The following is a 142,091-nucleotide window of genomic DNA, read 5'->3' as shown; positions in this document are numbered from 1 at the left end:
GACGCAGCGCATGATCGTTCTCACTCTAAAAAATGTCTTTCCTACGTAAAGGTAAATCCTCTCCCGGTTGCTCTTTGTTCTCTCCACACGGTTCTTTGTGAAGAACTTCTGTCCTCTTTGTAGTGGCTTTTCAGTCCTGGAAAACTGTGATGAGGGCAGGGGAAGAGCATCACAGGACAGCACGAGAGCTGTATGAAGTTTAACAAAGACATAACCAAAGGGCCTGGCACAGGCTAGGTTGTATGTGGCTGAGGAGCTGCCTTGCTGAAAGGTAACTGGGGGTCCTGGTGGACAACAGCCTGAACGTACATCAGCATTGCACCGCTGCAGGAGCAAAGGCAAATCAGATCCTGGTCTGCATCTGAAGGTCCATTACTACCAGAGGTAGAGAAATGATCACCCCATTCCACTCAGCGCTTGTCAGGCCACATGTGGAGAACTGTGTCCGGTTCTGGCCCCCACAATTTGAGAAAGACGCAGGCAGACTGGAGGAGGTCCAAAAGAGGGCCACAGAGATGATCAAAGGGCTGGAGAACCTGCCCTGTAAGGAAAGGCGGAGGGACTTCAGTGTTTTTGTTGTGAAGAGAAAGCTTGGGCAGGGAGGGCTCGTCACAGTTTTCCAGTGCAGCCTTTGGCGCTGTTTCCCACAGCATTCTCCTGGAGAAACTGGCTGCTCATGGCTTGGACGGGTCTACTCTTCACTGGGTAAAAGACCTGGCCGGACGGCTGGGCTCAAAGGGTTGTGGTGAATGGACTTACATCCAGTTGGTGGCCGGTCCACCACCACCACCACCACCACCAGAACACCAGCTGTGTTCCCCACGGCCCAGTATTGGGGCCTGTTTTGTATAATACCTTCATGGCTGATCTGGTAAACTGCTGTGATGAGTGCAGGGGAAGAGCATCACGGGACAGCACGAGACTCAGCATGGGATGTTTTGGGGGAGGAACTAGAGGTGGGGGAAGGCAAGGCTCGGGGTGGTACTGGCAGGAAAAAACATGAGAAAACTAGAGGGAGATGTCATAACGTGTTTGTCCCTCAAGAACTGGTTGCTGTTCAGGATGCTTGCCTGGCCATGGCCTGCTTCTGATCAGTGCATCCTGTCTGGTCTTTGTCTTAAGTTCTGTTCTGAACTATTTGCCCTGGGGAGGGGCTCCCTATTCTGGGTGCACGTGTGTGTATGGAAGTCTATGGGACAGCAACTGGAGTCACACCACAGGTCGACGTGGTTCCTGTCTCCTTGGTGACAGTCACTGGAGTGGGACCAGAGGTCATAGGGACTGTTTGTCTGGGGTGCCGGCACCTGGACAGACCAGGGCGAGTGGAAACAATGTGCCAGCTTGTGGAGTGTGAGAAAGCGAGTGTGTATAATTGCTGTCGAGTATCAAGCCAGATGATGCAGCGAGTGGAGCACGCCCAGGGGAGAGCAAGGTAGGGAGAGCATATCCCAAGGAAGAGATGTCCCAAGGAACTGTCCAGGGACTGGTAGAGGGAGGCGGGTGGCCAGAGAAGTAGAAGTGCAATTGTGTGTAAGAGCAGGGAGATCGTGTGGGCACGAAGAGGCTCCAGCCACCCCGCCGGATCGTCCCTGTCCCTCTGACCCCTGCCAAGTCGCTCCTGACCACCCGGGACAGCACATCCCTTTGTGGCATGGCTGGCTGCTGGCTACTCCTGCCTCCACACAGGTCTTCCCTGCAGATCCCCGCTTTGTCACAAAACTAGTTAAGGGCTTGGTGTGTCTGAAATATGAGGGGAGGCTGTGATAGCTGGGATTTTTCCCATACCTGGTGGAAGGGAATGAAGAGGGAGCACGACTCTTCTCTCTTGTACCAACTGGCAGCACAAGAAGCAATGGGCACAAATTCCATTTCACGAAATGGAAACACGAAATTCCATTTCAAGGCCAGAAACCCCTTGTTGAGCCTGCTGGAGCCGTTGGCTTGGACTACAGGATCTCAAGAGGTCCCTTCCAACTCCAACGATTCTGAGACTCTATGAACTGAGAAGGGCGATGTCTCCCATAAGAAAAGACGTTACTTGAAATGTTCTGTGGCAGAAAGTGGTTTACACGTATTTTGCTTTTTGTTCCTGTGGCTGCTTGAGCCTTACTGAAGTCAAGGTAGACAACATCCGCTGCTCTTCCCTTCTTCACCAAGCTAGTCACCTCACTGTAGGAGGCTACCAGCTTGGTGAAGCATGACTTCTCCTCTGTCAATCCATGCTTACTACTCCCAAGCCAGCCCAGCCCACCTTCCTCGCTACCCGTGTTGGGAAACTGCTTCCAGGAGGTTTTGCTCCATCATCTTCCCAGGGACTGAGGAGAGGCTGATTGGCCTGATCCCTCCCTTCTGGTTCCTCTTGCCTGTGTGGAGACAGAAGCAGTCAAGGTGCGTCCTGAGCCACTTCAAACACTTGCAAGTTCCATCCCAAAATAAAGGCTACTTTGAGGGTACACATCGAGATGCTGGCAACTGAGAGCAACATTGTTGGAGCTGGCCGACAAGGATGGGATTCGAACCCATGCGTGCAGAGCACAATGGATTAGCAGTCCATCGCCTTCACCACTCGGCCACCTCGTCAGCATGCTACTGTGGCTCCTGCCACTGCTCCCACTGCTCCTGAGTGATGCTGCTTCTCCACCTCCTGATGCTGCTTCTCCTGTTCCGGCTCCAGCTCCAGCTCCTGCTTCTGCTCCTGACGCCTACACCTTTGTGTACTGCTTGGCATCGGAGAGAAGGAGCCAGCCTCCAGCTTTTGCCTTTTGGGACTGGTCCACTCTCTCAACAGCTGGGCTGAGCTCCGGATACCTTTCGTAGAATCATAGAATGGTTTGGCTTGGAAGGGACCTTAAAGATCATCTCGTTACAACCCCTCTGCCATGGACAGGGACATGTCCCACAAGACCAGGTTGCTCAAAGCCCCGTCCAACCTGGCCTTGAACATCTCCCGGGATGGGCCATCCACAACTTCTTTGGGCAACCTGTCCTAGAGTCACACCACCCTCACAGTAAAGAGTTTCTTCCTAAAGTCTAATCTGAATCTACCCTCTGAAAAGAGGGTAGATTTAAACTGAAAAGTTTAAAACCATTACCCCTCGTCCTATCGCTACACTCCCTGATAAAACATCCCTCCCCATCTTGTGGGGCATGCTGCCTCATGTTGAGCTTCTCAACAACAACCAACACCCCCAAGTGCTCCTCAGGGCTGCTCTCAATCCATTCTCCGCCCAGCCTGTATTTGTGCTTAGGATTGCCGTGTGCAGGACCTTGTATGTGGCCTTGATGACTTCCACGAGGTTCAGGCGGGCCCAACTCTCAAGCCTGTCAAGGCCCCTCTGGTTGGCATCCCTTCACTGCACCACACAGCTTGGTGTCATCAGCAGCATTACTGAGGGTGCACTCAAACCCACTGTCCATGTTGCCAACAAAGACGTTAAACAGCACCAGTCTTCTACCGTTGTAGAAGGCCACCACATTTGTCAGGCACGATTTGCCCTTAGTGAAGCCACGTTGCCTGTCACCGATCACCTCCTCAATTCCATTTGCCTTAGCACGGTTTCCAGGGGGATCTGCCCCATGATCTTGCCGGCCACAGAGGTGAGACTGACGGGCCTGTAGTTCCCCGCGTCTTCCTTTTTTCCCCTTTTTAAAAATGGGGGTTATGTTTCCCCTTTTCCAGTCAGCAGGAACTTCACTGGACTGCCACGACTGCTCAAACATGATGGACAGTGGCTTGGCAACTTCGTCCACTAGTTGCCTCAGGACCCGCGGATGTATCTCATGAGGTCCCATGGACTTGTGCACCTTCAGGTTCTCACGTGGACTCAAACCCAGTCTTCTCCTTACAGCGGGTGGTTCCTCACTCTCCCAGCGCCTGCCCTTGCCTTCTGCGACTTGGGCAGTTTGGCTAGGGCACTGGCAAGTGAAGGCAAGAAAGTCGCTGATTACCTCAGCCTTGCCCATATCCTGGGTGACCAGGTCTCCTGTTTCCTTCCGGAGAGGGCCCACATTTTCCCTAGTCTTCCTTTTGTCACCGACATTCCTATAGAAGCCTTTCTTGTTGCCCTGGATGTCCCTGGCTGGCCAGGTTGAACTCTGTCTGGCCTTTAGCTTTCCTAACCTGATCCCTGGCTGCTCGGATGATTTCTCTGTTTTCCTCCCAGGCTACCTGTCCTTGCTGCCACCCTCTGTAGGCTTCCTTTTTCTGTTTGAGATTGTCCAGGAGCTCCTTGTTCATCCATGTAGGCCTCCCGATGTTTTTGCTCAACTTCCTCTTTGTTGGGATGCATCGCTGCTGAGCTTGGAGGAGGTGATCCTTGAATATTACCCAGCTTTCTGGGGCCCTTCTTCCCTCCGGGGCTTTATCCCACGGTACTCTACCAGGCAGATCCCTGAACAGGCCAAAGTCTGCTCTCACAAAGCCCGGGTTAGCGAGCTTACTGTGCACCCTCCTCGCTGCCCTAAGGATCTCCACCACCACCACCTCACGGCCACTGCAGCCAAGGCTGCCCTTGAGCTTCACATTCCCTCCCCACCAGCCCCTCCTTGTTGGTGAGAACAAGGTCCAGCATGGCACCTCTCCTTGTTGGCTCCTCCATCACTTGGAGAAGGAAAATATCATCAAGGCATTCCAGGAATCTCCTGGATTGCTTATGCCCTGCTGTGTTGTCCCCCCAACAGATATCGGGCTGGGTGAAGTTCCCCATGAGGACCAGGGCTAGTGAACGTGTCTACAGAGGGCCTTGGTCTGCCCGAATGGATGGCCTGGAGCAGACCCCCACTATAACATCACCCATAAGCTCTTGGTCGGCTCCTCATCCCTCCCCAGGTGGAGCTCCATGCAATCCAGCTGGTCATTGGCATAGCGGGGAACAACCCCTTCTCGTCTCCCCTCCCTGTCCTTCCTGAAGAGCCTGTATCCTTCCATTCCAACACACCACTCACAGAAGCCATCCCACCACGTCTCTGTGATGCCAATAAATTATAGCCCTGCAGGCGTGCTCGCGTCTCTAGCTCCTCTTGTTTGTTCCCCAGGCTGATATTTTGTGTATCAGCATGTTCCCCGTGCTGATGCTTTTGGATACTCAGGTGGTTGGTATTGGAGAAGAGGGGAGAATGAAAGACGACTCTCTGGCAAAGCTGGTGCCCAATGCCTTTAATGAGACAATCAAAGGAAAATGGAAAAGACGAGAGCTTAAGCAATGCAGTTTGGAGGCTGAGCAAAGCTCAGAGAAGTGCTGCCATCTGAAGGAAAGTCCCCACGCCAGGGATGCTTCCTTTCCGATTCCTCTTCAAGGCTCTGGCAACCACGTATCACCTAGGCCTATCGCTGCAGAAGGAAAGAGGACGTATTTCATGGGGAGCGCAAGGTAAAGCAGAGCAAGAGGGGGAAAGAGAGAGGCTCCCTTGGGAAGAGACGGAAGGCCAGCGCCGGGCCCTTCCTCCAGGCAGAGGCGTGGGCGCTTGGCTCCTCGGCAGAGCATGGCCGCGCTCTCAGGGCTGGCTCCAGGGCTTTCCTCGAGGCTCCTGGTGCTTGACCATGGGCAGGCAGTCCACGGGCTTCAGCATAAGAGATTGCCCCGTGCCAGGGGCCCGCAGAGCCCACGGCCCAGACCGGACCACCCAAAGCCCCCCAGAGCCAGGGAGCCCCCAGAAGCAATGGGCACACTGCCAGCGCTGAGAGAGCTCCCCACGGCAGCCGACGCGGTGGATCCCACGGCTGTGCTCTGAGGGAAGGAGCTGAGGATTGGGCCCGGCAGCGTCACCACGACTGGCGAGGGCTGGATCGCAACGCTGGAGTCAGCGCACCGGGTGACGCAGGGCTCGTTGCAGCTGTTGGCAAGTGGGGTGGGGCCGCAGGCAGCTGGCAGGCACGGGCCGTAGCACGACATGTCTCACGGAGGGAGGCGACCCTGCAAGAGCAAGAGCGGGCAGAGGGCATTAGCTGTCGGGCCCCTTCAGAGCCCGGCTCAGCTTCTCCTACAACGGGCAGCGCCTGGTTAGGGCCAGATCTCCCTGCAAATTTTCTTTATGTGCCAGGAGTGAGCAAGGCAGGGCGTTGCACCATGGAAGTCAGACGAAGCACCTGTTGAACCAGTTAGTTGGTACGGGTGGTCCAGCCTCAGACTTCAGCAGAGCCACTGCTATAGAAGAGCCCAACTGAGTCCCTCTCGGAAAGGAAAAAAGCCTTCCCTCTTCTCTCACCAACTCACCTCCCAGAAGAGGGGAGCCCAGTGTATTTTCAAGCCTGAACCACGTATCAGAAGGCAAGCGGTCCCCCTGACAGCAATCCTACCGGCAGGAAGAGGAGTGGAGTTCAGACTTACCAAGTTCACTGTGCAGAGCAAGGGAAGAGCTGTGGATGGAAGGGCCTGGAGTGGCACGGGCTTTTTATATGCTGATCCAGCGCCTCAGGAGGCCTGGAACACGCCTTCTTTGTGAAGCGCGTTAACAAACAGCAATTTGAGGCTTGCAAAGCACAGCCAACAGACGAAGAACTTGTCTCTCTCATCCGAGAGGTCTGGCTTGCATTTCCCTACTGGGTTGAGAGCACAGTGATGCCTCACGTGCTGGCTCCTCAAAGCAACGGTCATCTGCGGTGCCATGCCAGTTCCCAGGAAAAGGTTTCAGTAGCTTCGGGCTTCAGGCCCTGTGTGTGGGTTGTGCCCATCCTTGGTGCGGAACGTGACTACCACTCTCAGTCAGGCCTGCATCTGCGGAGCACTCCTGATGAAGGCCACTCAAGCAGGTCTCCTGCTGAATGGCTGAGGCTGACCCTGAGAAACACAAGGCCCCGCAGGGCCGTGGAAGGGCTCAGTAATCAGCCCAGCCCCGGCTGGATGCCTGTCCGGCCAAGGGACACCAAAAAGGAAGGGACTCGGATCCCCGGAGCTGGTTGGAAGGCAAAGGCCAAAGAAGGACTCTCTGTGAGATGGAGAGAAGCGCCTCGGTGTCAAGGGATGGGGGCACCGGGACCGTTCCTAGAGGTGCCAGGTAGCTCCGAGGTGGCCCCAAAACAAAGGTAAAAAGGGGAAGGGGGAAAAAAAAAGGGTCTTGTTCTATGGAAATCTTTCAATTCTCATTCTTAAAGCGGGTAGTCAGCCCCAAGGGTGCAAGGTCAAAGTGGCGGAGGAGTAAACTCGTAGGCATTTGGCTGAGGGAGCTTTTCCCTTTTGGTTGCCTTGCCAGCCCTGGGAAAGACATGTCCTCTTGTGGCTACAGTTCAAAGCAGAAGGCATCCTGCAGAGCCTTCCTGCCCTCTGGTGTTACCACACGCCTGCTGAGGCAGGCGGATGCATGTGGCCTGCCTCAGCTTTGCTCAGGCACAGCAAATGCCTGGCTCCTCGTGCACCAGAGGAATGCCTCCACAGCCTTCCCACATCCATCAGCGGGGCAGGATGGCAGGCCAAGGAGGAGAGCAACCCAGCCACGCTACTCACTGCCTGCTGTAGCAGAGCTGTGAGGGGCTGTGTCTTGCTCCTGTCTGGTGGCAAAGGAGGCTACGTGAGGAGCAGGGTGTCTGTCCTGGCGTCTGCTCCTCTTTGCACCACCCCTCAGTTGCCAGAAGGGAGAGCAGAGAGGGAGGAGCAGCAAGGCTGTACTCAACCTCTCTCCTTACCCACGGCGGCCTTTGGCATTTGCTGGTGCACATGAGTAGTTAGAGCGCTCATCCCTCATAGAGCACAGGCTGGGAACAGGGCAGCCATAGGGCAGGTCGTCCCATTTGGGGAGTTTCCCTTTGAGGCTGGTTCCTGCTGGCAGCTTCCCGCGCAGACATTGCTGTGGGCAACCCGTGCCTCTTCTGCGGAGCTGGGCCACGTCTCAAAGGGCCACATCTCGGGGCTTTGGGGGTTGGAAGACAGAGGCAGCCACTTCCCTGCCCTTCAGTTGAGGACACGCTGAGGGTCGAGGGCCTTGCAGGTTCCTCACAGAGCCTCAGAGCCTTTCAGGAGGGAGCATCACTGGCTGCTTTGTCGGTGAGTGCACTTCCAGTTCCACCTGGAAAAGAGGCATGGGTGGCTGCCTCCCACCCTGGCACCATACTGACGCCTGGGACCTGTTTCTGCCTATACGGAGCGAGCACGTTTCTGCTGTGAGCCGTGGCACTGGGTCGACCGTCCCGGCAGGATGGCACAACAGCCCCAGAGCATGGCCCTGCTGGAAACGATGGCAGAAGTAGAGGCAGAGCCATCGATCCCTTGCAGGAGAAGACAACATCCCCCTTCCAAGACCCTTCCCCGCAAACAGCACGGCCACCCGGGTGAAAGTGGGGCCCATCTTCCCAAGCAGCCTGGGCAGTCAGTGGCGGTTCTCAGTGCTGGTCACAGGCGGCTGGCCTTTGAGCTGCCCCCAAACCTTTCCAGACCGGCAGTCTCCTCTGTGTCTCATAGGGCAGCACCAGTTGCTGCCGCCTATGTCCGGTGGTCTGTCACACCAGTCCATCAAAAAAGCAGGCTCCCCAGGACCTGCGCACATAGAGGTGGCAACCTTCCTCAATTTGGTCTGTGCTCCAGAAACGTCTGGGAGTGGGAACGTCAGGGCACGTCCCTGCTGTCCTCCTTTGGCTGCTGTTTCACCAAGGAGCATGACAGGATTTCAAGGAGTCACTAAGTGGTTGGGCAAGATGCTAACAGCCATGACAACGCTGTACAAAAAGCTGCATTTCTGCAGGAATGCGGACATGAAGTTGTGCCTAGGGTCCTCTGCACGTCTGAAGCCATTTCCCCCAGAGCCCCTGATGCCAGTGCATGGATGATTCGCACCGCGGTGTCGATGAGGTCTCTCATAGTGCCTCAGCACTTTCTGGTGACTCACAGGTGACTCCAAGGTGGTCTGCTGGTGACACCTTGTAATTAAAGGGCCCTGAATGTGCCAATTCGTCCCTGAGCCAGGGAAAAGAAGCCAGACCCTCTGGGTCAGTGACCTGAACGAGCCCCCGGCAATGATGCAAAGACGAGTGTTGTTTGGGAAGACTGCGCCAAAGCAAACTGGTCCACTTGGTCATGGCTCTCTTTCAGGCATGAGTCAGCAGGCTCCTTCATCGCTCTGCAGGGCCACGCTGAGCCATTGATTCTCCTTGGCAGAGTAACGAGCAAAGTCCTGGCAGGCAAGGCAAGGGCTGCGCAGTTCCCAAAGAAAACGCTCTGGCCTTCCCCGACTGAAGACAACAGCTGAACTGCTGGGCTCGTTTTGCATGCCTGGAAAGCGTGTGCATCACTGAGGCGCAAGGGGAGCAGAGATCGGCCACCGAGCAGCCTGATCCACTCCAGCAATGGCCTCCGTGTCCCCATCCCTGAACACAACAGGGTTTCTCTCCAGACAGCAGGAGGACCTTGTTTGACCATCACCTTCCAATCACCCCGGGGATCTGAGTCTCCTCCATTCTCTGTCCCTCAGTGGAACAGCCATTCTGCAGAGGCTTGGCTGGGCTGGTCTCTGCGCAGCTCCATAGCCTGCAGGCACTGCTGTTGCTCAGGGTCGGCCTCAGCCCGTCAAAGAGAGACCCTTCTGAGTGGCCTTCACGCGTGCCCCACAGGCAAAGTCCTAGGTAAGCGGCGGCCACCTTCCCCAGGAGTGGCAGAATGCGCACAACACCTACTCGTGGCCTGAATCTGCTGGGAGGCTTCACCAGCAACTGGAATGAGACCTCAAACGAGCATTGGTCTGGGGAAGAAACGTAATTGCTATCAATAAAATCCCTTCAGTGCTACCCAGGATGAAAAGGGAGCCAAGCATTTCAGGCAAAGGAGGCATCATCAAAGAAGGTCTTTCATCTACCGTCAGGGCTTTGAGGAGCCAAGATTGCTGTTTCTCAACACGCTTCATGTTTGTGTCATTTTTCAGCTCCCCTGGGGCTCTGGGCCGCCGTTTAAAAGTGTGCCCAACTCCCAGCTCTTCTATCCTCTCCTTGTGCCTTCCTCTGCTCTGCGGAGTTGGTAAGTCTCAGTTCATTTTGCCTCTTGTCTCCTTGGTTGGCAGGACAGTTTTTGTGGAGAGGGCTGCATATATTGTGCCTCCCTTGTCCTCATGGAACGGTCTAGGGTGTGAAACAGGGCATTGGTAATGCAGCAACCGGAGGCAGCAGAGCGCCTCCATGGGGCCTCCATGCCTGGGAGTGGCAAGGCCAGCTGAGGTATAGGCTGCAAAAGATGTTGACTTGGACAGGGGCAGCTTCCCTGCGTTTGGACGCACCCTCTTGGGTCACCCTGCAATTACAAACCAATACAGCACCGCAGGCCCACCAAAATGCCCAGAAACCCCCTCTCTGCAGACACTGCAGGTCCATCAACTCTTGGGCCGTGCCATTGCTTCTGCCTTTGACAACGTTTACCGAGTGGGACCCTTGCATTTTGTGGGGCTATTGCAAGTAGCTCTGGCCAGGTTAGCCCAGGTCCCTGTGCCTGTCACATCCCAGGTGGGTGAGAGAAGATGTCTTCAGATACAGCAGGGTGTGACCAGGCAGCAGGGAGGCTCAGGTGGTGGAGAGGAGGGTGTGCATTGTGGAGTTTGGCCAAAATCAGAGGAGGGCACCATTGCGGGCCCTCCAGCTGGACACAGCTTTCTTGACTCGTGCCCCAACTCCAGTCTTTCTCCACTGAACTCCCAGCCGCTGCCCGTCGTAGGAGAAGCCGAGCCGGGCTCTGAAGGGGCCCGACAGCTAATGCCCTCTGCCCGCTCTTGCTCTTGCAGGGTCGCCTCCCTCCGTGAGACATGTCGTGCTACGGCCCGTGCCTGCCAGCTGCCTGCGGCCCCACCCCGCTTGCCAACAGCTGCAACGAGCCCTGCGTCACCCGGTGCGCTGACTCCAGCGTTGCGATCCAGCCCTCGCCAGTCGTGGTGACGCTGCCGGGCCCAATCCTCAGCTCCTTCCCTCAGAGCACAGCCGTGGGATCCACCGCGTCGGCTGCCGTGGGGAGCTCTCTCAGCGCTGGCAGTGTGCCCATTGCTTCTGGGGGCTCCCTGGCTCTGGGGGGCTTTGGGTGGTCCGGTCTGGGCCGTGGGCTCTGCGGGCCCCTGGCACGGGGCAATCTCTTATGCTGAAGCCCGTGGACTGCCTGCCCATGGTCAAGCACCAGGAGCCTCGAGGAAAGCCCTGGAGCCAGCCCTGAGAGCGCGGCCATGCTCTGCCGAGGAGCCGAGCGCCCACGCCTCTGCCTGGAGGAAGGGCCCGGCGCTGGCCTTCCATCTCTTCCCAAGGGAGCCTCTCTCTTTCCCCCTCTTGCTCTGCTTTACCTTGCGCTCCCCATGAAATACGTCCTCTTTCCTTCTGCAGCGACAGGTCTAGGTGATACGTGGTTGCCAGAGCCTTGAAGAGGAATCGGAAAGGAAGCATCCCTGGCGTGGGGACTTTCCTTCAGATGGCAGCACTTCTCTGAGCTTTGCTCGGCCTCCAAACTGCATTGCTTAAGCTCTCGTCTTTTCCATTTTCCTTTCATTGTCTCATTAAAGGCATTGGGCACCAGCTTTGCCAGAGAGTCGTCTTTCATTCTCCCCTCTTCTCCAATACCAACCACCTGAGTATCCAAAAGAGTTCCTCCCTCGGTAGAACTACAGGTTCCTCCTGAATATTCATAGAATCATAGAATCACCCCTATTGGAAGGGACCGCAAAAGAGCATTTGGTCCAGTGTTCCGTGGGCAAGGGAGCCTAGACGAGATTACCTAGCACCGTGCCCAATTGCATCTTGGGCACCTCTAGCCATAGGGACTCTACCATATCCCTGGGGAGACTGACGCAGCGCATGATCGTTCTCACTCTAAAAAATGTCTTTCCTACGTAAAGGTAAATCCTCTCCCGGTTGCTCTTTGTTCTCTCCACACGGTTCTTTGTGAAGAACTTCTGTCCTCTTTGTAGTGGCTTTTCAGTCCTGGAAAACTGTGATGAGGGCAGGGGAAGAGCATCACAGGACAGCACGAGAGCTGTATGAAGTTTAACAAAGACATAACCAAAGGGCGTGGCACAGGCTAGGTTGTATGTGGCTGAGGAGCTGCCTTGCTGAAAGGTAACTGGGGGTCCTGGTGGACAACAGCCTGAACGTACGTCAGCATTGCACCGCTGCAGGAGCAAAGGCAAATCAGATCCTGGTCTGCATCTGAAGGTCCATTACTACCAGAGGTAGAGAAATGATCACCCCATTCCACTCAGCGCTTGTCAGGCCACATGTGGAGAACTGTGTCCGGTTCTGGCCCCCACAATTTGAGAAAGACGCAGGCAGACTGGAGGAGGTCCAAAAGAGGGCCACAGAGATGATCAAAGGGCTGGAGAACCTGCCCTGTAAGGAAAGGCGGAGGGACTTCGGTGTTTTTGTTGTGAAGAGAAAGCTTGGGCAGGGAGGGCTCGTCACAGTTTTCCAGTGCAGCCTTTGGCGCTGTTTCCCACAGCATTCTCCTGGAGAAACTGGCTGCTCATGGCTTGGACGGGTCTACTCTTCACTGGGTGAAAGACCTGGCCGGACGGCTGGGCTCAAAGGGTTGTGGTGAATGGACTTACATCCAGTTGGTGGCCGGTCCACCACCACCACCACCACCACCAGAACACCAGCTGTGTTCCCCACGGCCCAGTATTGGGGCCTGTTTTGTATAATACCTTCATGGCTGATCTGGTAAACTGCTGTGATGAGTGCAGGGGAAGAGCATCACGGGACAGCACGAGACTCAGCATGGGATGTTTTGGGGGAGGAACTAGAGGTGGGGGAAGGCAAGGCTCGGGGTGGTACTGGCAGGAAAAAACATGAGAAAACTAGAGGGAGATGTCATAACGTGTTTGTCCCTCAAGAACTGGTTGCTGTTCAGGATGCTTGCCTGGCCATGGCCTGCTTCTGATCAGTGCATCCTGTCTGGTCTTTGTCTTAAGTTCTGTTCTGAACTATTTGCCCTGGGGAGGTGCTCTCTATTCGGTGCGCATTTGTGTCCAGAGGCTATAACCAGCCCAACTTATGCTCTTTTTGCTGTGATACACACTGGCAAGTTCACGCTCGGATGGAGTCCAGAATTTTTAACCTAAATTTGTTACCTAATTTACCCTGTTGCCTTGGCTCTGTGTGGAAGAGGATGCAGAAGCAGCAGCCCTTTGAGCACCATGGACTCACAACTTCATAGGTATTGTCACTGACATCTCTGCATTGGTCACAGCAGGGGCCTGAGGTGTATTTTCAGCAATAACTGAAAAATTAAATGCATGAAACCCCTCTTTTATTGCTCAGAGTTTAGCCCCCTCCATAGATGTGATGAGTGTTGTCCTTCCCCATACCCACAGAGCACATCCTCTTTGCCTGCTCTAGATTTGATAAGTTTTAAACAGATGAGGTTTAACTGCTCCCCTTAGACATTGACTTCATTCTGTGCCTGTCTGCTGGAATACTAGTGCATGCAAGGAAGGGTACATATTCAACACACACACACGTGCGTATGCGTGCACACACATGTGCATGCACACTTGCAGCAGGAAAATTTTTGCATGTGAGGAGAGCAGGTCTGCATGACAGAACTTTTTTTCACAGCAAAAGTAGACTGAATAGAAGTTAACAGGTTGACAATACCTGTGAAGAAGGCACAGAAACATCTGGCAGAGCACTGTGCTGCTGGTTACACCAAGTCGCCTTAAGCAGCTGAATTAGGAAACCAGAGAATAAATCCAAAGTGCTGGGGAATGCAGTCTTCCTGATTTGGGCTTTTTTGTTCTTTTTTCAAAGGTATGAAATTGCCCCAATTGATTTGACGAGGAGGTGGCTAAGGAGAAGCATGCATAGACTTGTGATCCACTTTTGTTCTTCAGACCTGCCCCTTTCTCAGCCTCCTCCTGCCAAATCTCAATGCCAAGGGGAAGGTGTTTGGGAACTCAGTCAGGCCCTTGTTGGCTGCCCTCAAGGATTTCCTGACATGTGCCCACAGCTGGTACGCCAAGCCTGCTGAGTCATGTAGAGAGGCATGCTCGCTCCTTTCCCCTCAGATTTGCTCAGTCTCAGCATAAAACCCAAGCTTCTCGGAGGCACCACTTGGGCAGTTTGACCTTGGACAGCCAATCTAAGCTTGGGTCAGCATGGACAGAGTGCTACCTGCCTGCCCGCCTTGAGGTAGAAAGAATTATGTTATGCTCTCATTTAGTGGGATAGGATGGAGAGGCGAGAAAAGGTATCTCTGTCCTGGATTTTACCTCTTTGCAAGGCTCCTGAATTGCACTTTGCAGGGAGGGCAGAGGGAGAGGGGAGCAGAAGGGCTGTACTCAACTTCCACCCTTACCCACAGCTTTTTTGGCACTGGTTGCTCAGTGAATATCACTGGTTAGAGCATGTAATAGGATGCAGGCTTTAATGGGACTCTGTCCTGGTTCCAGTGGGGATAGGGTTAATTCTCCCCAGGCTCTGGCAGGGACACAGGTATTCCATCCCATGGGAGCCGTGCCCAGTCGGAGCTGCCAGGGGAGGCAGCAGGAGGTTGTGGCTTGGCAGCAGGCTGGGGTGTCCCGGGTCCAGTCAGTGAGTGGTGAGTGGTGGTACCGTAATCATCTTTGTACATTCCCCTATCTGTGTTATTGTTGCTGTTTTCTTGTTCCCTTTGCTGTTCTGTTAAACTGCCTTTGTCTCAACCCAAGAGTCTTGCCTTTTTCTTCCAATTCTTCCCATGGCAGGGGAGGCTTTGAGAGAGTGGCCACATGGTTCTTTGTTGCCACCTGAGGACAAAACACTACAGTCCTTTTTGGCACCCAGCATGGGGCTTGAAGGGTTGAGATAACGACAAAATCCAACTAGAGCTTGGAAAAACGAATTTGTTGTGTGCATTTATTATATTAGGCAATTAGTCACTGGTCACCATGTTGCTTGATTTGTTCTCGTGGCTGTGTTATGTAAATTTCTATATGGCTTCCTGTGTATACTTCCCGTATACTTCCCGTGATGCTGTTTATCACCTCTGGGAGAGGGATCAGGATTATAATTTTGCTGTCCTGTGTGATATCAGCTTATGATATGATAACGTCATTGTTCAGACGTATTTTGGGGTGTTTCTGTGGTTTTGCTGTCCTGCCTGTACCTTGGGCACCGTCTCTCAGAATTTATTAATAATTACACCCAGTCTATGGGGAAACAGGGGGGGACACTTTCCCCAGCTCTTTTGCCTCCCTTTTCTCCTTCGGGTCAGGTATGACAACTTTTAAGAATTTTTAATATCCTTGGGATGCTCAAACCAGCGTGTTCCTAGTGTTATGTCTCCTGAATACGTTCCAGGTCTTGTTTAGGGTTACGCAACTATTTAAGACTACCACCCGGAGATCTGCTCCAAGGCTGGATAGTCAGGGGTGGCACGGCATGTGGGAGAGCATGGGCAGGTACCTAGAGAACTACTCACCTCCTGAGTGAGACTTCATCCCTGAACAATTACAGAACGCTGATAAGGTGGTAGAATATTTGAAGGGAAAATGCTGTGGTTATTCTGGAGAGGCACAACTCACCGTGCTGTGCTGGGCCCTGGCCAGTATCTACCAGGCACTGCTCAGTGTTACGCAGCACCCTCAGGGGGAAGAGATGGAGACCAGACCGACAGACACTGCGGCTACTGCAACCCCTGCGACGGACACTGCGACTACTGCAACCCCTGTGACAGACACTGCGGCTTCTGCAGCCCCTGTGACAGACTCTACAGCTACTCCAACCCTGGTGGCTGCCACTGCAGCTGAACCAGAAAACCAACCCGTGCCAGTATCAGTTGCCCCTCTACAGAAGAAGAAGTACACGGAGAAATCAGTTGGCTTAGTAAGGGATGATGATGAAGCAGGGCCATCACGAGAACAGGAGGAAGAGGCAGAACCAGAAATAATCATCCCATCCCTATCCTTGAGTGAGCTGCGGGATATGCGAAAAGATTTCAGCCAACTTTCAGGCGAGCACATTGTCACCTGGCTGCTATGGTGCTGGGTTAACGGGGCCAGTGGCCTGGAATTAGAAGGTAGGGAAGGCAGGCAGCTGGGATCCCTGTCTAGGGAAGGCGGCATTGACAAGGCAATTGGGAAGAAGACCTGAGCCCTCAGCCTCTAGAAATGACTCCTGTCAGGTGTGAGGGAGAGGTACCCCTTCAGTGAAGATGTTGTATGTCAACCAAGCAAGTGGACCACCATGGAAAGAGGTATCCACTACCTGGCACATCAGACCCACAGGAGTATAAGGCTCTAGTGGTCACGGGTGCACAGTGCACCCTAATACCATCAAGCTAGAGAAGGTCAGAACCCATTTGTATTTCTGGGGTCACAGGGGGATCCCAAGAGCTGACTGTACTGGAGGCGGAAGTGAGCCTAACTGGGAATGAGTGGCAAAAGCATCCCATTGTGCCTGGCCCAGAGGCTCCATGCATCCTTGGTATAGATTACCTCAGGAGAGGGTATTTTAAGGACCCAAAAAGGGTACAGTTGGGCCTTTGGCATAGCTGCCTTGGAGACAGAGGAAGTTAAACAGTTGTCTACCTTGCCTGGTCTCTCGGAGGACCCTTCTATTGTGGGGTTGTTGAGGGTTGAAGAACAGCAGGTGCCAATCGCTACCACAACGGTGCATCGGCAGCAATATCGCCCTAACCGAGACTCTCTGATTCCCATCCATAAGCTGATTCATCAACTAGAGGCTCAAGGAGTGATCAGCAAGACTCGCTCACCCTTTAACAGTCCCATATGGCCAGTGCGAAAATCTAATGGAGAGTGGAGGCTAACTGTAGACTATCGTGGTCTGAATGAAGTCATGCCACCGTTGAGCACTGCCGTGCCGGACACGCTAGAACTCCAGTACGAACTGGAGTCCAAGGCAACCAAGTGGTATGCCACGATTGATATAGCGAATGCATTCTTCTCAATCCCTTTGGTAGCAGAGTGCAGGCCACAGTTCGCTTTCACTTGGAGGGGCGTCCAGTACACCTGGAATCGACTGCCCCAGGGGTGGAAACACAGCCCCACCATTTGCCATGGACTGGTCCAGACTGCACTGGAACAGGGTGAAGCTCCAGAACATCTGCAGTACATTGATGACATCATTGTATGGGGAAACACAGCAGAAGAAGTTTTTGAGAAAGGGAATAAAATAGTCCGAATCCTTCTGAAAGCTGGTTTTGCCATAAAACGAAGTAAGGTCAATGGACCTGCACAGGAAATCCAGCTGTTAGGAATAAAAATGGCAAGATGGACGCCGTCAGATTCCAATGGATGTGATCAACAAAATAGCAGCTATGTCTCCACCAACTAGTAAAAAGCAAACACAAGCTTTCTTACGTGTTGTGGGTTTTTGGAGGATGCATATCCCAGATTACAGTCTAATTGTAAGCCCTCTGTATCAAGTAACCCGGAAGAAGAATGATTTTAAATGGGGTCCTGAGAAACGACAAGCTTTTGAACAAATCAAACAGGAAGTAGCCCATGCAGTGGCCCTTGGGCCAGTCCGGGCAGGACAAGATGTTAAAAATGTGCTCTACACCGCAGCCGGGGAGAACGGCCCTACCTGGAGCCTCTGGCAGAAAGCACCAGGGGAGACTCGTGGTCGACCCCTGGGGTCTTGGAGTCGGGGATCCAGAGGATCCGAAGCCCGCTACACTCCAACAGAAAAAGAGATATTGGCAGCATATGAAGGGGTTCGAGCTGCTTTAGAAGTGGTTGGTACAGAAGCACAGCTCCTCTTAGCACCTTGACTGCTGGTGTTGGGCTGGATGTTCAAAGAAAGGGTCCCCACCACACATTGTGCAACTGATGCTACATGGAGTAAGTGGATTGCACTGATCACACAGCGAACTCGAATGGGAAACCCCAGTCGCCCAGGAATTCTGGAAGTGATCATGGACTGGCCAGAAGGCAAGGATTTCAGAATGTCACCAGAGGAGGAGGTGACGCGCATGGAAGAGGCCCCACCATATAATAAACTGCCAGAAAATGAGAAGAAATATGCCTTGTTCACTGATGGGTCCTGACGGATTGTGGGAAAGCATCCAAAGTGGAAGGCTGCTGTGTAGGGTGCTATGCGACAAGTTGCAAAAGCCCATGAAGGACAAGGTCCATCGAGCCAGTTTGTAGAGGTGAAAGCCATTCATCTGGCTTTGGACATTGCTGAGTGAGAAAAATGGCCAGTACTTTCACAGAATCATAGGGTTGGAAGGGACCTCTGGAGATCATCTAGTCCAGCCCCCTGCCAGAGCAGGGTCACCTAGAGCAGGTGGCACAGGAACGCCTCCAGGCGGGTTTGGAATGTCTCCAGAGACAGAAACTCCACCACCTCTCGGGGCAGCATGTGCCAGGGCTCTGCCACCCTCACAGCAAAGAAGTTCCTCCTCATGTTTAGGTAGAACTTCCTATGCTCAAGTTTGTGCCCATTATCTCTTGTCCTGTTGCCGGGCACCACTGAAAAAAGACTGGCCCCATCCTCCTGACACCCACCCTTTAAGTATTTATAAGCGTTGATAAGATCCCCCCTCAGTCTTCTTTTTTACAGACTAAAAAGACCCAAGTCACTCAGGCTTTCCTAACAAGAGAGGTGTTCCAGTCCCCTAATCATCTTGGTAGCTCTCTGCTGCACCCTCTCCAGCAGTTCCCTGTCCTCCTTGAACCGGGGAGCCCAGAACTGGACACAGTACTCCAGGTGCGGCCTCCCCAGGGCAGAGCAGAGGGGGAGGATGACCTCCCTCCACCTGCTGGCCACACTCTTCTTGATGCACCCCAGGATGCCATTGGTCTTCTTGGCCACAAGGGCACATTGCTGGCTCATGGGCATCCTGTTGTCCACCAGGACTCCCAGGTCTCTTTCAACTGAGCCACTCTCCAGCGGGTCATCCCCAACCTGTCCCGGTGCAGGGGTTATTCCTCCCCAGGTGCAGCACCCTACACTTGCCCTTGTTGAATTTCATAAGGTTCCTCTTTGCCTAGATCTCCAGCCTGTCCAGGTCTCTCTGTATGGCAGCACAGCCTTCCGGTGTGTCAGCCACCCCCCCAGGTTTGTGTCATCAGCAAACTTGCGGAGGGTGCACTTCATCCCTTCATCCACGTCATTGATGAATATATTGAAGAGGACTGGACCCAGTACTGACCCCTGGGGAACACCACTCGTCACTGACCTCCAACTAGACTCTGTGCCCCTAATCACTACCCTCTGAGCTCTGTCTTTCAACCAGTTATCTATCCACCTTACTGTCCATTCATGAAGCCCACTCTTCCTAAGCTTTCTCTCTACAGTGATTCATGGACAGTGGCAAATGCTCTGTGGGGGTGGTTACAGCAGTGGGAGCAGGGCAACTGGCAGCGCAGAGGCAAATCCATCTGGGCTGCTGAACTATGGCAAGATGTTGCTGGCCGGATAGAGAATCTGCTTGTGAAAGCATGTCGTGTAGCTGCCCATGTACCCAAGAGTCAGGCCACTGAGGAACATCAGAACAACCAGCAGGTGGATTGGGCTGCTAGGATTGAATCAGGTGGATCTGGACTGGCAACATAAGGGTGAACTATTCACAGCTCAATGGGCCCATGACACCTCAGGCCATCAAGGAAGAGATGCGACATATAGACGGGCTCGTGACCGAGGGGTGGACTTGGCCATGGACACTATTGCACAGGTCATCCATGAATGTGAGACATGCGCTGCGATCAAGCAAGCCTCTTTGGTGTGGAGGACGATGGCTGAAATACAAATATGGGGAGGCCTGGCAGATTGATTATATCACACTGCCACAAACCCGCCAAGGCAAGCGCCATGTGCTCACAATGGTGGAAGCAACCACTGGATGGCTGGAAACATACCCTGTGCCCCATGCCACTGCCCGGAACACTATCCTGGGCCTTGAAAAACAAGTCCTGTGGCAACATGGCACGCCAGAGAGAACTGTGTCGGACAATGGGACTCATTTCCGAAACAGCCTCATAGACACTTGGGACAAAGGGCATGGCATTGAGTGGGTGTTTCACATCCCCTGTCACGCACCAGCCTCTGGGAAGATAGAACAATACAATGGACTGTTCAAACTACACTGAGAGCAATGGGTGGTGGGACTTTAAAACATTGGGACGCACATTTAGCAAAGGCTGCCTGGCTAGTTAACCCCAGGGGATCTAACAATCGGGCTGGCCCTGCCCAATCAAAACTTCCACGTGCTGTAGAAGGGGATAAAGTCCCTGTAGTGCACGTGAAGAATATGCTAGGGAAGACAGTCTGGGTTAGTCCTGCTTCAGGCAAAGGCAAACCCATCCATGGGATTGCTTTTGCCCACAGACCTGGGTGCGCTTGGTGGGTGATGCGGAAGGATGGGGAAGTTTGCTGCGGACCTCATGGGGATCTGATTTTGGGTGAGAATAGCCAATTAATCAAATTGCATGATATTAATTGCTAAATAACCCTGCCACTGTATGTTCTTGTTACTTACTATAATTGCTATCAATTGTACTACAGTAAGAATCACCCAAATCAATGACAGATGGACTTTGATGAAAAACTGAGTAAAGCACAGCGGTGATGGGATCAGAACTGACCTCAGCAGCTGGTGCCCAGCAACTTCCTCGAGATCTGCATCTTCAGCCCATGGACCGTGGGCACCAGCTGCACTGGGTACACCAGCCGCAAGCTCCAAAAATACAACATGCAACAGTCCAGCACCACACACCTGTCCTGGTTCCGGCGGGGATAGGGTTAATTTTTCCTGGTATTCCATGCCATGTGAGCCACGCCCACCCTGAGCTGCCGGGGGAGGGGGCAGGAAGTTGCCGTTTAAAAGCGGGCTGGGGCGTCCCGGGTCCGGCCGGCGAGCGGCGGTTCCGTAATCGTGTTTGTATATTCCCCTATCCATGTTGTTGTTGTTGTTGTTGTTTGCCTGTTCCCTTTGCTGTTCTGTTAAACTGCCTTTGTCTCAACCCAAGAGTCTTGCCTTTTCTTACGATTCTTCCTGTATTAGGAAGGCGCGAGCGAGCGGCACGTGGTTCTTTGTTGCCGTCTGAGGCTAAACCACGACAATATTACACTTTATAATTTGTATGTCTTCCTTGCCAGAATACTCTTTCTCATTAACTGTTTTCAATTCTTTTTAATTTGAGATTTGCACATTAATAAATTATGTGTAAGTAGTAGGCTATGGTATATGGTTCTGCTAACCATATGTTACCTTAACATCATACTGGCTTGGAGGAGAATAGTCCCTTTTAACTGTGCCTTCACATCTTCTTTCTCCTCCACTGTTTTCTTAGAGTGATGAAATGGTGGTAGGTAGAAATTCCTTCTCTTACATGATAGGAATTTAGGGTGAGCACATTGAGAGACTGATGAAACATACTTCAAAATGTAGCTTTTTAATGTGGCTATATTTTGCCTCTTCCACTCTAAATGCTGCCATTAATTTCATAATAACAATGACAATGAGATACCCTGATATGAGTTAGGCTTTCATGAATCATAGTGTTCTCCTTTGAAGAAAATATACTACAACTAGTACTACTACTGCTGTAACTATTACTACCACCACTGTTCTTTTTTTTACAAACGCAAAATGTAATTGATTGACTAACTATTGCTTTCCACTCAGGCTCCCCATTCAAAATTACCCTTGTGGCATTTCCAACCACTCTCAGTGGAGAAATCCTGGCCAAGACAGAGAGATGAGCCAGAATTCTCCTGCCTGCTGTCTCAAACTGTCACTCCATGGGACCATCGCAGCTGGTGCAAATATGTGGGCTGCTCTTAATTTCTCCTGAGGACCAACCCTGCTCACAGAATAATCAGGGAGCTATTAAGTTCCTTTTAAGTTGAAAAGGATACCAACTCGTTTGTATTAAGAATGTGACTTTAATGGGATACATATGGAAATGCCGTCAATGTGATGATATAAAGTGCGTCTATATTTTCAAGACAAAGATTCAAGTTTTCAAAACCAATAGTGAGCAGTGTAGGGCAAATAGTAAAGCAGACATGGAAAATGTAGGCTATCTATTAGCATCTGATGTTGACTCAGCAGGGGAATCCTTCCTCTGAGTTGTTCTGTAATCAGTGCTCCTGTATTTATGCATCTCATTTTTCCAAGAGCAAATGGAGCAGAGCTGGTGACTCTTACCAGTCCTTTGCACAGTAGCAGTCCTGAGGTTTTAGCCAAACATGAAGCAAATCCCAACAAGAAATTATTTCAGCACAGATGTATATCACAAGGGTTGTGGTAGAAATAGCAATTTATTTCCAAGGACCCTTTATGTGAAAGGGGTATTCATCAGTCAGGGATAGTGGGGAAATCCATGTCCACCAGCTCTACTGATTATGGTTTTATTTTTCTGAAAACAAAACCAATCCATCTAATAGGGAGAGAAATCTTTCTTCTACTTCTATCTCAAATGTTATAATGCATTTCAGAAATTAGGGTATAGTTGTGTTTATAGCTGCAGAATTTCCAATAGTCACATTGGTTGTTTTTGATTTATGGCATAGAGTTAAGGACTTTATAACTAAATTTACCACAAGGAGATGAATACTCAGGTATCTCTAACCTTGCATCCAAGAGAAGAGTCCTGAATATTGCTATTATTAAGCCCAATTAGATTGAGAACACTTTCTGGGAATGAAAAAAAAGAAGTTCTGAAACTAAGTTGAAAACATACAGCTAATGAACAAAGTAAAGAGGAACGTAGCAGAACTGATATGAAGCATTGTTTTTCTAACTGGAAAAACTTTAAAAAAGGAATGGAAAATGATACCTGGTATCATTTATTTTAGGATTATCCTATTGCATTAACAAAAGATTAAAAAAAAATCTCTACTATAAAATTCAATAAGATCATTCAGCAGATCTAGGAAAACAATACAGCTTATTAAAAGTCTATAATTTTTACAGTAATTTACAAAGAAATACTAAATTTTATCAAACTTTATATTTCATCCCTATCAGAACTTCATTGTGAGAGGACATGCTTTGGTTAACCACAGAGGAACTATATTTTGGGGTACAAGTGCCTATAAAATAAATAGGGATCTAAGACAATAACAGGGTAGAAGTCATATTGTGCACAGGTGATTTGGTTAGCAAGAATATGTTTTTAAGAGGAAAAAACTTACAAGATACTTTAGGAAGACAGAAATGATCAATGTAACTTACAAGAAAATAATTTCAATGCTTGAAATAAGCACCAAAATACATACTGAATATTCATTTTAAAAGATATGCCCGTTTACAGGATGACTTGAATGAAATTGATTTCAGGACATAATCTGCCAAAGTGAGAAAGAAGTGAGAATATGAAAATAGAATTGGTCCGTGGTTGTGTGGCTTTCCTCTTTTTTTTTTTTTTGGTATGAGATCTCTTATTTTTTAAAAAACCACAAAGTTAAATGAGAAGTGAGCGTAATTAACTTTCATATTGTTACAGGAACTTCAAAGATAACATTTCTGTAAGACTCTTTTTTTTAATTATCATTATAATAAAGCATCCCCACTTCCTTTATTTATAGTAGTATCAATGTTTCAAGGCCTTAGTTCGGAAATATCAATTTGGCACAACTTTCAAGTCAGGTGTTGCAGACTAAACTCTGTGCCGCAGGTAAGGCAGCTGAACTGCAGAGTCAGTGGGTGATTCCTGCTTAGGAAACACAGGAAACAAATAACACAGGTAGGTACATCAAATGTATAATCAGATTTTCTTGTTCTGTTCCCATCCATGAGCTGATTCGTCAACTAGAGGTTCAAGGAGTGATCAGCAAGACTCGCTCACCCTTTAACAGTCCCATATGGCCAGTGTGAAAATCTAATGGAGAGTGGAGGCTAACTGTAGACTATCGTGGTCTGAATGAAGTCATGCCACCGCTGAGCGCTGCCGTGCCGGACATGCTAGAACTCCAGTACGAACTGGAGTCCAAGGCAGCCAAGTGGTATGCCATGATTGATATAGCGAATGCATTCTTCTCAATCCCTTTGGCAGCAGAGTGCAGGCCACAGTTCGCTTTCACTTGGAGGGGCGTCCAATACACCCGGAATCGACTGCCCCAGGGGTGGAAACACAGCCCCACCATTTGCCATGGACTGGTCCAGACTGCACTGGAACAGGGTGAAGCTCCAGAACATCTGCAGTACATTGATGACATCATTGTATGGGGAAACACAGCAGAAGAAGTTTTTGAGAAAGGGAATAAAATAGTCCGAATCCTTCTGAACGCTGGTTTTGCTATAAAGCGAAGTAAGGTCAAGGCACCTGCGCAGGAGATCCAGTTTTTAGGAATAAAATGGCAAGATGGACGCCGTCAGATTCCAATGGATGTGATCAACAAAATAGCAGCTATGTCTCCACCAACTAGTAAAAAGGAAACACAAGCTTTCTTAGGTATTGTGGGTTTTTGGAGAATGCATATCCCAGATTACAGTCAAATTGTGAGCCCTCTGTATCAAGTAACCCGGAAGAAGAATGATTTTAAATGGGGTCCTGAGCAACGACAAGCTTTTGAACAAATCAAACAGGAAACAGTCCATGCAGTGGCCCTGGGGCCAGTCCGGGCAGGACAAGATGTTAAAAATGTGCTCTACACCGCAGCCGGGGAGAACGGCCCTACCCGGAGCCTCTGGCAGAAAGCACCAGGGGAGACTCGAGGTCGACCCCTAGGGTTTTGGAGTCGTGGATACAGAGGATCCGAAGCCCACTACACTCCAACAGAAAAAGAGATATTGGCAGCATATGAAGGGGTTCGAGCTGCTTCGGAAATAGTTGGTACAGAAGCACAGCTCCTCTTAGCACCTCGACTGCCGGTGCTGGGCTGGATGTTCAAAGAAAGGGTCCCCACCACACATCATGCAACCGATGCTACATGGAGTAAGTGGATTGCACTGATCACGCAGCGAACTCGAATGGGAAACCCCAGTCGCCCAGGAATTCTGGAAGTGATCATGGACTGGCCAGAAGGCAAGGATTTCGGAATATCACCAGAGGAGGAGGTGACGCGTGCAGAAGAGGCCCCACCATATAATAAACTGCCAGAAAATGAGAAGAAATATGCCCTGTTCACTGATGGGTCCTGCCGTATTGTGGGAAAGCATCGAAAGTGGAAGGCTGCTGTGTGGAGTCCTACATGACGGGTTGCAGAAGCCAGTGAGGGACAGGGTGAATCGAGCCAGTTTGCAGAGGTGAAGGCTATTCAGCTGGCTTTGGACATTGCTGAGCAAGAAAAATGGCCAGTACTTTATCTCTACACTGACTCATGGATGGTGGCAAATGCTCTGTGGGGGTGGTTACAGCAGCGGAAGCAGGGCAACTGGCAGTGCAGAGGCAAACCCATCTGGGCTGCTGACCTATGGCAAGATATTGCTGCCCGGATAGAGGATCTGGTTGTGAAAGTACGCCATGTAGATGCCCACGTACCGAAGAATCGGGCCACGGAGGAACATCAGAACAACCAGCAGGTGGATCGGGCCGCTAGGATTGAAGTGGCTCAGGTGGATCTGGACTGGCAACATAAGGGTGAACTATTCATAGCTCGGTGGGCCCATGACTCCTCAGGCCATCAAGGGAGAGATGCGACATATAGATGGGCTCGTGACCGAGGGGTGGACTTGACCATGGACACTATTGCACAGGTCATCCATGAATGTGAGACATGCGCTGCGATCAAACAAGCCAAGCGTTTGAAGCCTCTTTGGTATGGAGGGCGATGGCTGAAATACAAATATGGGGAGGCCTGGCAGATTGATTATATCACACTGCCACAAACCCGCCAAGGCAAGCGCTATGTGCTCACAATGGTGGAAGCAACCACCGGATGGCTGGAAACATACCCTGTGCCCCATGCCACTGCCCGGAACACTATCCTGGGCCTTGAAAAACAAGTCCTGTGGCGACATGGTAACCCAGAGAGAATTGAGTCGGACAACGGGACTCATTTCCGAAACAGCCTCATAGACACCTGGGCCAAAGAGCATGGTATCGAGTGGGTGTATCACATCCCCTATCACGCACCAGCCTCTGGGAAGATAGAACGATACAATGGACTGTTAAAAACTACACTGAGAGCAATGGGTGGTGGGACTTTACAACACTGGGATACACATTTAGCAAAAGCTACCTGGCTAGTTAACAACAGGGGATCTAACAATCGGGCTGGCCCTGCCCAATCAAAACTTCCACGTACTGTAGAAGGGGATAAAGTCCCCGTAGTGCACATGAAGAATATGCTAGGGAAGACAGTCTGGGTTAGTCCTGCTTCAGGCAAAGGCAAACCCATCCGTGGGATTGCTTTTGCCCAAGGACCTGGGTGCACTTGGTGGGTGATGCGGGAGGATGGGGAAGTCCGATGTGTACCTCATGGAGATCTGATTTTGGGCGAGAATAGCCAATGAATCAGATTGTGTGCTGTTAATTGCTAAGTAACACTGTCACTGTATGTCCTCATTGCTATAATTGCTATCAGTTGTACTACAAGTAAGGCACAGGGATGATGGGATAAGAACTGACCTCAGCAGCTGGCGCCCAGCAACTTCCTCAAGATCTACATCTTCAGCCCACGGACTGTGGGCATGAGCCACACCAGGTGCACCCGTCACAAGCTCCGAAAAAATACAGCATGCAACAGACCAGCACCACCCAGCATCTCACCTGCCCTGAGAGACTGTTCTAACAGATGGAGCCCAAAGCCGTGGATTAAAAGAACTCAATGGACACTTTGGAGGGATGGCCCATAAACTAAGGGCATTATATGTGTATATATATATATATATAACAGGGGAAAGTGGTGGCAATTCATTGGAACCTGCTGGGCATGGCATAGATGGTATGGAATAAGGGGTGGATAATGTCCTGGTTCCGGTGGGGATAGGGTTAATTTTTCCTGGTATTCCATGCCATGTGAGCCACGCCCACCCTGAGCTGCCGGGGGAGGGGGCAGGAAGTTGCTGCTTAAAAGCGGGCTGGGGCGTCCCGGGTCCAGCCGGCGAGCGGCGGGGAGCGGCGGTTCCGTAATCGTGTTTGTATATTCCCCTATCCGTGGTGTTGTTGTTGTTGTTGTTTGCCTGTTCCCTTTGCTGTTCTGTTAAACTGCCTTTGTCTCAACCCAAGAGTCTTGCCTTTTCTTACGATTCTTCCTGTATTAGGAAGGCACGAGCGAGCGGCACGTGCTTCTTTGTTGCCGTCTGAGGCTAAACCACGACAACACCATCTCACCTGCCCTGAAAGACTGTTCTAACGGACATTTTAGAGGGATGGCCCATAGGCTAAGGGCATTATATCTGTATGAATATATATGTACATATATATATATATATATAAAAAAAAAGACAGGGGAAAGCGGTGGTAATTCATTGGAACCTGTAAGATCTGGACATGACGTAGATGGTATGGAATAAGGGGTGGATAACATCCTGGTTCCAGTGGGGACAGGTTAATTCTCCCCAGGCTCCGGCAGGGATACAGGTATTCCATCCCAGGTGAGCCGTGCCCAGTTGGAGCTGCCGGGGGAGGGGGCGGGAAGTCACCGCTGGGAGCGGGCTGGGGGTCCCAGGTCTGGTCGGTGAGCGGTGGTTCCGTAACCGTGTTTGTACATTCCCCTATCCGTGTTATTGTTGCTGTTTTCTTGTTCCCTTTTGCTGTTCTGTTAAACTACCTTTGTCTCAACCCACGAGTTTTGCCTTTTTCTTCTGATTCTTCCCTGTGGAGTGGGGGGGGGGGGGAAGCTTTGAGATAGTGGCACGTGGTTCTTTGTTGCCGTCTGAGGCCAAACCACGACAGATTCCCACTGGGGGAGCTTGAATTTGGTAGCAAGAGTGAAGGGAATGGAGAGGGCAGACACTTACCCCTGAACAAACGGGTTTCTCTTGCCAGTTTGGGGTTTATGCTTGGGAACACTTCAAGGCTGGAAGCAGTGGCCACAGCCCTAAAAATGCTTCACAGCCTAAAAAGGCCTTGGGAGCGTTTTTTTTTTTGTTGCTTCCATAACCACTTGCCTTTTCTCTTCTCCCCTCCCCCTGTGATTTTATACACAGGGCCTGTTCTCTGGCCCCTGCCCGTGGACACACTCCAGTATTCCACACTAGAAAGGACACAAAGCTGGGAAAGCTGCAGGACCACCACTTCCTGTGAGTGAAGACAGCTTGTCTGGGAGGCATCTTCGCTTTAACATAGCATTGCTTCATTTCATTTGGGTTTCAGCTAAAACTTCTTCTGGACCTTCTAAGCTGTCAACACCTCAAGGCAATCATGGCCACGGTTTGCTGTCATGCTCTTCTTTCTATCCATAGAGAACATGTGGGTGTTTAGTTTAGTTTTAGGGGTTGGTGGGCACACCTGAGTGTCACAATTCTTGGTGACTCCACAACAAGCTTCTGGCCTGTGCTGAAATGTCTTCACATGTTTTAACCCCTTTGACACCCTAACCCGCACCACTGGGACGGCCAGGGTGGCTTTGCTCTTCATGTTCTCTACAGCCCCTTGTGCTGCCACACCAGCAGCCCTCCACACAGTCTTCTCCCCAGGCCTCTTGTCAGGGTTTGAGCCCTCAGCACAAATCTGAGCCATGCCACGTAGCCCAGGAATGCCATATTGCCATTGCTGGTAAAGGGCCACGGGCCTGGCATGGACTGTGCCAGGGTCAGGCTTATCAAGCTTGCTTTGCATGAAATTGTCTCAACCTGCCCAGAGCTCTGTTTTCACGTGACTTAGCTGTAACAGCAATTTTTCTAATAACTAGGTGGCTGTCTAATTTTATCTTACTTTGCTTTGTATGGTACAACCCTCTTTTTTGTTAGGGAGTTGTATTATTGCAAGAATACAACTCAGCTGTGTTATCGTATTGTTGTTGCTCCCGTAATTTTGTACGGTTATTCCAACAATAATAGAGCTATTCTGTGTGGAATGAGACACTTGCTACTCAGGTAATGACACAATGTAGAGGAATGTGAGACTGAGACAGCAAAGGTCTTGAGAAGAGGAACACGGCATGTAGTGTGGAGGAGTAACAGGCACAGGATGAGAGATGGGACGCAGCGTGGCCCTGGACACCAGTGTTGTCCCAAATCTGAGTTCCTTTAACCTGGTGTGCAAGAAGCCAATATACACCCAGAGGTGAGATACTGGTTTATCTCATTTCTACGCAGAGATACATGCTAGCTGGTTGACCCAAAAAGGTAGCACGACCTGGTAAGCTCAGAGTTAAGTATTATACATTTGAAGTAATGGTTAAACAACAGTTATCAGTACTTCCTACAGTTACACTTAGCCTTCCTCATTCCCACTGTTTCTTACTCTGCCTTGTCTCTACTTAAAGTCGCAGCATCCTCTCTTTTCACTAGTCATGCTCCCCAAGGAGGGGGCTTTTGTTAGTAGGGGGCTTTCCCTGCCTGAGGGTGGGTTTTTTTACTATGTTAATTAGGATAGTTCACTCAACTATTAGGATAGTTCAAATAACCTTGTTAGCAGTTCTGTTCCTCTTGAGCTTTTCTTGGTATTCCCTTATTTTGGCTAATTTATGGTATCCTCCTGCTCTGTTTCCAGGGTCACCTGTTGCTAACTATTTACAGTGGTTAATTGTACCCTTTACTTCTAGTATTTCTCCAACACCAAGGGCCTAAAAACATCTCACCATTGGACGGTGAAGGAAATGCAGCCCTGGGGCTGGATAAAACCATTTTCAGGGGAGTAGCAAAGAGGACAAAGAACAAGTGACCAACCTACGTAAAATGCACCACGTATAGTACCTGCAGATGTAGCGTGAACTTGCAGACAAGTGAAGAAAGACCAAGGTGTGAACGTATGGTAGGAAACATACCAAGACTTCCTAGGAGGAAGAATCAATCATCATCAAAATTACTTGGTTTGGGATGACTTTCAAGCAAGCACTCACCAGTCTCTCATCCCTCTCCAATGCTCAGTAGTTTTCTCTCTTACATACTCTCCACTTCTCCAGCAGGATGGGTGTCCCCACTTGAAAAAGTAAAGCCGAGAAAGTCAAGTCTATAGAGCAATGGCTATGCAATTTGCAGAGAAGAGTTTGACCTTTCTTCACTTGAAGAGGTCACAAAACACCTTGCATGGCAGGAAAATGTGTGAGCCACAGAGGCTGGAGGTAAGCAGAGTCCCACTGTGAAACGGACTGGGGATATGAGCCTCCTTTGTTCTCTGCTTTTCAGGCAGACAGGCATCCTGCAGCGGTTTGGCTGTGCTCCGAGCTTGTCCATGGCTCTGCAGGGACTTGTTTTTCTCAAGTCAGCCTTGAGGTCAGCCTCAGCCCCTCAAGCCGAGTTGCATCAGGAGTGCTTCACACCGGAATCCTAACTGAGCGGTGGCCAAATTCCTGTGGTGGGCTGGCCCCAGCCAACAGCCAGGCACACACAGCCACTCACTCACTCACCCCTCTCTTCTCCAGGACACAGATTAAACAGAAGGAAGGCAAGAAGACTTGTTCATGAAGATAACAGGAGTCTAATAGGTGAAGAAAAAGCTGCACATGCAAACAAAGCAAAAAAAGTAAAGTACTCACTCCTTCCCATCAGCAAGCAGGTGTTTATCCACTTCCTGGAAAGCAGAGCCTCAGCATGCAAAGTGTTCCTTGGGAAGACAAATGACATAACCACAAACATCCCCCCACTTCCTCCTTTCCTTGAGCTTTTCTTGCTAAGCATGTGTCGTGGTTTGGCCTCAGATGGCAACAAAGAACCACATGCCGCTCTCTCGAGCTTCCCTAATATGGGAAGAATCGGAAGAAAAAAAGGCAAAACTCATGGGTTGAGACAAAGGCAGTTTAACAGAACAGCAAAGGGAACAAGAAAATAATAACAATAACATGGATAAAGGAATGTACAAACACGATTACGGAAGCGCTGCTCACCAACCAGACCTGGGACGCCCCAGCCCGCTCCCAGCGGTGACTTCCTGCCCCCTCCCCCGGCAGCTCCAGCTGCAAACCGCTCACCTGGGATGGAATACCTGTATCCCTGCCAGAGCCTGCGGAAAGTTAACCCTATCCCCGCTGGAACCAGGACAGCGTGACATAACATGGTATGGAACATCCCTACCCTACACCCTTGGGCAGAGTGGGAAAAAGAGAAAGCCTTCATGCTGTGTAAGCACTGTTCAGCTGTAAGAGACAGCTCGTGAATTCCCTGACAGGAGGGAGAAGGTCCTCCAAGCCTTCAACGGAATGCCTCAAACACTCGCAAGAAGATAAATAGGTGTTCAAAGAACGGATAAGGCTAACAGGCGCCTGAAAAGCAGTGGTAGGACTGTCTTGTGAAGGCAAGATAGTTCTGCCACTGGTGTGATGAGCTTGCCAAGTTCTCTGTTCTCAAGGCCATTGTGTCCAATAAGTGACCTTTGCTTCATTATCCACAAAATGCATATGAAAGTGCACAACCCTGCATATGCTAATGAAGATTATAGAGATCATGCTAAACTTGTATGACTATGACACTTGTCTCTCCACCCACATCTTGCTACACGTCACCTGGGAGAAGGGAGAAACCTGAGACGAGGCTGTCCTCAGCAAGGGGGGTGGACCGTGCTAATTCAGCAAACATGAAATGGGAAAATAAGTGCCTCTGAGGAGGGAACAAAGAAGAGAAAGAAAGAAAACGACCGTGCCTGGGAAGATTTTTCCCAAGAAAGAAGATTACGCCTGGGAAGATTCCCTGAAAAAGACACCGGAACCAGGACCAATGATCTCTTTATCTCTGTCTTTTTCTCTGTCTTTTCCTTTCTCTATCTCTGTTTCTCTTTCCTTTTTGAGTTGTTAAGTTACGACCTTAAGTACCGCTTGCCATAAGTTGTTGTATACCTGTTGTTAAGCAACACAATGCATACCTCACCATTTGCTATAATTTGTTATGTACCTAACTGATTATTGTCAACTTGTTAAGACCTACACTAATCATTTTGGGAAACTGATAAATGTTTGTATGCAGACCCTCAGATTTATCTCACCTTAGTCCACGCTGGTGGGGATTTACGAATCTGAGTCACTTACCGCCCCTCTTTCCTGAGAGTGGGACATGACAGGCCTGGTCACAGGACAAGAGTTAACAGGCACAAACTTGAACACAGGCAATTCCATCTCAACACGAGATGGAATTACTCTAAGGGTAACAGAGCACTGAAACAGGCTGTCCAGAGAGGCTGTGGAGTCTCCTTCTCTTGAGGTATTTCAAACCCACCTGGACACATTGCTGTCCAACCTGCTCTAGGTGAACCTGCTCTGGCAGGGCGGTTTGACTAGGTGATCTCTGAAGGTCCCTTCCAACTCCTACAAGTCAGTGATTTTGTGAGAGGTGAACCATATCACTTCAAAACCTAGAGCAATGGGACTGTTAGCCCTTTTACAGTCAGGCTCCCCACATCTGTTCAAAAAACAGTATTCAGTTAATGTTCCTCTTTACATACATCACATCATACTCATACATGCCATCATTCACTTTCCTGCTTTTCTCCTTCAATCATGCACTTGTCAGGCATGTGTAATTGGCTAATTACTTTCTCCATGAGTTAAGACACATACAAACCTCACTTCACCATCGGCAGCTGACGATGGAACCCGTCACACAGCCTAAGGCCTGTACAATACAGATGTCTTGTAGTCATCCTTTATACTCGGTGAAAAGGAACAGAAATTTCCAAGGCATGGTTCCACCACGTCTAAAACAGGCTGCCCAAATAACGTTCTAGCAGTTCTTACTCCTCTTTACTAAGAAGAGTATATAAGATATAGGCAGCTGGGGAGAAGTTCAGTTGCCTGAACATAAGAGCCATTTTAGACACTTTATGGTGTGACAGTCATCTGCATGGGGCTGGGAGGCATAATACAGGGTCTATGGGAGACCTTCACTGTAATAAAACAGAGCCACAGGCCAGGTGGGATATCGCAGGGTCTCGCCAGCTTTGTTTTGTGCAATGGTGTTTCTTGTCTTGAAGCAAGTGCTGCGCAGAGGGAACTGTAAAAGCTGCATGACAGCAAATATATTTCTTTTCTAGCAAAAAAGTTTTCTCTATGATCACCAGATTTTCTATTAAAGAACACATCTATTTGTAAACTTCACCAATCCTAAAAACCGTAACTGGGTCATTCTTCGAGAACCCAATTCAGCAAAATATCAAGTACCTAGCATACCATATAAATTCACAGGAAGTTTCCAAAACCAGTGATGGCATCACTCAGCCAGAGAGCCTGGCTGCAGAGAACCCTGCTCAAGAAATGTAGCATTTATTCCATCCAGTCTTTTCTTCTCTCAGGGAGCTAGCTTCTGTTGTGTTTCTTCATTTAATTATGATCTGATCCACCTTTGGAGAGAAGTAGAAAGAACTGTTTAATGTACCCCAAGTATTGACTACTGCCTGACACCTGAGAGCACTGCACAATTAGACACACATACCATTCTTACTTCACAGCACCATGCCTGCCAGACCCCCGTTTTGCTGTCATCCGCATTCCCCAGCTGCTGCTCTCATAGCCCAGAAGTATCATGTGGAGGGCAGTGGGGATCAAAAAGCCTGGTCTGGTCTAAGCTTTTTTGCTTCCATGAAGGCCCTTGACCAAGGCGATTTCTTCTCATTCAGAGCACACAAATCTCATTCAGCACACACTTAACTACAAGTAATTCAGACCTAACTGTGTTTCAGTCAGAAGAAATAAGTGGGGTGTCCATCTTAGTTGCATCCTCATCTACAGAGCAGTGTGAGACCTGTGGTCTTCAGAAAAGCACCTCACTAGACCTAGGAATGATCCAGCTCTCTACAGTCCGTGGCCTCTGCAGGGTCTCCTTCAGCATGAGGGCCTGAAAACACTCCTTCCACTGAAAGGAGACAGAATCCACCAAAAACTGCAGCGTGAGGATCTCCACGGGTTTAAGAGATGGAGTCCTAGCTCCTTGGAGGCTGTGAAGGAATAGACATATAATTCTAACTCCTGATCTTACACCATGAGAAAGCAAAGCAAAGCAGTAATTCTAACTAGTTCAACCCCTATGACATCAACAACCTTGAGGAAGGGACTGATACGTGACTGGTAATTTTGGAAATGGGATATGATTCTCCAGAAAGAGTAGTAACAAGGCCTGAAGCAGATAGCTGGACAAAAGCAATGACAGATATCAGAAAAGTTCACTGGGAATCAAGTGAGAATTCATCTTCTTCATAACGTACTTCTGGCATTTAGACAGATTGTAGGACTTGGGTACAGGAAAGAAGACGCCTGCCGGGGCATCCTTTTCCCAGACTATTCTTGCTCTCCCTCCGAGGAGTGCAGGTAGAAACCATGGGATGACCAGGGACCCAGTGCTGCAAACAAACCTTGCTTGCAGCCTTCTCTTAAAGAAGCAACAACACACATTCTCAGTGACACACCCCATTGAGAACTGCCCACAGGGCAGCTGGAAAAATTCCCCATGGATCCCTATGTCCTTACCGCAGTGTCTGCAGCTGCCAGTCAGGATGTTTCAGCTTCTCACATAACAGCTGCACTCCAGAGTCTTCCAGGTTGTTAAAACTAAGGTCCAGGTCTCTCACGCTCAGATTGGTGCTGAGCACCATGGCCAGATAGCCACAGCAGGCACTGGTGAGCATGCAATTCCACAGCCTGCAGAAGACACATCGTAAAAAGGTATGAGGCTCACAATAGCTGTGACGACCAATGCACCCTCTCACAAGGCCCCTGACTGTAAGCCTAGCCTATTCCACACCCCACCCACACTGACTACATGCCAACCACTTTGTCAGTGAGTGACCAGCACTGGAGCCAACACCCATTCTCAGTCCAACCTGAAGCCAACCCTCAGCCAGCCCCTTCTCAGAGATGCACACAAGAGGGAATGGGTTCAAGCTGCAGCAGGGTAGGTTTAGACTGGACATTAGGAAAAAATTCTTCACAGAAAGCATGGTCAGGCACTGGAATACGCTGCCCAGGGAGGTGGTGGAGTCACCATCCCTTAATGTGTTTAAGAGTCGTTTAGATGTGGTGTTGGGGGATATGGTGTAGGGGAGAACTTTGGAGAGTGGGGTTGATGTTGGACTCGATGATCCCAAGGGTCTTTTCCAACCTGAATGATTCTACGATTCTATGATAAGAGTCAATCAGCGCAAGCTGCATAACACAGGAAACTCTAATTAGATTTTAGAAAAACTTTCTTAACCATGAGTGTGTTCACCAAGGCTCCAGAGAGGCTCCAACCTAAATCATTTTATGATTCTCGGTTACGATACCACCATGGGCAATACCCTGCTGGTTGACAGCCCTTCTTGCCTGGAATACAGATCTGTGGAGACACTGCTACAGTCCTTCGAACCCTCCCCGCATTCATGATATAAATCCAATGATGCACTCCAACAGAAAACATGGTAACAGGAATTCCGCTTTTGCCAATCTAATCCTTATTGCAGGACCTGCTCATTCCTGGCAACGTTTCAAATCTCTAGACAAAGACCTCCACTAGCTTCTGCCCTGCATCCTTCCACTGCCCAGCTACTCTCCTGGCTCAGGTGGGAGAGCTGACAAGACTGTTAATTAACCAGTTCACCCATCTGTGTGTGTTTCAGGATCCACTTCCTCCTTCATTGCCTCCACATGCCCTTACACAACTCCTTCAAACTTCCACAGCACTGCTCTATCCCACTATAAAAGCTGACTTTCCAGCTCAGCCCCATAGCACAAATCCCAGAAGAGATCCCTACATTTCAGCTGATCACACAGAGGCCCCTGCACTATTTCCAGACACAAAGACACCCCAAAGGGGTGGACATACCCCTAGGGAGCCACAAATTCACACACACTGGACCGAGGAGTCAGACCTGACAGCAGAGACCTTTCACAGGGAAGGATGCTCGGCCCTCTTCCACTGCTTCCTTACTTGGGCCTGTGCACCCCTGAGGCTACAGAGACCAGGAACACAGCAGGAGCTGGCTGGAGGGACACCTCTTTCACACACTCTGCATGTTCTCCTGTCATGGCACGCATGGAGCATGGGCTTAGCAGGGACCCAGTGCTGAAGATATCTGAATTTTAGCACCCTCACACCTTTGCAAGAAGCAGCCAGAAAGCCCAAGTCCCACTGAGTGCTGCCCATGGTGTAGCCAAGGAAAAGCCCGACAGAGCCCCATGTCCCTCACCGCAGCATCTGCAGCTGACAGGAAGGATGTTTCAGCCCCTCACACAGCAGCTGCACTCCAGGGTCTCCCAGCTCATTATCAGCAAGGTCCAGCTCCCTCAGGCTCTGGCTGGTGCTGAGCACTGCTGCCAGGTCCCCACAGATGGTGCTGGTGAGTTGACAATGGCATAACCTGCAGAGGACAAAAATGGACAAGATCCATTGAGTTGTCACAGACACCAGGACAGATGCTCTTGCTCACCAACCCATCATCAAGTCAGCGACCATATGCCAGGGCCATAGCACTGCTCACACTCACCACATGCCCGCCTCACAGCCAATGACGGGCCAGCACCGCAAGCCACCGCCTGCTGCCAGCCCAGCCCACAGCCTCCCCCATCCCCTCCCCTTCCAGGAGGCTCTGCAGCCCCTCAGCCCAACAGCTCTGCCCCCACCATGTAGGACCCACCCTGGGGAGGGCTCACCATGAACCCACCACCACCCTCTCCACCCACTGATCCCAGACAGCCTGGCCACCACATGGCCCATCCAGTCCCGCCCAACTCAGGACTGGGACAATAAAGGTAGCAGACACTGACAGTTCAGGTCTGCCACGCTTTCCTTCAGAGCACCTGGAAGCATTATTCCCTGAAGGGGATGCAGAGGGAAAGCACCCAAAAAGATCCAGAGTGTGAACATCACACCTTCCACATCAGCACTTCTGCCCTGTGCATCTAGCCCCGTGGCTCAGCACTATTTACAATGGTGAACACTGCCTTTCAGTCCCCCAACCTTCTTGATTAATTCCCACCACCTCCTGCCCCTGACCCTCTTCCCCACTGACCGGGTACCTCCAAAGGCTAGAGACAACAAGCGGGGACTTCTGTGAACTCCAGGTTCTCCGCAGACACAGTCACATCAGTGTGCACACCAGTGCTCCCACTGCCCCATGAGGGTGTGCACAGCTGGATTTCACTCTCTGCCTAGAGGGTCCCAGTGCAATGGGGCGTACCCCGTACAACTCAAACACCCACCTGGGGCTCACACTGACGAGACAGCATCTATGCAAGAACACTGACATCGGGAACGGTAGCTCGGATGGCAATGCGAGTAGAAAGGGAAAGACTGGAATGGCAGCTGAGTGACTCAGACCATGTGTCAACACATGGCCGTGGGCACAGTGTGCAAAGGCAGACACTGTGCACCCAGGAGATCAGGACGGACTCTCCAGCTCAGTCCCCCTGGAAAGGTCAAAAGGATAGCCCTGCCTTTCCACTGCTTGCCCACAAGCCTCTCTACTGCAGTACAAGAGGGAAGCATGCCCAGAGAGGCATGCACCCCCCTGTGGTACTACAGAGACCAGGGCTGGGGCAGAAGGCCCCTAGCCAAGACACCTGTCACAGCTATTAGTGCTGTCCTGGCAGGGCAGGGCAGGCGGGGAGCATGGGCCGAGCAGAGATCTCACCCTGCAGATGCACCTCACTGGTAGCCTGTCGCCACCCCTGCATGCAGGCAGCAGCTGCCCTGCCCCAGCCACAAGCTACACTGAGTGTCACCCATGGGGCAGATGGAAAAGGCCCCGAGGAGCCCCATGTCCCTCACCGCAGCATCTGCAGCTGGCAGGAAGGATGTTTCAGCCCCTCACACAGCAGCTGCACTCCAGGGTCTCCCAGCTCATTATCAGCAAGGTCCAGCTCCCTCAGGCTCTGGCTGGTGCTGAGCACTGCTGCCAGGTCCCCACAGATGGTGCTGGTGAGTTGACAATGGCATAACCTGCAGAGGACAAAAATGGACAAGATCCATTGAGTTGTCACAGACACCAGGACAGATGCTCTTGCTCACCAGCCCATCACCAAGTCAGTGACCATATGCTATGGCCATAGCACTGCTCACACTCACCATATGCTCACCCTATGCTCCACCTTGCCCATTTAGGCCCTTTGGTTTTTGCTCAAGACCTTCCAGGTACTGCTGGCAGCTTTTCAGAACAGGCCTTCTTGATTATGCTTTGAGATCTTATACATGTTTTGTTCCGCCATGAGCAAGAAAACCTTCCCTTTGTAGAGCCCTTCCCAGAGCAAGGCCTCCTTTTAACTTTGCTCTGATCTAGGAAAAGACAGCTCTTACCACCTCAATTTACAGCGAGCTGCCCCTCATGTGTTTATAGGGTGGATAGGGAAATAAACCTCCATATGGCTCAACAGTGAAGCCACCAAATGAGCTCTCCCATTTCAATATCAAAACAAAACATTATGCACATTGTCTGAAAATCAAAAGAAATACTGGTGAATGGGGCTCTGAGGTATACAATTGGAGGGAGGATAATGCAGGAGAAAGCACAGCTCCAGCTAGGAGAAAGACAGAGAACCCACTTGTGGTGCACTGTGGCATAACGACACCCACGCGTAGTCATAGATGAGCAGCAAGTACAAGAGAGTGACGAGAGAGGGCTAGAGCTTTAGAGACGTAAAAGCTAGAGAAGAAGTAAAGAAGTTCTTGCTTAACTAAGTCTGAAAAGTAGAAAGGAGAGCAAATGCCCTGAGCACCGAGGGAATGCTGACAGCAGTTGGAAGAAAGAGACCTCCTCGGTAATAATGTCCCCTGGAAAGACAATGTGACTATGAAATATGGCATAATTCCACTCAACAGGACGGGCATGACCATAAGTAGTTAGAAAGCAGATTAGCTTGGCAAAAGAAGACCTAGGGTCTGGTTAACCACCCTTCTGCAAATGTGAAGAGCAACAGGTATTCTGGAAAACAGGTCTGTGAAGACCTTCAGACAATTCTTCAGACCCTCCTTGCATTAACAATTTAAACCCAAGGATGCAAGATTTTGACAGAAAAAACAGCATCAGTGACTACTACTCGGTCAATCTAATCTTTGCTGCTCATTCCTGGCAGCATTTCAAAGTCTTCAAGCAAAGACTGATGTAAAGATCTCTGTTCATCTCTGCCTTGCATTGCTCTGCTGCCCAGCTGCTCTCCACATGCACAGGTGGGAGAGCAGGCAAGACCATTTTAATAGCCCAGTCCAACTGCACACTTTTCTCAATCCATTTCCTCCTGCATGGCTCCACAGATTCTTGAACAACCCTCCCAGCTCCCACAGTATTCCTCCTATGCTCTGGTATAACGGGTGGGACCACAAGCTTAGTACCACTTCCACCTGCACAACGACCTTGGAAAAGCAGATACCACTCCCTCCCCTTCACAAATCTGCCCAACTTCTCCATCTGATGAGTGCCATTTCCAATATCAAAATTCCTCGGTTAGCCACCCCGGCTTACAAGATGAAAAAGGCTGAACGGAGCTGGATGCCAGGAGGACTCTGAGGGTAAAGGGACAGACTGTATTACATAAGAAAAAGTTATAATGTAAAGATGGCTTCAAAAACATGCACAACAGAACGTGACTGACAGTGACCTCGCCTATACAAGGGGTTTGCTCCCCTCTTTCAGTTTAAAACCGTTACCCCTCGTCCTATCGCTACATTCCCTGATAAAGAGTCCCTCCCCACCTTTCCTGTAAGCCCCCTTTAGGGACTGGAAGGCTGCTATAAGGTCTCCACAGAGCCTTCTCTTCTCCAGGCTGAACAACCCCAACTCTCTCAGCCTGTCCTCACAGCAGAGGGGCTCCAGCCCTCGGATCATCTTCATGGCCCTACGCTGGACCCGCTCCAACCAGCCCATGTCCATCTTATACTGAGGACTCCAGAGCTGCACGCAGTACTGCATCTGGGGTCTCACCAGAGCAGAGTAAAGGGGCAGAATCACCTCCCTTGACCTGCTGGCCACGCTTCTTTTGATGCGGCCCAGGATGTGGTTGGCTTTCTGGGCTGCAAGCGCACATTGCCGGCTCATGTTGAGCTTCTCGTCCAGCAGCACCCCCAAGTCCTCCTCAGGGCTGCTCTCATGCCATTCTCCGCCCAACCTGTATTTGTGCCTGGGATTGCCACGACCCAGGTGCAGGCCCTTGCACTTGGCCTGGCTGAACTTCTTGAGGTTCTTATGGGCCCACCTCTCAAGCCTGTCCAGGTCCCTCTGGATGGCATCCCTTCCCTCCAGCGTGTTGAGCGTGCCACACAGTGGTGTCGAAGGCAAAGTTGCTGAGGGTGCACTCAATCCCACTGTCCATGTCTCCGATAAAGATGTTAAACAGCACTGGTCCCAGTACCAATCCTTGAGGGACGCCACTCGTCACTGGTTTCCACTTGGACATTGAGCAGTTGACCGAAACCTTTTGCGTGCGGCCATCTAGCCAGTTCCTTATCCACCATCCATCCATCCATCAAATCCATGCCTTTCCAATTTAGAGACCAGGATGTCATGCGGGACAGCGTCAAATGCTTTGCATAAGTCCAGGTAGATGACGTCGGTTGCTCTCCCCTTATCTACCAATGCTGTGGCAACAACATAGAAGGCCACCAAATTTGCCAGGCATGACCTGCCTTTGGTGAAGCCATGTTGGCTGTTACCAATCACCTCCTTATTTTCCATGTGCCTTAGCAGGGATTCCAGGAGGATCTGCTCCATGATCTTGCCAAGCACAGAGGTGAGACTGACCGGTCTGTAGTCCCCTGGGTCTTCCTTTTTTTCCTTTCTGAAAATGGGGGTTATGTTTCCCCTTTTCCAGTCAGTGGGAACTTTACCAGACTGCCACAACTTTTCAAATATAATGGAAAGTGGTGTAGCAACTTCATCCACCAGCTCCCTCAGGACCCATGGATGGATTTCATGAAGTCCCATGGACTAATGTACCTTCAGGTTCCTCAGAGGGTCTCGAACCTGATCTTCTCCTGCAGTGGGGGGTTCTTCATTCTCATAGCCCCTGCCTTTGTCTTCTGCAAATCCATTTCAGTAACACTGGAAAGGGACCTGAGTAACCCAGCAAATGTCTCGATAAATGACCATGGCCACCCTGTGCTAATGCAGATATTAGCATGCTGGGAGATCAGGACGGACTCTCCAGCTCAGTCCCCCTGGAAAGGTCAAAAGGATAGCCCCGCCTTTCCACTGCTTGCCCACAAGCCTCTCTACTGCAGTACAAGAGGGAAGCATGCCCAGAGAAGCATGCATCCCCCTGTGGTACTACAGAGACCAGGGCTGGGGCAGAAGGCCCCTAGCCAAGACACCTGTCACAGCTATTAGTGCTGTCCTGGCAGGGCAGGGCAGGCGGGGAGCATGGGCCGAGCAGAGATCTCACCCTGCAGATGCACCTCACTGGTAGCCTGTCGCCACCCCTGCATGCAGGCAGCAGCTGCCCTGCCCCAGCCACAAGCTACACTGAGTGTCACCCATGGGGCAGATGGAAAAGGCCCTGAGGAGCCCCATGTCCCTCACCGCAGCGTCTGCAGCTGGCAGGAAGGATGTTTCAGCCCCTCACACAGCAGCTGCACTCCAGGGTCTCCCAGCTCATTATCAGCAAGGTCCAGCTCCCTCAGGCTCTGGCTGGTGCTGAGCACTGCTGCCAGGTCCCCACAGATGGTGCTGGTGAGTTGACAATGGCATAACCTGCAGAGGACAAAAATGGACAAGATCCATTGAGTTGTCACAGACACCAGGACAGATGTTCTTGCTCACCAGCCCATCACCAAGTCAGTGACCATATGCCATGGCCACAGCCCTCACTGCTCACACTCACCACATGCCCACCTCACGGCTAATGACGGGCCAGCACCGCAAGCCACCGCCTGCTGCCAGCCCAGCCCACAGCCTCCCCCATCCCCTCCCCTTCCAGGAGGCTCTGCGGCCCCTCAGCCCAACAGCTCTGCCCCCACCATGTAGGACCCACCCTGGGGAGGGCTCACTATGAACCCACCACAACCTTCTCCACCCACTGATCCCAGACAGCCTGGCCACCACATGGCCCATGCAGTCCCGCCCAACTCAGGACTGGGACAATCTGTAGCAGTGATGAATCAAGGATCCTCTCGCCCTCCAACCATTATCTTCTACTGCTTTTCCCTGTGGGCACCAATTGTACAGAGACGGCTGAACTACAAAGTATCAAACATGTCTCTGGGGGCAACAGTCTGGGGCTTGTGGGCCCAGGTGATCTTCTCCTTGATCCTTTAGTGAGGGGGAAGGATTGAGGAGGTGTGGAGGTATCCCATGGGTCAACAGTGTATTGTTGTCAGCTGGTGTTGACAACAGTGTTCAGGTTTTTACTATCATGGGGTCATCTTTGAGGCCTGATATGTGCTTTAAAATAGGTGGGATCCAGTTGTGTAAGTGGGATAAAACATTCTTGCCAACAGGCTGTCCAAGGAGAGCTTTAAACTAGGCACAATCGGTAATGGAGAGGATCATCAAGAAACAAGTGAGGAAGTGCTGGACAAGGTTGGCACGTAATGTGTTTTCAATGACGCAAACTCAGAGACCTTCTAATCAAGAAAAAATGTCTGAGAGGTGCCCACCCCAAGTGCATCTACATACATACATAAGGAACTGCCTACAAGACAGAACTATGGGGAAAGCTCTCACATCCTTTTTTGGACATCAGCATGGCTGTGCGCGTCTCTGAAGTCCACACACACTAATGCATGACCACAGGGAACAAAAAAGATAAATTAGATGTGTGCATACAGTAGCACGTCTATGATCTCTCTGGAGTTAGAGAGACATGCTGGAATTCCTCACGTGACTGGACTGCTGCAGTAGATGGATATAGGCCCTTTAGGAACCTGTCTAGAAGGTAGCATGAGGACTTATGCTTTACATGAGATCAGCAGAGATCCATGGAGTTTTGTCTGGAGACGGACATTGAGCCAGTTAAGAGCTTATAGCTAAGGATTAAAGGGCAGACCAAGAGAGGTGAGACTGTGGTGATGACCATCTGATCAGCAATTGGAAGCCCCTGGTCCTCATGAGGAACTTGAACAAACCCGATATCTGCTGGAAGGAAAAAAACATCAGGAAACAAACAAGGTGAGAGGTTTCTGGAGTGCGTTGACAACAACTTTCTGATACAAGTGATGGAGCGGCTGACAAGGGGAGGCGCTCTGCTGGACTTCCTGCTTACAAACAAGGAAGAACTGATCAGAGGTGTAAAGACTGGGGACAGCCTTCGCTGTGGTGACCATGAGATGATGGAAGTCAGGATCCTGAAAAAAACGGTTAAAAAATTGGAAAAAACCCCACACCAAACCCCCCAAATATAAAACAACCTCCCCCCCCAAAAAGCAACATCATAACCCTGGACTTAAGGAGAGATGACTTTGGCCTGTTCAGAGATCTGCAAGGAAGAATTCTTTGTCTTGGAAGAGATCCTGATATTGAAGGATCACCTCCTCCAAGCTCAAGAACATTGCATCCCAACAAGCAGGAAAACAAGCAAAGGTGGCAGGAGGCTTGCATGGATGAATGAGTTCTGTCAAAACTCAGACATAAAAAGGAGGTGGAAGCAGGGGCAAGTGACTTGGGAAGAATATAGAGACACTGTCCAAGCGTGCAGGGACAGAGTTAGGAAAGCTAAAGGTAACCTGGAGATGAATCTGGTAAGGGACATGAAGGATAACAAGAAAAGTTTCTACAGGTCCATTAGCAGCAAAAGGAAAACTAATGAAAATGTGGACGTACTGCTAAATGGGAATAGGGACCTGGTCACAAAGGACATGAAGAAGACCAAGGTACTGAATGCCTTCTTCACCTTGGTCTTCACTGATAAGACTGGTCTTCAGCGATGCCAGCTCCTTGAGACAATGGAAAAGTCCAGGGCAAGGGTAGACTCATAATCTGTTGAAAGGATCACATTACAGAATATTTAAACAAACTGGACATAAACAAGTCCATGGGGCCTGATGGGATGCATCCATGAGCACTGAAGAAGCTAGTCATTGCCACTGCAAGGCTTTGCTCAACTATCTTTGAAAGGTCAAGGTTATCAGGCTTTCTTCCTGTGGACAGGAAGAAAGCAAATGTCACTGTTAACTTCAAGAAAGCCAAGAAGAAGGATCCAGGGAACTATAGGCTGGTCAGCCTTACCACCATCCTGGGAAGGTGATGAAGAAAATAATCTTGGAAACCATTTCCAAACATACAAAGGACAAAAAGGTAACAGAGTAGTCAGCACAAATTTACAAAGGGCAGATCATGTCTGACCAACCTGTAAAGGATGAAATGATTGGATGGATGGATGAGCAGTGGATGTTGTTTATCTCAACTGGTTTTTGACTCCCCTAACATCTGCATAGAAAAACTGTTGAGTAATATCCAGAAAACTAAACAGCAAAGACTGAAAAGTAGATTTTGATCAGTTGCACAAAGTTCACCTGGAGGCCAGTAACCAGTGGAGTATCTTCAGGGTCAATACTAGACAAATGCTGTTTAACATCTTCATTAATGTCCTGGACAATGGGACCAAACACACTCTCAGTGAGATTTCACATGAGCGAGCTGCGATTCAGAGAGACGTAGACAGGCTGGAGAAATGGGTAAACAGCAACCTTAAAGGCCAACAAGGGAAATACAAAGTCCTTCATGTGAAGATGAATAACTCCGTATATCAGCAGAGATGGCGGGCTGCTGGAAAGGAGCTTGGCTGAAAAGGACCTGGGGGTCTTGGTGGACACAGAGCTGAACAAAAGCCAGCAATGTGCCCTTGTGGCAAAGGTGGCCAAGGTCATTCTCAGTAGCATTAGGAAGAGTGTTACAAGATGTTCAGAGAAGGCAAGTATTCACCCTTTACTCAGCACTAGTAAGGCCACATCTGGAGTGCGGTATTCACTTCTGGGCTTCCGAGTACAAGAAAGACAGGGACATATTGAAGAAAATCCAGAGAAGGACCACAGGCATGATTAGTAAACTGAAGGATCTGTCATAGAAGGGGAAGCCATGTGAGCTGAGACTGTTTAGCCAGGAGAAGAGAAGGCTTAAGGGCATCTCATCAGAGTAAAGAAGAGAGTGACAGACTCTTCTCAGTGATTTCCAGTGAACATTTAAATATAAGAAAAAAAACCTTTTAATGGTGAGGGTGGTGAAACCCTCTGGGGTATTTTTGTCCATAGAGGTTGCAGAGTCTCCCTTTTTGGAGATGCTGAAAATGTGATGGAACACTGCCTGAACAACCTGCCATAGTAACCCTGCTTTGAGCAGAAAGATTAGACTACAACATCTCCAGAAATCCATTACAAATTCAACCACTCTGTCATTCTATGATTCTGTGAACGTGAGCAATGCTGGAAGAGCAGCTAGAGGCAGAGACGGCTCCGGAAAGGAGGCTGAGTGAACTAGAGTATGTGCAAACAGTAGCCAGTGAAACAACCACAACCTTAAGGAGCCCCATGTCCCTCACCGCAGCATCTGCAGCTGGCAGGACGGATGTTTCAGCCCCTCACACAGCAGCTGCACTCCAGGGTCTCCCAGCTCATTTTCTCCCAGATCCAGCTCCCTCAGGTTCTGGTTGATGGCGAGCATTGTGGCCAAGTCCCCACCGCAGGCACTGGTAAGTTCACCCCGAAACACCCTGAAGGGGAGATACATTGATAAGTGCTGTGGAGCTCATCACAACCTCAATGGCAGATGCAACCGCCCACCAGTGCCTCGCCACACCGATGACCATAAGCCATGACCAACAAACCCTTCCCACACTTGCCACATGCCCACCACTTGGCCAATGAGGGACCGGGGCTGCAGCCACTGCCCAATCCAAGGACAGGCCGATGGCCTCCCCTCAGCTTATCCCCTGCCAGGAGGCACTGAAGAGCCCCCCTGGCCCTGCAGCTCTGCCCCAGCCATGCAGGAGCCATCCCTGAGAAGGGATCCACACAGCCGTACAACCCATCATGTCCTGCCCACAAAGATGCTGGAGGACATCCTCAAGAAGACCCGTGTCCCTCACCGCAGTGTCTGCAGCTGGCAGGAAGGATGTTTCAGCCCCTCACACAGCAGCCGCAATCCAGCATCTTCCAGCTCATTTCCCTGCACGTCCAGCTCCCTCAGGCTCTGGCTGGTGCTGAGCACTGCAGCCAGCTCCCCACAGCAGGCACTGTCAAGTTGACACCACCGCAACCTGCAGGGGAGGCACAAGGAAAAGAGCTGCAGGACTCATCACTGACAGGCTGACAGATGTAATGCCTGCCAGCTCCTTACCATGCCAATGACTGTAAGCCATTGCCACAAATCCTACTCGACACTTCCCCAGCAGCAGGGAGCTCAGTAGACACACACCAAGCAGGGACCCCTGTGACCAGGGTGCCTGGAAGAGCTGTGTGAGGAGCACCGTGGAAGGCACAGCCACCAGCTCCACCTGCACAGTGCTTCTTCTTCAGGATGAACAGGGACCCAACACTGCAGACTCACCTGGCTTACAGCCTCCCCTCATTCTTGCAAGAAGCAGCCTCCCAGCACCAGCCTCATTGTGTACTACCCACAAGGCAGCTGGGGAAAAATCCAAGGAGCCTCCTATCCCTCACCACAGTTTCTGCAGCTGGCAGGAAGGATATTTCAGCCCCTCACACAGCAGCTGCAATCCAGGGTCTCGCAGGTCATCAATAAGGTCCAGCTCCCTCAGGCTCTGGTTCGTGCAGAGCACCGCAGCCAGATCACCATAGCAGGTGCTACTCTTTATGCAATTCAACAACCTGCAATGGAGACACATGGAGATGAGCCAAGAGGCTTGTCACTGCTGTAGTAAGAGACAGAGCCACTCACCAGGCTCATACTCATGAACAATGGGCAGAAACACTGCCCCACACTGTCTGGAATACAAGTGCCCATCATCACCCCCCCTCTTCAGCTAAGGGGACCAAAAGATCTCAGAAACCTCAGAGGGCTGCCTCCTCTGCCTCTCTCCACAGCCCAGGAGAAAAGCCTGAAGAACTGCATTGTTACCCTTTCTCATGGCATACAGAGGAATGGCTTCACCCAAACGGGTGAGAAGTCATATTTAAAAGGCAGGACACAGCATACAGCAGGAAAGCCAACGGTGTCTTTACGATGGTCCCTCACAACCAGGAACAGTCCCAGAGGGCACACATGGCCAAAAACTATTGGAACTGAATAGAGAGCACTTCAGACAGGACAATGAGAGATGAGCATCACTTGGCAGATGAAAATGGAGGAGAGGAATCGTGGCTGACGGAGAGACAGAGGCCCAGCACTGTGCAGCAGTAGGTCACCCTGGAACTGTGTTCACTGCCAGCAGTGAACTGCCACAATAGCCCTGCCCTGCATCCCTTCACCTGGCAGTCCTGGCAAAGAGAAGGAAGCAACATTACAACAAAGCCTTCAACATGCTAATGAGGGCTTGGCAATACCTGCCAATGTTATATATTTCTGGATGTGTAGATGCATTGCAGAGAAGCGCAGTATGTCTGCCTGTGTGCCCCCCACCCCTAGCTCCCAGGTACTGCCGCACTGATGGAGGTTTGCGCTGGCTGCACCGGAGTCTAGAGAAAAGAGAACCAAAAGGGAAGAGGGAAAGATCTCCCTCTCTGTGAAGTGAGGCATTTCATCTGTGCTGGCTTTTGAAGCTTCCCACACCAAAAGGTCACAAAAGACTATTCTCTCAGCAAGGACTCTGACAAATGTATCAGGACATGAGGGCTTGGAGTGTTTAAAGAGTTCTTCGTTCCTGCTGAAGGTGCTGCTATGTGTTTCAGAGTGCCGGCTCCAAACAAGGGGTCACATACTGCCCTAAAGAGGACTTGGCAAGGACTGGAAGGAAACAGCAATGGCTAGCTCTTTTCCTTAGGGCATTTACATAAGACTTCTCATCAGGATCATGCTTTTGAAGCAGAGTGCACCCAGTTATTGTGTGCTGGTCACACTGTGGAGGGGTCTCTTCTCAGTAGGTTTCTTTGAGATAAGCTGGGCACAGCAGTTGCACTCCAAAAGCAAAACTACATGGAACAGCTGTCAGAGGGCTTACGGCTTACCAAACCACAGGTGATGCAAAGGGAAAGCACCCAAAAAGATCCAGAGTGTGAACATCACACCTTCCACATCAGCACTTCTGCCCTGTGCATCTAGCCCCGTGGCTCAGCACTATTTACAATGGTGAACACTGCCTTTCAGTCCCCCAACCTTCTTGATTAATTCCCACCACCTCCTGCCCCTGACCCTCTTCCCCACTGACCGGGTACCTCCAAAGGCTAGAGACAACAAGCGGGGACTTCTGTGAACTCCAGGTTCTCCGCAGACACAGTCACATCAGTGTGCACACCAGTGCTCCCACTGCCCCATGAGGGTGTGCACAGCTGGATTTCACTCTCTGCCTAGAGGGTCCCAGTGCAATGGGGCGTACCCCGTACAACTCAAACACCCACCTGGGGCTCACACTGACGAGACAGCATCTATGCAAGAACACTGACATCGGGAACGGTAGCTCGGATGGCAATGCGAGTAGAAAGGGAAAGACTGGAATGGCAGCTGAGTGACTCAGACCATGTGTCAACACATGGCCGTGGGCACAGTGTGCAAAGGCAGACACTGTGCACCCAGGAGATCAGGACGGACTCTCCAGCTCAGTCCCCCTGGAAAGGTCAAAAGGATAGCCCTGCCTTTCCACTGCTTGCCCACAAGCCTCTCTACTGCAGTACAAGAGGGAAGCATGCCCAGAGAGGCATGCATCCCCCTGTGGTACTACAGAGACCAGGGCTGGGGCAGAAGGCCCCTAGCCAAGACACCTGTCACAGCTATTAGTGCTGTCCTGGCAGGGCAGGGCAGGCGGGGAGCATGGGCCGAGCAGAGATCTCACCCTGCAGATGCACCTCACTGGTAGCCTGTCGCCACCCCTGCATGCAGGCAGCAGCTGCCCTGCCCCAGCCACAAGCTACACTGAGTGTCACCCATGGGGCAGATGGAAAAGGCCCTGAGGAGCCCCATGTCCCTCACCGCAGCGTCTGCAGCTGGCAGGAAGGATGTTTCAGCCCCTCACACAGCAGCTGCACTCCAGGGTCTCCCAGCTCACTTCCTTCCAGGTTCAGTTCCCTCAGGCTCTGGCTGGTGCTGAGCACTGCTGCCAGGTCCCCACAGATGGTGCTGGTGAGCTGACATTTCACCAATCTGAAAAAGATCCACCAAGTTGTCAGAGCCACCAGGACAGATGCTCATGCCCACACCAGGCCAATGAGCATAAGCCACGGCTACAAACCCCACCGATGCCCACCCCACAACCAATCTCCTCCCAGAAGGTACGTCTCAACCCCACAGCTCTGCCCCTGTCAGTGGGCAGCTGCCAGGCCCTGCCTCAGCAGCCTCATTCCTGCCTCCCCCAGCAGTGGGGGCTGAGAAGATGCACACCAGGCAGGCAGCCCTGCGACCAGTGTTCCTGGAAGAGCTGGGTGAGGAGCATGGCAAGGGCACAGCCACCAGCTCCACCTGCACAGTGCTCTTCTCAGGGCTAGAGCCAGAAGCAGCTCCTGCTTCCTGATGAGACCTCTCCCTCAATATATCAATTGGGAGGAACAAAGCCATGCTTTAAACACAACAGGCTTATTGCAAACTGAAGTGGGAAGTGCTGCCTTCCCATAGAGCTAAGAAAAGTTAAAGGAGACCTTGTAGTAGGTAAGGCTCTGGGAAATGCCATGTGGAGCCCCATGTCCCTCACCGCAGCGTCTGCAGCTGGCAGGAAGGATGTTTCAGCCCCTCGCACAGCAGCTGCAGTCCAAGGTCTCCCAGGTCATTATAAGCAAGGTCCAGCTCCCTCAGGCTCTGGCTGATGCCAAGCACTGCGGCCAGGTCCCCACAGATAGAGCTGGTGAGTCGGCAGCACCACAACCTGCAGAGGAGACACAAGGAGAAGAGCTGTGGGGTCATCACAGCTGCCACGCCCTCACCAGGCCAAAGCCACAATCCCTGCCCACCCCATGGCCAATGATGGGCCAGTACCATAGCCACTGCCCGCTCCCCTCTGTCAGTTCCCTCCTAAGAGGCACTCGTTGGCTCCTCATGCCCCACTGGTCTGCTTTGGCCACAGGGACCTAGTCCAGAGGATGGTCGTGCTGGTGGAACAGGGACAGGGTCGCACCCAATGCCAGCTGGCCGTGCCTGCAGGCAGCCATGGGGCTGCCCTGCCCTGGCATTGGGCCTGGCTCCCTGCAGGCTGCTGGGTGCCCACAGGCACCCAGGCCCACACTCGCTCTGCGGGACACAGCAGCCCCCTCCTGCAAAGGCCAGCTTTGCCCTCAGGGCTGGGCAGGGGGCAGCTGCCAGGCCTTGCCTCGGCCACTACAGCCCTGCCTTTGGGCTGTGCTCCTGGGGAGGAAGAGAAACCCACAAGAACCTGTCAGATTCACTAGAGCCTGACCTTGGGCCGAGGTTTCACTGTGGATGCCCCTTCACGGATGTACAATTTGCTCTGCCATCCCCCCGTCTGGGGTGGGAAACCACTTGGATATCTCTGATGTGGTTTTATCCTGTCTCTAATGAAGTAAAGAAGAGCAGAGGAAAAGCAAGTCTCCTCCTTGCTTCCTGAACATCTTGACTCCTGATCTGAAATCAAGGTCTCTTTCTCCATCCCCTCCCCATCCTTAGTTGAGGTTCCCAGATGGACAGTGCCAGGTTCCAGTAGAGCCATGGAAAATCCCTTTCCCCAAATGCCTCATTGCAGGGCCCTTGAATATTACTCTATGGTATTAGGGTTGTGAACACGAGCTCTATCAGGCTGTAGAAGGACTCCACCTCTCCAACACCTCCTCACAGTCGATAGGCTTAACAGCATCAAAGAAAGGGACTTCCTCATCAGCAGGTAAACAGAGGGAGCTGCCTATTTGAGAGAAGGGCTGCCATTTTTGTTTATGTGTCTCTCAGGAACAGAATAGTTTTCTCACCTGACTGTTTTTAATTTGCTCCTTGGATTTCCTAAAGCTTGACAGAGCAGGGACACCGGCGGTGAAGTGGACTCCTCTGCCTGGGGTGCATGCCTAGAAAAGTAAAGAACACATGATCTGCATTAGAAGATGCAAGCTGAATTCATTAATAATTCATAAACATCAAGATAGCATGTTAGAGAGCATAACATCCCACTCAAAGCACAACTGTAAGTACTTCCAGTTTACTGCAAAAAAAACCCCAAAAACACGAAAAAACAGATGTGTCTCATACTGTGCAATTCTAGGTCAGATTTATATGAAATTCACAGTAATCACAAATGCTGTACTGTACATGGCTACATGAGACATGTCTAGTTTTGCTGTCCACGTACACAGATTGTGTTAGCTGTGGTCAAGTTTGTTAAGAAGTATTCCCAGGGAAGACAGGCTGGTGCTATTCACTCTCATCTCCAAACCTTCAAGGAGCAATGCACTGGGCTGCCTCAACAGAGGTCTCCAAAACCACCTCAGCTCTGATCAGATTAAAAGACTCTGTTCCTTGAATTCAGAGGAGATTCTTTTGAGAACTCAGGGACTGAAGAAGAGAAACTGCCCCGGCTGTGAAGGAAAGAGAGAGATAACAGTTTCCCCAAGCAGGAGACAGGAAAAGGAGTACATTCACAGCCTTCGCTTCTGGTGTTAACCCCTTCTTATAAGCTGTGTTCCTTCTCTGCACATTAACCAATACTGTTTGGAAAAGGGTGATTGTAGTCCCCACCGAGCACCGAAGTCCTAAAGACAGGATCCAAGAGACCAAGTCCAGTTTGGGCCCAGTGAGTAATGCCAGCTGTACTATAAGCAGAAGCCCAGTGCCTTGGGAGAAGAGCAAGAACCTACCCCCAGGGCTGTAACTGCACAGATCTGGAAAGCAGTAAGATCCACAACTAGCCCAGGGTCCAGGCAGACGTCCTTTCTGGGGGTACCTTTGAGGAGTGGGCCCATACAAACCTCACGAAGTTCAATAAGACCAAGTGCAAGGTCCTGCTTCTGGGTGAGGGCCATCCCCAGTATCAGTCGAGATGGGGGCATGAATGGATTGAAAGCAGCATTGCAGAGAAGGACTTGGGGATAGTGGTGGAAGAAAAATTGCATACAAGCTGGCAATGTGTACTTGCATCCCAGAAATACAATCATATCAGCAGCTGTCTAAAAAGAAGCACGGCCAGCAGGTCAAGGGAGCTGATTCTGCCCTTCTATTCTGCTCTCATGAGACCCCACCTGTAGCACTGCATCCAGTTCTAGAGTCCCCAGTACAAGAAAGATACAGACCTGTTCGAACAGATCCAGAGGAGGGCCATGAAAATGATGCAAGTTTTGGAACACCTTTCTTACAAAGAAAGGCTGAGAGAGCTGGCGTTGTTTAGCCTGGAGAGGAGAAGATTCTGGGGAGACAATACTGCAGCTTTTCAGTACTTAGAGGACATCATAAGAATGACAGAGAAAGACTTTTTACCAGGGCCTGTAGAGACAGAACAAGGGGCAACAGCTTTAAACTGAAAGAGGGTAGATTTAGACTGGACATAAGAAGAAATTTTTTAAGAGGGTAGTAAGACACTGGAACAGACTGTCCAGAGATGTCATGGATCCCCTATCATTGGATGGGTTCAAGGGCAAGCTGGATAGGGCTCTGAGCAACCTGAGGTAGTGAAAAATGTCCCTGTCCATAGCAGGGAGATTGGACTAGATGATCTTTAAAAGGTCTCTTCCAACCCAAACTATTCTATGGTTCTAACTGTTGGGCAGCCAGGCTCTCGCTCAGTGTAAGTTGGAGCAGGACAATAAACTTGCTCTTTCCACTCTACTTGTGACAGACTTCTGCTGCCAGGAGCTTCCAGCATTTTCCTTAGTTGTGGTAAGGCAACACCAGGAACTTTTTTCCTAACATTGACAGGGAAACACCCAGAGGGTACCACCGCCATCCCTTTCAAAATCCTTACCAGTCACACTACTGACAGTGGAAATACAGATACAGAAAAGAGACCTATGCACCATCCAAGTCCCAGGTATAGGGTTGCTTTGCCAGATAAACACAGGCTTGAGCCACCACAACAGATGTCCAGATGCCACTGGTGGATCCTACAGCACAGATCAACTCTGGCACAGTCACATTACCTGTCAGAGCTTTTAGCAGGAAGAAAACACCCCTAGGAAGAAGTGGAGCACATGCAATCACAGGATGCAGAAGGCCATATCTCGTGCATCAAAAGGGCAGGGGTGAATTGGATACCTCTATACAGTGTCTTCTTGAGCCTGCGGATCTCTCCAGCAGTCCGGCTTTGCATGGCCTCTCACTTAAGCTTAACTCTTACAACAGGAGGAAGGAGTTTATGACAGGCAGAGGCAAGACAGGGGATAGGAATTTTCTTTAAAAAGGCTGGACACAGAAATAGAAAGCAAAGCTATGGGCTCCGCACCCTATCCCCTGAGCCATAAGGTCGTGTGCGGTGCTGCCTCTCATACAGTTCAGTGCATAGTATGTCCCTGTTTAGAATGAGAATATGTGAAAAGCCCACAAGACAAACAGAACTCATCAATCTGGCTAAGACTGACTTAAAAACCTCAGTGGAAAGAGTCAATACTGTAGCTCTGAGCAAGCAGCCTTTATGTCAAACAGCCGTAGGGTAAAAACCCTTGGAAAGTTTATGAGGTCACCCTTTCCACAGAGCTCTCTTCCTGAACACTGTTACTTATATGAGCACTGTAGTTGACAAAAGTTTACTTATGAAGAAAAACTCTCATCTCAGGCACTCTCTTCCTATAGAGTAGTCCCAATGCCAGACCCCAAATTACAGCAGCTTCTCCCATTTAAGAGACACTTTTCACTGAAAGAAACCTTGAAAAGAAGCAAGATACATCCACCGAATATATTTAGGTTCTCACACAAACCATCAGTTTGATGTCTAGCAGCTGGAACCTGGATGAAAGCAACACACCTGAAGCCTACGTGCTGAAAGGATTGAGAACACTCTTGGAAGGCAGCAAGCATACCTGAAAAGGCATATCTGCAAGAGACTGCTTGCTGTTGGGCTCCACTGACTATAGATCTGCACTGCGAATTCAGTGCAAGATAGCCTGAGCTGAGTTTAGAAGGAAAGGCCTTCAAAAGACTTCAAAGGGCATCGTTAGCACAGATCACAGAATGACAGGGGCTGGAAGGGACTGCAAGGATTTCAGAATGTCACCAGAGGAGGAGGTGACGCGCATGGAAGAGGCCCCACCATATAATAAACTGCCAGAAAATGAGAAGAAATATGCCCTGTTCACTGATGGGTCCTGACGGATTGTGGGAAAGCATCCAAAGTGGAATGCTGCTGTGTAGGGCGCTACGCGACAAGTTGCAAAAGCCCATGAAGGACAAGGTCCATCGAGCCAGTTTGTAGAGGTGAAAGCCATTCATCTGGCTTTGGACATTGCTGAGTGAGAAAAATGGCCAGTACTTTCACAGAATCATAGGGTTGGAAGGGACCTCTGGAGATCATCTAGTCCAGCCCCCTGCCAGAGCAGGGTCACCTAGAGCAGGTGGCACAGGAACACCTCCAGGCGCGTTTGGAATGTCTCCAGAGACAGAGACTCCACCACCTCTCGGGGCAGCCTGTGCCAGGGCTCTGCCACCCTCACAGCAAAGAAGTTCCTCCTCATGTTTAGGTAGAACTTCCTATGCTCAAGTTTGTGCCCATTATCTCTTGTCCTGTTGCCGGGCACCACTGAAAAAAGACTGGCCCCATCCTCCTGACACGCACCCTTTAAGTATTTATAAGCTTTGATAAGTCTTCTTTTTTACAGACTAAAAAGACCCAAGTCACTCAGGCTTTCCTAACAAGAGAGGTGTTCCAGTCCCCTAATCATCTTGGTAGCTCTCTGCTGCACCCTCTCCAGCAGTTCCCTGTCCTCCTTGAACCGGGGAGCCCAGAACTGGACACAGTACTCCAGGTGCGGCCTCCCCAGGGCAGAGCAGAGGGGGAGGATGACCTCCCTCCACCTGCTGGCCATACTCTTCTTGATGCACCCCAGGATGCCATTGGTCTTCTTGGCCACAAGGGCACATTGCTGGCTCATGGGCATCCTGTTTTCCACCAGGACTCCCAGGTCTCTTTCAACTGAGCTGCTCTCCAGCAGGTCATCCCCAACCTGTCCTGGTGCAGGGGGTTATTCCTCCCCAGATGCAGCACCCTACACTTGCCCTTGTTGAATTTCATAAGGTTCCTCTCCACCCAACTCTCCAGCCTGTCCAGATCTCACTGTATGGCGGCAAAGCCTTCTGGCGTGTCAGCCACCCCCCCCAGCTTTGTGTCATCGGTGAACTTGCGGAGGGTGCACTCCATCCCTTCATCCAGGTCATCAATGAATATACTGAACAGGACTAGACCCAGTACTGACCCCTGGGGAACACCACTCATCACTGACCTCCAACTAGACTCTGTGGCCCTAATCACGACCCTCTGAGCTCTATCTTTCAACCAGTTTTCAATCCACCCCACTGTCTGTTCATCTAACCCACAATTCCTAAGCTTCCCTATGAGGATGCTGCGGGAGGCCATGTGAAAAGCCTTGCTGAAGTCAAGGTAGACAACATCCACTGCCCTCCCCTCATCTACCCATCCAGTCATGCCATCGTAGGCAGCTATCAGATTAGTCAGACATGATTTCCCCTTGGTGAATCCATGTTGAGTACTTCTGATAGCTTTCTTTTCCTCCACATGCTATGATTCTACGCTTTGAGATGATGCCCAGAACGAGCTGTTCCATCATCTTTCCAGGGATGGAGGCAAGGCTGACTGGCCTGTAGTTTCCTGGGTCTTCCTTCTTGACCTTTTTGAAGACTGGAGTGCCACTGGCTTTCCTCCAGTCCCCAGGCACCTCGCCTGTTCCCCAGGACCTTTCAAAGATGATGGAGAGTGACTCAGCAATGACATCTGCAGCTCCGTCAGCACTTGTGGGTGCATCCCATCAGGACTCATGGACTTGTGGATATCCAGTTTACTTAACTGAACTCTAACTTGACCCTCCTCAACCAAAGGGAAGTCTTCCTTCGTCCAGACTTTCTCTGTTACCTCCAAAGTCTGGGACTCCTGAGGGTCGGCCTGAGCAGTAAAAACTGAAGCAAAGAAGGCATTCAGTAACTCTGCCTTTCCTGCATCCTCTGTCACCATGGCACCTGTCTCATTCAACAGCGGGCCCACATTTTCTCTAGTTTTCCTTTTGCCTCCAATATACTTGACGAAACCCTTCCTGTTGACCTTAACTTCCCTTGCTAGGTTTAATTCCAAGGAGGTCTTGGCTTTCCTTGTTTCATCCCTGCATACTCTGATGGCATTCTTGCAATCTTCCTAAGTGGTCAGTCCCTTCTTCCACGTGCTGTAAACTTCCTTGTTCCACTTGTGCTTTTTCAGAAGCTCCCTGCTCAATCACGCAGGTCGCCTGCTTCCCTTGTCTGATTTCTTGCTCTTAGGGACGCACCGATCCTGAGCTTGGAGAAAGTGGTATTTAAATACCAACCATCTCTCTTGAGGCCCCCTGCCTTCCAGAGCCCTAGCCCATGGGATTTCTCCAAGCAGTTTCTTGAAGAGGTCAAAGTTAGCCCTCCTGAAGTCCAAGGTTGCAATCCTACTTGTTTTACGCATACCAATTGTTTCAGATAATTTGTTTCAGAAATGCATTAGCTTTAGCTATGCTTTGCAATGCAAGTCTTTCTAGTTAGAATATGAGATCTCTGAAGCGCCCTATTCCAGTGGAAGACTCACAATGCCACACCTAAAGGTGCAGCAGGTTTTCCAGTTTAACAGACATTTACCACCCTAATTTGAAAGAAATCTGCAACAGTAAATCTCTTCACTGAATGCAATCTCACACAATCAATGCGTGAGAACAGAGTGAATGACAGGACCACACCTTTGTGGTGGAGGGACTGAGAACATCCTTGGGCACTACCACAAGTCTGCTGCAAAAGGCAGTATTTCAGCCAGAAGCAGGTGGTGGTGGAGAGACAGTGGGTCTCTGAAAGATCACAAATCATAGAATCACCGCATGGTTGAGGCTGGAAGGGACCTCTAGAGGTCATTTGCTCCAAGGCCCCTGATCAGGCCACCTCAAGCAGGTTGCCCAGTACCATGACCAGCAGCTTTTGAATATCACCAAGGATGGAAACTCCACAACCTCCCTGGGCAACCAGTGCCAGTATTCCATCACCCTCACAGTGAAAAAGGGTTTCCTGATGTTCAGAAAGAACCTCCTGTGTGCCCATTGCCTCTGGCCCTGTCGCTGAGCACCACTGAAAAGAACCTAGCTTTGCCCTCTTTGCATCCTCCCTTCAGGTATTTATGTACATTGATGAGATCCCCCTAAACCTTCTCTTCTCCAGGCTGCACAGTCCCAGCTCTTTCAGCCTTTCTTCATATGCACGACATTGAAAAAACAAAGTTGAAAAACTGCTCAGCACTTGCCTTCAGTATCCCATTGACACTGCATACACTGGGCTGTGTGAGCCTAGGAAGGTGCAAGACTTTCTCTATAACTGGCCTCAATATTAACTGTCTTTTAAAAAACAAAGAAAACCCACATTACTTGAAATAGCACACATCAAATAACTGTAGTGCTACTTCCCCTGATACAAGACACACTACCTGCCTCTTTTCAGCTCTGTCTCAGTCCAAGTTCCATCTTTGGACAATCCTAAGCAAAGGTGTAATTTTCAAATAAAGTTTCTATCCCCCCACCAGGACCACTCCTCCTGGGCTGACAGCTCCACAGTCATAGGCCTCTCTCCTTTCGAAGAACAGAGGATTGTGCTTTGACAGTCATCCAGTATCACAAGAAAGTCTCTCCACAATGAGAAGGTTGCACCCCACAGATGAGAAGGGCATAAAGGAAAACTACACTTTTACAGTGATGTTCTACCCAAGTCCTAACAAGCCCTCCACAGCATGAGCCAACTGGACAGGCAAATTAAAATCCCTTTAAAAACCTTTTCTGAAGAGGAGAATGGGTCTATACTACTATAAAAGTAGTATGGGGGGGAGAGATGCCTGTATTTCCTGCAGAAAAACATCACTCCAAGGTGATATTTGCCTTCACCTAGGAGCAAAGGCTTTGAAGAGAAAAAACAACGTCTGCATTCACTGCTCTCTTCCACCTTTATGCAACTGCTCACACAGCAGGTCCTGCCTCCATACATGTTCTCCATAATAGGCTTAGTGAATCAGTAAAAAGATATGTAACATGGATAGGGGATGGAGGCAGGGAAATTTTGTTAGTATGAGAGCAGGAAGATTCTCTTCACCATAGCATTAGCTTTACAGAGGTTTTTATAATGGAAAACTTCCAAACATTTTTAGTTTTCAAAAACAGAGAAGACCAATTTATGTAATCGAGAAACTCCACTCCTGTGGTGGCCAGCAATACTTACTGATGTGACCTATCTGGAGGTCCTGGAACAAACTCGTTTTCATGGTCTTCCAGTGCAACTGAGCACCATTCAAGACAAAAGGAGTCCAGTCCAGTCCACTGTTTGACACAAAATGAAAGGATCATTTGATCATATTGGCTCAGGATGCAGTCTTTCAGAAGTATCCCAGTGAAATGCTCCAATGCATTGCTCACAAATGTTTCTTCTTGAATCTCAAACAAACAGTGAAATACATTCAAGTTGTTAATCGCTCTACCAGAACATGAAGTTGCTCCTTGGCCTATTTTAATCCACTTCAGTACGTCTTTCTTAACTCTAGGTGAGATTTTACACCCAGTTCTTTCTACCAGGTACTCGCTTGTTTCCTCATTTAACAAGCCAAATAGGAATCGTACCACTAATATCCAATTTGTATCATACTTACTGTACTGTTTTAACACTTTATTTATATCCTTCCCTGGCATCCCCAGTTCTCCTGTTTCCTTATTGTCCTCCAGTGCATAGAACAATGCTGCAAAAAACTCTTGAAAGCTCAGGTGAATGAAGCTGTAGACAGTCACACATTTCATATGGTTTCTTATAACACTCTCATTCAGAAAAAGGGAGAGGAGAACTGGGTGATTTAAGCCATACGCCTCAATCTCCTTTTCATGAAACAGGATCTTCCGCTTCCAGATTCCATCAGCAGCCATGCAGCAAAGTCTGCTCAGGAACTTCTTCATATCCTGCTTCAGATGGTCACTCCCACATTTGAGTAAGCTGGAAAGGTACAGCATGTACAGCTCTGTGGTTGTTCTAGAAGTCTGGGCAAGATCTTTCCCTTCAGTAAGTTCTTGTTCAAGGACAGTGCAGATGGTCCAACACATGATGGGTACAAGGCACATGGCAAAGAGAGTGTCATTTCTTTTGACAAAGGTAATAGCTTTTTTTGCTTTATCTTCATCCCTGAAAAACTTGTGGAAATATTCATCCTTCTCAGCATCTGAAAAACCCAATATTTCTACATAACGCTCCTCCTTTAAACACCGTCCCAGACTTTGAAGAGCTGTTGGTCTTGTAGTGATGAGCAAGGAGGACTGAGAGAAGAGAGTTTTCTGAAATAAACTGCTCAGAATTATTTCCACTGGCTTCCTTTCCCCACAGTCAGAACACAGTTTATTTTTTGGCTGATCACAGGGAAACCTCAGTTCATCAAAGCCATCAATGATGAACAGGAGTTTTTCAGGACTAGCCAGGATTGCTTCAGGTGGTGCCTTTCCACAGGGACAGCAAGCTGAGATGAGATCCACCGGACTCAGCATATCTACCTGATAGGAAAGGTTGATTTCTCTACAGTTTATGTAGAAAGCATAGTCAAATTGTGCATAAATGGCTCCTCTTGCCCAGTCTAACATGATCTTTCTTGCTGTCACTGTCTTTCCAATCCCTGCGCTACCCACTATCACAATGATCTGCGGCGTTTGACCTCTTTCATCAGGCCGAAAAAGCGTTTCTACAGTAACTGCAAAGTGAGTATCCTCCCTCACAACTTCTGCATGTCTTCCTCTTAGACCCAGGACTTCATGTTCTTGTTCACTTCTTCCCAGAGGGTTCATAACCATCACCAGCTTCGTGTATCTACTGCTTAGGGTCATATTCTCACCCAGACGAGCATTCACCTCTTCAAATGTATGGAACTCTCTTACTACATGGTCTCTGTATTTCTGCCTGTAATCTAAAACAGTAAGAAACATAAGTCCCTAATAAGCGTAGATTTCCCATTAGCTCCTTGTCATTAAACACACTGCCACTACACTGCACTTGTTTTATACGACTTACAAAGACCTTAACAATGGCTCACAATGAACACCCACCTGAACAGGTGTCTCTATGCTTTACTTAAGGAAGGGGTGGGGGGAACCCATTAGGGAGCACAGGACCCACTGGGGAAGAACGCCTTCATGGGAAAAATGGCTGAGGATATAGTTGGAATAGAGTTGCTAAGCATACTCCTCTTTCTATAAAGCATTGTGGCATCTTTACTAAAGAAGACTTCCAGTTTCATTTCTCTAATGGAAGATGAAAGGTTAACAATGCTCTGATCAATCTCCACTGCAATAAATAGGAAATAATTAAAGTTGCTTAGCTATCACGCATCAAACCACCTCTCTTCTCGCAAACTCTTCCAGGGAAGGATAATCTGAACTGTACTTTGCATTCCTTATGTGGACAGATGATTGCACACTGTTGTCTCCTGCCTGAGACAGCAGCCCATAGCGTAATGGTTCCTGCTGAAGTGGCACTTACCTTCAGCTGACGTTCCAGGACCCAGAGCTGAAACAGGAATTGAACACGTGTATTAGCATTGTCTGCAGCAGCATCCTATGGACAATACTCAGGGGCAGCAGATTCCTCCAGGGCCCAGTCCTTGCCTAAGATCCCAGAGGACAGTCAGTGATTTGCTACTGACACTGGCACATCAGCATTGTGAATGCTCCCAACTCACTGAAAATCCAAACAGATCTCAAGAGTTCTTTCAACCTGCCAGTATTTCTGTCCAAGAAACACCAAGCCTGACACCTCTGCTCAATGTTGCCTTTTCCTGGAGGTCTCAACTGAGCCCTGCTGCAAGAGCTTTCTTAGTTCCATGAGCAACTCTCCGCTCTTGCTGGCTCAGCCCCTCCATGCTGGTTCATTCAACAGGGCTTTGCAAAAGGTGCCTGTGCAGGTGCACCTGTGTGCTGGACACACAGCGGGTATACAAAATGCTGTATGACTGAAGGCCTGGGAAAGGGTCTGGCCTCCGAGTCTCACACAGCATGCAAGGCTGGCAGACACAATAGAATCAAAAGCAAGGCCAGTAAAAGGGGCGCTTTGCAGTCATTTATGGAAAGGGGCAGGAAAAAACATTAAACTAAAATTCTTCCTCTTCCATTGCCTAAGTCGTAGAGTCGTAGAATTACCTAGGTTGGAAGGGACCTTTCAGATCATCTAGTCCAGCCATCAATCTAACTCTGAAAAAAAACCATCCCTAAACCATATCTCTAAGCACTACGTCTACCCATCTTTTAAAAACCTCCAGGGATGGTGACTCAACCACTTCCCTGGGCAGCCTGTTCCAATGCTCCTCCCTCCCTGTCTTGGGCTGGAATTAGCACCTAGACCTTCATTCTCCCTACTCAAGTTCTCTAGTTAAAACCAAGAGCACCAAATTCTGGTCTTTCAAAGCAAAACAAAAGCCGGAAAACATACTGTGTTGTCTTCCTACCTCACTCATGACACCAAGGCCAGGGAACTTCTGTCTTCCACAAGACTGGGCTACTGAGACAGACAAGAGTTCAAGCAGCGCATCTTCTCATAAGCCACTCACCTGAGACACCCCATGAGGAGCTCCCACAGGCATCAGAGCCCTGGACTTTAGACCATAAAGGTTATAAAGACCCAAAACCAGGAAGTCTGTTCCCTGTCTGTCTTGAAACTATATCAGGATTCACACCCATGCTAAGCACAACAGTCTGGGATCCCCTACAGCCTCTCTTTCCTCTCTGCTCACACTCCTGGGGACAAAGGCATAATCCCTGGGTTCCTGCACATTCCTGCAGCACAGAGCCCCAGGCAGGTATGACCAGAGCCTCCTCAGACACAACCAAAGGGAAAGCACATGGGTTCATGCTCTAACACTCACCATCCATCCCACATCCCAGAACCTGTCTGACAGTCAGGGTGAAGGCAGCAGACAACCACTGCACTACCTTCACATCAGGAGGGAACCCTTCTCCTACTGAGGAACCCCAGCTCCCACATGGGGCCGTGCTTCCTTCCTGACGCAGGACAAGAGCCTGGGCTGGGGGCCACAACCCATCCCATCTGATCAAGAGGTTCTCCTACTCTTGAGGACAAACACTGTGGGTCTGACAGGGAGACCTCAGGGGGAAAAAGAAGAATCTGAACAGCAGTCCCTGAAAGGGACATGTAGAGCAGCAGCAGGAAGGAATTCCTGCAGTTATTCTCCTTAGGAAGGAATGCACTGGATTTCTCCTCCCATTTCCCCAGCGCTTGAAAATTGTTCTCTCTCACAACTGCTAAGAAGTCACTTGCACTTTTTCCAGGGACCAGTCAAAGAGAAAGGAAGAAAAAGTATTCATAAACTCCAGTTTCCTCACCTTGCTGTCTCTTCTGTTTCAGTTTAGCTGCAGTGTCTCTTTTATTGATCCCTTCCAGCACACAGATGGCTACCTCCACAGCAGTCTCTGGTCCATAGTGCTCACACATATGGTCAGCAAGCCTAACTGCATCATTGGTTTCTTCAAGTAAACCTCTGGATAGATTGGGTGTGCCTTCATAATCAATATGTGATAATTTAAGCTTGAACTTATTGAACATGCCCAACACAAGATCCTCCAGTGCTTCTAAAACGATGTTCCAGGAATTCATCTCTTCTGCCATCACTCTGTGCTAAAAGTACCCTGGGGAAAAATGTAGATATTTAAGGCTAAATGCTCTCTGAGACCACAGTACTTCTCTCAGCCTCTCCCTGCAACTCCTGCCTCAGGCACAGGGCTAATAAATGAAGCCAGACTGTTGCAGTATCCCTATATGCACCATGCAGAAACAAATACAGCAACCAGGGCACCTGAGGAATGCCTGGGCTCCCTGCCACACTAGCCATGGCAGCAGGACTGGGGCTGCACCCTCTTTATTTCTGGAGACAGTGGCTAGTGTGGGTGGAGAGCTGCTGTCTCTACAGTACTAACACCTTCAGGAGATCACGCACCCACTCACATCACCAGCACCACCGCAGCTCTCAGTGCATCCACAGTGTTTGCCTGCTTGCAGCTCTGCATCTCCCAGGAACAAAAGTGGCATCCAGGGAACATGAAGCCTGTTCCTGCAGGTACAATGCAGAAGCGTTTCACCAGGAACATCAGAACATTGCCCCAGAAACTCGCCATATCCCGAGTGAAAGAGACTTTCCAACATATCACCTCATTAAAAGGCTCACATCATTCAGTTTCTACAGGCTGCAAAGATTTGGCTTTCTGCCCTTCAGCTCAGGTCTCTATTGCTACCCTTGCAGGCCTGTGTGTTGTGTAGGGAGCAAACAGGGGTGAATGAAGAGCTAGGGGCTAAGCCAGGAGCAGGGAGGGTGACAGCAGCCAATCCCCGTGCAAGGCTCCGTTAACAGCACCTGCTCTGGCGCAGCCCCAGCTCCAGGGGACCATCTCTGACCCCCTCCCCATCCCACACGCATTTCCCTTGGGACCACGAGGGCTGAGAAGGGACAGAAGCTGCTTGCACATCTGTGCCTCGGCACGGGGTCCGGCTTCTGCCCTGCTGCAGCTGCTCTGCAGCTCCGCGCCTTCCCGGGCACCCCTCATCCAGCTGGGCAGCGCAGGGTCTCCCGGCGCAGCTCCAGCACTTGTCTCCCTCCTCCAGAAAAGGGCCGCCTCCTTCCCGCGGCGGCTGCTGAGGCTGCTCCCTGGGGCAGCCCTCCATTGCTAAGGGCCGCGAAGACCGGCCGCAGGTGAAGCCCCGCTCTGCTGCCTCCAGACCCGGGATCTCCCCAACCCCGCTCTGCTTCCATGGGCCCCGCTCCCCCCTCAGGACCCGCTTCCACGAGCACCGGGACACGACGCAGCCCCGCTACGCTCCCCCCAGCCATGGGACCGCACCAAGCCCGCTCCCCGGGTCACGCCCCAGCCTGCCTCCGCTTCCCCGAGAGCCCCCCCCGCCCCGGGACCCAGCCCGGCCCGCTACCGTCCCCGCCGCCAGGGCTCACTTCCGCAGGGCGGCCGAACCTCCCGCCCCCGCGGCGGCCCCGAGGCGGGGGGAGCTACGGCGGGCGGTGAGGGCCAGTCCTAGCAGGAAGCGCGCGACTGCTGCCGCCCGGCGCTGAGGCACTGCCGCGGGTCTTCACTCCCTCTGCGTCAACTAACTCATAAAAGTGGAGAGTTACACTTTAGGGAATGGCATGCAGGGGCAAAACATGCCTCAGCACTACCAGCTGCAGTCTGTGGCGCGGAGCTCTCTTGGAATCTTGTTCCAAAACGGGTCCTGGAGTCTTGCTATGATGGATCAATGGAGGCACAGAAGGTGCACTCTACTATCCCGGGCATCTCATTGTGACCTGGGCTCTCAGCACCCACCAGTAATAAAAAAAAGAAAAAGACGCAAACCGCTATCAAGAATCAGCAGCTAACATTATCTTCTAGCATCATCACTCCCTTCCCCAAGCATCTCTTCCTCTGCAGAAGACTTCTTAGCTCTTCTAGGTACTGCCTTAATCTCAAACCTGGACACAGGAAAAATGGGTTCCTTTGCTAGATTAATGCTCAGGCCAGCTCCACAATCTAGGCCACTGATGGAACCACTGAGCAGTGCTGGCCCCAGAAGGAGCCCCACTAGGCAGGGGCTTTGTTATTTTACCTCAATCCTCCTGTACCACCTTGATCCAAGACAATGCTTTGGAGATTTTTTGACTCACTCAAGACATGGGAATGCCACAGTCAGAGGAGCTGCATCCATCTGGTCTTTCACCCACCCTCTAAGAGATGCTTTTCTTGTTATATACAAAGCAATGGAAATACTCTGGTTTTATTAAATATTTTGGCAATTTGCACCCTAAGAATGTGATTGAGGTGAAACCCTATGAAAGATGCCTAAATTCTTCTGTATATAAAACTAGTCCCATCTAACTTGAATAATGGAAAAATGGAAAACAAAATCAGCAAACGAGTATGCATAAACCCAGAGTATGCATAAACCCAAAGTATGCAAAACCAAGCATGAAATTAACTGGAAAATGTCAATTTCATACCAAGCATGAGCTAAGAAGGACCTGACCTCATCAGAGAAGGACTGCAGAAGCTAATAGACTCACTTTGGAAACTGGGGCTGCAAAGACACAGCCAGACACAGCCAAAATGAGATGGAAGGATTTCTTTTTCCAATATGACCAATTTTCTCTGCAACAGTGACAGAAACATCTGGAATGACTCCAGGGAAAAGATATCAGTGCTCACAAAGTCCCTTCTATTTCTCAGTGAGTTAGCTGCTTCCCATCATCCTGTTATTGGATGGTGGGAGCTGTCTGCACGGTGCACTTAAGCAGATTGAAAACGAGCGTATCTCTATTTCTACATGCAAGGACAGTCTATTCAGAAGGCAGACATCCATGCTTCTCTTCTAACAGTCAATGAATATTCACAAAATACTAAAAGAGGACTTATTCCTAAGAGGACTTATTCCTAAAAGAGGACTTATTCCTCTTTTTGCATCGTACACCTGTTGTGCATGTTCAAATTGACCTCTGCAGGCTTGCAGAATTTGTGAATAAATGCATTGGTTGCTGTCCTCATATATGCAGTCTCTTTCTAGGAGAGGTGCTGCCACTTGTAATCTTCTGCAGAACCGCCAAAACCCTCCGTTCAGCACAGGCGTAGCAATCTCGGCCTTTTTGTGGAGCCGCTGTTGCTTACCCCATGTGTTTATCCCATGCTTATCCCATGTGCTTCAGGCACATGCTGTTTTTGGAAGGCATTTCAAGGCTGTCTTCATAGGTAATATCGTTTGACTCTCTCTGCTCTGCAAAAAGTGACTTCACGTCCCTTTAGTTAATTCAAAATTAATTCAAAGAATTCACATCCCGTTGGTTAATTCAAACTAGATGACACACTTTAAGAGGGGAGATAGCACTTTAGCTGCAACCAATTCTGCCCTACTTCTGAAAGTAAGCTCAAGTCCCCAAAATGTCTGTGATCCAAATTCCAGCACAGCCAGTTTTGTTTCCATTTAAACGGAAAGCCCTGAGCAGCTGAGGAGTCTGGCTGTTGATGCTCCAAGAAATAGACACAGGTGGCGGGCTCTCTTCTGTGTGGAAGTTCTGATCACCTTTATTTCTTCCAGAAGCGGAACTGAGCCAGTGAGTGGAACATCAAAAGCAGTATGTAAAAACACAATCTCACCCTTTTTTCAACACCTTTAATTCTAAACAAGAAATTCTAAGGAAATTCTAAACAAATAGCCTTGTGTTAATTTTGCAAACATTAACTTCATATATTTTCCAGTAAAACACTGTATATATTGCAATTGCAGTGTATTTAATTCAGCATAGTAAAGACTGAGTAATGCCATCGCTTGCGCAGTTCGAATGTGAATATTGGTATTTGTGCCTCGTAACGCATTGTATTTCATATTGAACACGCTGGGCTATTTCCTGTATGACTTTGTGTTGAACAGGTGATATATGATGGTTTTTAGATCACGCCGGTTCAAGGTTTGCACACTGATGTGCTACATCTGTCTGTCTATAGCTAGCCAATATGTATGCTTGTATGGGGGTGTGGGGTTTTTGTTTCTTGCAATAAAAATTGTTTAGAGAGCTTTGTGTTTTTTCATTTTCACATTGTATCACTTAGCTTCTGTTTTTAAGTACTTTTTTGCCTAATGCTTTTTGAAAATGTTTTCAAAAACGACTGAGAAACCATTATTGCTAAACTTGGTACTGTTTCTTACTTGTGACTCAGGGGCTCAACAAATACCGAACCCAACATATCCCATAGGTTTTGAGGACAGTTCTGATTCCTTTTCATGTCCTTAAATACTTGGGCATTTGTTCCTAAAAACTGTACAATTGAAGTGATACTGTTTGGGCCCCTCTGAGTACCGCAGTGTCTTTAACAGGTTGACGTGAATTTACATATCCTTGCTACAGAAAGTGGTATTCTGAAGTTCTGCATTTATCTTTCCACTTTATCTGATGAAGCAGTTTGTCTCCAAATGAAAATATCTAAACCCCAGTGTACAAATTCTGGCACAAGGTTATAGCCCGGTGCATTTGTGGGTAAAGCTCAATGTGTACCTCAAGGAAACCTCCAAGGGTCCCACCATCCTCAGAGGCAACGCAGAGGGCATCTCCTGTCCCAGCAGGGCTGTCTGCTCTGTAGGAGCTGCCTTGGAACAAATGCCACCAGAAGTACAAGTTCCAGCCCTGCCCGTAGACTGCAGCGACCCCCTTGGTGTCACTGGGACCTGTTGATTGCTTTTCAGAATTGTAGCTGCGTTTCCTCTGGGGTTTTGCCCTTGGGCTTCTGTTCTGGCTGCTCATCTACTAACCCGCAAGAGCTGTTGTGTGGTGAGACGGTAAGGAATGGAGGATGGTGAGGGGTTGGTGGCTCAAAGGCCCAGAAGGTGCCGCCTGGAGCCTGGGCTAGCACTTGTACATGAGGACGGGCTGGGTTTTTCCTTGGCATGTCAGTACATCCAGACTTCTTCGGAAGGACGTGCTGCACTTGCCCCAGCGTCCCAAAGACAGTCTGCAGTGCTCTGGGCAAACCCACTTGTTAAGTGACGGCATGGTTAGGAAGAAGCGCTTAAGACAGGAAGGAAGTCTAATGTGTTGGGATTATTGACTTTGGGGGGTATGTATGTATTGAGCTACCCCTGCTTTAAGGGGGCTTGTCCCCGTCCCCACTGCGCTCCCGTTGCCATGGCCTGTGTTCCAGCTGCAACTGCGGGTGCCTGGCGACGGGCACAACACAGCACTGCTCCCCTGCTCTCCACGCAGCCCTTTTCCCCTGCTCCTGACGCCTCAAACAACAAACCCAGCCCTTCCCTTCTCCCAACACCTCTCTGCGTGTGCTGACATTAAGGAGTTATCATGAAAGCCCTAAAGGAGGGGACACTTATGCTGCCAGAGGTAGGGCCCCACTCCAGGGAGGTGGGCACCCCCACCGCCCGGGCAGGCTGGAGCAGGCACCGTGGGGATGGAGTGGGGTGGGCACCCTGCTCTGGGGAGCTCGGGGGGCTGGGAGCTTGGCTCACCCTCTCCCCCCACCCCTGCAAGGCCAGGGGCTGGGAGAAGCCTTTCTGGGCTGCTCATGCCCTGCTGGGATCGGGCCTCCCTGCACCGGGGGACACATCCCCCGGGGACCCCAGGGTCCCTGGGCTGGTGCCGGAGGGATGCTCGCCGGGAGCAGGCGGGTGCTGCCCGCAGCCTGAGCTGGTGCCTCCGCTGCCCCTTTCCAGGCTGGAGCCCTGGGAGATGATCCCTGCCTGCGGAGCAGCACTGAGCCCAAAGGCTGCCCGCAAAGAGGAAGGAGCTTCTGGGTGCCCAGGCAGGCGCGGGGCCGGGGTCTGCGTGTGGGGGGCTGGGGTCTGTGCCCGGGGTCCCCCTGTGGGGCAGGGAGCAGGGCCACTCACCCCTGGCCGCTCTGGTGCATTTGTGGGTAAAATCCCTGTCACTTTTCTTAACTTCTGCCTGCAGTACAGTTTTGGATCTGGGTGTTCTCAGGGTTGGATGCTGCTGTCATTGCCCAAAGGTTAAGCCTTTCTTTAGTATACCACCACTTTGAATTTACATTGGGAAAAGGGGCAACATTTTTCTTCAGGTTTGAAAACGCTGTCATTCTGCTGCTAAAATCTAGATCAGTAACCCAGGGAAATACTTGTATTGGACTTGTAATGGTCTAGGTCTGGATTTGGCACTTGGCTTGAATACTGTGTGAAACTGTATGTTTCAAAATAGTCCTTGTAGTATAAAACTTACTGTGTGGAGCGTTTAATTTTTCATCTTTATTTCTTCACTAGAATGGTGTGAGGCATTACACTAACCCTGGATCACTGGATCTGATCAGTTGGGCTGGAGTTAGTTTAACTGACCCAGTCAAATTTATGTAAGCCACATTTATAGTATTTGATCTGATTCAGATGGGTTTTTATTTCTTGAAAAGCATTATTTTTCTCGTTGCTTGCTAGCATGTGTATAAACACAAGTCACATGCTCATAAATAAAGTTACCATTCTTTTAGCCTCGTGTGTTCCCTGCCATGTCTGCGTTATATTTCTAAGTAGCATCTTACCACCAGCCAACAGAGGTGTCTCAAAAAAGCCACCAAAAAACAAAAGGAGGGAGGGCAGAAGCCTTGCATTGCTCTTTACATGTCCTCTCTCTCACTGTAAATCAGCGCAGCCTCAGGTGCTTCTAGTGTTGGAGACACAATTAGCTTTAGTCTGAAATCTACCTCAGGTCTTGGTCAAAAGTGTGGGGATTTTGTTTTGTTTTGTTTGAAATACACAGGTTTCTGTATGTATTTCAAAGCAGAACCTGGATCTTAGTGTGGTAGGAATAAATCACTGGGAAGTTTGCCAATTATTGTTGTACCGTAGAGCAGGAAACGTAAAATTAGTTAAGACTTTTTGAAAAAGGATGCACAAAAGCTTATTCTTTGGCTATTTCTTCATCGCCTTGCTCTTACGTTAGCTGTCATTGCCCGCTTGCAAATGTGTGCTGCCTCCTGCTGTTACTACAGCCAAAGCGAGGAAGGGGATCCTTTTAGTGTGGCTGTGCCAGTGACTGCAAGGATCTCTGTCGTGGTGAACACCTTCATTTCAGTAATTTGAGCAGCTTATTCTTTTTTATTGGCTGATGGTTTGGATTGCTGTTTTTGTTTGGGCTTGGTGGGGTATGGCAAGCGTGGCATTTTTAACCTTCTTGAGCGGAGGGGCAGAGTTCCTGTTCCAGGGCCGATGTGCCGGTGCTTTATTCTGACAGGCAGCTGTACTCTGTTCCTAGAAGCGTAATCACGTGCTTTTATCAATGATGTGAAATTAACCATTAGTTTACAAACTACACTGAAGGTAAGTTTCCCGCAGTGATGAGTCCTTCTCAAATAAATATTTTTTTAAAAACCTTTTCAGATGAAAATTGACAGCCGCCTTACCTCTTCAACTTTTAAGCAGTTGTGAGCATTTGACAAGGGTCCCTCTCTGAGATATTCGGGAGCAAGCAGCTGATCTCAAGCGGGTTTGATTCATTTAGTTTCTTCTCATTAACCACACGGGCACTCCTAAGCCCTCATAGTTTTGGACTTTGTTTTGTCCAAAGACAAATTACACCGGGTTTGAAACGCCTCTTTCAGTGTCGCTCAGAGGATATAGTGCTGCTCTCAGCCTAGAGTAGAGGTTGACTATCGCTGTGTTTTGATTGTGGAACTTGAATATGTGTCTCATTTTTTGTGAACAGATTGATGACTCTCCTGCACCTCTTTCTCTGGCCCAGCTTGTGAAGGTAAATATATATATATATATATATATATATATAAAAAAAAAATCTTGTCAAATACTTACCCCCTCAAAAAAAAGTGTTTGCTTTATATTTTTAAATCTTATGCTGTGGTCTATAGCTGGATAGCTGTTGTAATGTGAACAAAACTTAAATTTAATTTTTAATAATTTAAAGTATTTATTTTAACTTTAAAATGCATGTGTGTTTCAATACTATCCTGTAAAGAGCAGTTCCCAGTTTGGGCAGAGAGAAGGGGAGTACCTTATCAGCCTCAACATAACGTTGCAGGATTACTCATCTTCAAGACACAAAAAAGAAGCCCTTCAGACGCTGTTTACCATTTTTCACACGTCTCATTAATTTTGCGTTGGAAACTAAAACATTTTTTACAGAAGAATGGAACTGGCTGCAAGTTATGGACATTTCAGGGGGCTTTGCCACAGCCAAAATACTGTAACACGGACACTTGCACGGCTATTTCTCAATTGCCAGTCATTACAGTTACAGATCCATTCTTTGAGAGTTGCACAACTTCATAAATTCACAACACAAAATTTGTCTTGTGAACAACACAGACTAATTTGTTTGCACACCGACTGTGTAAATTCTGAAAACATACCTCATCGTTTATCGGAATATACCAATGTGTATGTGTGGCATATTAGCAGCTGTGACCTCCTGAAACCGTTGTAATACTGTGTTTTGCTCTGGAACTGTTTGCATTTTTTGCTCAACAATGCGTAACTTTGTCTGGGAAAGCTCTAGCGATTGCACCTTGTGAAATCTGTAACCTCACGTGAAGTTTTACTTTAAACTGTGAAAAACTGTCCAAGTGGGGCACATGTTTAAGCTTTTGAGACAATTTAAGTATTTCAGAAAAATACGGCAGCTCAAACCTGTTACTTTCTCTAACCTCTTTAGTGCAGACTGGCTTAGCATGGAGGCAATGTGTTATCAGTCTTCTGGTTTGTTATTACGATGTATTAAATGCTGTATTTCAATTTTGGTCTATTCCTAGTAATGTTTTGTGGGTTTTGGACGTGCTTTGTAAACCGTTTGGGTTCCAACACGTGAGTCAAGCATCTGTAAAGTTTTCTGTAAATGTTAATGGAAATGACTTCAGAGATGTCCATCTGCATTATGTTACTGTTGAGAAAAAACTACATCTAAGAAACAACCAATTAATAAAATGTAGAAACTAGTTTGTTGCTTTTGTCAATGAATGCATATAAAAGCAAACCCATGAGTGGCTGATCTGAAGGATGGGTACCTGAAGGTCCAAATCATTGACAGTTACTCCCTTAGACCCTGCTTGTAACTGCACTTGTGTCTAATAAAAACGTTTTAAGAAATGCTGCTTAAATAAATCCAGCGGGCTTCAGTAATTTGAAGATCTAGTGCTGCACAAGGCTTATATTACAATTTGTATGTTAAAAGGACACAGTCAACTGGAAAAGACCTGCAGGTTTTGCTTACTGTAGTTAAATCACTTAATATGAAGAAGTTAGTAGGGGGAGAACACGCGGTTTGGACTGCCAAGAGCACATGATGGTCAAACTTCTACTGCAAAGAGTCTTTTGTCTTGCTGAGGGATTATAAAAAGCTTGATTCCTTTTAACGCTTCTGTGTCTGGAGCTGAATTTCAGCGAGCAGAAACAGCTTCCCCGACTCTTGAGTTGAGTGTCCTTTTAATGCTGCAAAGTGTAAATAGCGATTATTGCATACATCTTTCTTCATTAAACGTACAGTGGATATCTCCTCCTTCCAATAGTCTGGAGCTTAAAAATCAGTTGAAGAGTACTGCATAGCATAATTTTTTCTACACATGGCTTCAGTCCGCTTGGAAGAAAACTGGAGTGGTTACACAAGTCTTTATGTGAGGTGCAAACAGAATCCAAGGTTTTGAGTGCCCAAGAATGCTCTTTTCCAGGAGGTTAACGGGCACATCAACGTCATGTGGTGGCGTAAGGACTCCCCAGAACATCTTCAGGACAACAGTATTTTCTATAAGCAGCTGTTCTCATGCAGCCCCAGCTAGCATTGTGCTGCTCTTTACAGGATGGGGTGAGTGGTGTCGTCTCTGGCTGTGTGGGCGCAAATGTGTTTCTAACGCGTGTGTCAAATGCTTACCTGTTAAACAGACCGACAATCTGGCTGAAGCCAATGCTTCCGAAGAAGACAAAATAAAAGCTATGATGATACAGTCTTGCCGTGAATACGATCCAATCAAGTAAGTGTCGATAACGTCAAATCTGTTCTTTGAAGATTCTGGAAAAATTGTGGAGATATTTGTTTGAAGAAGAGAGACACATGCATACCTTTTTCTTCTTTTCTCAAAAAACTTTTAGTTACGTGACCAAACCCTGGGATACACCTCCACCATCCTATATACGCTTTCGTTGCGGAAAACCTGGCCACTACATAAAGAACTGCCCAACGAGTGGGGTAAGACTGCGGGGGACTTCTGCTGTGACTTCGCTTTTCATTTTTCACGTGGCAGTTACGTAACAAATACATGAACACTCAGATTAGGAATTCTTTCTCTTGGGGTGAAATACAGGGGTTATAGGGCAATGTTGCAAAACCCTTCAAAATTCAAGGGAAACCTGGAATTTAAAACGTAAAATGTTCTTTTTTCTTGGTCGTAGATATTCAATACGTCCATAGATCTTTCTCTGTGAGCTGTCATGCGTATTTTTATATATTTCAATACTATCGAAAATCTTCCTGGTTTTAACGTTTTTTAATGTCAGTTCTCAGTTTTTAGAATTCCACATAAAAGGAAGGTGTTTCTCTTGACCCCACCAACTGAATATTTGCGTGTTTTAATTACACGAGTCTCTGGTTGAGTATTCATGCCGTGTAATGTTAGTCACCGAATGCATATGCAACCTTCGTACGTATTGACGGTGAACTTAAGTTTCTCCAGTGACTGGTTCAGAGCCCTGAATTGGGCTCTCCCTCTGAATTGCGCTGTGGAGGAGGAGCGGGTTTGTGCCTCTTCTCCGGGTGGATGGTGAGCTAAGCAATACGTAATCCTTGCGGAAGCTGAAGTTAAGCAAAAGAATGTCCACGGAGTTCAAAATGCTGCTCAAGTCTTTGAAACATCCTGGCTATATTCCCGTAGCAAAATAAGTATTTTAGTTGAGTAACCCTTAGGCTAGGTAAAAGGAGAGGACTAAGGGCTTTTGCTGCTTAAATTAATCATCAAAGTGTCATTTTAAGTGTGGGTCTTAAGATGAGCTATGTCTGCATTTCTTTTCTGAACAGGACAAAAATTTTAAGCCTGTTCCCAGAATTAAGAAGAGCACGGGAATTCCAAGCTCTTTCATGACGGAGGTGAAAGATCCCAATACCAAGGGTGCTATGCTCACAAACAGCGGAACATATGCAATACCAATTAATAATGCGTAAGTATGGAACTAATTGGACTGACCAAAAGGTGAAGGAGAGAAACCATGCGTAAATGTCTGAGTGGCAATGCAGCCAAGTTGGCCGGCATCTGTAACCACGAGGGAGGAAGCATTGTCATTGTATGTTAAGCTCAAAATCTGTGATAATTTCTCATATTGAAATAGGGCGGTCCTGCTGTTCATGCCCCTGGAACTCCAGAGCTTGGAAAAGCTTTCCTGTACCCATCGTTAACTTTTTTCTTTTTCCTTCCCCACCCCGCCCTCCAGGGAAGCTTATGCTAGAGGAAAGAAGGAGAAGCCTCCCTTCTTACCAGCGGAGCCGTCCTCCTCCTCCTCCTCCTCCTCCTCAGAAGACCCTATTCCTGATGAGTTGTTATGTCTCATTTGTAAAGAGATAATGACTGATGCAACCGTTATTCCCTGCTGCGGAAACAGTTATTGTGACGAATGTAAGTGTTACTGCCCTGTTTGTTCACTCCAAACACCACATCTGATTTTCTGAAAGCAGAAACAGGAGATGACAAAATTTCTTTGTTACCAGTTCTATTCTATACTTAAGCATCTGCTGAATAGGAAAGGACTCTTCTCGTATAAAGGAAAAAAAAAAAAGACAGAAAGCTTTTTTCCTTTTTTACGTATCTAGTTAAATCCTCTTTACATGCAGAAGGACAAGCATGAGGAGAGTGCATAGCTGCGCAGGTGATTACAGTATTAGATATTGAATACATTTAGGTTTTTTCACAGCCCCTTCTCTCACACAAAATCGTTATGGCCAACTCTGGTTGGCTCAGTACAGCCAACCGTACTGTGGTCTGCCACAAACCGATAGTTAGGCATTTAATCCACATTCTTCTCCACGGGAGAGCTGGTTAAAACCTTCAGAACTCGAGGCTACTGATGTTCTTTTGAGCTGTGTTTTATTCATTAACCTGCAGGGTGGTGACTTCTCACTGTACTAGAGAGTGGAAAAAAGAATAGTCGAAACATCCAGACGCAGCCGTCTTCAAACGCTACATTAGTAAAATACCAAAACTGCACAGTTATTTGCTGCATCCTAGAAGTGTGTTACACTATTGAACATTCATAGCTTCGTGCTCTCAGTTCGAGACCATATTCCCCCATTAATCATATATGTCTTTTTATGATTGATTGGAGCCCCCAGAATTTCCTTACATTGGCTAAACCTACTTTGATGATTCTAATTACGCACAGGCATTAGAACAGCATTGCTGGAATCTGAGGAACACACATGCCCAACGTGTCATCAGACAGACGTTTCCCCTGATGCTTTAATTGCCAACGAGTTCCTACGCAAGGTAACAGGATGACTTTTATGTAAACTGTAAGAAAAGTCTATTTGTAAAAAGCCAAAAGGGAAGAAAATATTAATTTACATCTCCTCAAAACCCGCTAAATTAAACAGGCTATATTTACTTTTCAAATTCATTATCTGTTGTTAGAGAAGCTGACAACTCTTTGGAGACAATGGGGCAAATTCAGGTCGCGCTTTTGTTTAACATGATTGCCTTACTTTCAAATTCGGTGTTAACACTGAAGTATTTTAAACACAGGTACTCTGAGTTACCAGTTGTTACTACCAGTGTTTAAGGCGATGTGTTCGTGTATTTGTATGTTGATTCGTTTTAGGATTGATAGCATTTACGGGATTACACAAGTAATTTTACCCTGTGGAGGCTTTTGTTCATGTATCTACTGAAGTTTCATGTTACCTTGTGGTAAATGTTCTTCTGCCTCTAGGCTGTGAACAACTTCAGCAATGGAACTGGCTACACAAAAGGGCTCCACCAGACCATTCAGCAGCAGCAGCAGCAGCCGCCACCACCTCCACCACCACTCATGACTGTTGCACCTCCTGGACCTTTTCAGTAAGTAAATCTGTAGATCAACATGAATATAAAAGACACCAAGATGCCAAAGTCACATTATTATTCTTCTTGAGCTTCTCCACCAGTGATTTATGTCTCATTAGAGGCAGTTCCAGATAACTGCGGAAGTTCTGTTTTGTGAAAGTCCTCGCTTTGAATGAGGACACTTTGATAAGTTGGAAGTGTGCCTCCTGCAAGAATGTTCTCACAAGTATTGCTTGTTTGGTTCCCTTATCAGTCATTCCGTACAGGCTTACCCGGAGAGAGGAGCGCTTTTTCCCCAGGAGCCCTTTCATTTGAAGTGGCTAGCAATTCCTAAAGAAACCGTTTTGTTATGGCAAACCTTCTTGAGTGCGTTAATTTCTCTTTAGTACTGAGGAAATAATATTTTCATGGAAAGTGTAAAAGCACAATTGTGGGTAAAATAGGCCAAGTGTTTTCACATTACTTCTTTCTGCAGTATTTCTACGATCAATCTTATGATAAGTCAGAGCCATCCTCAGTAACACACAGCGCAGTCAGCAACACATACAGATTGGATAATAAACACTGAACCACTGTAAATGTGAAGTATTTACAAACATGATCGTCTAAGTGTGCAACCCATGAAGTCATAGGAAAATACGTGAAAAACCTGTTCTATTGTTTAGGGCTTACATCCTTTGACTTTGTGCCTTGGATGCAAACAGCCACTCTGTCCACTTTGTGCCTTGGATGCAAACAGCCACTCTGTCCAGAAGAGTGTCAGGCTCAGCCGTACCGCTGAATACAAAGGACTGCAATCCAAAAGAACCTCTAAGGCAGCCCCTGAAGTAGCACAGAAACGTTTCCTAATAGAATTGCAGTGCTTCCGTCTTCCACAACTGAGGCTCTCTCTGGGGGTTAAACGTACTCTAATCCTTTCATGTGCAGCTACCTTAATAAAATATGTTTCCAGTGAGCTTTCTCTTTAACTGCCAGCAGTCCACATGGACTTCTCGACAGCGCTTCATTTGGAATTGGCCAAGTTGACTTCTGTAAACCTCATGAAGATTATTTTGTAAATTTTTTTGTCCATTTACAGTAGTCAGCCTTTTCTCATCTTGGACTTTCCGTTTCAAGTAGCACTTCAAAAGACTGCTTGAACAATAAAAATTTGGGGTTTTTTTGTAGCAATGCCGCTAGCGTTATACCTCCTGCTGCTCTGGTGACTGCTGCTGAACCTTCTGCATCTCCCTCACTGTCAGTCAGCAGTTTGTTGAAAGAGAAGGTAAGTTGTATTTCAACATATGCAGTGATTCTTGCATTTAGTGGAGCTTATTTTCCAACCGTTTGCATTTACTCACAAGGCCTGTCAGGTTCCTGTACGAAGACAACCAGCATTACCGAGTCTTCCGGGCCCCCAAGGACAATCAGTGCCCACGACTGGTACGTGACTATAACTTCAGAATTTCTTTAAAAAATTACCTTCAGATACACTGAATGGGATTTTTCTCTTTTTCCTCTCCCGACTCCAAAAGGTCATCCAACGAGAGCCAGGACACCTCGCTCAGCAGGTGGCAGACCAGGCTGGGAACTGTAAGTATTCCACAGCAATTCAATATATTACTGCTTGTAACGAGGCCATAACACCTAACTTATACAACAGCTGATTTACAATGAAGAAAGTATGCACAGATAGCTGTGGAGAATACAAGTGGTAATTAATTTTTAAATGACTTAATTTGAATTGGCTTTGACAGAGGGAGTCAGTGCTTGCGGTGAGATTATTTAACATAAAAACCCGGTGCATGATTGAAAAGAGGACTCTGAAAAATGAACAGTTTTTTAGGATGCTATAGTTCCATATAAAAATGAAATAGAATCAAAGGATCGGATGGAAAGCCACCCTTTTGATTGCTGGCTGAACGGAGCTGAAAAAATTGATTTCCCAATAGAAACCAGACTCCAACATTCTGGGTTTTTTTTTGACAACTTAGTTGATACTGATTGAGCACATGATTGGAAAAGTCAGTGCTGTTATTTTCTGACAATTTTGAATTTCTTCAATGTAGTCATGTCCAATAGCCAAGCTGCTTTCTCTCAGATGGAGAGAGAGGAGCCCGTCTTATCTATTATCACAGTGTCAAGCTAGTCCTTCCTTTTGGTATAAATTTGTTCTAGGTAGATTGTAAGGGTGCATCGTGTTTATAAAATCTTAGGATAAATAAATAACAGAAACCAGGATCCATCCCCCAGACTGTCTGAAATCTTAATTCAGTAAGCAAGAAAATAATAATTCAGGGACAAGAACAGGCCAAATACGTCATCAACAACATGGGAAGTATTACGTGTATCAAGGAGTGGCAGAGGAGCGGTGGACACTCAGCACATGGGAGATGGGAGTCTCTTTTAAGCACGGGCAGCCTCCACGCACAGTCGCAAAGCTGAGTATCAGGAGAGAAGACTGAGGGACCTGCCGGGAGTGAGGATGTGGAGGGCAAGTATGAAGATCAAGAAATGACTGTAGTCTCAAATGAACAGAAAGCAGGGAGAAAAATGCTTAAGTTGAGAACAAGAAGTGCTTGCCACCATGCTCCCACTTCGTTCTCTTAGCGCTTTAAAATCAGGGCAGAGTATTACAAATGGTGACACGCATCTTGGGGTTTCTTTAGAAGTTCAAATCGAGGACACCCACACTGTGAATGCACCCAAAGGAGGATTCAAGCCCCAACACTACCAGCATCAACACCAGTCTTTGTGCCTGTGCCTCCACCTCCCTTGTATCCTCCACCACTGGAAACTGGTGGCTTTGGCTAGTATTTTGTTGACACTGTTAAACTTTTCTTAGGAATTGAAAGATACGACTTGCGTGTAAGGAAACCTTGAATGGGTGAAGGACTTTGAGGGGAGGAATGATGCTAATGAACACACGTGGAATAATGTGAAATGGTTCTTTAAAAAATAATAAAAGCAAACCTTGTGAAGAAAAAGATCAGGGTAGCTGACATCTTCTATCCCCAAAAATCACGTGGGCAGGAGTCTGAACAGCTCTATTAGTAACGCTGCCGGTATCTTTCCTAGAGTAATGGCAATGGGTCATAGACCTAGAGGCTGAGTTCAGAAGCCGTCACTATCCTTGGTTAGAGCTATTATGTGCAAAATTTTGCTAGGACATCTGGCTATAAGTGCCCTGTATGTAGGATTGCCATACAATCCGTATTTTGCATCTTGTACAAATTGCCAAATAAGTAGTGAAGTTAAATCGACTAAGCAAGCATTTTAAAATTGAGCTTTACTGTCTTCTTGATAGTGCACTGTAGCCATTAAGACTTGCTCTTTTTGCATCTTACTGCACCAAAAAGGATTTGCACTGCGTGTCGTGGCTGAGTAGTGAAACACGTGTGCGTTCACGCACCAGCAGAAGCCAGTATACGCCACCTTCAATCAATCCATAGCTGTGGTAGTTCATGTGACAGAAATGGTGGATATAAACTTACCCTTCCTCTATGCTTTTGCGCTATCAAAGCAGCAGGTGTTCTCTCTTGTAAGCAGAAAGTTTTACATGTTATCAGAGTCTTCAATCGGCAGTAGCGTTATGTCAGCAGCTGAACGCAGCTTTGACATAAGCATATGGAGAGGGGGAAAAAAAAACACAAACAAGTAATTTTGGGAGGAAAAAAAAAAACGGGAGAGTGACTGTTTTGAATTAACTTAATTTACGGTTTTTGTGTTGTTTTTTTTCCTAAGGTCTAAGTCTCCCTCTAGCGCTTCATTTTCCTCCAGGAGTTCGTATACCCACTCCAAGTCAAGATCAGGTTCTTCCCGCCCTTGCTCCAACTCTCGATCATTTAGTCGTTCCTGTTCTCGTTCCTTCTCGCGATCACCACCCTATCCAAGAAGAGGCAAAGAGAAGAGTCGTAACTATCGCTCTAGGTCAAGGTCACACGGTGATCGCCATTCAAAGTCACGGTCACCCCCATACAGAAGACACCATCCACCGTCAAGGTCTCCAGCGTTTAGAGGCCGGTCTCCCACTAAATGGACTATACCTCAAGGGGATGGAGAAAAGCAGTACTTTAACAGATACAGAGAAGTTCCCCCGTATAATATGAAAGCTTACCATGGCAGATCTGTTGACCTCAGAGATCCATTTGAAAAGGAGAGACCCAGAGAATGGGAAAGGAACTATAGAGAATGGTACGAAAAGTTTTACAAGGGCTTTGCTGTTGGCGCTCAACCTCGACCACCAGTAAATAGAGAGAACACTTCTCCAGATAGGTTTGGTCCACCTGGGACTGGACGAGAGAATTTGCCATACGCTCGGGGACGCAGGGAAGACTATCCTGGTGGGCAAAGCCACAGAAGTCGTAATAGAGATGGAAATGACCCTGAAAAACCTTCTGGAAGAGAGCGCCATGGCATGAAAGATCCACCAAAACCAAATGAGAAGGACATGGAATATCCACTGGAAGATGGCAAAGGAAATGAATGTAAAAAACACCGGAAGAGAAGAAAAGGGGATGAGAATAAAGGATTTCCCAATGCTGAGTTTTTAGAAGGTGCAAGAAAACACAGAGAGCCAGTAACAGCAGAAGACATTAAAACAGACTCTCTGTTCACGCTCCCAAGCAGAGATGATGCCACCCCTGTGCGAGATGAGCCTATGGAAGCAGATTCTATTGCTTTCCAATTGGTGTCTGAAAAGGAGAAAGAAGAGAAGGACAAGGCGAAGATGAAAGTAGAAGTGGTGGTGCCTCCCAAGAAAGACAAAAAAGCTAAAGGTTCCCAAGGGAAGGTGGACACCGATCGTGAAGAATCTCTCAGTATTTCACAGGAACCTCCTGTGAAAAAAGTGAAGGAGGAGTTGCCAAAGACAATGAGAAGGCTCTTGTTACCCCATGGAAAGTTCACCCAAAAGTGACAAAAGATCACCCAGAAACCAGGCCAGCCAAGGAGGAAAAGGCCAAGAAAGACCATCCAAAAGAAACCAAGTCGGACAAGCCCTCCAGCAAAGAGCATAAGTCAAAAAACCTGCTGAAAAAAGCAAACCTTCTGATGCAAAACCTGAAAAAAGAAAAAGAAAAGTAGATAAAATTTTTGATAAGGAACATTACTGTGTTTTGTCATTAAGACCACGGAGCTGTATAATAATGACGTAACAGCCCCTGCTGAAGACGTCTGTTGAAGTACTGTGTCTGCAAAAGATGAGGACGCTGCAGAAAAAAATCCTAAAGAACCAAAAGACAAGGCTGTTGCTAAGGCAAAAGAGGATACAGCGGCAACCTCCTGCAGTTGACCAGCCTGATGCAAGCCAAAGCCAAAGTCAAAGCGGTCCTAGCGTTAGCCGCAGCCACAGTCAAAGCCCTTCTGAGAGTTGGACTCGAAGCCACAGCGGCAGTGCCAGCTCAGGAGAGAGTCAAGACAGCAAGAAAAAGAAAAGGAAAAAAGAGAATAAAAAGCACAAGAAGCATAAGAAACACAAGCAGCGTAAGAAACACATTGGAAACGAAACAGAATTCGCAGAGAGCCAAAAACACAAACACAAGAAGAAAAAAATCGAAGAAGAGCGAAGAGAAGGATGACCAAAAAGTGAAATCTGTCACTACATGGAATGACAGCTAATGAAAAAATGACTGAATTCTTAAGTCTGTATCAAATTTTGTTAAAATGTAAACGAATTCAGGCATGGCAAATAATGGCATGGAGGAGACTGTGCTGCCCTTAAAATATTGCAGCTGGATTTTTACTTCAGAGCTTTATAGAAGTGAACATTTTGTACAGAACCGTGAGTTGTGACATGCAACGTGAAAGGTTTTGCTGGGGCATCTTAGTTTTAACGACCGTTCATTAGTTTGGGTGGAGTTTCAGGTACTGTGAACATTTTCATGGTTGAGTGTATGTTTTTTAATTGCCTGTCAGAAGCAGCTGTTATAACTGATTATAAAATATCAGCAGAATGAATTATAGAATACACAGAACCCTGTTACATCACTTTTTGATTACAATAAAATGTTTTCAGTAAACTGTCCAACGTGATGAGATTTCCAGTGACAGCGGGACATTTGCCGAGAAAAGACTAGTGACAGAAAAACGGCAGCAGTAAAAGCTTGCTGGTAGCTAACATGTGTGAAAAATAACATAGCAACGCGTTTAGTTTTGAAAAGACTGGTAGGACTTTAAATCTTTTGAACTGATACAACGTGGGGAGGTATTGCCAAGAGGTGCACGTTGTTCACGTGCCAAGTGGACTTGATTTTATATTGTAAAAGGTAGCATATGGCCCCAAACACACAGCCAGTATTAACAGCTGGGACTATTTTAAAATAGCGTTATGTATGAAGCTGTCACATTTCAACATTGTTCCAGTTTGTTTAGAAAGCTGTTGTCGTTTGCCAGCAAACATTTACACACATGCTTTAAGATGTCCTGTAATCTGTATTTCCTCTCATAACTCTGCTGATCCCCAAGATGCTTGTGCTTTTTAAACAGAACCTTTAGTAACAGTATTTTCACATGGTGGTGCCACGGCACAGAACTAACCCATTAATAGTGGGGTTCAGCAGATGAGTTTGGCATAAGAAGAAAGGCCACTAGAAAGTCAGGCTTCTGCTTTAAACTGCTTTGAACAGTGACAATCTAGAAGGCATAAATTTAATTAAATGTAATTGCATGGAAGTAAAATTTTGGACGTTTCTTTATGGCATAGCTCCATAAAACCAGGCAGAATCCCATATTTTTATACGACCTTGTGCCGAAAAAGCTGTAGTCAAAGCCCGCCAAGCTCAGGTAAACTCTCCTCTCTTTTCAGAGCGCTATAACAGCATTACTGTGATTTTTCAGTCTCCTGCAAATTTAGTTTACTCTGCATATGGAGTTTCTATGATTACTTTTTTCCAGGTTTTTTGAGCTGAAGAACACCTGGCATGCAGTTATGCTCAGGCCTGAGTAGGTAATTTCTACTACATGCATGTTTAGAAGTCTCCTGACCGAATTTCTGAAGATTTTAGGCAGTGCCAACAGTAGTGTGAAGGGAGGTATCCAAACAGGGCGCTCTGGGTGAGGGTAAATGCTGGAACACATGCGGCAAAATACAGTTCAGGTGGTGAAACCGCAGTGAAGGAAAGCATGCTTACAGAGCAAAATCAGTTTGGACTGTTGTTCAGACATAAGAAACAGATGTTGACTCAGTGACTAAATTTAGTATGTTCCTTCTGGAACAATACTGCTTGGTCATCTTCTAGAGGTTAAGTGTGGTCCGTTCCATGGAAATGATCACAGATCCCACGGTCTGTCTTCAGAGAACCCCTGGACCAAGATACCTCATCTCCCCTCTTCAGGTGGGGCAGAATGCGTCTGAACGGTTTGAACACACTGACACGCGGCAACTCTTAAGCTGGAAAAGCTCAGGCAGGGACGTAGGTGGTTTGAAAATCTAAGTGGAAATGACCAAACACAAAGCTACTCTAAAGTGGGTGACAGACTCATAGGTTATCATCCACAGCTCTGAAAAAAAGAACTGTGTGAAGAAGACAAAGGCGTAAGGCACAGGATAATGTGGTGCACGGGTAGAGATAAAATCAGGAAAACTAGGACACAAAATGAATTTTAGTTAGAGCCCCTAGTAATTGGTTTGCATTTTAAAAGTGAAGGCCAGGAAAGAAAAGCTTATATCCATTGCTTAATGAGAGAGAAGAAATAACGGTTGAAACAGTAGTAGCAAATACATTTTTCCTTAGTCTTCACCAGAAAAGGTTGATTGTAATCAGCTTCAGGGAAATTTAGGTCAGTAAAATACCAGGATCATGGGCTAGAGAAAAGAGTATGTTAAACAATGTTTCGGAGAAAACAACTGCTTGACTAGTAAGGGTACGAGCAAAAGGCCTTTTTTAAACTGAGGGATGGTGTTACAGCTCTGACGACTGAAGAGCAAACCTTGTACCTACCTTCAAAGGGGAAAAGAATTGGAGTGTGCTTACATACTTCTTGTAATATCACTCCAAATTTGGCCAATTATTTTATAGTGTATAAACACACAGGAGATAATAGGAGGAGGAACAGTCATGCTCAAACTGAAGAACAAGAGTCAGACCCGGCCCTGTCTCTGCAACCTCTGGCTGTGAGAGCACAGTGTGGGAACCTGAGCACTGCCGCAGATGAGAACAACGTGTGTTTACATATTTGTTGGAGTCCTCTGCACAAGAAGGACATGGACCTGTTGGAACGGGTCCAGAGGAGGGCCATGAAGATGCTCAGAGGGCTGGAGCACCTCTGCTGTGAGGGCAGGATGAGAGAGCCAGGGTTGTTCTGCCTGGAGACGAGAAGGTGCCGGGGAGACCTTAGAGCCACCTTCCAGTCCCTAAAGGGGGCCTACAGGAAAGGTGGGGAGGGACCCTTGGTCAGGGAGTGGAACCATAGGACGACAAGAGCCATCAGTGAACAAGGCACACTGTTTCTCATTACCTGAGAGTTCGTCATATGGTAGGGCTTCCTCAGCACGAAACACCACTTCCTCTGGGGGCATTCCGGAGTCTTTGCCTTCAGGCCAGTTTGTGATCACTTCTACAATTCCTGGACACTTTGGGTTTCCTATTTGAGCTCACTGTGTGATTAAGGCAACCCACTTACTCCAGGCAGCACTGGGGGCATGATGAATAGAAGGAACTTTGCCTTTGAACATCCAGCCCAGTAGTGGCCATCGGGGCACCAGGAGGAGCTGTGCTTCAGTACCAATTCCCTCTGAAGCAGCTCCAACTCCTTCACATGCTGCCCGAATTTCTTTCTCAGTTGGAGTATGGCTGGCCTCAGAGCCTTTGTATCCTCGACCTCAGTATCCTAGGGGTCAACCTCGAGCCTCCCCTGGTGCCTCCCCTGGAGTCTAATTACTCTTTTTTCCAGCACCCATTTGTTTGGGGGTTTTGTTTTAAAACCTCAGTGAGCTCTGATGTGGGAATAGCAAACCGTCCCCTCCTCATCTTTAGAAAGAATGGTACATTGAAGGAAAACTGTTCATATAAGCTCTAAATGACATGTTTCCACTGTCAAAGGTTATAACACTTTTTAATATCTTCGCCATCCTCATCTTCTTTCTCTTCACTTTCTTCTGATGGCACTATGACTACCATACCTCAACACAGTATTCACGCAAATCATATGTCGGAAAGTAATGGAAGACTGGTGGGGAGGACTGCAAATACGCTCAAGTGACTCACACTTGGGGTGCGAGAAGGAGGAGGAGGACACATCCCCATGTCTGTGGGAGAACACAGGTCACCTGAGGAAGTGGGTTTTGAGTGCACTTAGGGGACATTGGCCAATGTGTTGTGGGGCCAAGTGGGCTATGTCCAGCCACAGGTCATACACCTACCCCACTCTGTGTTCACCGAGGGGGAGCCTGGGGGCTGTATTTGCCGTTTTTGTGTGTGTGTGTGTGTGTGTGTATGTGTCCCAGTTTCCTCCCCACCCCAAACTGTGCCTCCCATCCCCTCAGTTTCCCCCAACACCACACCATAATCCAGGAGGAAGAGGTGCTGCGTCCTCCCCCTCCCCAACACCCTTCAGGCCACTGCAGGGTCACTTGGGCTGCGGGGAGGGGATGTGATGGTGGGCGGACCCACAGCAAGCATCACTCCAACCCATCCTCCCCCACCCCACCACCATCCCAGCGGCCTCAGCCTCACCTCCTCATCACTGTTGGGTGGGCGCCAGTGGCGATGGCAGCCAGAAGCCCCGGGGCCCATGGCTGCCATTCAGCGGCATGGCCAGGGCATCCTGACTCTCTGGGGCGCGGTGGCTCCCTCGGAGATGGGGCGTTCCATAAGACGGGAGCGACTGAGGGGAGGAAGGGCCAGGAGGGGGGGAAGAGGGGCCTCAGGCCTGGGCTGGGGGCTGCTGGGCCTCGGGCAGGCCTCACGGGCGCCATGGCGAAGGTGGGCCTGGCCACCAGCAGAGCCCGCCTTCTTCCCCCCTGGATCTCTGCTCTCATAGGTCGGGAGCGCTGTCAGTCTCCTCCCCTGAGGTGCTACTGCTGCTGATTGGCCCCAGGTGGGCAGGCTGCTGGGCTGCAGTGCCCGCCCTTCATGTCTGATTGGCCATCTGGGCTGTCACTCTGCCCTAGTTTCAGGCCCACCCTCCCCTGAGGTGATGCTCTCTCTTATTGGCTGCCTGAGGCGTTGCTCCCCTCCCACCCTGCCCTCTGGGGATGTTTCCTCTGATTGGCTGCCTGCTTCCAGTCAATCACATGCCTTGCCCCGCCTCCCCTGAGGCCATTGGCTGTCCCGGGCCCCTGCCTCCCCTCCTGGGCGGGCGCTGCCAGGCGACCGGCTCCACCTTCAGGGGTTGGACACGCCCCAGGGCCTGTGGGCCCTGAGGAAAGGCCGTGGGGCATCGAAGACAGGTTGGGGCCCTCAACGTGAGGATTTCGGCCGAGGACAGGAGGCTTTGGGCACGCAAAGGGTGGGCTAGATGCAAACAGTGGCGCTTTGGACCCTGAAAACAAGGGGGACCGACCTCTTGGTTCCGGCCTGAGCGGGCTTTGGTGTCCAGGAACTGCCCGCAAGACACTACCTCTCCTGTCCAGAGGGAGCAGCATGAGGGGTGGAGCCCGAAGGCATGGGCCGAATGGGCTCCGTGGGCGTTTTGTGGACTTTTTATGGACATTTTACAGTGGTGCTCCGTTGACTGAGGGAGTGCTGCCTGTGCATCCTGTCAAAAGGGTGGGAAGGGGAGCGGTGGCTCCTGAGGATGCACTGGGTGGTGCGGGACCTGGGCCTGACGTTCGTGGTGTGGAGTGAGGGGTGGAGAAAGGACTGCCGTGGTTTGACGCCGGCCGGTAACTGAGCACCAGACAGGCGCTCCCTCACTGCCCACAGCGGGACGGGGGAGAGAATCGGAGGGGTGAAAAGTGAGACAGCTGGTGGGTTGAGGTAAAAACCATTTCATGATTGGAACAACAGGATAGTAAGAGTAACAATAAATTGTGATGAATAAGAAAATAACACAAAGGGAGAACTAAACCCCGAGACAGACAAGCAATGCAAAGGAAAGCACTTGCTTACCACCAACCAACTGATGCTCAGCCAGTCCCCGAGCAGCAGCCCCCTGCCAGCCTCCCCCCAGGTTTGTCACTGAGCACGACATCATACGGCACGGAATGTCCCTTTGGTCAGCTGGGGTCAGCTGTCCCAGCTGTGTCCCCTCCTAATGCCCTGTGCACCCCCAGCCTGCTCGCTGGTGGGGGGGGCTGAGAAGCAGAAAGGGCTTTGATGCTGCGTAAGCACTGCTCAGCTCAGCCATCCTTGCGTGATCAACACTGTTTCCATCACGAATCCAAACCATCGCCCCATACGAGCTACTATGAAGAAAATTAACTCCATCCCAGCCAACACCCACACAGCTCCACAGAACAAGAGAGGATTTGGACGCCGGGAGAAATGATGACTCGCCAGCTTTGCGGAGCTTGGATGCCTTGCCGTGCCCTGAGATGTTTCAGGAGGGGCAGGTTGGGCTAAAGCCTCTCTCCTCTTCCTTCCAGGCTTTGTGGTCTAGCGGCACAGCTGGGGCTTAGTTGCCAGGACAGCCTGGGTCCGCGGGTGCTGTCCTGCAGGCAGCAGCAGAGGCCAGGAGGGACACTGTCTGCTCGGCCCGCTCAGGGTGGTCCCCATGGGAAGGACACCATGGGACGGGGCTTGTTATTCCAGCTTTATTAAAAACAAAGAATTATTCAAATCTATGGCCCTTTTCCAGAGGATTCTTTCACTTCTCCATGGCTCAGATGAGCCAGCAGCACAGCCACCGCAGGCTCCATCCTCGTGTTCTCACGGGTTTTGTCAGGTTAAACACGGTCTGAGCTGCCAGGGAGCTGATCGAGCGCTCGCTGTCTCTCCTCAAGGGCAAGAGGGCTGCAAGAGAAGGAAGCAGAACAGACATGAACCCCCACTGCGTGCAGAGACCTCCTCCATCCAGACCATGCCAGTCCCACTCATCTCTTTCCCTGGCCAGGAGGAGCAGGTGAGACAAACAGACCAGCTGGAAGCTGTTGCTGAGGAATGCCCCATGTGGCCCTGACGTGTTCCTCTTGCCCCTGAAGCAGCTCCCTGGAGCAGGGTTAGGCATGGCAGCACCCTGCCCAGGCTCTGTCCCCTGCCCCACCAGCCCAGCACTGCCCCTACTCACCGTTGCAGACATTCAACACTTTGGTCTGACTTAGGTTCCTCAGGTGCTGCACGGCAAGCCCTAGGCACAGAATTCGCGTCAGAGCTCTGCTCCCCAGCACACGCCCGGCAGCACGGCCCCTGGCCCTGCCAGCTCGGGGCTGCACGCCCTCCTGCCCCTCAGCAGGGCTGAGCCCAGGGAATGGCAGCACCCAAGGGCAGTGGGACTGAGCAAGGCTCCCAGCGAGCCCACCTGTGTGGTGGGCCCTGCAGAGGGCAGCCAGGGCTCTGGCACTGCAGGGCTGCCCCTCACTGCCAGTGCAGCATTGGGGACAGGGGCCTGGCTGCGAAAAGAGGGACGCTGGGGGACGTGGCTCACCGATGAACCTGACAGCCGCCTCTCGCAAGGTGGCCTGAGTGTTGTGCAGGTACAGCAGGCTCTGAAACAGATAGTCTTCCGCCCTGCTCCTGTCATGCACTAACTGGAGAGAGCACAAGGGAACGGGGCTGGCACAGACCCTCCTCAGCCATCTAGACTAGCCCCTCCTACCAGCCCTTCCCTCCCGGCGCTTCCCGTCTCCCAGCCAGGAGCCCTGTGGGGCTGAGGTCCAGAGGGAGCTGCAGGCAGAGGGGGCCCGAGGACGGCGAGACTCCTCTGTCCCACTGCCAGGGCCCAGATGGGCCGGGGTCTCCTTCAGCACCCCGGGGGCAGGGAGGGGAGAGGGGCCTGGAGAAGAGCCCTTGGGGGCTCCGTGCTTGAGGGCAGGGAAGGAGAATGCAGCTGCAGGCTGTGTGCTCCGGGCGGGAGCAGAGGCAGAGTTGCACAGCGGCCCACGGGCACCTGGAGCAGCCCTTGTCCACCCGGCCCTGGGGCTTGGGACTTGTCCTCACCAAGGACTCTCCGATTAGGTGCGTCTGGTTTGTCTCGGCCAGGTGGCTGAGCCTCCTCCACCCCAGGAACTCGGCACAGGTGAGGAGGGTGTCCCCAGAGGCCTGCAGAGAAGCGGAGGATGGGAGATGGCACCAGAGCCCAGGGAAGGAGAGCTGGCATCCTCCTCCTCTTGGCCAGGCTCCGAGCCTCTCCCAGACCCTTATGGGAAGAGGCAGCGGGGGACCGAGGCTGAACTGGCTTCAGTGCCCAGGGCAGGGACACGGGGCAGCCACCACCTCGGGTGTCTCATGCTGCCGGCCAGGGCAGGGTGCCAGCCCCACCAGGGCTGGGGGCAAAGTGAAGGGCAAAGGAGCTGTGGGCCCTGGGCTGTAGGCAGGGAGGGCGGGAGTGCCAGAGACAGCGGGGCAGGACAGGGCCAGCAGCACCTCCCACGGGCATCCCCCAGCAGGACACTTGGCTGCCCAGCTGGGGCTGCCCTGGCTCCTTCACGGCCAGGCCCAGGGTGGGCAGAGCTTTGATGCGGGGATGCAGGGCCAGTCCGCTGCTGGACTGCGGTGTCAGCACGCCCTTCCCCGTGACACTGGTCGCTGGTCACTGTACCTGTGCCACGCTCTCGATCTCATCGCTCATGTGGAGGAAGAGCGGGAGCAGGACCCTCTGCACTCTCTTCTTCATCTTTTTCTTGTTTGTCCCCACCACGGCCTTCATCACATCTTTGAAGAGGCTCATGGAGAGCTCCCGCACCTGGCTGGACTCCTGGTAGGGAGGAGGACAGGGGGACTTCATCAACAGCCGCTCCCTGCCCACGGTGAGCAAGGGTGTTAGCGTGGCTGATGTGAGGGGAGATGCTCTGGGCTCGGATCCCGAACACAGGAGCTGTGGGCCCGCTGTGCAGCTGAAGCTGAATGGCCCCAGAGCCCTGAAAGGCCAGGCAAGAGGAGCGAGGAGGGCAGCCCTGCCCGAGTGCTGCCCACTGGGCTGGGCTGAGGGGCAGCTGTCTGTGCAGAGCACCCATCTGTAGGGCTGAGGTGCCCACGGCAGCCTTACATCATCAAAGAGGGGTAGGAGCTTCTCCGCCAGCTGCACAGCAATGAGGCTGGCCTCCTCAGTCTTCACGTCACCCATCATGCTCCTGAGGAACACCAGGGCCTTCATCTTGGCATCGGTGTTGGCATCCTGCAGGTTCTCCATGATGTCTGGCAGCAGGACCTGCATTTTTGTTGCCTGTACGAAACACACAGTTTCCTTATGACGAAATGGTCAACGGCCACCCTGGCAAAAATGCACTGGTTGCTAAGCACCAGCCTCCCGTGCAGCTTCCCAGCAGGTGGCACAGGAGTCACTGCAGCAGCCTCCTGGCCCGCACTGGCCACTGATGGCATGCAGGGAGAGCAGGAGGAAGGGAAGGGATTGCGGGAGAGCAGCGTCCCCTTACTCAGCCATGCCCTTTACCGACCAGGCGGAAGGGGCAGATGGACTGGTAACCCTCTGTGCCTGGAGGGCTCCCCAGGCACCCACCAGCCCCCTCCATAGCAGGGAGGGTGACTGGACCTGACACCCCACCTCCTGACTCCCAGCCAAGGCCAAGCCACCGCATCACCCACTGCCCCAGGCCCCAGCTGCCAACGTGGCTCCGCTTGGCTCCACCTTGCTCACCATCTTAGGTTTTTTCAAAAGCGTGATGAGGACACTGAGCACCAGCGAGAGCATCACTGAGCTTGGACGCCTCAGGTACCTCTGGGTTCTGTACAGGGCAGCAAACTCCTCGGTGTCAATGTCAGTGTAGAGCAGCAGCTAAAACGAAGACAGCGGTTAGAGAGCAGCAGAGCCTGCGGGGCTCCCTCCGCCACGCTGGCACGAAGGAGGCGTTACCCGCCAGCGGTGGCAATCGTCTCCTCTCCCCAGAGTTGAAGCCCGCTCAGGCTGTGCAGAGGCCTTGCCTCTGCCCCAGGCCCAGCGCCTGGCCTGGCTCTGGCTTCTGCCCCTTTCTCTGCCCCAGGTTTTGGGGCTGCAGAGCGGGGCGGGGGGAATCAGAGCGCTGCCCGGGCAGGCGCAGGCTTTGTGTTTGTGCACCAGGGTCAAAAGGGCCCAGGGTGGCCCCAAGAGTCTGGCAGGGGGTCTGTCTGGTGCTGGGCAAGGCCCTGCTGGCCCTAAGGGGCTGTGTCCCTCTGTACGGGGGGAGGTGGCCATTTGGAGGCAGACAGGAGGGGAGGGCTCCGTGCCCGTCTCCCTGGGGAGGCAGGCACAGCCCTGAGGATGAGCGTGGTCACTCACAGCCAAGGGATAGATGCAGGCGTCCTCCGTGGCACAGCTGAACACCTTGCGCACCCGCTGGTCCTGGAGCACGCTGAGCAGCTCCGTCAAGACGCTCCACAAAATCCAAGGCACGGAGATCATCACCTCCCACATGGCCAGGGCAGCGCTGCAGACCCAGAGCGCTGGGTCAGCAGGGCTGCCTCGGCCACTGCGCCGTGCCTGGGCCAGCCTCTCCGGGCCCTGGCTGTGCTGAAGCCCCGGCCCTTTCACTTGGGGTATGCGGGGGCCCTGACTGGGCAGGCGGGAGGGGGCTGCGGTGGTGTTCCCCCTGGGGCTGGGAGGAGCGTGGTGGTGGGGCTCTGGCTTGGCCAGCTCTGGCTGCTGCAGGCCCGGTGACCCACTGGTTCTGGGAAGCGTGGTGGGATGGAGGGCCCGGCTCCTCAGGGATGTCCTGCAATATTCCTTGGGTCTGGCAGCCAGAGAGTCCCCGCGTCCCTCTCCCCACAGGTCACAAGCCCTCAAGGCTGTCGGGGCTAGTACCTGTCACAGGTTGGCGAGATCTTCAACAGGCTCCTGACCACTTCTCTGGGGCACCACTCAGTCATTCGGAGGAGAAGTGAGTCCAGGCTGTGCCGGGCTGGCTCCGTGCAGATGCACTCCACGTTTTTGTGGATGTACCTCATGAACTTGGGTACCTGGAGAGGACACAGGTGAGGATGGTGTGGCCACTGGAGTGCAGCCATTTCTCCAGCTGCGACTGAAACTGCTGCCCTTCCCATCCCTCTCTGTTGCCTTGAAAAGGCTTCAGGTGCCCGAGAGAGCTGGCTTAGGGAAGGAGGGAAGAGCAAGGCCTGGCAGGGCTCACAGGCAGGGCAGTCCAGCCACAGGGCACTTACGTCTGTCAGCCAGTAGCCAGGGTCTAGCACGACCATGTCCAGGATGCTGCTGCCCATCTGCCTGTCACAGATGTCATCTGATGTCAAGGCCTCGATTGCAATGAGGACAATGTCTGTCACCTGAGAAGGCTCAAGGTGTAGTCCAAACACCTACGGGAGGAAGGAAGGGAGGGAAGCCATGTCATGCCAAGCACCCTGCTGGTGCTGCTAGACTGAGCACCCGAGGAGCTCTGGCGACAGATGCCCGGCAGTGCTGTCAGCAGTGCCCGCAGCAAAGGTGGCAGCAGGGGCTGCAGTCTCTGCAGGGCCGAGCATGAGAGCAGAGGGTCCCCAGGGTGAGGGAGGAGGCTTGGGTTCATGGGCATAGTGTGCTGGCCCAAGAGAGAACCAGGGCTCGCTGCTGCTGAGGAGGGCTGGAGCTGCTGCTGGGACACTGGAGTGCCCCCCTCACATAGTCCCTGTGCGGGGACAGCAGGAACCCTCTCACCGGGGACAGGGAGGCCACGCGAGACCCACTGATTGTGCGTCCCTTTGCTCACACAAGCCTCCTGCTGGTGACACGGACAAGAGTCCCAGGAAGGGGGCAGCTCGTTACCGTGGTCGACTCGCTGCTGTCAAGCGAAGAAAGCGAGCAGCTGCTCTCGGAATCCCATCCTGGTTCGAGCTCTGGATGCTCTGGATTCTCCTCTGGCAGTGTCTTGCCTACAAGGAGGGGAAACAGAGAAGAGTCAGTAGGATACAACATCTTTGCCAACAAGCTTCCCAAAGGGTGGAAAGAGCTTTAAGCTCGGCATGGCTGAGGAGGAGGCTGTGCTGGGGAGGGCTCCAGCCCTGAGCAGCCCTGGCATTCAAGCACCGCTTTGCCCCCTGCCCGTGGGACCCCTGCTGCCAGTGTGCCGTGGAAACGGGATTCCGGCATCGAGGTGGTCGCGCTTGCTGGCCCTGCCAGTCCCGGAGGGGCTCCTCACTCACCGATCTGCAGCCGCTGGACCGTGGTCACCTCGTAGGGCTCCGCTGGAGACCTGGTCTCCTGGGGAGCCGCCACCTCCTCCCAGGCCACCCTGGGGCTGCTGGGGGGTCTCTCCGCCATCCTGCCAAATGGAGGAAAGCGTGGGGGAGAGGGGAGGGCAGCTTAAGGGGAACACCTCAGTGCCGTGGGGCTACTGGGGGTGGCGGGGAAAGAAGTGGGCTTGCGCTTGGAGTCTCCTCGCCAGCTCCGCACTCCCGCCCTGTCCTGTCGCCGTCCTGCCGGACACTGCAGGACTGCAGCCACGCTGGCTTTCTATGGTGCTGTGGGGTGTCACGCAGTGATGTCACAAAGGGCCCCACTGAGACCCGCTCCCCGGGTCAGGAGGGGCAGGGCGTCCACTTTGGGGGGGGCAGGGAGCCAGCTCACCATTGGCCCATGGGTCCTCTCTTGGTGCCCCCAGACCCCCATCCTGTACTCTCCGTCTCGTCCCAGAGCCGTGTGCTCACACACCCCGGGCGTGGCCCCAGGACCTCCCTGGAAGACCCCTGCTTCTTCCCATCCGTGTAGTGTTCTCCTCACATCTCTACAGTTTCTGGCATCTCACAGTTACGTCCTTTCCCACAGTCTGAAAATCTCTTTCAGTACCAGGAAGCAAAAGATGTTTATGCCTGCTCCTCTCACAGAATCACCGAATGGTAGGGCTTGGAAGGGACCTCTGGAAATCATCTAGTCCAACCCCCCTGCCAAAGCAGGTTCAACTACAGCAGGTTGGACAGGATCATGTCCAGGCAGGTTTGGAATCTCTCCAGAGCAGGAGACTCCACAGCCTCTCTGGGCAGCCTGTGCCAGGGCTCTGCCACCCTCACAGTAAAGAAGTTTTTCCTCATGTTCAGATGGAATTTCCCGTGTTCCAGTTTGTGCCTGTTGCCCCTTGTCCCATCCCAAGGCACCACTGAAAATAGCCTGACCCCATCCTCTTACCACCCGCCCTTTACATATTGATGAGCATTGATGAGATCCCCTCTCAGGCTCCTCTTCTCCAGGCTGAACAGCCCCAGGGCTCTCAGCCTTTCCTCAGCAGAGAGGTGCTCCATCCCCTCAGCGTCTTGGTAGCCCTTTGCTGTCCCCTCTCCAGCAGTTCCCTGTCCTTCTTGAACTGGGGATCCCAGAACTGGACACAGATCTCCAGATGTGGCCTCACCAGGGCAGAGTAGAGGGGGAGGATGACCTCCCCCCACCTGCTGGCAATGCTCTTCGTAATGCTCCCCAGGAGACCATTGGCCTCCTTGGCCTCTGTCATGGTTTTGGCCAAATTGGCCAATGGCCGGCGACAGATGCTCCCCGCCCAGCCTCTTGTGCACGGGGAGGAGGGGGAGAGATAAAGAGAGATTTATGAGTTTAGAAGAAACTAAACTACTTTAATGAAATATTGATAATAAGATAAAAAGGAAAATAATGAAACAGATACAGTTTATACAAAACCCTATTAAGCTCCCAGGATGACGTCACCGTCAGGCACTGGGGAAGTCCCAGACTGGACTCAGCAACGGGTGGGAACCCGTTGGACAGACTTGGAGTCAGGAACACACGGATCGGGATCAAAGGCAGATAACAGACAGCGTCCTCCTCGGACGTCAGCCCTTGAAGAAAGAGACTGACCCTTTGATCCCTCGGCTTTCACACTGAGCATGGGGCAGATGGGATGGAATACCCCTGTTGGTCAATTTTGGGTCACCTGTCCTGTCCGCTCCTCCCCGCAGGTGGGACCCCTCTGCGCTTTTCCGCTTCTGACCCTCTAACGGGGCAAATAACAAAATTAGCTGACCTTGGTTGTTACAGCAATAAGTATAAGAGCCTCTGTGCACACCATTCCATGGCACAAACTGTCTTATCACTCTGAACGAACCGTTTCAGACACAACGTGCCGTTAATTTCAGAGAGTTAGAAGAGGCCTAGCTAAGAAGTAAAAATTACTGAACAGAAAGTTGGTTCTGTTTTACCTCAAACCAGGACATTCCACCCCTTATTCCATACCATTTGCGTCATGCTCAGATCACTAATACTTTGTCTATCAAATCTATCCATATACCATATATATATATATATAAAAAAATAGATACATGCAGGTTACTCAGTTATGATTTTACCTACAAAAGTTCACTAAGTCCATTTAGTTCGTAACTGTAGAGTTTCATCTCTCATAGCAGAATCTCAGGGTAGGAAAGATAAATGAAATTCTCAGGGATGAATGAAATTCAGTGTGGTTCGTGCCCATGGGTATCATGTCCATCTCCAAGGGTTGTGCTGGACATCACTTGATGAAGCTGGTTCAGGTTTCATCACTACTGTGTTATCCTGAAAAACACTTACAGAACACCGTTAGTATCATATAACGGTTAATATCATACAGCTCGGAATTAAGTCTTCTCACCCAGGGTTAAATTTCCTTGGGGTACACATTGAGCTTCCCCATTCTCCAGCATCACCCACCAAGTACATCCAGGTCCTTGAGCAAAAACAGTCCCACGAATGGGTTTGCCTTTGCCTGAGGCAGTAAAAAACCAGTTTTCCCTAACATATCCTTTCATGCACCACAGGGACTTTATCGCCTTCTACAGTATGTAAAAGGTCTGACTGAGCTGCACCAGCTCGATTGATGGATCCCCTGGTGTTAACTAACCAGGTAGCTTGTGCTAAATGCTTGTCCCAGTTTTTAAAGGATCCACCACCCATTGCTTTCAGGGTAGCTTTTAACAATACATTGTATCGCACAACTTTCCCAGAAGCTGATGCATGATAGGGGATATGACCTACCCACTCAATACCATGTTCTTTTGCCCAATCACTTATAAGACTGTTTTTGAAACGAGTCCCATTGTCTGACTCAATTCTTTCTGGAGTACCATGTCGCCACAAGACTTGCTTTTCAAGGCCCAGGATGGTATTTCTGGCAGTAGCATGGGGTATGGCGTAGGTTTCCAACCATCCGGTGCTTCCTTCCACCATTGTAAGCACACAGCGCTTACCCTGACGGGTTTGAGGGAGGGTGATGTAGTCTATTTGCCAGGCCTCCCCAAATTTATATTTCAACTATCGTCCCCCATACCACAAAGGTTTTAACCTTTTAGCTTGCTTGATTTCGGCGCATGTTGCACAGTCATGGATAACCTGTGCAATAGCGTCCATGGTTAAATCTTCCCCTCGGTCATGAGCTCATTTGTATGTTGCATCTCTTCCTTGATGTCATGAAGTGTCATGGGCCCACTGAGCTAAAAACAGTTCACCTTCATGTTCCCAGTCCAAATCTGTCTTGAAAATCTTAGCAGCTTGGTCCACTTGCGGATTGTTTTGATGTTCCTCAGTGGCTCGACTCATGGGTATGTGGGCATCTACATGGCGTACTTTCATGAGTAGTTTCCCTAGACAATCAGCAATATCTTGCCATAATCCAGTAGCCCAGATGGTTTTACCTTTGCGCTGCCAGTTGTTCTGCTTCCACTGCTGTAACCACCCCCACAGAGCACTGGCCACCATCCATGAGTCAGTATAGAGATAGAGTACTGGCCACTTTTCCCATTCAGCAATGTCTAGGGCCAGCTGGATGGCTTCTACCTCTGCAAATTGACTCCAGTCACCTTGTCCTTCAGTCGCTTCTGCGACCTGTCGTGTAGGACTCCATGCAGCAGCTTTCCACCTTCAGCGTTTTCCTACACTACGACAAGATCCATCAGTGAACAGAGCATACTGTTTCTCATTATCTGAGAGTTCATTATATGGTGGGGCTTCCTCAGCACGGGTTACGACCTCCTCAGGTGGCATTGTGAAGCCTTTGCCTTCGGGCCAGTTTGTGATCACTTCTACAATTCCTGGACAACTGGGGTTTCCTATTCGAGCTCACCGCGTGATTAAGGCAGCCCACTTACTCCAGGTAGCATCGGTGGTGTCATGAGTAGAAGGAACTTTGCCTTTGAACATCCAGCCCAGCACTGGCCATGGGCGCGCCAGGAGGAGCTGTGCTCAGGTACCAGTTACCTCTGAAGCAGCTCTAACTCCTTCACATGCTGCCAAGATTTCTTTCTCTGTTGGAGTATAGTTGGCCTTGGAGCCTTTATAGCCTCGACTCCAGAATCCTAGGCGTCGACCTTGAGTCTCCCCTGGTGCTTTCTGCCAGAGGCTCCAGGTAGGTCCATTGTCCCCGGCTGCAGTGGAGAGCATATTTTTAATGTCCTGTCCTGTTCCGACTGGTCTAAGAGCTACTGCGTGCACGGTCTCTTTACTTTGCTCAAAGGCCTGTCGTTGCTCAGGACCCCGCCTAAAATCATTTTTCTTTCCAGGCCCTTCATAGCGAGGTTTCACAATCTGACTATAACCTGGAATGTGCATTCTCCAGAAACCCACAACACCTAAAATGGCTTGTGTTTCCTTTTTGTTAGGAGGCGGGGACATAGCTGTTCTTTTGTTAATCACATCCATTGGGATCTGGCGACGACCATCTTGCCACTTGATTCCCAAGAACTGGATGTGTCCTGCAGGTCCCTTGACCTCACCTCTTTTTATGGCAAAACCTGTTTTCAGAAGGATCTTGGATATTTTCTGACCTTTCTTGAAACCTTCTTCTGCTGTATTGCCCCACACAATCATACCGTCAATGTATTGCAGCTGTCCTGGAGCTCCCCCCTTCTCCAGTGCAGCCAGGATCAGCCCATGGCAAATAGCAGGGCGGTCTTTCCACCCCTGGGGCAGTCCATACTGGATGCCTCTCCAGGTGAAAGCAAACTGTGGCCAGCACTCTGCTGCTAAAGGAAGAGAGAAAAATGCATTAGCAGTGTCAATTGGAGCATACCATTGGGCTGCCTTTGACTCCAGTTCATGTTGCGCTTCTAGCAGGTCTGGCACAGCAGCACTCAGTGGTGGTGTGGCTTCCTTCAGGCCACGGTAGTCTACTGTTAATCTCCCATCTCCGTCAGACTTCCACACGGGCCATATTGGGCTATTAAAGGGTGAGCGAGTCTTTCTGAGCACTCCTTGGGTCTCCAGCCGACGAACCAGGTTCTGGATGGGAATCAGGGAGTCTCGGTCGGTGCAGTACTATCGTCGATGCACCGTGGCAGTAGCAATTGGCACCTGCTATTCTTTAACCTTCAGCAGTCCCATCACAGAAGGGTCAACTGAAAGGCCAGGTAAGGCAGACAGCTGTGTACCGTCCTCAGTCTCTACAGCTGCTATACCAAACGCCCACCAATACCCTTTCAGGTCTTTGAAATACCCTCTCTTGAGGTAGTCTGTGCCAAGGATGCACGGAGCAACCGGGCCAGTCAAAACGGGATGCGGCTCCCATTTATTCCCAGTTAGGCTCACTTCAACCTCCAGTACAGTCAGTTCTTGAGACACGCCTGTCACACCAGAAATAGTGGGATTTTGCCCCTTTATGATTCAAGGGCAATAGGGTACACTGCGCACCAGTGCACACTATAAGCAGAGAGATTCCTATCTGGTTCGGAGAACGCCTTACCATGGACTGGAGCAGCCAACCTCCTGGAAGAATTCTTTCTTCACTCTGCTTGAACTTGCAACTCAAGCACTCGTGCTCGTGGTACCAGGGTAGATTTTCTACCCCATTTACTCATGCAGAGCCCTGTCCCCCAGCTGGCCTCGGGAGGGACACCGGGGCACACAGCCCCAAGGTGCCGGGGCCTGGGGCTCCGGGAAAGCAAAGGAAAGGCAAGGCAGCTGGGCTGGCAGGGTCTTACAGCAACCTGGCGATCACCAGCTCCTCCTGGAGGAGGAGAAGGCTCCTCTCGCTCCTCTTGCGGCCCCGGGTCAGCCGCACGTCTGCGCTCAGCACCGCCTCGGCCTCGGTGAGAGCCTCCCTGCGCAGCAGAGAGCGGCAGGCGTGAGCGAGGCCGCTGGTGCGGGGCCCGGCCGTGCCCGCCTGTCCCCGAGCCGCGGGGGGAGCCCACCTGGAGCCACAGCAGCAGCTGGTCTGGCCCATCCCGCCCGGGACAGGAGGACCCTGGCTATGCTCCGCCAACCCCTGCCTCCTCCCAGCGCTGCTGCGTGCCAGCACAGCTCCGTCCTGCTGGCGCTGGTGGCTGCTGGCTCCAACGGACCAACGGTCCCAGCCCAAAGGAAAGTGGGAGGGGCCCTGGGGGGGTCTGGCCTGGGGGTTCTCTCCACTCTGCCCATCTCTGCCTTGCACTGGGGAGCCCCGAGCAGGACACAGCGGCGGGCAAGGAACACCTCCCTCCACCTGCTGCCAATGCCCCTCGCCTTGGCCTTCAGCGCTGCTTCCTGGCCTCCAAGCAGACTTGGTGCCGCGGCTCACCACCCTCTGGGCCAGGCCAAGCAGACGCTTTTCCAGCCACGGCACAGCCCCTCCGCTGCTGTCATGCTCTGGCTGCACGGGCTTAGTCCTCCCCACGTGCAGGACCCTGCGCTCGCCCTTCTTCAACTCCCTTTGGTTCCTCTGCCACCAGCTCTCTACGAATGGGAACCTTCAGTCAAAAGCCTTCATTCTACCTTCATTCAGAACCCTCATCCTACCGGAGCTTCATTCAGGAACCCAGGGATCAGGATCAACAGCAGAGAAAGTGGCAGGCTCCTCCTCAGCCACGGGCCATTGCCGCAGCCCCAAGCCATTGATGCCCCGGCTTTTCCCCTGAGCGTGGGAGCTGGGAGGGAACACCCCATTGGCCAGTTTGGGTCACCTGACCTGCCCAGGCCTTCCCACGGCTGCCGGCGCTGCCCAGGGGAAACACGCCAGTCACCGCCCTTGCTGGCCACAGCAGGCAGCGTGGGCAAGAGGCTCTCCCTGAGCAGAGAGCTGGCTCTGCTGCGCCCCAGCCCAGGGCCGGTGGTTGCTTGCGTGCAGTCCTGAGGCACAGCTCCCTGTTGGAGTGGCCTCCCCAGCCCATCTGCCAGCTCCCCAGGTGAGGAGAAATAACTGGACTGCAGACGATCCAATGTGAATCAACAGAAGCCGTTTATTAATCACAGATCATCATCTTTTATACCCTGTGTTGTAGCCGTACACGCGACTCGCTTATTTCTGATTAGCTAGTTACACTGTCCACGCGCTGTCCATGCAGTTCGTTCACACATCAGATTGTTTATAAGAATTCTCATAGTAAATTGCTTAGTCATTAGCACAACATGTTTTCTACCTTCTCAGTTCCCGTTTTTCCCATGTACTAATTCCATCTTCTACCGCCTGTTTTGCTCTTAATCTAATCTCTCATAGTAGGGAGTCTGGCTCACATGACCATTTTCTCTCAGACACATTCCTACAATACCCCCTTTTTCTTCTTGAGCCAGCCAGACCTTATGCATGGCATTTTCTATCATGTCAGTCACTTTGCGGAGAACACACGAGGCTACCATAATCAATAATAATATAACCAACAATAGCATGAGCCCTTGCTTTAGTAAATCTGATAACCATCCCGTTATACCCCATGACCTTAACCAATCATCGAAACCATTTTTGACCACTTTTAATTTGGACATGTTATCCTTCAGATCCTGTAACTGCTTATGAATGGATGATGAGTGGTCGGAAAGGTTCATACAACACATACCTTCAAAATCTTCACATCTATGACCCTGAGCTAACAGCAAAAAATCAATAGCCGCTCGATTTTGCAACGTAGCATGCCAAATGCTATCAACATCAGTAAGCAAGCTAGATAGGATTTCAGTTGTAAGGTTTATCTGTTTACTTGCCCAACACCCTACCTTATTCAACATATTTAATGCCGTTGCTGTTCCTAGTGAAGGAAGATTACTTAGCCCTATTCTTTGTCCGAGATTCGAAAATGTTATATGGTAGTCACAGGATGGAGTGAAGGTATGAACTGTTCTCTTGGCTCTGTATTTACTGTGTGCTCTGCTCACTGTGTCTTTGGCCGTACGCAGGCCTCTGCTCATAGATCTGCCACATCTCCCCCTTTTTTGTTTAACACCAGACCATTTATTAACAAGGTCGCCATGACTTGTGCTTCTACTCGTTGTGACGCTCTTAGCAGGTTATATACTAAACACATCCAGCACTGGATTGAGTGGAGAAGTACAGGCTAGAGTCGCTGCACGCATGGCCAGTGCATGCAGCAAGTCCCACCAGACTCTCCTGCACTGGATTGAGTAGAAAAGTACAGGCCAGAGTCGCTGCATGCGTGGCTAGCGTATGCAGCGAGTCTCACCAAACTCATGACCCAGCTTTGCTAACAGCAGCTGTCTGATACGTGACTACATTGTTGTAATCCCTTCTTGTTATCTTCTTCTGTGAAGGTCGGGTTCTCATGGATACACACATAGTTTTTAGAGCAACATATTCTACAACTCATACAAGGGTACGATGCAAAGCGGCATTTACAACTGATCGTATAATGCTTATTAAACATGGCAAACAGCATACTAAACATAACAGACAAATTCCTTCCACACAGGCGATGAGTATAATTTGCTTCAACCCACCCCACCCCCAAGTCCATCCAGCAAAGAGATTTCACCCAGTGGTCTCCACAAGTTGCTGGTTCGGTCGGTGCAGTTCCTGCAGCTGGGCATGGATGGATTTGGAGCGGTCACTTAGATTCATACAATGCAGTCCTTTAAAATTTTGACAACCATGTCTGTGATCTGAAAGCAAAAAATCAGTAGCAGCCCTGTTTTGCAACATCGCATATCGAATACTATCTACATCTAGCAATACCTCAGAAATAGCTGTACTAGTAGCATTGTTAAACTTATCCTTGGCAGCAAGAGAGTCCTTGTTATCACGAATCCTTGGCAGCAAAAGAGTCTTTGTTAGCAAGAGCGCATGCGGGCTCCCTGTTCTTGCTGGTACTGTGCTTTGATCTTCTTCCACAACACGCCAAGATTCTCAAGCAGCTCGATAAGGTGTCTGTGAGTCCATTACAGGCTTATGTCATCCAAATGTTTTTCTTGCCAGCACCCGAGACTGAATAACACTTGGTGTGATATCTGTGTTTTCCAGCACCCAGGTGCGAGTCCCTTGAGTGTATTTACAATCCTCCTCGCCGATCTTCCGTTGCTTTCCCATATTCCACCCCCTTGCTCAAGAGACCGCTTCTGCTGGGGTTCATTTTAGTCTTGCAGGGTATAACACAGAGCAATCTACTAAGGCATGCAATAACATAGACACATATAGGAAAAAACCAAAACCATATCTCTATGGTACTGCTTTGAATCAGGTGTCCTATTTCTCTTTTTCTGACACTTTCTCATAGTGCGTATGGCATACTTTTGTGCTAACGTGGCACATTTCCCATCTAATTGTTCCTGTTTGGTTTCTTTCTTTTTTCTTTTCTTTTTTTTTCTTTTTTTCTTTTTTTTTCTTTTTTCTTTTTTTTTCTTTTTTTTCTCTTTTTTCTTTTTTTTTTTTCATCACTTACGACTGACATAAAAGTCTGCCTTTGCAACAAAAGCTCAGTTTCTCATTTTTCCTTAAGTTTCTCATTTTCCTACAGAGCATCCTATAGATTTTGGCTCAACTCCTTTTCCCAATCAACCATGATCTTATAGACAAACAACAAACAACCAGCGATACGCCCTGCATGGGCGAGCCGTTCCCGAGACCGTAAACGTGTCGGCTGGTGAAAACTCCCACAATATTTCAGGACTTCCATCAGTTCTACGGCCCATCCTGGTGTATCTGCCTGGGGCGCGCTCGCCTTACGTCTAAACATTGTGTATATACAAACTTCTTCACCTGACGGAGTGTCAGCCCTAGTCTCGTACGAGAACAGTACCACACCGGGCAGAACACCTGCTCAAGGGGAGTCACCTAACGACACTGCACACAACAAAAAGCAAACAGTAGCACAGATGCTGATCAGCAGGTATAATCTGGCTCACACACACACTTACAGAGCAGACATACAAAACCAGCACTTCTATCTCAGGGAGACGACTGGGGAGGGGAGGGGGTGAGGCGGGCAATGGCAGGAGCAAACAGCTCCGGCTCTGTCCTTCTCTGCTGACATTCTGCCTCCTCCATCGGCCTCAGGTGGAGCAGAGGGGATCAGCAGGGGACCATCCCAGACCTTCGGACCTGGCCTGTTCGATCCCCCTCCTGTGGGTTGTAATGCTGCAAAAGCCCCAGCTGCCGTGGCTCGCTCCGCCTTCATATTTTGTAAGGTTGATAACACCAACCACCATGTCATCGCTAACGGTGATGCCTCTTTGTCTCCTTTACTTATCACTTCCCACAGTTTTTTCCCAACAGCCTCCCATATTTCTGGTTTAAAAGCTGTCTGGGGCTCTGGTGCGAATCCGTTCTCTCTGCACCATAATAACAACCTTCGGAGCATACGCTCATCGTATTTCACCCCTCTCTTAGAGAGGATATGCAGGAGAAGTCTTACTATAGCCCCTTCTTCTTTGGTTACTTGTTGCCCCATCTCCTGCCCCGGCTGCGCACCTCTCTCTGGGTGTCCGTGGCCACGTCGTCTGTTTCCTCTATTCCGGATTGCCGCCCAATCCGCCCGGTCTCAGTCCAGCTGAGCCGTCCTCCAGCCGGTGGATCTCCTTCTGGGTCTTCCGCCCCTCACATTCTGTTGCTCAAGCCAAGCGCCGATCGGTATCACGTCCGGGTCACCATCTGAGGAGAAATAACTGGACTGCAGACGATCCAATGTGAATCAACAGAAGCCGTTTATTAATCACAGATCATCATCTTTTATACCCTGTGTTGTAGTCGTACACGCGACTCGCTTATTTCTGATTAGCTAGTTACACTGTCCACGCGCTGTGCATGCAGTTCGTTCACACATCAGATTGTTTATAAGAATTCTCATAGTAAATTGCTTAGTCATTAGCACAACATGTTTTCTACCTTCTCAGTTCCCGTTTTTCCCATGTACTAATTCCATCTTCTACCGCCTGTTTTGCCCTTAATCTAATCTCTCATAGTAGGGAGGCTGGCTCACATGGCCATTTTCTCTCAGATGCATTCCTAGACCCGGGCACTTGAGGGTGCAGCCCAGCAGGGCCCGGCAGGAACTTGGGCATCTGCCATTTGCTGAAGTGTTGCCTGAGCTCCTCCTCTGCCAGCTGAGCCCAGCACATCCTCTCGCCCCACGGGAAGCTCTTCTCTGCTCGGGCCTTTTGCCCAGGTCTGCGGGGCCTGGCACGTCTGGAGGCTGGTCTGGCTGGGACCCTCCTGCCCCAGGGGGACTGGCAGAACCGAGAGCAGCCTCAAGCGCTGCCATAGCCGAGTGAAGGCCGGGAGGGTTCTAAAAGGGTGCCAAACAAGTCGTGAACCTTGAGCGCCTCTCGAGCTTAATGATGAGAATTCTTCCCAGCAGCTCGTGCGGGGCTCTGTTTTGCAGCTGTGCTGAAAAGAGCCCGGAGAGCCCCGGGGTGTGCTAGTTCTTGCAGTGCTTGCGCGGCACCGAGGGCTTTTCTGCTCCTCAGACTGCAAGCCAGCGAGCGTGCTGGGGGTGCCCAAGAGGCTGGGAGGGGACAGAGCGGGGACATCTGACCCCTACCGCCCAAAGGGATATCCCACACCCTACCACTGGGCGGGGTGGGGGGCGGGCAAAGGTTGGCGGGCGCTACCCTTGCTCGGGGCCTGGCTGGGCATCGCTGGCTTGCTGGTCAGCAAGTGCTTTCTTTTGCATCCCTTGTTTTCCTTGGGCTTTCTTTTCCACTCTCCTGGTTTCTAACCCACCAGTTTTCTCCCTTTCCCCCTTCCGACGCTCCCCCTGCACCCCACTGCGCAGGAGCGAGGGAGCGGCTGTGTGGTGCTGAGCTGCCGGCCAGGCTTCAGCCACACCAGCCTGTGAGCAAAATCGTTCCCTCCCAGGGGGAGAGGGCTCCCCCTTCCTCCTCCATCACGCTGCGGGCATCCCCTCTATCCCACTGGCATGCCCGAGAGCCTCAGCACTCCGGCTGCTCTTGGAGCCGCTTCCAAAGCTTTTTGGGTGAGCTGAGGCATTTACGGCGCCCAGCGTGGAAGGGAATGCCCGGCATTGCCATGAGCTGGCGGGGGCTGAGGAAACTGCCCCACAAGCAGTGTGCCAGGAGGACGGCTGGCCGCAGGGGACAGCAAGCCGCAGGGGACGGTGGCTGCGTAAGGACTTTTAGCCCTTGCTGGCCACCGAGCCCTGCCTACGTCTTGCCCTGGCTCTGAGCGCATGGCGCGGCTCCTAGGAGAGAGCCGAGCCTCAGCAGGACGTGGTCCTGGGCAACCTGCTCTAGGCAAGCCTGCTGGAGCAGATGTTGGAGCAGGCCAGCTCTGCACATCCCCCATTTTCTTGTCGTTTAGACAAGGAGTCCATCACCCGATGTCCCCACCCCACCTGGGAAAGGGAATGGGGAAAAAATCACGGAAACAGGAGGGCTGAAAGAGAAACAAATTTAATAGAAAAAGTAATTCAGACAGGCTGAGAGAGTTGGCGTTGTTCAGCCTGGAGAAGAGAATCACGGAGGAGACCTTATAGCAGTCTTCCAGTCCATAAAGGGGGCCGACAGGAAGGTTGGGGAGGCCGTCTTCATCAGGGAGGGTAATGATAGGACAAGGGGTAACGGATTCCCTGGGGTAACCTGTGAAAACAGGGTAGCCACTAGTGGGAGGTGTCCCTGCCTAGGGCAGGGGGTTTTAACTAGTTGATCTTCAGGGTTACTTCCAACCCGAACCTTTCTATGATTCTATAAATCCCACCCACAGGACCCAAAAAACCCTCAATATCCCTCATAGGGAATCCCAAAGGACCCATGCGAACCCCCCCCCAAGTTGTATTGAGCTCTACATGTCTTCCTATGTGGTCCTATCTGCTAGAGTTGTGTCTTTTATGGAGACTGCCAATGGCGTTGCATTTTTTCTTATTGTATGGGATTGAAAATCAAATACTAAATGGGAAGACGATTAGGATTTTGTTGCAGTTCCTGCATTTCCAACAAAACTTCCAATACTGCTGTATTTGTGGCGTTTTTACTGGCATTGGTGGAAAGAGGCAGTTTGCATTTTAGGTTCCATTCAGCTTTCTGGCTGGCTTTGCAAAACTGACTTGTGCTCTGAGGAGATGTGGGCCTTGAACCTGGTAACGTGGCTGCTTCAAACTGCTAGCTCTTGAGAGAGCTTCTGTTAAACACAAGTGTTTTTCAGGTACCAAGCTTCCAACGTGAGGCTGGCAAGAATTTTTCTTTTCTAGCTAGGGTAGATGGTCATGGCAATAAAGTGTTACAATGAGCAGTATACGCTGCTACTTGTTTCGAAGGCTTGCTTTCTCTGTCTGTTTTCCTGTTTCCCAAATGTCTCTTTCCCCTTCGTTGCTTTCTTTTAAAAGCTTGGAGTCTTTTATAGACGGTGCCTAGTGCTGTGTCCATCTTTTCTTTCCTCTCCTCTGTGGAAGTCCACAGAGCCCAGCGAGCCCACGGCTCCGCCCCACGGCAACATGGACCACGGGGACCCAGACCTCGGCCCCACAGAGGGGCTGTGGAGGGGCTCACGGCCGGTCCTGGTCCCCCCCACGCCTGTGATGTCATTATGGGGCACATTCCAGAGCCACCGAACAGGCAGGGGTTCCACTATGACGTTGGAGGGAGGGCAAGGACTAAGTGCTGTAAGCACCCCAGAGAGAAGCATCTCCCAGTGCCTCAGGCGTCGAGGTGGGGGACAGCTTGGCTCGCACCGCATACTCCTCCTCACCCAGGGAGAGGAAGATGAGCGCTGTGGCTTGCACCGCCTTCAGTGGGCTTTGCCCAGAAGGGAAGCTGGGCAATGGGATCATCAGCGTGGACGGCATTGAATTCATTGCTCACAAGATGATCCTCTCTAGCTGCAGTCCGTACTTCAGGTGAGTGCTTGAAGGAGGAGGGGATGGGGCCAAACAGTATTTCCTGCTCTGTGCCACGCTGTGCCTTCGCGTATCTCCAGCGCTTCCCTCGGCACTCCAACTCTCCTCCAGCAGTTCCCCCTAGTGCTGGTACCTCCCCGGACACCAAAATTCATCCACAAGCTAAGATCGAACAGCAGCGCTGGAAGTGGGGTCTGGCAAAGCCCCAGATACGGTGCAGGGCTGAGAGCGTGGCCAGCCTGGCTGCTCTGCTGCCAGGCGGGAGGTTTTCCTTCCCCACACACCGTTATTCTCTGCTCTTCTCTTTGAAGCAAGGTGCCCGCTCGCCCTGTGGCTCCTTGTTAAAACAACCGGCTAGTAAAACATTCCTTCATAAAACTCCACGGCCTCCCAGCATGGCTACTGCTAGTGCCCAAATTGGTGCCCGGGGAAGGAGGCACAGGGGATAATGGGGTCAGGGTTTCACACAGCAAGGCCGCTTTCTTCCCCAGCACTGCTTTGTTTTTTTCAGGGCTTTGTTCTCCAGCAGCTGGAGCAATGCCGAGAGGAAGGTCTATCAAATCCCCGGCACTTCCTCTGAAATGATGCGGCTCCTTATGGAATACGCCTACACCGGGACAGTGCCGCTCACGGATGACAACGTTGAAAGTTTGCTAATCGCGGCAGACCAGTTCAACGTCCTGGACATCGTCAGACTGTGCTGCGAGTTTTTAAAATCCCAGCTGTGCTTGGAAAATTGCATCAGCATCTGGAGATTCACAGGCTACTACTACTGTCCTGACCTGCGAGAAGCAGCCCATGAGTTCATCCTGCATCACTTCGAGGAGGTGACCAGGGTGTCCACAGAGTTTCTGGCGCTCTCCTTCAATGAGCTGGAATGCCTGCTGGAGAAGGATGAGCTCCCTGTGAAAGAAGAGGCCGTGTTCGAGGCCGTTCTGAAATGGGTTGCCCATGACCTGCAGAGCAGGAGGCAGCACGTTGTAGTCTTGCTGGGCAAGGAAGGGTGGAAGTGTGGACAGAAGGGATTTGTTTTCTTTAAATAAACTCAGCGTTACTGACAGTTAAGACTTTGCTTAAAACTTTTGAACTCACGTGTGTGCACTGGTATGAATTTGTAGTCCATGTTCCCTGTACTTCCACGTCCCTCATGCAAATCTGCAGGTGCCATGTCTATCAGTTTCATAGGAACTAGATTTTCATCAGTGTCCCGGAAGGTCCTATTGACCAGCTCTTTGAAGAGCTGGAATTTTGCTTTCCTGAGATTCAGGGTCCTGACTTTACTCTTCCCCCTGATGCCCACACCCCTCAGGACTGTGAACTCCACCAGCGCCCGACCACCGCAGCCCAGGCTGCCTCCAATCTTGATGTCACCCATTAGCAGCTCATTTGCATTGGTGCCCTTCAGGTCCAGTATGGCCGCTCCTCTGGTGGGGCTGTCTGTGACCTGGTTTAAGAAGTTATCTTCAAGGAACTCGGCTCTGGGAGTCTCCCGGATTGCCTACAGCTTGCCGGGCTGCTTTTCCAGCAGCTGTCGGGGTGGCGGAAGTCCCCCAGCACGACGAGAACCTGTGAGCGCGGAGTAATGGCAACTAGGTGTCAGCTTTCCAGCAGCACGGTGGCTGCCAGCTTCTCCCGTTTGTTGCCCATGCTGCAGGCATTGGTGTCGAGGCACTTTTGCTGGTCTGTCAGCCATGTCACTTTCTTAGAGGAACACACCTTAATTCCTTTGAGCTATTCACTGGTGTTCCCCTCTTTTCTCCCCCCCTCTTGACTCCTCCCCTTTGGCTCCCCCCCATTACCTCAGGAGCCATTCCCTCATCTCTGGAAGACTTCAAGCGTCCTCCAGTGTTCCCAGCACGTGTCAGAGCAACAGGCTGAGGGCCCGCACTAGCACCCCAACCCTCTGCCTTGGTGTGTTGTCCCACTGCTTGTCACAGGCAAGCCTGATACTGTCCCCCTCCCCTTTCAAGCCTAGTTTAAGGCTCTGTCAATGAGCTCTGCTCACTCGTGAGCAAAGACCCTGTTCCCCCTTTCAGAAAGGTGAATCCCATCTGACGCCAGCAAGCCTCATGCTGTGCAGGCCGCCCCATTCTCGAAAACCCCAAAATTGGGTGGGTGACATCAGCCATGGAGCCATGTATGAATAGACTGTGTCCATCTATTTCTTCCCATGTTGCTGCCCACAACGGGAAGGAGAGAGGAGAAAATACCCTGTGGTTCAGATTTCCTTACCAACCGTCCCGAGGCCCTGAAGTCTCTTCTGGTGGCCCTTGGACTATGTGTTGCGGCACCTGGGAAGGTGGGCTGGGCAAGGAGGGGGTTCCCCATCCATCCTGGGCATGGACTTGCCTCCATTCGCTTCTTTCCTTGAAGCTACTGTCATAGCCTGGCAGGGGGAGGTTGCAGGATCCCCTTGATCTTGTTGGGGTTTTTCTGGTGGCTGATCCTGTTTCTGTCTCAGGGAGGGCAGAGCATGATTCCACCAGTCTGTCTCTTTGTTGGACTCCCTGATGCTCCTTAACCTTTCTACTACCTCCCGTAGCCCTGTCACCGAGCTGAGCTGATCGTCCACCTGGTCACACCTCACGCTGCTGTTCTCACAGCTGCCCTCCGTTACGAGGGAAATTCTCTGGCAAGCCCTGCAGCCCAAGACCCGCATGGTTTCACTGGAGCTCTGTCTGGGTTGCCACATCCATTCCGGTGAGTGCAGACGACGTGGCTTTCTGCCAGGTGGATACGGTAGCTCTGCTCCTTCTGAGACTGCGATGACCACCAATGGAGCTCAACTTTTGAGCTGGTAGAGCGATGATGCCCTGCCATGCAGACTGTGCCACACTCTGCTTGCAGCGCTCCTGGTCACTTCTAGTCCCCAGGCGGTTTTTATCGGTGTGGGGTAGCCGCTGTGGCTCTGTCAATGCCCACACCTTGTCAGCATCTTCCACCAGAGCTGCTGCCTCCTGGTGGGTCTCTCCACCGCCCTGGCTTTTCCCTGCCTCGGGAGACCCCCTGTGCATCAAGCTCTGCCGCTCCGCTGCGGATGGGGCCAGCGCACCTCGGCGACTGACTCCAGTAGCTGGCATTTAGCATTCTAGATTAGAGGAATGTAATTTATCACAAGCAGATATGACGCTTCCCTATGTGTACTGCATTCAGGACCTTCAGTGAAAACCTGCTTCTGTGTTGATGATACATGTGCCCCCAAACCAGCATGGACAAGACAAACGTTTATTATTTGGAAGCATCATCCTCTATTCACAGAAACCCTTTTGCCCTATGGACTTTTATACACTTTGCACTTTTTACGGCTGAGTCATTTTAGTTAATAAAAAATGAACAGTTTTAAAAAAGTGACAAGTCTTTTTCAAGTTTTGTCTATTTTCTGGTAAAGTGTGATTCTCAAGTACTGTGTTAATTAAAAAGTAAGCCAAAAGGTTGCAGTTTAGAAAAATCACACAAAGTTTACTGTATAAAATTTCTATACTCATTGTTTTGGAAATATTAGAATATGCAGTTACGTTAAATAGCTTACAACCAAGACTTATCAGAATCTCTTGTGACGCAAATGTAAAATTCAGAAAATCTGAAGGGCTATTTTATCATTTTTTTCCTCTGTTTCTTAGGTATAAGCTTTATGACTGCTTTTGGGGTAAGTTGTTCACGTTGTAATACTGCTTGTAGTGCACGTTGCGTAGACAGACTTTCTTTTCCCAAACCTTTATCAGTGCTTTATGGTTTTATGTGTCGATCAGCGATGGAATGTTTTATTCTTTGGAAGCACTTTACACGCCACAAGGAAGCGAAGCATTACTATTCAGGCTGAGGTGAGTTGCTGACATGAGGGCATGTGAAGCATTCGCTGGTTCAGCGCAAAGTCCTCCCCCAGGCACACTGTCGCTGCCTTCAGCTTTATCCTGAACCTCACACCTTCGCTCAGAAAAGGAAGCTCGATTATTTCTACATGCTGCTGTGATTTGGGCAGGAATCTACGCAACTAAAACTGGACGCAGATAGAGCTGTGCCAGTCCTTTAAGATAGAAATGCAATTAGTATTCTCATTTCCAGTCAGCGTATGGTGTATTGCTCAACCCGAAGAGCTTGTGCTTTGAATGAAGTACTGTTTTCAGCGTCTTCAGCTATAAAATCAATGAAATGCATATGAAATTTTGAATTTAACCATTTTCAGGTGATTAATACCATTTAGTACTGTATGTTTTTCTCACCCAGACTGGAATTTCAGGAATGACTAACTGGACTCTAAAGAATATGTCTGTTTCAATTAGTCTGAATGAACAGGGTGTTTTAAAATAGTACCTCAAAACTGTGTTGTAAATTGGTTATTTTGTTAGAGAATTAATAAAACACCAAGCCTAAGCTCTTTGTATCTCACACCAACAGCACCTGACCTGCTCTGAATTTAGCTTAAATCAAATTAAACAAGATCTCAATTGCTGTTATTGCAAATGGACATCTGATGCCAAACCTCAAGGCGACATCTCTTCTCTGTAAGCTTGTCTGTTTTGTGGATACTGTTGTAACTATACCAGCACAATTTATCAAGAGTTGTGATAGATTGTCCATCTCAGGAATTTTAAGCTTGGGAGTGTGTGTTTGTCTTACCCTACATGCATAACAGTCCAGGGAAACAGTCCAGAGCCTCATACGGGAAGACAAAATTGGTAGGTGTGACGGTTTCTTCTTATTTTATTATACTGGTATTTTAAAATAGAAATCCCAATTTTATAATACTGGCAAAAGCATACAAATGATAAATGAAGGTAATAGTTTACCATTTTTCCTGACGCTCAGCTTTGTCGGTAATGCTGAACCAAGAGCATCATGGAAGTACCAGCCTGAGATTCATTCTTGAGCGTCTTGAAGCACTGACTGCAGGCTGCAAACGGAAACTTGCTGTGAATACAGGATCCTATTTAATTCTTTTTTGGTTAATGGTTAATATCTATCTGGTGGCTCCAGAACTCACAACCTTTAACAGGCATCTAGGAAAAAAAGCTGTGCTGGCATTTACCTTGACTTGCTTACCAAGAAGCAGGTTGACCAGGGCCCAGATGAGGACCAGAGTGGCAGTAGGAGGAGAAGCCTTGCAGGAAAGGCTGGAATCTGAAGGAGGGAGAGGGTTTCTGTTTAACACCTGCTTTGTGTAAAAGGAAGCCAATTGGGGTTAATCAGTTCCCTTCTGCACCAAGGAGCCATGCAGGTGGAGCTCTCTGGAAGAAAGGGCCTTGTTCCTGCCATGCTTCTTCCACTGCTCGTGGAAGAAACAGATGAATCCTCGTTGTTTTCCCTCTGTAAGATGAATGATATTTTAAATGTAAAAAGGTTTCCAGTGCTCTTCGGTGTGTCAAGTGCTGTTTGTGTTTCACCTCTGCCAAAAAAGGTAGAGGGGCACAAAATCAGATAAAATGGACCAAAAATGTCGACAGGAGAAGCAGGGTTGAGATGTGACTGGCAACTGTGTGTGTATGTTCTGCACATACAGCAGACCTGGGGACTCGTGGCACGTGCTTGCCCAGCGAGGCTGGTCTTGCTGGCAGACGCCGAGCAGCATTGCTCTGCCTGTGGGCAGAGTCGGAGCTGGGCTGGGTGCTCTCCCTCCTGCCCGCGGGACCCTCCTGCTCCTCCTGGGCTGTACCCAAACAGGACGCTGGGGCCGGGGTTTGTAGGAGAGCATCTTGGAGCAGAGGCGAATCCTTGCGGAACCTTACCCACAAAAGGTTAGTGGGCATTTTAGATGAAAGTCTACGTGCTAACCGGAGGGAGCCAACTTAAAGAAAAATAAAAATCTATTTGTCTTGAGGAGGTATTTGTGTGAAGAAAGGTTCCAAGCTCTTTTTCCCCGCCATAAGGCACAAAGCAGCGTGTTTCCCACGAGATGGCACTATTGTCTTATGCACAGAAAAAGCAGGTGTTAGCCTCCACTGCAGTTTTAAAAGCAGCTTGCCAAAGTGAGGGTTGCAACCAAATGCATCAATTTTACAGATCCGAGCAGTTATCAAGAGATCTCAAATGGAGAATTAGCTTGCCGATTCATCTGTTAAAGGTCGCTGCCTGATCAGGATGTGAAAAGTCCTGACATACAGATGATGAGATGAACATCACCATCAATCCATTATTGGAGAAACTGGTTTGGATTTGTGGGTTTTTTGGGTCAATTTTTTGAAATCAATGTGGCTCTCTAAAGTGAGTGGTATTTACCTGGTCATATTCTGACTGACCTTCTCAACGGGCTTTTACTTTAAAAAAAACCACCAACAAATGCCAAACTAAAAATCAAGTTGAAAATTAACTACTTTTAACATTTGTGCATGATTTCTAGTTCTTATCTAGCTAAAAAAAAAGTCATCTTGCAAAACTGTTGTATTTTGAGTAATTGTTCAGTTGCAATGGCCGGCTGGCAAGTTGCTCCACTATTCCTTTCTCTATGACTGAAAGAGGTGTTTTCCTAATAAATTCTACAAAGTCTCTCAATCAAAAACATACTCCCTGCCTTTAGCTGCACCTTCTGTTGATTTTCTAATCAAAGACAGGGTCAATCGCATCGAACCACCAGGGTAGAGCTGGAAGGAGCCCTGCTGTCACAGCAAGTGCTTTGGATAATCACGTTCTTAATCTTACTAATTGCTGTTTTAAAAACAAGTTTCTTTTGTACCATGCTCTGTCTCTTGTCGCAGTGTTGTCCCAGAATTTCACTCCTCCGACGCTTAGAAATTCTCTTCTGATTCCCAGCCCAAATTTATTCACTTCCAGGCTACATCTCTTTGTCCTTCTGCCAGTATCATTCTTTACCTTCACAAGTCCTTGTTCCCTCCTTTGGTAGTTGCCCCACTGATGAGAGCAATCATCTCTTCTCTTAGTTTTTGTTTCTCTAGGCTAAAGGCTACGGCTGCTTGGAGAAAAGTAGAGATGCCCTCGCTGGAGAGCTTACTTTCACTGTGGAAACGTCATCCCTTTCGTCTAATGTTCATGACTCAGTTGCTGGACTGTATTAGTTTTAGTTTAGGTGGTTGTTAAAGATGGGATTCTGAGACGTAAATGTATGCATGAATGCTGTTCCAACCACTTTCCCTTGACACTGTGAATTGATATTGCAGGCACCATGAGATGGTTTGTACTCTAATGGGTAGAGAGCTCCGTTAATAAAAATACACTTAATACACAGCCTTCATGTTAGCCTTTTTCGTCTCATTTATGATTCATCAATGGTCTTTAGGCCATTTGATTCTCTGAAAAAGATTCCAAAACATCCATTGCCTTTTCAGCTGATGCAGGAACCTTCTATAAATCAGGTCTCTAAGAAGGAAGAACGATGCCAAGGTAATTCTTTCGTTCCATAGTTACCCATAGTTACCCAGCCATAGTACTCATAGTAGTAGTACCCATACCCAGCCAGTTACCAAGCCTGTCTCTGTAAATTTCAGCAGACATCGGCTGAAAGGTCAGTGCTGAAGGGACATAAAGCATTAAGGCCAATAATCTACCCCTTCAGAAAGGAAAGGTGAGCAGCACTGATGGTGCTAAAGGATCGGGCTACAATGTACGACTCAGAATTTTTAGCTGTTTCATGATGGGCTTACTATAGGTTTTGTGTGTGTTATTTAAGACTGGTGGTCAGAACAATAAGAGCATGTGTGATCTCTAGAGAGTGAAAATCACAGCAATTACACGACCGGGCCACGGCGGGAGCAGAGGCTGCAGCTCCCGACACAAGATGGCCGCTGCTGGCGTTGGCTGCGGGATGGCTCTGGCGCCTTCTCCCCACGGGTGATGCCCTTAGAGGCCCCTGCGTGTGCAGAGGTGCTCAGTGCCCCTGTGCCACACGGCAGGGCTCCATTGGGAGCCTCCAGGGAGCTGCCGTGGAGTTCTTCCCAAAGCCTGCGTGGCACTGTCCCTCACCGCCCCCCGACAGCCAGCTGGAGCGACTGAGAGCAGTGTATCCCCTTGGGAAAGATGGGCAGCAGAGCCTGGTACGCACCTGGCCTTCTTGACCTTCCGTGCCTTGGTGCGTCTTCTCCTGGCTCAGTGCGCAAAGGCTTTTCCTCTCTTCCTCCTCTTCTTTTCCAGGTGGCTTTCACTCTGCTCTGCCCAGCTCTGTTTTCTCTTGCCTCTTCTTCTTTTTGCCTCGTCCTGCGGAGAGCCTGCAAACCTTTCCATGCCACAGCGGTATTAGTTTGGGAAAGCCACCACCCCCCCCAGCCAGTTCTGATTTTAAGCAGAGGCGGATCATTTTACCTTCTTTCTTGGGAAAGCCTCCCCACTTCTTCTGGGCGGCCCAGGGAGCCTGCCGCGCTCTTGGGGGTCGTTGGAGGCAAAGCTGGAGGTGCCTACAGGAGAAAGGCTGGAGTTGGCCAGTGGCCAGAGGCGGCCTGCAGTGGTGAGCGACTCTTTGCCAAATGGCTACCTTAGCTCTCCAGAGGAAATGCCTTTGGCTGGTTTGGCTCAGCCACGTTGCACACACTCCCCCCGCCCCCCAAGAGAGAGACTGGATGATGCTCTGAGCAAGCAGGAGCCGAGGTAAAGCCCTCGGAAGCTGAGGAGGGACTGAGGCTCTTGGCGGGCTGGGGCTGGGGCTGCCAGCAACCACAGCATCCTTTCTGGCGGGGCTGGGCACCAAGCCTTCTCCTCTCCGCCTGGCCCCTGCTCGGCTCAGCTCAGATGCTCTGCTGCCCTTCTTTCCCAAGGGGATACACTGCTCTCAGTTGCTCCAGCTGGCTGTCGGGGGGCGGTGAGGGACAGTGCCACGCAGGCTTTGGGAAGAACTCCACGGCAGCTCCCTGGAGGCTCCCAATGGAGCCCCGCCGTGTGGCACAGGGGCACTGAGCACCTCTGCACACGCAGGGGCCTCTAAGGGCATCACCCGTGGGGAGAAGGCGCCAGAGCCATCCCGCAGCCAACGCCAGCAGCAGCTCTCTCTTCTGGGCCATAAACAATGCCTCCTCAGCGCTGTTCCCCAAAGAGAGGGCGACAAAACCCTGCCTCCTCCTGCCTCTAGGGGTTTAGCAGAGCTTTCGGACTCTGTCGTTGCAGGTGCTGATGGGTTCTCACCGGCTGAAGCGCTGGGACTCCTGGGCCCTCCCCAGTCGATGTCCAGAATAAAATGAGCTGTTCTCCCTTCCAACTGAGTCCGTGTCCTGGTTTGAGCGACAGTTCTCTCTCTCCCTTGATGGCGCCCATCCAGAGAACTTCTTGCCCGGGCGCTGGGCCCCTGCGCCCTTCCCTTCCTCCCGAAGCCGTAGCACTCGCGGTGTGCGACACTTGCTGTCCCCCGCTGGCAGCGCTCAGCTTCCTGCGGAGAGAAGGGGCTGAGCGGAATCCTTGTCGACTTGCTGTTGGGATCAGGATCAGGACTGGGTCTTTAGTGTTATTCGTGTGAAATACTTTTTCTATTAAATCTGTTTCTCTTTCAGCCCTCGGGTTTCCGTGTTTTTTCCCCATTCCCTTTCCCAGGTGGGGTGGGGACATCGGGTGATGGACTCCTTGTCTAAACGACAAGAAAATGGGGGATGTGCAGAGCTGGCCTGCTCCAACATCTGCTCCAGCAGGCTTGCCTAGAGCAGGTTGCCCAGGACCACGTCCTGCTGAGGCTCGGCTCTCTCCTAGGAGCCGCGCCATGCGCTCAGAGCCAGGGCAAGACGTAGGCAGGGCTCGGTGGCCAGCAAGGGCTAAAGGTCCTTACGCAGCCACCGTCCCCTGCGGCTTGCTGTCCCCTGCGGCCAGCCGTCCTCCTGGCACACTGCTTGTGGGGCAGTTTCCTCAGCCCCCGCCAGCTCATGGCAATGCCGGGCATTCCCTTCCACGCTGGGCGCCGTAAATGCCTCAGCTCACCCAAAAAGCTTTGGAAGCGGCTCCAAGAGCAGCCGGAGTGCTGAGGCTCTCGGGCATGCCAGTGGGATAGAGGGGATGCCCGCAGCGTGATGGAGGAGGAAGGGGGAGCCCTCTCCCCCTGGGAGGGAACGATTTTGCTCACAGGCTGGTGTGGCTGAAGCCTGGCCGGCAGCTCAGCACCACACAGCCGCTCCCTCGCTCCTGCGCAGTGGGGTGCAGGGGGAGCGTCGGAAGGGGGAAAGGGAGAAAACTGGTGGGTTAGAAACCAGGAGAGTGGAAAAGAAAGCCCAAGGAAAACAAGGGATGCAAAAGAAAGCACTTGCTGACCAGCAAGCCAGCGATGCCCAGCCAGGCCCCGAGCAAGGGTAGCGCCCGCCAACCTTTGCCCGCCCCCCACCCCGCCCAGTGGTAGGGTGTGGGATATCCCTTTGGGCGGTAGGGGTCAGATGTCCCCGCTCTGTCCCCTCCCAGCCTCTTGGGCACCCCCAGCACGCTCGCTGGCTTGCAGTCTGAGGAGCAGAAAAGCCCTCGGTGCCGCGCAAGCACTGCAAGAACTAGCACACCCCGGGGCTCTCCGGGCTCTTTTCAGCACAGCTGCAAAACAGAGCCCCGCACGAGCTGCTGGGAAGAATTCTCATCATTAAGCTCGAGAGGCGCTCAAGGTTCACGACTTGTTTGGCACCCTTTTAGAACCCTCCCGGCCTTCACTCGGCTATGGCAGCGCTTGAGGCTGCTCTCGGTTCTGCCAGTCCCCCTGGGGCAGGAGGGTCCCAGCCAGACCAGCCTCCAGACGTGCCAGGCCCCGCAGACCTGGGCAAAAGGCCCGAGCAGAGAAGAGCTTCCCGTGGGGCGAGAGGATGTGCTGGGCTCAGCTGGCAGAGGAGGAGCTCAGGCAACACTTCAGCAAATGGCAGATGCCCAAGTTCCTGCCGGGCCCTGCTGGGCTGCACCCTCAAGTGCCCGGGTCTAGGAATGCATCTGAGAGAAAATGGCCATGTGAGCCAGCCTCCCTACTATGAGAGATTAGATTAAGGGCAAAACAGGCGGTAGAAGATGGAATTAGTACATGGGAAAAACGGGAACTGAGAAGGTAGAAAACATGTTGTGCTAATGACTAAGCAATTTACTATGAGAATTCTTATAAACAATCTGATGTGTGAACGAACTGCATGCACAGCGCGTGGACAGTGTAACTAGCTAATCAGAAATAAGCGAGTCGCGTGTACGACTACAACACAGGGTATAAAAGATGATGATCTGTGATTAATAAACGGCTTCTGTTGATTCACATTGGATCGTCTGCAGTCCAGTTATTTCTCCTCAGATGGTGACCCGGACGTGATACCGATCGGCGCTTGGCTTGAGCAACAGAATGTGAGGGGCGGAAGACCCAGAAGGAGATCCACCGGCTGGAGGACGGCTCAGCTGGACTGAGACCGGGCGGATTGGGCGGCAATCCGGAATAGAGGAAACAGACGACGTGGCCACGGACACCCAGAGAGAGGTGCGCAGCCGGGGCAGGAGATGGGGCAACAAGTAACCAAAGAAGAAGGGGCTATAGTAAGACTTCTCCTGCATATCCTCTCTAAGAGAGGGGTGAAATACGATGAGCGTATGCTCCGAAGGTTGTTATTATGGTGCAGAGAGAACGGATTCGCACCAGAGCCCCAGACAGCTTTTAAACCAGAAATATGGGAGGCTGTTGGGAAAAAACTGTGGGAAGTGATAAGTAAAGGAGACAAAGAGGCATCACCGTTAGCGATGACATGGTGGTTGGTGTTATCAACCTTACAAAATATGAAGGCGGAGCGAGCCACGGCAGCTGGGGCTTTTGCAGCATTACAACCCACAGGAGAGGGATCGAACAGGCCAGGTCCGAAGGTCTGGGATGGTCCCCTGCTGATCCCCTCTGCTCCACCTGAGGCCGATGGAGGAGGCAGAATGTCAGCAGAGAAGGACAGAGCCGGAGCTGTTTGCTCCTGCCATTGCCCGCCTCACCCCCTCCCCTCCCCAGTCGTCTCCCTGAGATAGAAGTGCTGGTTTTGTATGTCTGCTCTGTAAGTGTGTGTGGGAGCCAGATTATACCTGCTGATCAGCATCTGTGCTACTGTTTGCTTTTTGTTGTGTGCAGTGTCGTTAGGTGACTCCCCTTGAGCAGGTGTTCTGCCCGGTGTGGTACTGTTCTCGTACGAGACTAGGGCTGACACTCCGTCAGGTGAAGAAGTTTGTATATACACAATGTTTAGACGTAAGGCGAGCGCGCCCCAGGCAGATACACCAGGATGGGCCGTAGAACTGATGGAAGTCCTGAAATATTGTGGGAGTTTTCACCAGCCGACACGTTTACGGTCTCGGGAACGGCTCGCCCATGCAGGGCGTATCGCTGGTTGTTTGTTGTTTGTCTATAAGATCATGGTTGATTGGGAAAAGGAGTTGAGCCAAAATCTATAGGATGCTCTGTAGGAAAATGAGAAACTTAAGGAAAAATGAGAAACTGAGCTTTTGTTGCAAAGGCAGACTTTTATGTCAGTCGTAAGTGATGAAAAAAAAAAAAGAAAAAAGAGAAAAAAAAGAAAAAAAAAGAAAAAAGAAAAAAAAAAGAAAAAAAGAAAAAAAAAGAAAAGAAAAAAGAAAGAAACCAAACAGGAACAATTAGATGGGAAATGTGCCACGTTAGCACAAAAGTATGCCATACGCACTATGAGAAAGTGTCAGAAAAAGAGAAATAGGACACCTGATTCAAAGCAGTACCATAGAGATATGGTTTTGGTTTTTTCCTATATGTGTCTATGTTATTGCATGCCTTAGTAGATTGCTCTGTGTTATACCCTGCAAGACTAAAATGAACCCCAGCAGAAGCGGTCTCTTGAGCAAGGGGGTGGAATATGGGAAAGCAACGGAAGATCGGCGAGGAGGATTGTAAATACACTCAAGGGACTCGCACCTGGGTGCTGGAAAACACAGATATCACACCAAGTGTTATTCAGTCTCGGGTGCTGGCAAGAAAAACATTTGGATGACATAAGCCTGTAATGGACTCACAGACACCTTATCGAGCTGCTTGAGAATCTTGGCGTGTTGTGGAAGAAGATCAAAGCACAGTACCAGCAAGAACAGGGAGCCCGCATGCGCTCTTGCTAACAAAGACTCTTTTGCTGCCAAGGATTCGTGATAACAAGGACTCTCTTGCTGCCAAGGATAAGTTTAACAATGCTACTAGTACAGCTATTTCTGAGGTATTGCTAGATGTAGATAGTATTCGATATGCGATGTTGCAAAACAGGGCTGCTACTGATTTTTTGCTTTCAGATCACAGACATGGTTGTCAAAATTTTAAAGGACTGCATTGTATGAATCTAAGTGACCGCTCCAAATCCATCCATGCCCAGCTGCAGGAACTGCACCGACCGAACCAGCAACTTGTGGAGACCACTGGGTGAAATCTCTTTGCTGGATGGACTTGGGGGTGGGGTGGGTTGAAGCAAATTATACTCATCGCCTGTGTGGAAGGAATTTGTCTGTTATGTTTAGTATGCTGTTTGCCATGTTTAATAAGCATTATACGATCAGTTGTAAATGCCGCTTTGCATCGTACCCTTGTATGAGTTGTAGAATATGTTGCTCTAAAAACTATGTGTGTATCCATGAGAACCCGACCTTCACAGAAGAAGATAACAAGAAGGGATTACAACAATGTAGTCACGTATCAGACAGCTGCTGTTAGCAAAGCTGGGTCATGAGTTTGGTGAGACTCGCTGCATACGCTAGCCACGCATGCAGCGACTCTGGCCTGTACTTTTCTACTCAATCCAGTGCAGGAGAGTCTGGTGGGACTTGCTGCATGCACTGGCCATGCGTGCAGCGACTCTAGCCTGTACTTCTCCACTCAATCCAGTGCTGGATGTGTTTAGTATATAACCTGCTAAGAGCGTCACAACGAGTAGAAGCACAAGTCATGGCGACCTTGTTAATAAATGGTCTGGTGTTAAACAAAAAAGGGGGAGATGTGGCAGATCTATGAGCAGAGGCCTGCGTACGGCCAAAGACACAGTGAGCAGAGCACACAGTAAATACAGAGCCAAGAGAACAGTTCATACCTTCACTCCATCCTGTGACGACCATATAACATTTTCGAATCTCGGACAAAGAATAGGGCTAAGTAATCTTCCTTCACTAGGAACAGCAACGGCATTAAATATGTTGAATAAGGTAGGGTGTTGGGCAAGTAAACAGATAAACCTTACAACTGAAATCCTATCTAGCTTGCTTACTGATGTTGATAGCATTTGGCATGCTACGTTGCAAAATCGAGCGGCTATTGATTTTTTGCTGTTAGCTCAGGGTCATAGATGTGAAGATTTTGAAGGTATGTGTTGTATGAACCTTTCCGACCACTCATCATCCATTCATAAGCAGTTACAGGATCTGAAGGATAACATGTCCAAATTAAAAGTGGTCAAAAATGGTTTCGATGATTGGTTAAGGTCATGGGGTATAACGGGATGGTTATCAGATTTACTAAAGCAAGGGCTCATGCTATTGTTGGTTATATTATTATTGATTATGGTAGCCTCGTGTGTTCTCCGCAAAGTGACTGACATGATAGAAAATGCCATGCATAAGGTCTGGCTGGCTCAAGAAGAAAAAGGGGGTATTGTAGGAATGTGTCTGAGAGAAAATGGTCATGTGAGCCAGACTCCCTACTATGAGAGATTAGATTAAGAGCAAAACAGGCGGTAGAAGATGGAATTAGTACATGGGAAAAACGGGAACTGAGAAGGTAGAAAACATGTTGTGCTAATGACTAAGCAATTTACTATGAGAATTCTTATAAACAATCTGATGTGTGAACGAACTGCATGGACAGCGCGTGGACAGTGTAACTAGCTAATCAGAAATAAGCGAGTCGCGTGTACGGCTACAACACAGGGTATAAAAGATGATGATCTGTGATTAATAAACGGCTTCTGTTGATTCACATTGGATCGTCTGCAGTCCAGTTATTTCTCCTCACCTGGGGAGCTGGCAGATGGGCTGGGGAGGCCACTCCAACAGGGAGCTGTGCCTCAGGACTGCATGCAAGCAACCACCGGCCCTGGGCTGGGGCGCAGCAGAGCCAGCTCTCTGCTCAGGGAGAGCCTCTTGCCCACGCTGCCTGCTGTGGCCAGCAAGGGCGGTGACTGGCGTGTTTCCCCTGGGCAGCGCCGGCAGCCGTGGGAAGGCCTGGGCAGGTCAGGTGACCCAAACTGGCCAATGGGGTGTTCCCTCCCAGCTCCCACGCTCAGGGGAAAAGCCGGGGCATCAATGGCTTGGGGCTGCGGCAATGGCCCGTGGCTGAGGAGGAGCCTGCCACTTTCTCTGCTGTTGATCCTGATCCCTGGGTTCCTGAATGAAGCTCCGGTAGGATGAGGGTTCTGAATGAAGGTAGAATGAAGGCTTTTGACTGAAGGTTCCCATTCGTAGAGAGCTGGTGGCAGAGGAACCAAAGGGAGTTGAAGAAGGGCGAGCGCAGGGTCCTGCACGTGGGGAGGACTAAGCCCGTGCAGCCAGAGCATGACAGCAGCGGAGGGGCTGTGCCGTGGCTGGAAAAGCGTCTGCTTGGCCTGGCCCAGAGGGTGGTGAGCCGCGGCACCAAGTCTGCTTGGAGGCCAGGAAGCAGCGCTGAAGGCCAAGGCGAGGGGCATTGGCAGCAGGTGGAGGGAGGTGTTCCTTGCCCGCCGCTGTGTCCTGCTCGGGGCTCCCCAGTGCAAGGCAGAGATGGGCAGAGTGGAGAGAACCCCCAGGCCAGACCCCCCCAGGGCCCCTCCCACTTTCCTTTGGGCTGGGACCGTTGGTCCGTTGGAGCCAGCAGCCACCAGCGCCAGCAGGACGGAGCTGTGCTGGCACGCAGCAGCGCTGGGAGGAGGCAGGGGTTGGCGGAGCATAGCCAGGGTCCTCCTGTCCCGGGCGGGATGGGCCAGACCAGCTGCTGCTGTGGCTCCAGGTGGGCTCCCCCCGCGGCTCGGGGACAGGCGGGCACGGCCGGGCCCCGCACCAGCGGCCTCGCTCACGCCTGCCGCTCTCTGCTGCGCAGGGAGGCTCTCACCGAGGCCGAGGCGGTGCTGAGCGCAGACGTGCGGCTGACCCGGGGCCGCAAGAGGAGCGAGAGGAGCCTTCTCCTCCTCCAGGAGGAGCTGGTGATCGCCAGGTTGCTGTAAGACCCTGCCAGCCCAGCTGCCTTGCCTTTCCTTTGCTTTCCCGGAGCCCCAGGCCCCGGCACCTTGGGGCTGTGTGCCCCGGTGTCCCTCCCGAGGCCAGCTGGGGGACAGGGCTCTGCATGAGTAAATGGGGTAGAAAATCTACCCTGGTACCACGAGCACGAGTGCTTGAGTTGCAAGTTCAAGCAGAGTGAAGAAAGAATTCTTCCAGGAGGTTGGCTGCTCCAGTCCATGGTAAGGCGTTCTCCGAACCAGATAGGAATCTCTCTGCTTATAGTGTGCACTGGTGCGCAGTGTACCCTATTGCCCTTGAATCATAAAGGGGCAAAATCCCACTATTTCTGGTGTGACAGGCGTGTCTCAAGAACTGACTGTACTGGAGGTTGAAGTGAGCCTAACTGGGAATAAATGGGAGCCGCATCCCGTTTTGACTGGCCCGGTTGCTCCGTGCATCCTTGGCACAGACTACCTCAAGAGAGGGTATTTCAAAGACCTGAAAGGGTATTGGTGGGCGTTTGGTATAGCAGCTGTAGAGACTGAGGACGGTACACAGCTGTCTGCCTTACCTGGCCTTTCAGTTGACCCTTCTGTGATGGGACTGCTGAAGGTTAAAGAATAGCAGGTGCCAATTGCTACTGCCACGGTGCATCGACGATAGTACTGCACCGACCGAGACTCCCTGATTCCCATCCAGAACCTGGTTCGTCGGCTGGAGACCCAAGGAGTGCTCAGAAAGACTCGCTCACCCTTTAATAGCCCAATATGGCCCGTGTGGAAGTCTGACGGAGATGGGAGATTAACAGTAGACTACCGTGGCCTGAAGGAAGCCACACCACCACTGAGTGCTGCTGTGCCAGACCTGCTAGAAGCGCAACATGAACTGGAGTCAAAGGCAGCCCAATGGTATGCTCCAATTGACACTGCTAATGCATTTTTCTCTCTTCCTTTAGCAGCAGAGTGCTGGCCACAGTTTGCTTTCACCTGGAGAGGCATCCAGTATGGACTGCCCCAGGGGTGGAAAGACCGCCCTGCTATTTGCCATGGGCTGATCCTGGCTGCACTGGAGAAGGGGGGAGCTCCAGGACAGCTGCAATACATTGACGGTATGATTGTGTGGGGCAATACAGCAGAAGAAGGTTTCAAGAAAGGTCAGAAAATATCCAAGATCCTTCTGAAAACAGGTTTTGCCATAAAAAGAGGTGAGGTCAAGGGACCTGCAGGACACATCCAGTTCTTGGGAATCAAGTGGCAAGATGGTCGTCGCCAGATCCCAATGGATGTGATTAACAAAAGAACAGCTATGTCCCCGCCTCCTAACAAAAAGGAAACACAAGCCATTTTAGGTGTTGTGGGTTTCTGGAGAATGCACATTCCAGGTTATAGTCAGATTGTGAAACCTCGCTATGAAGGGCCTGGAAAGAAAAATGATTTTAGGCGGGGTCCTGAGCAACGACAGGCCTTTGAGCAAAGTAAAGAGACCGTGCACGCAGTAGCTCTTAGACCAGTCGGAACAGGACAGGACATTAAAAATATGCTCTCCACTGCAGCCGGGGACAATGGACCTACCTGGAGCCTCTGGCAGAAAGCACCAGGGGAGACTCAAGGTCGACGCCTAGGATTCTGGAGTCGAGGCTATAAAGGCTCCAAGGCCAACTATACTCCAACAGAGAAAGAAATCTTGGCAGCATGTGAAGGAGTTAGAGCTGCTTCAGAGGTAACTGGTACCTGAGCACAGCTCCTCCTGGCGCGCCCATGGCCAGTGCTGGGCTGGATGTTCAAAGGCAAAGTTCCTTCTACTCATGACACCACCGATGCTACCTGGAGTAAGTGGGCTGCCTTAATCACGCGGTGAGCTCGAATAGGAAACCCCAGTTGTCCAGGAATTGTAGAAGTGATCACAAACTGGCCCGAAGGCAAAGGCTTCACAATGCCACCTGAGGAGGTCGTAACCCGTGCTGAGGAAGCCCCACCATATAATGAACTCTCAGATAATGAGAAACAGTATGCTCTGTTCACTGATGGATCTTGTCGTAGTGTAGGAAAACGCTGAAGGTGGAAAGCTGCTGCATGGAGTCCTACACGACAGGTCGCAGAAGCGACTGAAGGACAAGGTGACTGGAGTCAATTTGCAGAGGTAGAAGCCATCCAGCTGGCCCTAGACATTGCTGAATGGGAAAAGTGGCCAGTACTCTATCTCTATACTGACTCATGGATGGTGGCCAGTGCTCTGTGGGGGTGGTTACAGCAGTGGAAGCAGAACAACTGGCAGCGCAAAGGTAAAACCATCTGGGCTACTGGATTATGGCAAGATATTGCTGATTGTCTAGGGAAACTACTCATGAAAGTACGCCATGTAGATGCCCACATACCCATGAGTCGAGCCACTGAGGAACATCAAAACAATCCGCAAGTGGACCAAGCTGCTAAGATTTTCAAGACAGATTTGGACTGGGAACATGAAGGTGAACTGTTTTTAGCTCAGTGGGCCCATGACACTTCATGACATCAAGGAAGAGATGCAACATACAAATGAGCTCATGACCGAGGGGAAGATTTAACCATGGACGCTATTGCACAGGTTATCCATGACTGTGCAACATGCGCCGAAATCAAGCAAGCTAAAAGGTTAAAACCTTTGTGGTATGGGGGACGATAGTTGAAATATAAATTTGGGGAGGCCTGGCAAATAGACTACATCACCCTCCCTCAAACCCGTCAGGGTAAGCGCTGTGTGCTTACAATGGTGGAAGGAAGCACCGGATGGTTGGAAACCTACGCCATACCCCATGCTACTGCCAGAAATACCATCCTGGGCCTTGAAAAGCAAGTCTTGTGGCGACATGGTACTCCAGAAAGAATTGAGTCAGACAATGGGACTCGTTTCAAAAACAGTCTTATAAGTGATTGGGCAAAAGAACATGGTATTGAGTGGGTAGGTCATATCCCCTATCATGCATCAGCTTCTGGGAAAGTTGTGCGATACAATGTATTGTTAAAAGCTACCCTGAAAGCAATGGGTGGTGGATCCTTTAAAAACTGGGACAAGCATTTAGCACAAGCTACCTGGTTAGTTAACACCAGGGGATCCATCAATCGAGCTGGTGCAGCTCAGTCAGACCTTTTACATACTGTAGAAGGCGATAAAGTCCCTGTGGTGCATGAAAGGATATGTTAGGGAAAACTGGTTTTTTACTGCCTCAGGCAAAGGCAAACCCATTCGTGGGACTGTTTTTGCTCAAGGACCTGGATGTACTTGGTGGGTGATGCTGGAGAATGGGGAAGCTCAATGTGTACCCCAAGGAAATTTAACCCTGGGTGAGAAGACTTAATTCCGAGCTGTATGATATTAACCGTTATATGATACTAACGGTGTTCTGTAAGTGTTTTTCAGGATAACACAGTAGTGATGAAACCTGAACCAGCTTCATCAAGTGATGTCCAGCACAACCCTTGGAGATGGACATGATACCCATGGGCACGAACCACACTGAATTTCATTCATCCCTGAGAATTTCATTTATCTTTCCTACCCTGAGATTCTGCTATGAGAGATGAAACTCTACAGTTACGAACTAAATGGACTTAGTGAACTTTTGTAGGTAAAATCATAACTGAGTAACCTGCATGTATCTATTTTTTTATATATATATATATATGGTATATGGATAGATTTGATAGACAAAGTATTAGTGATCTGAGCATGACGCAAATGGTATGGAATAAGGGGTGGAATGTCCTGGTTTGAGGTAAAACAGAACCAACTTTCTGTTCAGTAATTTTTACTTCTTAGCTAGGCCTCTTCTAACTCTCTGAAATTAACGGCACGTTGTGTCTGAAACGGTTCGTTCAGAGTGATAAGACAGTTTGTGCCATGGAATGGTGTGCACAGAGGCTCTTATACTTATTGCTGTAACAACCAAGGTCAGCTAATTTTGTTATTTGCCCCGTTAGAGGGTCAGAAGCGGAAAAGCGCAGAGGGGTCCCACCTGCGGGGAGGAGCGGACAGGACAGGTGACCCAAAATTGACCAACAGGGGTATTCCATCCCATCTGCCCCATGCTCAGTGTGAAAGCCGAGGGATCAAAGGGTCAGTCTCTTTCTTCAAGGGCTGACGTCCGAGGAGGACGCTGTCTGTTATCTGCCTTTGATCCCGATCCGTGTGTTCCTGACTCCAAGTCTGTCCAACGGGTTCCCACCCGTTGCTGAGTCCAGTCTGGGACTTCCCCAGTGCCTGACGGTGACGTCATCCTGGGAGCTTAATAGGGTTTTGTATAAACTGTATCTGTTTCATTATTTTCCTTTTTATCTTATTATCAATATTTCATTAAAGTAGTTTAGTTTCTTCTAAACTCATAAATCTCTCTTTATCTCTCCCCCTCCTCCCCGTGCACAAGAGGCTGGGCGGGGAGCATCTGTCGCCGGCCATTGGCCAATTTGGCCAAAACCATGACAGAGGCCAAGGAGGCCAATGGTCTCCTGGGGAGCATTACGAAGAGCATTGCCAGCAGGTGGGGGGAGGTCATCCTCCCCCTCTACTCTGCCCTGGTGAGGCCACATCTGGAGATCTGTGTCCAGTTCTGGGATCCCCAGTTCAAGAAGGACAGGGAACTGCTGGAGAGGGGACAGCAAAGGGCTACCAAGACGCTGAGGGGATGGAGCACCTCTCTGCTGAGGAAAGGCTGAGAGCCCTGGGGCTGTTCAGCCTGGAGAAGAGGAGCCTGAGAGGGGATCTCATCAATGCTCATCAATATGTAAAGGGCGGGTGGTAAGAGGATGGGGTCAGGCTATTTTCAGTGGTGCCTTGGGATGGGACAAGGGGCAACAGGCACAAACTGGAACACGGGAAATTCCATCTGAACATGAGGAAAAACTTCTTTACTGTGAGGGTGGCAGAGCCCTGGCACAGGCTGCCCAGAGAGGCTGTGGAGTCTCCTGCTCTGGAGAGATTCCAAACCTGCCTGGACATGATCCTGTCCAACCTGCTGTAGTTGAACCTGCTTTGGCAGGGGGGTTGGACTAGATGATTTCCAGAGGTCCCTTCCAAGCCCTACCATTCGGTGATTCTGTGAGAGGAGCAGGCATAAACATCTTTTGCTTCCTGGTACTGAAAGAGATTTTCAGACTGTGGGAAAGGACGTAACTGTGAGATGCCAGAAACTGTAGAGATGTGAGGAGAACACTACACGGATGGGAAGAAGCAGGGGTCTTCCAGGGAGGTCCTGGGGCCACGCCCGGGGTGTGTGAGCACACGGCTCTGGGACGAGACGGAGAGTACAGGATGGGGGTCTGGGGGCACCAAGAGAGGACCCATGGGCCAATGGTGAGCTGGCTCCCTGCCCCCCCCAAAGTGGACGCCCTGCCCCTCCTGACCCGGGGAGCGGGTCTCAGTGGGGCCCTTTGTGACATCACTGCGTGACACCCCACAGCACCATAGAAAGCCAGCGTGGCTGCAGTCCTGCAGTGTCCGGCAGGACGGCGACAGGACAGGGCGGGAGTGCGGAGCTGGCGAGGAGACTCCAAGCGCAAGCCCACTTCTTTCCCCGCCACCCCCAGTAGCCCCACGGCACTGAGGTGTTCCCCTTAAGCTGCCCTCCCCTCTCCCCCACGCTTTCCTCCATTTGGCAGGATGGCGGAGAGACCCCCCAGCAGCCCCAGGGTGGCCTGGGAGGAGGTGGCGGCTCCCCAGGAGACCAGGTCTCCAGCGGAGCCCTACGAGGTGACCACGGTCCAGCGGCTGCAGATCGGTGAGTGAGGAGCCCCTCCGGGACTGGCAGGGCCAGCAAGCGCGACCACCTCGATGCCGGAATCCCGTTTCCACGGCACACTGGCAGCAGGGGTCCCACGGGCAGGGGGCAAAGCGGTGCTTGAATGCCAGGGCTGCTCAGGGCTGGAGCCCTCCCCAGCACAGCCTCCTCCTCAGCCATGCCGAGCTTAAAGCTCTTTCCACCCTTTGGGAAGCTTGTTGGCAAAGATGTTGTATCCTACTGACTCTTCTCTGTTTCCCCTCCTTGTAGGCAAGACACTGCCAGAGGAGAATCCAGAGCATCCAGAGCTCGAACCAGGATGGGATTCCGAGAGCAGCTGCTCGCTTTCTTCGCTTGACAGCAGCGAGTCGACCACGGTAACGAGCTGCCCCCTTCCTGGGACTCTTGTCCGTGTCACCAGCAGGAGGCTTGTGTGAGCAAAGGGACGCACAATCAGTGGGTCTCGCGTGGCCTCCCTGTCCCCGGTGAGAGGGTTCCTGCTGTCCCCGCACAGGGACTATGTGAGGGGGGCACTCCAGTGTCCCAGCAGCAGCTCCAGCCCTCCTCAGCAGCAGCGAGCCCTGGTTCTCTCTTGGGCCAGCACACTATGCCCATGAACCCAAGCCTCCTCCCTCACCCTGGGGACCCTCTGCTCTCATGCTCGGCCCTGCAGAGACTGCAGCCCCTGCTGCCACCTTTGCTGCGGGCACTGCTGACAGCACTGCCGGGCATCTGTCGCCAGAGCTCCTCGGGTGCTCAGTCTAGCAGCACCAGCAGGGTGCTTGGCATGACATGGCTTCCCTCCCTTCCTTCCTCCCGTAGGTGTTTGGACTACACCTTGAGCCTTCTCAGGTGACAGACATTGTCCTCATTGCAATCGAGGCCTTGACATCAGATGACATCTGTGACAGGCAGATGGGCAGCAGCATCCTGGACATGGTCGTGCTAGACCCTGGCTACTGGCTGACAGACGTAAGTGCCCTGTGGCTGGACTGCCCTGCCTGTGAGCCCTGCCAGGCCTTGCTCTTCCCTCCTTCCCTAAGCCAGCTCTCTCGGGCACCTGAAGCCTTTTCAAGGCAACAGAGAGGGATGGGAAGGGCAGCAGTTTCAGTCGCAGCTGGAGAAATGGCTGCACTCCAGTGGCCACACCATCCTCACCTGTGTCCTCTCCAGGTACCCAAGTTCATGAGGTACATCCACAAAAACGTGGAGTGCATCTGCACGGAGCCAGCCCGGCACAGCCTGGACTCACTTCTCCTCCGAATGACTGAGTGGTGCCCCAGAGAAGTGGTCAGGAGCCTGTTGAAGATCTCGCCAACCTGTGACAGGTACTAGCCCCGACAGCCTTGAGGGCTTGTGACCTGTGGGGAGAGGGACGCGGGGACTCTCTGGCTGCCAGACCCAAGGAATATTGCAGGACATCCCTGAGGAGCCGGGCCCTCCATCCCACCACGCTTCCCAGAACCAGTGGGTCACCGGGCCTGCAGCAGCCAGAGCTGGCCAAGCCAGAGCCCCACCACCACGCTCCTCCCAGCCCCAGGGGGAACACCACCGCAGCCCCCTCCCGCCTGCCCAGTCAGGGCCCCCGCATACCCCAAGTGAAAGGGCCGGGGCTTCAGCACAGCCAGGGCCCGGAGAGGCTGGCCCAGGCACGGCGCAGTGGCCGAGGCAGCCCTGCTGACCCAGCGCTCTGGGTCTGCAGCGCTGCCCTGGCCATGTGGGAGGTGATGATCTCCGTGCCTTGGATTTTGTGGAGCGTCTTGACGGAGCTGCTCAGCGTGCTCCAGGACCAGCGGGTGCGCAAGGTGTTCAGCTGTGCCACGGAGGACGCCTGCATCTATCCCTTGGCTGTGAGTGACCACGCTCATCCTCAGGGCTGTGCCTGCCTCCCCAGGGAGACGGGCACGGAGCCCTCCCCTCCTGTCTGCCTCCAAATGGCCACCTCCCCCCGTACAGAGGGACACAGCCCCTTAGGGCCAGCAGGGCCTTGCCCAGCACCAGACAGACCCCCTGCCAGACTCTTGGGGCCACCCTGGGCCCTTTTGACCCTGGTGCACAAACACAAAGCCTGCGCCTGCCCGGGCAGCGCTCTGATTCCCCCCGCCCCGCTCTGCAGCCCCAAAACCTGGGGCAGAGAAAGGGGCAGAAGCCAGAGCCAGGCCAGGCGCTGGGCCTGGGGCAGAGGCAAGGCCTCTGCACAGCCTGAGCGGGCTTCAACTCTGGGGAGAGGAGACGATTGCCACCGCTGGCGGGTAACGCCTCCTTCGTGCCAGCGTGGCGGAGGGAGCCCCGCAGGCTCTGCTGCTCTCTAACCGCTGTCTTCGTTTTAGCTGCTGCTCTACACTGACATTGACACCGAGGAGTTTGCTGCCCTGTACAGAACCCAGAGGTACCTGAGGCGTCCAAGCTCAGTGATGCTCTCGCTGGTGCTCAGTGTCCTCATCACGCTTTTGAAAAAACCTAAGATGGTGAGCAAGGTGGAGCCAAGCGGAGCCACGTTGGCAGCTGGGGCCTGGGGCAGTGGGTGATGCGGTGGCTTGGCCTTGGCTGGGAGTCAGGAGGTGGGGTGTCAGGTCCAGTCACCCTCCCTGCTATGGAGGGGGCTGGTGGGTGCCTGGGGAGCCCTCCAGGCACAGAGGGTTACCAGTCCATCTGCCCCTTCCGCCTGGTCGGTAAAGGGCATGGCTGAGTAAGGGGACGCTGCTCTCCCGCAATCCCTTCCCTTCCTCCTGCTCTCCCTGCATGCCATCAGTGGCCAGTGCGGGCCAGGAGGCTGCTGCAGTGACTCCTGTGCCACCTGCTGGGAAGCTGCACGGGAGGCTGGTGCTTAGCAACCAGTGCATTTTTGCCAGGGTGGCCGTTGACCATTTCGTCATAAGGAAACTGTGTGTTTCGTACAGGCAACAAAAATGCAGGTCCTGCTGCCAGACATCATGGAGAACCTGCAGGATGCCAACACCGATGCCAAGATGAAGGCCCTGGTGTTCCTCAGGAGCATGATGGGTGACGTGAAGACTGAGGAGGCCAGCCTCATTGCTGTGCAGCTGGCGGAGAAGCTCCTACCCCTCTTTGATGATGTAAGGCTGCCGTGGGCACCTCAGCCCTACAGATGGGTGCTCTGCACAGACAGCTGCCCCTCAGCCCAGCCCAGTGGGCAGCACTCGGGCAGGGCTGCCCTCCTCGCTCCTCTTGCCTGGCCTTTCAGGGCTCTGGGGCCATTCAGCTTCAGCTGCACAGCGGGCCCACAGCTCCTGTGTTCGGGATCCGAGCCCAGAGCATCTCCCCTCACATCAGCCACGCTAACACCCTTGCTCACCGTGGGCAGGGAGCGGCTGTTGATGAAGTCCCCCTGTCCTCCTCCCTACCAGGAGTCCAGCCAGGTGCGGGAGCTCTCCATGAGCCTCTTCAAAGATGTGATGAAGGCCGTGGTGGGGACAAACAAGAAAAAGATGAAGAAGAGAGTGCAGAGGGTCCTGCTCCCGCTCTTCCTCCACATGAGCGATGAGATCGAGAGCGTGGCACAGGTACAGTGACCAGCGACCAGTGTCACGGGGAAGGGCGTGCTGACACCGCAGTCCAGCAGCGGACTGGCCCTGCATCCCCGCATCAAAGCTCTGCCCACCCTGGGCCTGGCCGTGAAGGAGCCAGGGCAGCCCCAGCTGGGCAGCCAAGTGTCCTGCTGGGGGATGCCCGTGGGAGGTGCTGCTGGCCCTGTCCTGCCCCGCTGTCTCTGGCACTCCCGCCCTCCCTGCCTACAGCCCAGGGCCCACAGCTCCTTTGCCCTTCACTTTGCCCCCAGCCCTGGTGGGGCTGGCACCCTGCCCTGGCCGGCAGCATGAGACACCCGAGGTGGTGGCTGCCCCGTGTCCCTGCCCTGGGCACTGAAGCCAGTTCAGCCTCGGTCCCCCGCTGCCTCTTCCCATAAGGGTCTGGGAGAGGCTCGGAGCCTGGCCAAGAGGAGGAGGATGCCAGCTCTCCTTCCCTGGGCTCTGGTGCCATCTCCCATCCTCCGCTTCTCTGCAGGCCTCTGGGGACACCCTCCTCACCTGTGCCGAGTTCCTGGGGTGGAGGAGGCTCAGCCACCTGGCCGAGACAAACCAGACGCACCTAATCGGAGAGTCCTTGGTGAGGACAAGTCCCAAGCCCCAGGGCCGGGTGGACAAGGGCTGCTCCAGGTGCCCGTGGGCCGCTGTGCAACTCTGCCTCTGCTCCCGCCCGGAGCACACAGCCTGCAGCTGCATTCTCCTTCCCTGCCCTCAAGCACGGAGCCCCCAAGGGCTCTTCTCCAGGCCCCTCTCCCCTCCCTGCCCCCGGGGTGCTGAAGGAGACCCCGGCCCATCTGGGCCCTGGCAGTGGGACAGAGGAGTCTCGCCGTCCTCGGGCCCCCTCTGCCTGCAGCTCCCTCTGGACCTCAGCCCCACAGGGCTCCTGGCTGGGAGACGGGAAGCGCCGGGAGGGAAGGGCTGGTAGGAGGGGCTAGTCTAGATGGCTGAGGAGGGTCTGTGCCAGCCCCGTTCCCTTGTGCTCTCTCCAGTTAGTGCATGACAGGAGCAGGGCGGAAGACTATCTGTTTCAGAGCCTGCTGTACCTGCACAACACTCAGGCCACCTTGCGAGAGGCGGCTGTCAGGTTCATCGGTGAGCCACGTCCCCCAGCGTCCCTCTTTTCGCAGCCAGGCCCCTGTCCCCAATGCTGCACTGGCAGTGAGGGGCAGCCCTGCAGTGCCAGAGCCCTGGCTGCCCTCTGCAGGGCCCACCACACAGGTGGGCTCGCTGGGAGCCTTGCTCAGTCCCACTGCCCTTGGGTGCTGCCATTCCCTGGGCTCAGCCCTGCTGAGGGGCAGGAGGGCGTGCAGCCCCGAGCTGGCAGGGCCAGGGGCCGTGCTGCCAGGCGTGTGCTGGGGAGCAGAGCTCTGACGCGAATTCTGTGCCTAGGGCTTGCCGTGCAGCACCTGAGGAACCTAAGTCAGACCAAAGTGTTGAATGTCTGCAACGGTGAGTAGGGGCAGTGCTGGGCTGGTGGGGCAGGGGACAGAGCCTGGGCAGGGTGCTGCCATGCCTAACCCTGCTCCAGGGAGCTGCTTCAGGGGCAAGAGGAACACGTCAGGGCCACATGGGGCATTCCTCAGCAACAGCTTCCAGCTGGTCTGTTTGTCTCACCTGCTCCTCCTGGCCAGGGAAAGAGATGAGTGGGACTGGCATGGTCTGGATGGAGGAGGTCTCTGCACGCAGTGGGGGTTCATGTCTGTTCTGCTTCCTTCTCTTGCAGCCCTCTTGCCCTTGAGGAGAGACAGCGAGCGCTCGATCAGCTCCCTGGCAGCTCAGACCGTGTTTAACCTGACAAAACCCGTGAGAACACGAGGATGGAGCCTGCGGTGGCTGTGCTGCTGGCTCATCTGAGCCATGGAGAAGTGAAAGAATCCTCTGGAAAAGGGCCATAGATTTGAATAATTCTTTGTTTTTAATAAAGCTGGAATAACAAGCCCCGTCCCATGGTGTCCTTCCCATGGGGACCACCCTGAGCGGGCCGAGCAGACAGTGTCCCTCCTGGCCTCTGCTGCTGCCTGCAGGACAGCACCCGCGGACCCAGGCTGTCCTGGCAACTAAGCCCCAGCTGTGCCGCTAGACCACAAAGCCTGGAAGGAAGAGGAGAGAGGCTTTAGCCCAACCTGCCCCTCCTGAAACATCTCAGGGCACGGCAAGGCATCCAAGCTCCGCAAAGCTGGCGAGTCATCATTTCTCCCGGCGTCCAAATCCTCTCTTGTTCTGTGGAGCTGTGTGGGTGTTGGCTGGGATGGAGTTAATTTTCTTCATAGTAGCTCGTATGGGGCGATGGTTTGGATTCGTGATGGAAACAGTGTTGATCACGCAAGGATGGCTGAGCTGAGCAGTGCTTACGCAGCATCAAAGCCCTTTCTGCTTCTCAGCCCCCCCCACCAGCGAGCAGGCTGGGGGTGCACAGGGCATTAGGAGGGGACACAGCTGGGACAGCTGACCCCAGCTGACCAAAGGGACATTCCGTGCCGTATGATGTCGTGCTCAGTGACAAACCTGGGGGGAGGCTGGCAGGGGGCTGCTGCTCGGGGACTGGCTGAGCATCAGTTGGTTGGTGGTAAGCAAGTGCTTTCCTTTGCATTGCTTGTCTGTCTCGGGGTTTAGTTCTCCCTTTGTGTTATTTTCTTATTCATCACAATTTATTGTTACTCTTACTATCCTGTTGTTCCAATCATGAAATGGTTTTTACCTCAACCCACCAGCTGTCTCACTTTTCACCCCTCCGATTCTCTCCCCCGTCCCGCTGTGGGCAGTGAGGGAGCGCCTGTCTGGTGCTCAGTTACCGGCCGGCGTCAAACCACGGCAGTCCTTTCTCCACCCCTCACTCCACACCACGAACGTCAGGCCCAGGTCCCGCACCACCCAGTGCATCCTCAGGAGCCACCGCTCCCCTTCCCACCCTTTTGACAGGATGCACAGGCAGCACTCCCTCAGTCAACGGAGCACCACTGTAAAATGTCCATAAAAAGTCCACAAAACGCCCACGGAGCCCATTCGGCCCATGCCTTCGGGCTCCACCCCTCATGCTGCTCCCTCTGGACAGGAGAGGTAGTGTCTTGCGGGCAGTTCCTGGACACCAAAGCCCGCTCAGGCCGGAACCAAGAGGTCGGTCCCCCTTGTTTTCAGGGTCCAAAGCGCCACTGTTTGCATCTAGCCCACCCTTTGCGTGCCCAAAGCCTCCTGTCCTCGGCCGAAATCCTCACGTTGAGGGCCCCAACCTGTCTTCGATGCCCCACGGCCTTTCCTCAGGGCCCACAGGCCCTGGGGCGTGTCCAACCCCTGAAGGTGGAGCCGGTCGCCTGGCAGCGCCCGCCCAGGAGGGGAGGCAGGGGCCCGGGACAGCCAATGGCCTCAGGGGAGGCGGGGCAAGGCATGTGATTGACTGGAAGCAGGCAGCCAATCAGAGGAAACATCCCCAGAGGGCAGGGTGGGAGGGGAGCAACGCCTCAGGCAGCCAATAAGAGAGAGCATCACCTCAGGGGAGGGTGGGCCTGAAACTAGGGCAGAGTGACAGCCCAGATGGCCAATCAGACATGAAGGGCGGGCACTGCAGCCCAGCAGCCTGCCCACCTGGGGCCAATCAGCAGCAGTAGCACCTCAGGGGAGGAGACTGACAGCGCTCCCGACCTATGAGAGCAGAGATCCAGGGGGGAAGAAGGCGGGCTCTGCTGGTGGCCAGGCCCACCTTCGCCATGGCGCCCGTGAGGCCTGCCCGAGGCCCAGCAGCCCCCAGCCCAGGCCTGAGGCCCCTCTTCCCCCCCTCCTGGCCCTTCCTCCCCTCAGTCGCTCCCGTCTTATGGAACGCCCCATCTCCGAGGGAGCCACCGCGCCCCAGAGAGTCAGGATGCCCTGGCCATGCCGCTGAATGGCAGCCATGGGCCCCGGGGCTTCTGGCTGCCATCGCCACTGGCGCCCACCCAACAGTGATGAGGAGGTGAGGCTGAGGCCGCTGGGATGGTGGTGGGGTGGGGGAGGATGGGTTGGAGTGATGCTTGCTGTGGGTCCGCCCACCATCACATCCCCTCCCCGCAGCACAAGTGACCCTGCAGTGGCCTGAAGGGTGTTGGGGAGGGGGAGGACGCAGCACCTCTTCCTCCTGGATTATGGTGTGGTGTTGGGGGAAACTGAGGGGATGGGAGGCACAGTTTGGGGTGGGGAGGAAACTGGGACACATACACACACACACACACACACACAAAAACGGCAAATACAGCCCCCAGGCTCCCCCTCGGTGAACACAGAGTGGGGTAGGTGTATGACCTGTGGCTGGACATAGCCCACTTGGCCCCACAACACATTGGCCAATGTCCCCTAAGTGCACTCAAAACCCACTTCCTCAGGTGACCTGTGTTCTCCCACAGACATGGGGATGTGTCCTCCTCCTCCTTCTCGCACCCCAAGTGTGAGTCACTTGAGCGTATTTGCAGTCCTCCCCACCAGTCTTCCATTACTTTCCGACATATGATTTGCGTGAATACTGTGTTGAGGTATGGTAGTCATAGTGCCATCAGAAGAAAGTGAAGAGAAAGAAGATGAGGATGGCGAAGATATTAAAAAGTGTTATAACCTTTGACAGTGGAAACATGTCATTTAGAGCTTATATGAACAGTTTTCCTTCAATGTACCATTCTTTCTAAAGATGAGGAGGGGACGGTTTGCTATTCCCACATCAGAGCTCACTGAGGTTTTAAAACAAAACCCCCAAACAAATGGGTGCTGGAAAAAAGAGTAATTAGACTCCAGGGGAGGCACCAGGGGAGGCTCGAGGTTGACCCCTAGGATACTGAGGTCGAGGATACAAAGGCTCTGAGGCCAGCCATACTCCAACTGAGAAAGAAATTCGGGCAGCATGTGAAGGAGTTGGAGCTGCTTCAGAGGGAATTGGTACTGAAGCACAGCTCCTCCTGGTGCCCCGATGGCCACTACTGGGCTGGATGTTCAAAGGCAAAGTTCCTTCTATTCATCATGCCCCCAGTGCTGCCTGGAGTAAGTGGGTTGCCTTAATCACACAGTGAGCTCAAATAGGAAACCCAAAGTGTCCAGGAATTGTAGAAGTGATCACAAACTGGCCTGAAGGCAAAGACTCCGGAATGCCCCCAGAGGAAGTGGTGTTTCGTGCTGAGGAAGCCCTACCATATGACGAACTCTCAGGTAATGAGAAACAGTGTGCCTTGTTCACTGATGGCTCTTGTCGTCCTATGGTTCCACTCCCTGACCAAGGGTCCCTCCCCACCTTTCCTGTAGGCCCCCTTTAGGGACTGGAAGGTGGCTCTAAGGTCTCCCCGGCACCTTCTCGTCTCCAGGCAGAACAACCCTGGCTCTCTCATCCTGCCCTCACAGCAGAGGTGCTCCAGCCCTCTGAGCATCTTCATGGCCCTCCTCTGGACCCGTTCCAACAGGTCCATGTCCTTCTTGTGCAGAGGACTCCAACAAATATGTAAACACACGTTGTTCTCATCTGCGGCAGTGCTCAGGTTCCCACACTGTGCTCTCACAGCCAGAGGTTGCAGAGACAGGGCCGGGTCTGACTCTTGTTCTTCAGTTTGAGCATGACTGTTCCTCCTCCTATTATCTCCTGTGTGTTTATACACTATAAAATAATTGGCCAAATTTGGAGTGATATTACAAGAAGTATGTAAGCACACTCCAATTCTTTTCCCCTTTGAAGGTAGGTACAAGGTTTGCTCTTCAGTCGTCAGAGCTGTAACACCATCCCTCAGTTTAAAAAAGGCCTTTTGCTCGTACCCTTACTAGTCAAGCAGTTGTTTTCTCCGAAACATTGTTTAACATACTCTTTTCTCTAGCCCATGATCCTGGTATTTTACTGACCTAAATTTCCCTGAAGCTGATTACAATCAACCTTTTCTGGTGAAGACTAAGGAAAAATGTATTTGCTACTACTGTTTCAACCGTTATTTCTTCTCTCTCATTAAGCAATGGATATAAGCTTTTCTTTCCTGGCCTTCACTTTTAAAATGCAAACCAATTACTAGGGGCTCTAACTAAAATTCATTTTGTGTCCTAGTTTTCCTGATTTTATCTCTACCCGTGCACCACATTATCCTGTGCCTTACGCCTTTGTCTTCTTCACACAGTTCTTTTTTTCAGAGCTGTGGATGATAACCTATGAGTCTGTCACCCACTTTAGAGTAGCTTTGTGTTTGGTCATTTCCACTTAGATTTTCAAACCACCTACGTCCCTGCCTGAGCTTTTCCAGCTTAAGAGTTGCCGCGTGTCAGTGTGTTCAAACCGTTCAGACGCATTCTGCCCCACCTGAAGAGGGGAGATGAGGTATCTTGGTCCAGGGGTTCTCTGAAGACAGACCGTGGGATCTGTGATCATTTCCATGGAACGGACCACACTTAACCTCTAGAAGATGACCAAGCAGTATTGTTCCAGAAGGAACATACTAAATTTAGTCACTGAGTCAACATCTGTTTCTTATGTCTGAACAACAGTCCAAACTGATTTTGCTCTGTAAGCATGCTTTCCTTCACTGCGGTTTCACCACCTGAACTGTATTTTGCCGCATGTGTTCCAGCATTTACCCTCACCCAGAGCACCCTGTTTGGATACCTCCCTTCACACTACTGTTGGCACTGCCTAAAATCTTCAGAAATTCGGTCAGGAGACTTCTAAACATGCATGTAGTAGAAATTACCTACTCAGGCCTGAGCATAACTGCATGCCAGGTGTTCTTCAGCTCAAAAAACCTGGAAAAAAGTAATCATAGAAACTCCATATGCAGAGTAAACTAAATTTGCAGGAGACTGAAAAATCACAGTAATGCTGTTATAGCGCTCTGAAAAGAGAGGAGAGTTTACCTGAGCTTGGCAGGCTTTGACTACAGCTTTTTCGGCACAAGGTCGTATAAAAATATGGGATTCTGCCTGGTTTTATGGAGCTATGCCATAAAGAAACGTCCAAAATTTTACTTCCATGCAATTACATTTAATTAAATTTATGCCTTCTAGATTGTCACTGTTCAAAGCAGTTTAAAGCAGAAGCCTGACTTTCTAGTGGCCTTTCTTCTTATGCCAAACTCATCTGCTGAACCCCACTATTAATGGGTTAGTTCTGTGCCGTGGCACCACCATGTGAAAATACTGTTACTAAAGGTTCTGTTTAAAAAGCACAAGCATCTTGGGGATCAGCAGAGTTATGAGAGGAAATACAGATTACAGGACATCTTAAAGCATGTGTGTAAATGTTTGCTGGCAAACGACAACAGCTTTCTAAACAAACTGGAACAATGTTGAAATGTGACAGCTTCATACATAACGCTATTTTAAAATAGTCCCAGCTGTTAATACTGGCTGTGTGTTTGGGGCCATATGCTACCTTTTACAATATAAAATCAAGTCCACTTGGCACGTGAACAACGTGCACCTCTTGGCAATACCTCCCCACGTTGTATCAGTTCAAAAGATTTAAAGTCCTACCAGTCTTTTCAAAACTAAACGCGTTGCTATGTTATTTTTCACACATGTTAGCTACCAGCAAGCTTTTACTGCTGCCGTTTTTCTGTCACTAGTCTTTTCTCGGCAAATGTCCCGCTGTCACTGGAAATCTCATCACGTTGGACAGTTTACTGAAAACATTTTATTGTAATCAAAAAGTGATGTAACAGGGTTCTGTGTATTCTATAATTCATTCTGCTGATATTTTATAATCAGTTATAACAGCTGCTTCTGACAGGCAATTAAAAAACATACACTCAACCATGAAAATGTTCACAGTACCTGAAACTCCACCCAAACTAATGAACGGTCGTTAAAACTAAGATGCCCCAGCAAAACCTTTCACGTTGCATGTCACAACTCACGGTTCTGTACAAAATGTTCACTTCTATAAAGCTCTGAAGTAAAAATCCAGCTGCAATATTTTAAGGGCAGCACAGTCTCCTCCATGCCATTATTTGCCATGCCTGAATTCGTTTACATTTTAACAAAATTTGATACAGACTTAAGAATTCAGTCATTTTTTCATTAGCTGTCATTCCATGTAGTGACAGATTTCACTTTTTGGTCATCCTTCTCTTCGCTCTTCTTCGATTTTTTTCTTCTTGTGTTTGTGTTTTTGGCTCTCTGCGAATTCTGTTTCGTTTCCAATGTGTTTCTTACGCTGCTTGTGTTTCTTATGCTTCTTGTGCTTTTTATTCTCTTTTTTCCTTTTCTTTTTCTTGCTGTCTTGACTCTCTCCTGAGCTGGCACTGCCGCTGTGGCTTTGAGTCCAACTCTCAGAAGGGCTTTGACTGTGGCTGCGGCTAACGCTAGGACCGCTTTGACTTTGGCTTTGGCTTGCATCAGGCTGGTCAACTGCAGGAGGTTGCCGCTGTATCCTCTTTTGCCTTAGCAACAGCCTTGTCTTTTGGTTCTTTAGGATTTTTTTCTGCAGCGTCCTCATCTTTTGCAGACACAGTACTTCAACAGACGTCTTCAGCAGGGGCTGTTACGTCATTATTATACAGCTCCGTGGTCTTAATGACAAAACACAGTAATGTTCCTTATCAAAAATTTTATCTACTTTTCTTTTTCTTTTTTCAGGTTTTGCATCAGAAGGTTTGCTTTTTTCAGCAGGTTTTTTGACTTATGCTCTTTGCTGGAGGGCTTGTCCGACTTGGTTTCTTTTGGATGGTCTTTCTTGGCCTTTTCCTCCTTGGCTGGCCTGGTTTCTGGGTGATCTTTTGTCACTTTTGGGTGAACTTTCCATGGGGTAACAAGAGCCTTCTCATTGTCTTTGGCAACTCCTCCTTCACTTTTTTCACAGGAGGTTCCTGTGAAATACTGAGAGATTCTTCACGATCGGTGTCCACCTTCCCTTGGGAACCTTTAGCTTTTTTGTCTTTCTTGGGAGGCACCGCCACTTCTACTTTCATCTTCGCCTTGTCCTTCTCTTCTTTCTCCTTTTCAGACACCAATTGGAAAGCAATAGAATCTGCTTCCATAGGCTCATCTCGCACAGGGGTGGCATCATCTCTGCTTGGGAGCGTGAACAGAGAGTCTGTTTTAATGTCTTCTGCTGTTACTGGCTCTCTGTGTTTTCTTGCACCTTCTAAAAACTCAGCATTGGGAAATCCTTTATTCTCATCCCCTTTTCTTCTCTTCCGGTGTTTTTTACATTCATTTCCTTTGCCATCTTCCAGTGGATATTCCATGTCCTTCTCATTTGGTTTTGGTGGATCTTTCATGCCATGGCGCTCTCTTCCAGAAGGTTTTTCAGGGTCATTTCCATCTCTATTACGACTTCTGTGGCTTTGCCCACCAGGATAGTCTTCCCTGCGTCCCCGAGCGTATGGCAAATTCTCTCGTCCAGTCCCAGGTGGACCAAACCTATCTGGAGAAGTGTTCTCTCTATTTACTGGTGGTCGAGGTTGAGCGCCAACAGCAAAGCCCTTGTAAAACTTTTCGTACCATTCTCTATAGTTCCTTTCCCATTCTCTGGGTCTCTCCTTTTCAAATGGATCTCTGAGGTCAACAGATCTGCCATGGTAAGCTTTCATATTATACGGGGGAACTTCTCTGTATCTGTTAAAGTACTGCTTTTCTCCATCCCCTTGAGGTATAGTCCATTTAGTGGGAGACCGGCCTCTAAACGCTGGAGACCTTGACGGTGGATGGTGTCTTCTGTATGGGGGTGACCGTGACTTTGAATGGCGATCACCGTGTGACCTTGACCTAGAGCGATAGTTACGACTCTTCTCTTTGCCTCTTCTTGGATAGGGTGGTGATCGCGAGAAGGAACGAGAACAGGAACGACTAAATGATCGAGAGTTGGAGCAAGGGCGGGAAGAACCTGATCTTGACTTGGAGTGGGTATACGAACTCCTGGAGGAAAATGAAGCGCTAGAGGGAGACTTAGACCTTAGGAAAAAAAACAACACAAAAACCGTAAATTAAGTTAATTCAAAACAGTCACTCTCCCGTTTTTTTTTTTCCTCCCAAAATTACTTGTTTGTGTTTTTTTTTCCCCCTCTCCATATGCTTATGTCAAAGCTGCGTTCAGCTGCTGACATAACGCTACTGCCGATTGAAGACTCTGATAACATGTAAAACTTTCTGCTTACAAGAGAGAACACCTGCTGCTTTGATAGCGCAAAAGCATAGAGGAAGGGTAAGTTTATATCCACCATTTCTGTCACATGAACTACCACAGCTATGGATTGATTGAAGGTGGCGTATACTGGCTTCTGCTGGTGCGTGAACGCACACGTGTTTCACTACTCAGCCACGACACGCAGTGCAAATC

The 142,091-nt window shown here is 50.6% G+C and overlaps 3 protein-coding genes and 1 non-coding gene across 11 annotated transcripts in view; 1 reads left to right on the top strand and 3 right to left on the bottom strand.

Annotated features, from left to right (window-relative positions):
* Positions 1-2,498: 2,498 nt before the first annotated feature.
* Positions 2,499-2,580, bottom strand: TRNAS-GCU (transfer RNA serine (anticodon GCU)). Its single transcript has one exon. It is a non-coding gene; the product is annotated as a tRNA-Ser (tRNA).
* A 19,199-nt stretch (positions 2,581-21,779) lies between these two features.
* LOC128917982 (NACHT, LRR and PYD domains-containing protein 12-like) lies at positions 21,780-64,016 on the bottom strand. Of its 8 annotated transcripts, none has more exons than XR_008469425.1 (16): positions 62,978-63,871; positions 62,367-62,669; positions 60,511-60,537; positions 58,225-59,938; positions 50,781-50,873; positions 49,559-49,729; positions 48,844-49,014; positions 46,422-46,589; positions 45,848-46,018; positions 45,302-45,472; positions 41,350-41,520; positions 37,611-37,781; positions 36,031-36,201; positions 34,334-34,504; positions 32,436-33,210; positions 21,780-24,258 (listed from the first exon to the last, which is right to left on the bottom strand). XR_008469425.1 is itself a non-coding variant. In XM_054221773.1 (16 exons), exons 3-16 carry the CDS (start codon positions 62,647-62,649, stop codon positions 33,621-33,623), a joined length of 3,837 nt encoding a protein of 1,278 aa, XP_054077748.1. In that variant the 5' UTR covers positions 62,650-62,669; positions 62,978-63,091; positions 63,961-64,016; the 3' UTR covers positions 33,220-33,620. The 8 variants fall into 8 exon arrangements, 6 of the variants coding, with proteins under 6 accessions (XP_054077751.1, XP_054077748.1, XP_054077749.1 ...); XR_008469426.1 differs by having other exon boundaries at positions 33,041-33,210; XM_054221773.1 differs by lacking the exons at positions 21,780-24,258; positions 32,436-33,210 and adding exons at positions 33,220-33,804; positions 63,961-64,016 and having other exon boundaries at positions 62,978-63,091.
* Positions 64,017-66,097: 2,081 nt separating this feature from the next.
* On the top strand, positions 66,098-80,686 carry LOC128918076 (E3 ubiquitin-protein ligase RBBP6-like). The gene is given in 11 exon segments (XM_054221955.1): positions 66,098-66,145; positions 70,226-70,270; positions 72,409-72,497; positions 72,616-72,712; positions 73,538-73,677; positions 73,948-74,129; positions 74,893-74,996; positions 75,439-75,566; positions 79,275-80,401; positions 80,404-80,547; positions 80,550-80,686. Coding segments are annotated over 9 exon segments (2,097 nt in total). The 5' UTR covers positions 66,098-66,145; positions 70,226-70,270; positions 72,409-72,459.
* Positions 80,687-140,294: 59,608 nt separating this feature from the next.
* LOC128918071 (E3 ubiquitin-protein ligase RBBP6-like) overlaps positions 140,295-142,091 on the bottom strand; it is a 16,795-nt gene continuing 14,998 nt past the window's right edge. Inside the window, 3 exon segments of the mRNA XM_054221949.1 lie at positions 140,295-140,431; positions 140,434-140,577; positions 140,580-141,706. Of these exon segments, the coding sequence (XP_054077924.1) occupies positions 140,295-140,431; positions 140,434-140,577; positions 140,580-141,706 (1,408 nt within the window).

The sequence above is a fragment of the Rissa tridactyla genome, chromosome 15 (genome assembly GCF_028500815.1).
Source record: "Rissa tridactyla isolate bRisTri1 chromosome 15, bRisTri1.patW.cur.20221130, whole genome shotgun sequence".
Classification (NCBI taxonomy): domain Eukaryota; kingdom Metazoa; phylum Chordata; class Aves; order Charadriiformes; family Laridae; genus Rissa; species Rissa tridactyla.
Note: the sequence above shows the minus strand (reverse complement) of the source record. Positions and strands in the feature narration are given on the sequence as shown.

What these genes read in the sequence shown, in the direction of transcription:
- LOC128917982 (XM_054221773.1), bottom strand. Translation starts at nt 62,649, where the DNA reads ATGGCAGAAGAGATGAATTCCTGGAACATCGTTTTAGAAGCACTGGAG. An exon ending in TGCCAGCTGCAGACGCTGCG is followed by an intron (nt 49,015 to 49,558) that starts GTGAGGGACATG and finishes GATCTTTTTCAG; the next exon opens with ATTGGTGAAATGTCAGCTCA. An exon ending in TGCCAGCTGCAGACGCTGCG is followed by an intron (nt 46,590 to 48,843) that starts GTGAGGGACATG and finishes TCTCCATTGCAG; the next exon opens with GTTGTTGAATTGCATAAAGA.